Source organism: Ascaphus truei, chromosome 8 (genome assembly GCF_040206685.1).
Source record: "Ascaphus truei isolate aAscTru1 chromosome 8, aAscTru1.hap1, whole genome shotgun sequence".
Classification (NCBI taxonomy): Eukaryota; Metazoa; Chordata; class Amphibia; order Anura; family Ascaphidae; genus Ascaphus; species Ascaphus truei.
The window spans coordinates 29,507,611-29,651,789 of NC_134490.1; the positions used below are offsets into that span (position 1 = coordinate 29,507,611).

At 44.0% G+C, this 144,179-nt stretch overlaps 5 protein-coding genes and 1 long non-coding RNA gene across 19 annotated transcripts in view; 3 read left to right on the top strand and 3 right to left on the bottom strand.

The window, feature by feature from the left end:
- The window catches only part of PDE4C (phosphodiesterase 4C), a 322,499-nt gene extending 314,132 nt beyond the window's left edge, over positions 1 to 8,367 (top strand). For all 7 annotated transcript variants that reach the window (XM_075611049.1, XM_075611050.1, XM_075611051.1 and 4 more), the window contains 8 exons: positions 752 to 999; positions 1,539 to 1,637; positions 2,709 to 2,873; positions 3,892 to 3,991; positions 5,043 to 5,197; positions 5,847 to 5,969; positions 6,416 to 6,598; positions 7,655 to 8,367. In XM_075611049.1, coding sequence (XP_075467164.1) covers positions 752 to 999; positions 1,539 to 1,637; positions 2,709 to 2,873; positions 3,892 to 3,991; positions 5,043 to 5,197; positions 5,847 to 5,969; positions 6,416 to 6,598; positions 7,655 to 8,272 — 1,691 coding nt within the window. In that variant the 3' untranslated portion in view covers positions 8,273 to 8,367. The remainder of the gene's footprint in view (positions 1 to 751; positions 1,000 to 1,538; positions 1,638 to 2,708; positions 2,874 to 3,891; positions 3,992 to 5,042; positions 5,198 to 5,846; positions 5,970 to 6,415; positions 6,599 to 7,654) is intronic.
- A 4,652-nt stretch (positions 8,368 to 13,019) lies between these two features.
- On the top strand, positions 13,020 to 22,885 carry LOC142501306 (uncharacterized). 2 transcript variants are annotated; one of them, XR_012803463.1, is made up of 4 exons: positions 13,020 to 13,569; positions 15,913 to 16,119; positions 18,062 to 18,320; positions 22,771 to 22,885. It is a non-coding gene; the product is annotated as an uncharacterized LOC142501306 (long non-coding RNA). The 2 variants fall into 2 exon arrangements; XR_012803462.1 differs by having other exon boundaries at positions 15,913 to 16,108.
- An 18,676-nt stretch (positions 22,886 to 41,561) lies between these two features.
- On the top strand, positions 41,562 to 82,839 carry RAB3A (RAB3A, member RAS oncogene family). Of its 2 annotated transcripts, none has more exons than XM_075611058.1 (5): positions 41,562 to 41,715; positions 64,815 to 65,042; positions 79,354 to 79,472; positions 79,879 to 80,003; positions 81,361 to 82,839. In XM_075611058.1, exons 2-5 carry the CDS (start codon positions 64,815 to 64,817, stop codon positions 81,549 to 81,551), a joined length of 663 nt encoding a protein of 220 aa, XP_075467173.1. In that variant the 5' UTR covers positions 41,562 to 41,715; the 3' UTR covers positions 81,552 to 82,839. The 2 variants fall into 2 exon arrangements, with proteins under 2 accessions (XP_075467173.1, XP_075467174.1); XM_075611059.1 differs by lacking the exon at positions 41,562 to 41,715 and adding an exon at positions 56,118 to 56,226.
- On the bottom strand, positions 55,221 to 104,447 carry LOC142501308 (mpv17-like protein 2). Of its 3 annotated transcripts, XR_012803464.1 has the most exons (7): positions 103,471 to 103,572; positions 100,997 to 101,253; positions 98,962 to 99,123; positions 97,330 to 97,406; positions 97,109 to 97,237; positions 96,258 to 96,377; positions 55,221 to 55,464 (listed from the first exon to the last, which is right to left on the bottom strand). XR_012803464.1 is itself a non-coding variant. In XM_075611062.1 (6 exons), exons 2-6 carry the CDS (start codon positions 101,181 to 101,183, stop codon positions 96,339 to 96,341), a joined length of 594 nt encoding a protein of 197 aa, XP_075467177.1. In that variant the 5' UTR covers positions 101,184 to 101,253; positions 104,323 to 104,447; the 3' UTR covers positions 95,884 to 96,338. The 3 variants fall into 3 exon arrangements, 2 of the variants coding, with proteins under 2 accessions (XP_075467177.1, XP_075467175.1); XM_075611062.1 differs by lacking the exons at positions 55,221 to 55,464; positions 103,471 to 103,572 and adding an exon at positions 104,323 to 104,447 and having other exon boundaries at positions 95,884 to 96,377; XM_075611060.1 differs by lacking the exon at positions 55,221 to 55,464 and having other exon boundaries at positions 95,884 to 96,377.
- Positions 104,448 to 105,732: 1,285 nt separating this feature from the next.
- LOC142501310 (mpv17-like protein 2) lies at positions 105,733 to 118,977 on the bottom strand. 4 transcript variants are annotated; one of them, XM_075611066.1, is made up of 8 exons: positions 118,839 to 118,970; positions 113,226 to 113,359; positions 112,487 to 112,624; positions 112,148 to 112,405; positions 110,675 to 110,836; positions 110,447 to 110,523; positions 110,009 to 110,137; positions 105,733 to 106,967 (listed from the first exon to the last, which is right to left on the bottom strand). In XM_075611066.1, the coding sequence occupies exons 4-8, from the start codon at positions 112,332 to 112,334 to the stop codon at positions 106,872 to 106,874; spliced, it is 651 nt and encodes a 216-aa protein (XP_075467181.1). In that variant the 5' UTR covers positions 112,335 to 112,405; positions 112,487 to 112,624; positions 113,226 to 113,359; positions 118,839 to 118,970; the 3' UTR covers positions 105,733 to 106,871. The 4 variants fall into 4 exon arrangements, with proteins under 4 accessions (XP_075467181.1, XP_075467182.1, XP_075467179.1 ...); XM_075611067.1 differs by lacking the exon at positions 112,487 to 112,624; XM_075611064.1 differs by having other exon boundaries at positions 112,148 to 112,624.
- Positions 118,978 to 122,227: 3,250 nt separating this feature from the next.
- Positions 122,228 to 136,037, bottom strand: IFI30 (IFI30 lysosomal thiol reductase). The gene is made up of 7 exons (XM_075611063.1): positions 135,879 to 136,037; positions 129,731 to 129,925; positions 128,828 to 128,902; positions 128,034 to 128,129; positions 126,726 to 126,878; positions 125,072 to 125,140; positions 122,228 to 122,570 (listed from the first exon to the last, which is right to left on the bottom strand). The coding sequence occupies exons 1-7, from the start codon at positions 135,993 to 135,995 to the stop codon at positions 122,496 to 122,498; spliced, it is 780 nt and encodes a 259-aa protein (XP_075467178.1). The 5' UTR covers positions 135,996 to 136,037; the 3' UTR covers positions 122,228 to 122,495.
- Positions 136,038 to 144,179: the final 8,142 nt, after the last annotated feature.

A 144,179-nucleotide genomic window follows, 5' to 3' on the forward strand; every position in this document is an offset into this window, starting at 1 on the left:
ATACAGACTACTATTCTTATCAGAATAAATGTTTTACCCTGATCTCAGATAAGGTTCTTTAAAGCTGCAGACCAAGCAATATCCTACATGTGTGGTTTTTTTTAAATTAATAAATCAGTTCTGTACTATGAGAAAAGACTCATTTTTTTTCTTTTTTAAAACAACTTCGAATTACATTTTAATGTATTATAATGTAACAAGCATTTTTTGTTTCTATAGCGACCATTTACAAAGTCACATCCCTTTCCTCTTCTGAAACAGGCTCTGGCACACCCCTTTTTTGAGCCCTGCCCTCTCTCTAGCACTGCACCAACTGTATCTAGTGACTGCCTGGCCACATGATCTTCCCCACAGAACTTTGTCATATTAATATGCAAGTGCATTCCACTGACTGCAGAATACTCCTCTGCCGCCATTTCATGAACCCCCGAGCCAAATCTTCACCGATCGATCGGCAACTTAGCTAATTACTTATCATTGGGTGGGTTGTATTGATGCACATATTAAAGGGAAGAAAAGAAAACAAATTGCAGCTTGGACTGCTGCTTTAAGATCTTCTAATGTTGCTAAATGAGAGCGGCTAAGCAGCCATATTAATTTAGGTTTTGATCTCATATTTTATGTATAACATACAATGTAAAAATCAGTGCGCTGGGAAGGTCAAATCAGACCCTGTGTTGTGCAGAAATCTATACAAAATGAACATGCAGGGGGAACTGCCCCTTTAATTTCAGTTCTCCTCTTCCACCAGATAAACAGCATGAAGTGGACATTCCCTCCCCAACCTCGAAAGACAAAGAGAAGAAGAGGATACCCACGTCCCAGACACCCACGTCCCAGACACCCACGTCCCAGACACCCACGTCCCAGACACCCACGTCCCAGATACCCATGTCCCAGATTAGCGGAGTCAAGAAGCTGACGCACAGTTCTAGTTTGACCACTTGCAGCATCCCGCGCTTCGGCGTAAAGACTGAACAGGAGCCGCTCCTGGGAACGGTGAGTGCAGCTGCCGGTCCTGCTGTTACGTCCCACGGTGGTGTCCGTGCTGCCGGGAGAAAGCATAGTACAGCTGTATTGTCACTGTCTTGGACGGGAGGGGGTTCCTGGTTTCCCCTGTGACCGTGAGCATTTTATCTCCAGGATTATATTTGTAAACCCTGCAGGAGCAGGGATTTGTGCCCCCAAAACATCGTAGTGCAATATGATAAAAACATTATTACAGCAGTTTGCTATAAGAATATTTGACATATGTATTTACTGCAATATAACTTTTTTTTGTAAACATTTTTTATTTAAAGTATTTAGAGATAGAGTTGGACATTGTCCACATGAATAGACAATGTGAATTGGAGAAAGTTGGCTTACGTTACAGGTAAAAAAGAAATTGGTAGATGCCAGAATTTGTTGCACTTAAGCAAAATGAAGCATTTTCGGGTTGTTATTCTGCAGTGATAAATCCGTGTTGTGTAATTGTAATTCCGCTTCTGCGGGTTCTTAGAGATGATCTGTAATCCCTCTTCTCTCTCACATCGTAGGAAATAGAAGAGGCTAATAAATGGGGGCTGGATATATTTAAGGTAGCCGAATTCTCTGGGAATAGACCCTTGACAGTCATCATGTACACGATCTTCCAGGTAAGAAAGTCCCAGAGTCCCTGCTTTTTAGTTTGGCCATCAGGACTATAGTGTAAAAAAAATTGTTTTACCTAGAAGTGTTTTTTCACCTTTTACTGAGTTTTACGTACCATGACCTGATTGTGGCTGATTTGCAACTGCTGCCAGCTTCACAATGCAGATTCAGCCACCAAGCTGTAATGCAGCAGGCGCAAACTTCTTGAGCTGCGCCCCCCTCCCCGGGAGCCGCAGCATTCACACCCCCCCTTCTCTCCAATGACTCGGCGTCAAATGACGTCGCGGTTCATGTGACGTCACCGCGTTGCCATGGCGATGCGTCGCCAGGTAAGTGAGTTACAGAGGCCTCACGCCTCGCCCGGCATTTAATTTAAATGCCGTGGGGAAGAGTACGGAGTCTCTGTAACTGCCCGTGCCCCCCCCCCTAGAAATTCTCCTGCCCCCCCTCTCAGATTGCGCACCGCTGCTCTAATGGACGCAAAAGCTGCCCCTGAGTGGGTTACATGATTCTACACTTCATTACCCAAGAAGCTCTAGGGAAATATCCATGTAAGACTAAGTTCCCGGTGGTGGCTGCTGCATGGGCACCTGGCGGCGCGTGCACAGCTTAAAACTGCGGTCTGTGCTGGATCTGCAGAGGGGAAGACGGGGGGGAAGGCGCATGACGAGCCAGTGCAATGTCACCCGACTGGTTTGCCCTCATTGGGTGAACCGCTGGGGGGGGGGGGGGGGCGTGACCAGCGCTCCGTCGTCAGTTCTGAATACAATTTCCTAGTATTCAGAAAATCTGGTTGTGCCTCGTGGCGGCAAATTGCGAGCCAGGGTAGCTAGTGGGGCCGGCCCCATTGAGGGGCGGTTCTTGTCCCTGCAGCACATGACAATAGAGAGCGCTGCAGCAGGCCCCCGGGGACCTAGCTTAAGAAAGGGTAGGAAGCTGAAAGTGACACGCCCAGTGTGCTCCTTTGCATGTCATTACCCAGAATCTTCGGCTGCAGTGTAACCACTATATGACGTGACAATGGGGTCATATGGAAAACCCGCAGATGCACTCAAGAGTTGTGTTTCGCCCACCAGGAGAGAGACCTCCTGAAAACCTTCCAGATTCCCGCGGACGCCTTCATAACATACATGATGACGCTTGAGGATCACTACCATGCAGACGTGGCTTATCATAACAACATCCACGCAGCTGATGTGGCACAGTCAACTCACGTACTGCTTTCCACGCCTGCCCTGGAGGTGAGTGTCTTCAGCCATTGGTCAGAGACCAGACTTGCTTGAATGCAGTAGAGTATAGCTTAAACAAGGGGGCACATTGGGCCATATTTACTAAGCTGTCTTCTGCTACAAAATGCCTTCAGTGCTTGGAAACCTTACTGCCTCTGTTCAAGTCATTAGGCTGGAAGGTGTCTTCTGGCAGAAGACTACTTGGTAAATATGGACCAATATCTCACACCCACTGTACCTTTTTGATACAAGGGACTTCTAGCTGTTAGTCTGCAGGTGGGATGTGGCCTACAATGGATATAATATGACTCCTCAACTTGAAGGAGCCAGAATTGGCAGATGAGGAAATCCGTGATAGATGTACGATAAAGAGAAGGAAGGGAAAGGAGCGGGAGAGAGACAGCAGGTCATTGGAGTTGTAATAGAATGAAGTCATAATAACATGTTCTTGTTGTCCATTAAATACTGTTTTAGGGGGAATATTACTATTCCAGGCTGCATTTGTTTTAATAAGCTCATATTGCAATGTTCTTGTAACTGTTTCAAGTCAATGCCCGGAGTAGTCAGTCAGCTTGGATTTTGAATGTTGTAAATCTTTTGTAATTCCTTTTATTCTATAGCAAGTGAAACTATTGGTTTGGAAAAGCACACTCTGAGCACATTGTAATGCTTAGTGCAGGGGTGACCAATTCCTGTCCTCAAGGGACACCAAGAGGCCAGGTATTTGGGATATCCCTGCTTCAGCACAGGTGACTCAATCAGTGGCTTAGTCATTCTGACATAAAACTTGGCCTGTTGGTGGTTCTCGAGGGCTAGAGTTGACCACCCCTACTTTAGTGAAAAAGTAGCTTGTGCTACAAAGCACCATTAACGGTATCCTTTAGATTGTAAGCTCCAAAGAGCAGGTAACCTCCATAACTATTGTTTGTGTATGTTAACACTCTAATATTTTATATGAGTCTTTCATACTTGTTATACTGCACTTTGGAATAAAGGATGCTGATGATAATTTTGCTTCTTCCCTGCACAGGCAGTATTCACAGATCTGGAAATCATGGCTGCTATCTTTGCCAGCGCAATTCATGATGTTGATCACCCAGGAGTGTCAAACCAATTTCTGATCAATACCAGTGAGTGGAGGGAGAGGGGGGTATGATATTGTCACATATCTTGTGCGTGTTTGTAAGATGCTGATTTGAGAGACTTCCATCAATCAATCCACGTATTTTTTTAGCAGGCTGAAAACCCAAGGGTTTTGCATTGTGGGTCAATATTGCTAGTGCCCAAATGCTTCCAAGAGGAAATGGGTCTTAAGTCATTGAAGCTTGGAAGTTGGGAGCTTACATGATGTTGATAGGGAGGTTGTCCCAAAGTCTAGGTCTTTTTACCAAGAATGGTCTTTTCCCAATTTTAGAAGATTTGAATAGAGGAACGCCGAGCAGTGCATAGTTGGTTGGCTGATATGGAGTCATGCGTTCTGAGATGTATTTTGGTGCTAAGATGTATGTGACCTTCTAGATTGTAGACAGAACTTTGAACTCCTTTTTGCTGATTGGTAGCCAGTGACGTTCTCTGTGTGGTATGGTCATATCTGTGCAGGTTTCTGATAGTTCCAACTGCGGTATTCTGAATTGCCTGCAAGCGATTCATGTAGTTGTTTGGCAAGCCAAGGGGGTGAGTTTCCATGGTAAAGACAGGGGATGGCCAGCTTGTGGGTGACCTTCCGCAGGCACTCCCTAAGGAGAGGCTTGAGTCTTTTGATAGAATGGAGATGGTTGAGGCAGGACTTGGTATTCTCACAATGGATTAACCTCAATGGTAATCGTAGTCTTACACAAGGTTCTGCTCTGGAGCTTGGGGGAAACATTAAGTCCTTCACTGAAAGGGGTTTATGTGCATGGAACAGTTTTCCAGCATGGTTTAATATAGTAAAGTAATTGAAAATCATCTGTGTCTGCATCGGTGTGTGTTGGTGACATCCTGCACTGATAAAGTGTCAGGTGCTAGAATTAGGTGCAGCAGCTATAAATGACACAGGACAGACACACTGTTAGAGGCACAAGATGTCAATACACTGTACACCTTTCGAGAGAGGTATTTGTCCTGGGCCCCAAATCCATCTGGAATACGAACCTGCACATACATTTCCCCGTACTTACATTAGCATTTCCTTCCCCGCAGACTCCGAGCTGGCGTTAATGTACAATGATGCCTCCGTCTTAGAAAACCACCACCTCGCGGTGGGGTTTAAGCTCCTTCAAGAAGAGAACTGCGACATCTTCCAGAACTTGACCAAGAAGCAACGTCAAAACCTACGGAAAATGGTCATTGACATGGTAAGCAAGGGATCCCAGAGAGAGCACGTTATATCCACATTTCACACGCCCCGCGTTGCCTTTCCAGAGAGACGGCACATAACATCCACGTCTCACACGCCCAGCTTTGCATTTGCAGGGCGGCGGCCTGTTACATCTATGTCATGCCCTGCGTTGCTTTTCCATCCTGGTAACACACTGCATTGTGAAATCCTTAAGTTGTTTAATATTTTGGAGACCTGTTCTGGGCTTCTTAACTATTCCCACTGAGCAGCCTGCAATGCCTAGCAACAGAGGGGCTATAGGGGGTTGTAATCTAAGCATTTAAAGGCGTTAGAGGGAGGAGTAGGGGGGGAGGGCTTTGTAGGGGCAATTAAGTGGGATTGCTCAGTACAATATTATAACTATCTTTCCATTTTAAATGCTGTTTTTATACTTTTTGTCGGTTTAAAATAGAATTCTCTAGATCTGAAAGCTCTAAAAGATCTGTCAGAAATGTAACTAATAATTATATATCTGGCACCACATCCAACAGTGACCAACACGAACCCCCTTATTCCAATGTAAAAGGGCTTGGGTTGGTGGTATTACTGCAGGGAGATACCTTGTAGATGATTTAAATAAATGCTGACTTCCGGGCATGAAAGAGAAAAGCGTCTGATCTCCCCAGGTGCTGGCAACAGATATGTCCAAACATATGAACCTTTTGGCTGACCTGAAGACCATGGTGGAAACCAAGAAAGTGACGAGCCTGGGAGTCCTTCTGTTGGATAATTATTCTGACCGAATACAAGTGAGAAGTATTATTGTGTGTGTGTGTGTGTGTGTGTGTCCATCTGTATCATTGATGTAATGTGCTTGTGCATGAGTGACAGTATGTGGCAGCAGGTCTGTATGTGTAACAAGGCCTTTATGTGTCTGTGTGCATGAGTGTTGTAATGTGTATTCGTGTCCGGGTGTATCCGTGCGTATATATATATTGTGTGTGTTTTGGTGAGTACTGGCATTGGTGGTCACCAGCTATAAATGGCACCCTTTAACCTTAAAACTGTTACCTTCCCATGTTTGTTGAGTCCATGAGCTTGATGACTATCTTAGGGCCTAAACTGGAATTTTCAACCCTTTTGCTGCTGGAGGGACCTGCAATGTGTTGCATCCTCCCCTCTCCATTCCCCCTCCAGCGGTGGAAGGGTTAAGGACAAGGCATGTACATGATACATTCCCCTTCCCCGTGTGCAGGTCTTGCAGAACATGGTTCACTGCGCAGACCTCAGCAATCCCACCAAACCGTTGGAGATCTATCGGCAGTGGACAGACCGCATCATCGTGGAATTCTTTCACCAGGGCGACCGCGAGCGAGAGAAGGGCATGGAGATCAGCCCCATGTGTGACAAGCACAACGCTTCCGTTGAGAAATCGCAGGTGAGATTCAGAGGCAGTGGTTCTGTTCTCCAGAGAAATGCAGAATTTGACAGGGACCAGGGAGCATCTTTCCTATTCGGCCATTGGTTTCCTTTCATATTTAGGATATCCTTCTGTCTCTCCCAAGCATTTTTTTTTTTTTCATTTCCTTTTTGGATTGGCCTCTACCACCCCTGCTGGGTGACTATTCCATGAATCCACCTCCCCTTCAGTAAGGTATTTTCTCACATTTCCCCTGAACCTTTCACACTCCAGCTTCAGAGCATGGCCTCTTTCTCTGAAATATGCTTCCCCCTTTGAATGTCTCCATCATTGGTTGGACTCAAAGTCTGCACACTTAAGAATTTGGAAAATCTGCTCTTTAACATATATATTTTAATGCAAATGTAAGTTATTTAAAAAAAGACTGTGTTGCCCTTTTGAGGAGGATGTCCTTTATGGTAGAGGAAGTTTCATGTGTTTTAGACATCAGTGTTATATCTCATCATTCTCAGTTTTCCCCATACAACATGAAGATAGACTGTAACTAAATGACCCAGCAGCAGAGATACTGCTAACACTGGGGATACCTCCCTGCTACAGAAACTCCGTCTGACATGAGACCTTTATATTAAAATCCTGCTCTTTTTAGTTGCCCCTTCCTGTTACCAAATGGTAATATACATTTTTTTATTTTTTTTTGCAAGGCTTGTGTTGGGGGAGGAGGGAAGTCTCTTACTTCATTTGAAATGGGCCTCAAAGTAGAAGGGATCCCCAAAACTCCTGAAGCTGCTGGTCATTACTGGCCCCCGACATCTGGTCACTTTGGTTCTACATGGTGCTCCGCCTTTAACCCATTAAGCATGTCACTCGTTATCTCATTTAGATTCTATGTGAGGCTTGCACCAGTTACACAGCTGCCCTGGTCTCCTTTATATAGAGGTGGTGAGGGTAAGAGGCTTTGGATGGTGTGCAGGCATGATGTAAAGGGCCCGTCCTAGTAAGAAACTGGCCCTATTGTCACCTTCGTCTCCTGGCCTCTGTGTCTATGTAACTGTGTCCATCGTGTAATTTTAGGTGGGTTTCATTGACTACATCGTGCATCCGCTGTGGGAGACCTGGGCAGACTTAGTGCATCCGGACGCTCAAGAAATCCTGGACACACTGGAGGACAACAGAGAGTGGTACCAGAGTATGATCCCTCAAAGCCCATCCCCTCCACCTGAAGAGCAGGACCCAGACAGGGGCAGCACAGGCGATAAATTCCAGTTCGAGCTGACGCTGGAGGAGGAAGGGGAGTCTGACACGGAGCAGGAAGAGATGGAGAGCCCCGTGGACGAGGAAAACAGCGGTAGCGACTGCAAAACACCGGCCACAGACGATTCAGAAATTCACGGCAGTGATGAGACAGACCAATCCTCCCCCTTTGACCAGTCCTCCCCCGTAGACCTGTGCAGAAGCGTTTCCAGCACACTGGATCGCTTGGAAATCCCCCCCAAAAACACTCTGGTGAAGCAGAAAAAGGTCTTGAACTTCGATAACATGAAATTGGTGACAGAAAGGACGCTACCCCAAAGAGACGCTAGTATCACGCGAGAAAAAGCGACAGACTTAACCTGCCATGACAGCACAGAGCAAGCGGAGATCTGTTTGGACCAAGAAGGAAACATCACATATCTTCCATTAGGAACGTAACACCAAATTGTCACCCACATTTTTATTTTTTATTCCATCACACACTTTGCTGGGAGGGAGAGAACATTTTCTTTGTGTTTTTTTTTTTTGTTTTTTTTTTTAAGAAAAAAAGAAAAGCATAAAAACTCCGGCCAGATGTAGTACAAACAGGAACAAATAAGTCCACAAAATGAATGGCAGTGCATGGTGAAATGTTATTTTGAGGGGAGAGGAACTGCCCTTAATACCATCACAATTGTCAGTGCTATGCAACAGACCAAGGTATTTCTGTTAAAACACAGAAGTGGGTTCAATGCAGGTAGGGCACGCTTGGGTATGAAGAATGACGGTGGTTGCTTCATGTGTTATGTCAGCAGGTGAGTGGTTCAGCATCTGTAAAATTTCTCCCAAAGCCCCCGATCTCATTACACCCCATCACAAACACTCGAGGCAGGAAGGGTTCATTTATAGGACATTTGCTGCACGGTGTATGTGGTTTTATGAGGTTTCTGGTTGGTAAATGAGCATAACCTGGCAGATTTAATTGATACAAAGAGACAGGGAAACTGCTTCCGCTGTTGTCACAACTGTTAATCAGTTTCTTTACAGTATTGCACGGTTTGTCCCTATATATTTTCCCCCAACAGCTCTGCGACTTTGTGTCAACGAGAGATTCTGTTAGGGAAGAATTAGCCAGTGCAGATTACTTCATTAGAAATATTGATATTTTTATTTTCTTTTAGACAGCAGGCACCTTGAATTTTGGGCAATGCATTTCTGGCCCTTCTAACAGTAAAAAGGGTTCAGAAACCTACGTTTGCTGCTGGCTTGAGTATGTTTAGTACATAATTAGTCATTGTTCTTACATACTAGGTGCAGTGACAAGCAGCCCTTTTTACAAACAGTGAGATTAATCCATTGATAAACATTGCATTACATGCCTTCCAAGCAACAGAAAATACTTTTTTTTTTACCTTAAATACTAAAGGCAACCCCCCCCCCCCTACACAATTCCTAAATACAGTAACTGTTTAATCAACAAAAGTAATAGCATTTTAAAAAGTCATGAAAGAATGAATGAAAAACCTACTGTAGGAGCTTTTGCAAACACAAAGTTAACAGGTTGAGAGTCACCGGTGCATCACACAGGTCTCTGGTTTTATTTTATGTTGAGTATAAACATTATTTAAGTAGGTAGGAAAGCAGGGACTTTTTTTGTGGCTGATTGTAACACTTGTGTGAAGCATCCGAAAGATTTTAGAAACCTCAGGGCATGGTGGCATGTTGTATGTACTGACCGATGTATGTAACGTGTCCCTTTGAGGGTATCTCTACTTTTCCCAACCCAAGCTTTGCACATTATGGATTCACAGGTTTAATCCTTTAAGTTTCTAATTGAAACGTATTGGGGATCAATGTGTTATTAAATCAGCCTGCAGGTGTTTGAACAAGCACATAGCCAAGGAAATAGGTCTGATATACACACATACACACATACACACTTATTTTAAAATAAAGATAGTTCTGCAGTGGTGCCCTGTGGTAAAATGATTACTGGTTTTAATCACTATGCTCCCTGAGGGGGCTGCAGGGGCCTGAAAGGTTGGCATTTTTTGCCTTTAACCTTTTGGGCTTTGTCCATGGAGCAGAGTCCCAACTAAATAACCAGTGATGGTAACCAGAACACCTGCAGTACCATACTTCAGTATTCACGTGTTTAATGATTTAAGGCCCCTATTTAGGATGCTGTGACACAGTCTTCCCATTGCTAGAGAAGATCTTGGCCCCATTCAAATCAATCAAGCTTCCAGACTAAGGGGAACACTGCATATTGAAGTCTTAGCAGTGTTCGGTAACCTCAAGGTGAAGGCAATTTTTGAGCTGTTCATTGCAGCTGTATCTCCTACTCCAGCTTTCGAGACATAACTATTTCCTTTGAACAAATTCAGTATCTCGCTAGGGTGAGAAGTAGCGTTCTGTACAGTCAAATATACATTGGTTCTGAAGTGGAAGTTACTGCATTAAGACCCAGTTTTACAATGGGGTGCTATTTCGTAAGACTCCGTCCATCACTAGTAATCTTCTGGGCCATTCAAGTGAATGCATCATCAAGGGTTCTCCGGGAGATGTCTCATGATATAGTACCACTTAGTAAAACTGTCTCAATGTGAGTGTCATTTCCCTTCCACCATGTTGATTAGGGAGATTTCAATTGATCTGTACAGACGGAGCATAGATGTGGTCCCAGCACTACCTTCCAAGGTCCAATTAACCGAGTGCTATTCAATAAAATAAATTCCGGATCAGAGAACAGTTCTAGATCCATTTAAAATATATATATATATATATATTTCACCCTCGCTGGCTTCAGACTGCTCTAGTGAGAGGACCACCCTCTCGGTGCCAGAGGCCTCTGGTGGGTTACCCATTGGAAGATCAATGTATGGTCTCTGTATCCTGTAATCTAGACCTGAGCTGCTTCACCTGGTTGCAAAGGACACTGACGCTAAAGGGGATAATCCTGCAAAGACGTGCTGGCACAACACATTAACCCCTTCACTGCCAGTGGGGCCAGCCACATGTTGCAAAAAGCCCACTGCTTATCGTCGGCATACTGTAGGACAAGAGGTTAATCAGTATGTTACTGACATTTTCTGTATGTCCTGAATGCACGATTAAAGTAGAATGTGATGGGAACGTGTTTTGCTTGGGTTGGAAAGTAGAGGTACCCCCTAAAATGACTCCATTTAATTTATTCTGCTAAAGTTTCACTTTGTTTTTGTAGCATTTTGTAGTTCACTTTTGAACAAAGCCACGTTTCCGCGCACACTTTTCTGATCTCCGATCCGCAACTGATTTTACTGTGATTAGCACTCCAAATGCTGCATTATAACCTTGCACTTTTCAGTAACACCGATGAAATAAAAAGCCACTAGGGCAGGAATATTGTGCTGTTTGAAATGTGTGAGTGCAAGGGTAGCCAACTCCAGTACTCAAGGGCCCCCAGCAGGTCAGGTTTTCAGCATAGGTGGCTGTCTTTGACAGAGCCACTGATTGAGCCACCTGTGCTGAAGCAGGGATATCCTGAAAACCTGACCTGTTGGTGCACTTGAGGACTGGAGTTGGCTACTCCTGTTGTAGTGGATGTTACAGGCATCTTTTTTCATGATTGTTAGTTCCACTGGGCTACATAGAAAGACTAACGTCACCGGCCTTGTTGCAAGTATCTTGGATTGTTCAGTTTCCTAAAACAGAAGTGACGGTGTTTGGGTGCTATAGCTGGCATGTAGCATTATACAGCTACAATCCATCATTTGCAGTTTTGGGTAACAAAAAGGTAGAGATGGCGGGACAGATGATTTCTAGGGTAATAGGGGTGGCCAGCTTTCCTACTGTGTACTTAACACCCATGCTGTTACCTGACACCTATCTTGTACGATTCTGTATCTGTCCATCACTATTTTCATTATTCTATGCATCAGAAATATCTACCAAATCTGACTTTTTGTAAATTCCTCTTAACGATTTGATCCAAATCTAAGACACTTGTTTAATCGGGGGAAACATTTTTAAGTTGCATCTGATGCGTTTTTCTTGTTTTTGTTCAATTTTTGTCCCAATTTAGTAGCCAGGGATCTTTATCAAAGTCTTTTTGCAGCAAAACTGATAAATCTCCTGTATTCTTTTCGCACCAAAGAAGAAAATCCCATGGAAACATTTTTCATTGATAAATCTGATGCACAATATTTTGCAAACAGGAGGTCCTCTTTTTGATACATTTTTATGGGGGTCTTTTTTTTTTTATCAAAGTCAGCCAACAGTTCCAAATGTATGAAACCGCAGTAACCCCACTAAAATCTGTGATAAATCTGGTGCTGTCTTTTTTTTTTTTTTCACTGATTCTACACTAGTTTAAAGCCGGATGACTTTGACAAAGAGATCCCCAAATGAGTGGCTCAGTGAGTAAAGACAACCTGGTTCAATTCCCGGTGTCGGCTTCTTGTGACCTTGAACCAGTCACTTTATCTCCCTGTGCCTCAGGCACTAAAAACATAGATTGTAAGCTGCACGGGGCAGGAACTGTCTGCAAAATGTCTCTGTAAAGCGCTATGTAATATTAGCAGCGCTATACAAGAACAAACAATTATTATTATTATTTATTCGACTCAATGGGAATGTTTTACATTTATAAATCTGGTGAAGAATTCTTGGTCTGCCGACTTTGAGAGATAGATAGATATATATATATATATATATATTTATATATATTTATATATATACACACATAGGATTGAGCTGCGATTACCCTTTATCGATGTTTACTGAATATTGAACTGAAATACTTGGACGTGTACAAACAATATCCCCTATTTCCTCAATTCTAAGACGCACCTTTTTTTCGATTTTCACATGTCTGAAATCGGGGGGCGTCTTCGAATCGATGTATTAAAAAAAAATTTTTTTAAGTGTCTACAGTACTAACCCCCTCTTCACTTAACATGTTTCAGGAGAGGTCCCATATCAGTGGAGGATGAAGCGGGTGGCGGCGGCAGGAGAGGTCCCACGTCTGCAGATGGTTGAAGATGGTCAGCAGGCGGGAGTGCGGTGGCGGCGGCAGGACAGGTTCCAAGTCTGCAGGTGAATGAAGATAAGAAGACAGCGGGTGTGCGGTGGCGCAGGCGGCTAATAGATCATAATAGCAGGAGCAAAGCGGCATAGGGGAACGGCTTGGGAGGTGCACTCTGTAACACCGGAAGTTGACCGGTGTCTGACTTCCGGTTACAGTGTGCACCTCCCAAGCCGTTCCCCTATGCTGCTGCTCTCCTGCTATTATGATCTCCTGCCGCCGCACCCCGCCGCACCCCACCGCACGCCCGCTGTCTTCTTATATTCATTCACCTGCAGACTTTGGACCTGTCCTGCTGCCGCACACCCACCCGCTGTCCATCTTCAACCATCTGCAGACGTGGGACCTCTCCTGCCGCCGCCACCCGCTTCATCCTCCACTGAGATGGGACCTCTCCTGAAACATGGTAAGTGAAAAAGTAATTTTCCTCGGTTGTAAGGGCCAAATCGATGGTGCGTCTTACAATCGAACGCGTCTTACAATCGAGGAAATACGGTATATATTTTTTAAGAATTGTCTCAAAAGGAGCAGTTCAACGTATATTAATTTTTATTTTTTTTGTCCCATTTTTTTTTTTACATGGTGGTAACTGGGTGTCCCCCGAGACAAATGCCACCATTTTCAGCTCTAGGGACCCCCTGGTTCCTGAAATACCAGTGAAGTTACCGGGTAATAGCGGTACCTTCAACAAGTAAGTATCTCAGAATCCGGGGGGGGGGGGGGGGTGAAAATAGTGCAGTCCAGCTCTGGAGGACCCCTGGGTTCCAATCCTGTCATTAAAAAAAAAAGGAGGACAGGGCATTGGTATCACCCTAAGAGCAAATAAATGACCTCAACCGAGCTGACTGCCCCCCAACTCTGTTTGTGACATGCGGCCATATTTGTAGTTTATTTTTTATTTTTTTGCGTCACTAGCACAAAAAATTACTAATCTCTTTGGAATTGGGGGACCACTGATCAGCTTCAGGGGCCCCCACAGTTCACGTAACCTTATTTTATTTGGGGGGGGGGGGGGTGATTTCAGCTTTAAAGCAGTTCTAATCAAAGGTCGGGATTTTTTACGCCACATTTTATAACCTAAAAAATATATTTTTGCATCAGTTGTCTTCTGCATTTTACATCAAATATGTATACTGTATACTGCTCCCAGGCCCCTTAACATTGTTTCAGAGTCCACTTGTGTGTTAACCCTAATATTTATTGCTGTTCCAAAGTCCCATTGTTAAAGATGCCTGTAACACTCCAAAGAAGCCGGTTTCACAGCACTAAGCGTGATATATGTTTGCCACTCATTACTGCTACAATAGTGAGCCACTGTTGGTCATTGATGTGTCTTCGTCTCTTGCAGAGATGTCACAAACCATGTTTGTTATTATTTTTCTTAATAAAAAAAAATACTTTATCTTTTTGCACTCTGGTGGAATATTTAGCTTTTTTGTGCGCACTGTACACAGGAATGCAAATTATATTTATTTCGTAGAATTGTCACTTGGGGCTATATATGTAAGCAGTACTGAGACACAAGGCTCCTTACAGCCCATTTATAGCAGAAATCCTGCCCACAATGTTTTATCAAACACCTGCAAGCTCACATTGAACCCCCAAAATAACCACAACATATATATAAGCATATAGGTGTCACAGAGGAGTGCTACTGAGCATGGCAATATATATTTAAAACCAGAGACAGAACATGAAACTAGAGCTCAATGCACATCCAGTGAAACCTATACACAGTACAGTGCCTAAATATATATGTATAGATATCTATTAAATAAAATGGTCTTTTAGTTTAACATTTTGGCCAAAGTGTTGTAAGCCCCTGAGCCAGTACACGGCAGAGAACATCTCAAGGGTCCCTAACACTAATATAAATTCTTAATAACCTGTGCATTACCAGGAAGAATGATTTCTAATAAATCTGTCAAAATTAGTTGCATAGTTCTAAGTCTGATTGAAGCTTTTAATAACCTGTACATTACTAGGAAAAGCGCTCTGTATTAGATTTGTCACAATCATACTGCAAGCCAGCAAGTTCCCCTGAGAGTGGGAGATGCCATGGAGTACATAGGATGATCATAGGCAGCAGGACAAAGCCTCCCATGACTTTTCATCACAGTTATGTGAACACAGTGAGCTGAGACTTGGGATTGGGTTGATTTCCTCTGGCTGCTTCCCTTCATCTGATGTCAGTGTGTGTTCAACAAGAGTTTGCACAGGCAAAGCCCCCCCCCCCCTCTCTGGATGTTTATTGATTATCTAATAACGTCAGGTTGAGATAAAAATGAGGAACCCACTTGATTGACAAACGCTTCAGATTCAGAGGCTCGAAGATGAGGAATTTGTCTTTAATTTCCAAAGAAACAAAATCAGTCAAATCTTTCCTTTTAAGACCTGTTAGATGTGTTTAAGGAAGCCAAATGACATTGCTAAATTCTTCTTCTTAAAATGTTTTTAGTCTGCTACCAGTGACTGCACCTGTTTAATTAATGTACTCAATGATGAAAAACATTGTTTACCACTGTAACAGTAACTTCATCATTCAGGGCCTGTTTTGTACAAAATCTAGTTTCTAAAACCTAACTGAAAAAGTCAGAGTAACAAACGTCAAGGACTGATATATACCTTTACCTCCAAATTGCTCTGTTTTGCATGTAGATCTCGCATGAAAACCCTGTAACAGTTTTTTTAAAAAAAATACATTTTGCCAACAGAAATCGCTTTTTCCGGGGACATCATCACAGCAGCGTCAGGAAAAGATATATACCTATGCAAAAGATTACAGTGTCAGTCAATAACAACCATACACACACAGTAATACTACACCCACAATACATTCAAAAACAAATGTAAAAATAATTTCATTTAAAAAAATGCCAAAAAGGTGGTGGATGGTAGATTGTGATTTTGCAGCTAGCAAAGGAGATCGGGAAATGCTTAATATTTAAAGGCAAAGCTCAACAGTGATTAGTGAGACCGCCTGCTGCAGGAAGGCAGTCTCAAAGCCTGACCTGAAATTGCTACTCTCCTACAGTGAGAATGCTGGCCTGGTGGACACAATATGGCCGTGGAATCTGGCTCACTGGTGGACATTTGGGAGATGACCTTGTGACTTCCTATTGGTGACCCTGCTGCCATGTTTGTGTTGTCTTTGTGCCAAACATTGGTACAACAATGTACTCAAATATCTTGGGAATGGAGGGGCGTCTCTGGACTTCATGGGACCACAAGTAAGATCCAGGTGACCCCCCGGTTAATAAAAAGGGAGAAAAGAGCGGAGTTCTACAAAATCTCTGTATTTTCCCAATTTTAAGAGTTTTGACAAAAAAATAAAGCTAGGAGTTGTTCACAATTGAAAAACATAGTAATTTTAAAATAACTAGTATGCTGGCTTATGAAATATAGGAAATCTCATTGTAAGAAAATATCAGGAATTCAAGAGTATAGAAAGCCCTTAGTCAGCCAATAAAGTCAATAGATCATCCCTTTATGAAGATCTGCTGTCCATACAGCTCTCAACAACCTTAGAGGTCAGTTCTTACACACTTCAGTTGTGGGCAGCGGCGGACACCCTTAGGCATTTGCCTGTGTCTGCCTCCCTGCTTCTCCTTCAGAACCCAGCGTCAAATGACGCCGCGGACGGCACCAACGTGACTTCGCGTTACCATGGTAACATGACAGCATGATGTCACTTGACGCCGTGACGTCACGGTTGCCATGGCAACAAGACGTCGAGTGCCGTCGTTTGTGACATCCACTGCGTCGTTTGATGCTTTATTTTGAAGGAGAAGCAGAGCGGCAGAACGGTGGCGGGCCTGCACAGGTAAGTAAGTTCTTCCCATTAGGTCCGATAGGCCAGAGAGCGCTGCAAATGCAAATGGGGGCAGACCTTTTTGCCGCCCCAAAATGTTGCCGCCTTAGGCCCGGGCCTAATGGGAAATCTGACACTGGTTGTGGGATGGAAGCATGTTTTATATGGTAGAAAAAGAGGTCATGCTCTGAAGCTGAACGGTGGGAGGCTCAGGGGAAAGGAAGTCCTTCACTGACTGGGTTACGTTCCCTGGGAACTTAATAGAAACACCCTCTTAAAATGTTAGATCTTCGCCTTATACAGATTAGTTTTCTCGTAGACTGAGAGCAAAAGCATCTCATTCACAGTTAATTGTTATGAAGCCCTAAATTACCACTTTTATATGTTGCCACCAGAGAGCGCTCTTGCTATTGTCTTTTAGCTTGAGGTGGTGGTACAGTAGATTGCAGCAATATGCATCAACATATACATGTATAAGGAGCCCTTCACAGCACAGACCCAGCTCCCAAGAACAAGAGCTTACAATCTATGATGTATATTTTATTGGAAATATATACTTTGCTTGTGGTTTTTCACTATCATGATACTTATCAGAGAAACACAAAAATGTACCAAAGTCCTTCTGAATACTGAGGCAAAACCAGAGCAAAATAATTGTACCTGATTTATCAAAGGAAAAACTCAGAGTAATTTATTAAACTCTACCAGCCTTAAAATTGGGGCAAAATTATTACACCAAATGTATCAAGGAAAAAGAGTCTGGCTTTAGAGCCGGTCACTGAACTGAGTCAGCCCTGGTCTGTGTGGAGGAATAACTTATTGGTGGCCATGGACAAGGGCTGTATTTCTGCCCATGTCATGTTGGACCTCTTAGCGGCCTTCGACACAATTGATCATAGGGTGTTGCTGCACTGTCTGAGGGACTTAGCTGGTATCAGTGTGACTGCACTACAATGGGTTGCCTTGTTCCTGCAGGGCCAGATACAGCAGGTGGCTATGAGATCCCATGTGTTACCGGTAGGGCGTGATCCTTTGGGATCCCTCAAGGGTCCTGTCAACATTCCTCTTCAATAACAGCCTGTGCGCGCGGCGTGCACTGTGCGTGTAAGCACTGCCCCTCAATGGGGCTGGGCCCAGTACGCACCGTCACACAGAAGGTGCAGCCGCGCCGTGCTGCAAGGTTTTTCCCAACTCAATCAAACTGAGTTCAAACCTTGCGACGAGGGCGTGGCCACACCCCCACCGGCGGTTCACCCAATGAGGGCGAACCAGCCGCGTGACGTAATGGCCACGTCCCTGCAAATCCCAGACCACGCCCCCTCCCGTCGCAAGCTTCCCTCTCTCTGACACCCAGATCTATGTTTCTTTCCAGGGAAGGCTGTTGTTACATTGACGGATTGCTTAGGCGAGGTGGCAGCATGGATGGAGATGAATTGACTAAAGCTCAACCCTAACAAGAAGGAACTAATGATTATAAGTTCGGGAAGACACCTCAGAATGGGACATTGGGTTTGCGAGCTGCCCCTGATAAATGGTGTACAGCTGCTGCCCGTGTCCCAGGTTCGTAAACTGGGCATCATCTTTGACAAGAGTCTCAACATGTTTGCATTCACTCCTGTCGTCTATGAACCGTGAGTCACTGGTCCATGGCTTTGTGTCGATGTGGTTGGAGTGGACTATGGAAATGCCTTATATGCAAGACTACCGGTGTGCCTGATGCTGAGGCTCCAGCTTGGTCAGAACGCTGTTGCTCAGATGCTGAGACGTGTTTCTTGCTTTGAGCATATCACTTCCATCCTGTGCGATTTTCACTGGCTTCCAGTTACCTTCCGTGTTCAGTTCAAGCTGGCCGTTATGGCCTTTAAAATCTTGCAGGGGGGGGGGGGGGGGGGTCCGCCTCTCTGTGCCTTTACTTCAATAAACCTGGTGCAGTTGGGGGCCTCCGGTGAAGTCCCAAGGGGCCACATGCGACCGCTACTGCCTACCACTGCCCTAGGACAGAGGGGGCCAACTCCAGTCCTCAAAGGTCATCAACAGATCAGGTTTTAAGGATACCCTTTCTTCAGCACATGTCTCAATCAATGATAGCAGGGCCATCCTTAAAACCTGAACTGTTGGTAGCTGTAGGAGGAGTTAGTGGTGGCGGTATAGAGAGCGGTTATAGGAGGAGATGGTGATGGAGGTATAGGGAGCGGTTATAGGAGGAGTTAGTGGTGGCGGTATAGAGAGCGGTTATAGGAGGAGTTAATGAATCAGGATTAGGGAGAGCTTATAGGAGGAGTTAGTGGTGGCGGTATAGAGAGAGGTTATAGGAGGAGATGGTGATGGAGGTATAGGGAGCGCTTATAGGAGGAGTTGGTGATGGAGGTATAGGGAGCAGTTATAGGAGGAGTTAGTGGTGGAGGTATAGGGAGCAGTTATAGGAGGCGTTAGTGGTGGAGGTATAGGGAGTGGTTATAGGAGGAGTTAGTGGTGGAGGTATAGGAAGCAGTTATAGGAGTTAGTGGTGGAGGTATAGGAAGCAGTTATAGGAGTTAGTGGTGGAGGTATAGGAAGCGGTTAGAGGAGGAGTTAGTGGTGGAGGTATAGGAAGCAGTTATAGCAGTTAGTGGTGGAGGTATAGGAAGCAGTTATAGGAGTTAGTGGTGGAGGTATAGGAAGCAGTTATAGGAGTTAGTGGTGGAGGTATAGGAAGCAGTTATAGGAGTTAGTGGTGGAGGTATAGGAAGCAGTTATAGGAGTTAGTGGTGGAGGTATAGGGAGCGGTTATAGGAGTTAGTGGTGGAGGTATAGGAAGCGGTTATAGGAGTTAGTGGTGGAGGTATAGGAAGCGGTAATAGGAGTTAGTGGTGGAGGTATAGGGAGCGGTTATAGGAGGAGTTGGTGATGGAGGTATAGGGAGCACTTATAGGACGAGTTGATGATGGAGGTGTAGCCGTGTCCTCCTGCCCTCCCCCTTACCTCGGCTGCGGGGAAGGGGGAGGCTAAGGCGGCAGTCGGGGACTCCCCCTTGACTCTGGTGGGGGTGTTGAGTTGGTTATGGAGGTATAGGGAGTGATTATAGGAGGAGTTATGGGAGGAGAGAATGAGCGCAATGTTATAACAAGATTATCAAAATGTGCACCTATAATGTGCAGTTTTGCCCTCTCTTTGCGTAATATAAATGTGCCAGCTTCTGGATGGCATTAATCTCTGCTCCCGAGAGATGCACACTAAATGTAAGAGGTAAGATTAACAAGTTTTATAGATCTGCAGCCAGGGAAATGTAGATTACAAATTTTACTCCACTGTTTTGGAAAAAATGTATCCTCTTAATACATATCGTCTCAAGTGTCTGCTTGTATATTTTATTATTATTATTATTTTTCATCAACCCTTCTGGAGAATAAAAAAATATTTTTAAATCACATTGCTTTGGCAGTGAATGAGTTAACAAGCAGACACACTTAGCACTTATCAGATGTGTGCAAATCAACGATTCTGATTGGCTGGTTACCTATAATTTTAAAAGAACCAGACAGCTTTCAGGTATAACTCAATCACAGTCAATAGCTGTTGTAGCAAATGTTATCCTTCTGATAGCAAAGTGTAATTACTGTTTTTCTGTCCAGAGTAAATTAGGTGTGGGGCACACACATTGCATTCACTCATTCACCTACAATACAACCCAATGGGAAACAAAATTATTAGTAATAGTCAGCATGGATTTATGAAGGATAGGTCATGCCAAACTAACCTTGTTTGGTTCTTTGAGGAGGTAAGTAGGAATTTAGTCCAGGGTAATGCAGTTGATGTGGTCTACTAAGGGCTGTTCTATACAGCGTGCGGCCGCGCGTTCCTATGCGAACGCGCGGGCACGTGCCGCATGCTTTTCATGTATATAGAGCCGGGAGCTGCAGGTTAGTGTATATGTGTGTGTATGTGTGAGTATATGTGTGTGTATGGGTTGTGTGAGTGAAAGTAAGTGCTAGATAGATTTTTTTAAAGAAAAAAAAAAAGTTTAATAAATATTTTTTTTTCTTTTACAATCCTTGACACACACACACACACACACACACACACACACACACACACACACACACACACACACACACACACACACACACACACACATCCACGCATACATACACACATACACACATATACACACACACACACACACACACATCCATACAAACACACATCCACGCATACATACATACACACACACACACACACACACACACACATCCACGCATACATACACACACACACACATATACATACATTTGAGCGCAGGTAGCGGCACGAAAAGCTGAATTTCTTCATCTTCGCCGCTGCCTGTCGGCTCCCCTCTCCCTGCCGTGCGCGCGCGCGGCCCTTCTATAGAAAGGCTGACTGACGTCAGCCAACTGACATTCCGCACGCGTGCCCGGCACTAAAGAACGTGCCTTAGATTTTGCAAAGGCTTTTCATACGGTTTCACACGAGGTTGGTGTACAAATAAAGAAAATTGGACTCAGTAATAATATATGCACCTGGATTGAAAACTGGTTAAAGGACAGACAACAGAGGGTTGTCATAAATGGAACTTTTTCAGGTTGGGCTAAAGTCGTGAGTGGAGTACTTCAGGGATCGTTACTGGGACCCCTGCTTTTTAACTTGTTTATTCATGACCTTGAGGTTGGGATCGAGAGCAAAGTCTCCATCTTTGCTGATGATACTAAATTTTGTAAGGTAATAGAATCAGAGCAGGATGTAATTTCTCTTCAGAAGGACTTGGAGAGACTGGAAACGTGGGCAGGTAAATGGCAGATGAGGTTTAATACAGATAAATGTAAGGTTATGCATTTGGGATGCAAGAATAAAAAGGCGACTTACAAATTAAATGGAGATATATTGGGGGAATCCTTGATGGAAAAGGATTTAGGAGTGCATGTGGACAGCAGGCTTAGCAATAGTGCCCAAAGTCATGCTGTAGCTGCAAAGGCAAACAAGATCTTATCTTGCATCAAACTGGCAATGGATGGAAGGGAAGTAAACATAATTATGCTCCTTTATAAAGCATTAGTAAGACCACACCTTGAATATGGAGTACAATTTTGGGCACCATTCCTAAGAAAAGACATTATGGAACTAGAGAGAGTGCAGAGAAGAGCCACCAAATTAATAAAGGGGATGGACAATCTAACTTATGAGGAGAGGCTAGCTAAATTAGATTTATTTACATTAGAAAAGAGGCGTCTAAGAGGGGATATGATAACTATATACAAATATATTCGGGGACATCCCTTAAGGTTGGAGGAAAGGAGATTTCACCAGCAAAAAAGGAAAGGGTTCTTTACAGTAAGGGCAGATAAAATGTGGAATTCATTACCCATGGAGACTTTGATGGCAGATACAATAGATTTATTCAAATAAAGGTTGGACATCTTTTTAGATGGGAAAGGTATACAGGGATATACCAAATAAGTATACATGGGAAGGATGTTGATCCAGGGATTAATCCGATTGCCAATTCTTGTAATCGGGAAGGAATTTATTTTTCCCCTTATGAGATATCATTGGATGATATGACACTGGGGTTTTTTGTTTGCTTTCCTCTGGATCAATGAGTAAGTATAGATATAGGATAATGTATCTGTTGTCTAAATTTAGCATAGGTTGAACTTGATGGACGTACGTCTTTTTTCAACCTCATCTACTATGTAACTATGTAACTACTATGTAACTATGTAACAAGCAATAGGGGAAAAGGAGTCTATTCACAAACAAATTGTACGGCAAATTGCAACGGGGGAAAATACACTGTTTTTCTGCCTTTCTCCCTAATATTTTCTGCCTGTTCACATGACAGCGGTGGGCAACTCCTGTCCTCAAGGGTCACCAACAGGTCGGGTTTTCAGGATATCTCTGCTGATTCACAGGTGGCTCAAATCAGTGGATAAGTCGTTATGACTGACCCGCCTGCGCTGAAGCAGGGATATCCTTAAAACCTGACCTGTTGGTGGCCCTTGAGGACCCATCATTTTCGCACCCGTTTCCTCTTTGTTATGATGACCATTCTTATCTGTTAATAATTGCTATTTTATTCTTTCCCAGCCTCAAAGTCCGCTGAGACCATCCCGTACCAGGCTTCTCGGTATATACCAGGATGTCTGACCAAACACACACATTACTACCTCTTTATCTCTGTCTGGCAACATTTCAATAAAGGGGTCCATTTAAAAAAAATGTTTCATTTTGTTCTTCATTTGTTTCTGCTTCCACTTTATATAGCATTAATAGCTATATTCAATATTAATTTAGCATATCCAATATGGGGGGAAAGATCTTTCACCCATTGTAACACTATGGCTATTCTAGAAGCCAGCAATGTTATCTCAACAAAATTGGGTACTTTCGTCCCATCATTTACAATCTTCCTTTTATCCATATTTCCAAATATCAAGGATAATGGCTCTTTAACTGTGGTCACTTTGACATTCAACTGTATAAAGTCCAACACATGGTCCCAGAAGTTTGAGATCTTAGGGCAGTCCCATAAGACGTCAAGTCTATTTTAGGTTGCCAGCACTGCGGACCCAATATATTTATTAGTATTTTGTACATCTTAAAAATTAAAAGAAATATAGAATGATTTAAACTATGTTTAGGTACACACCAATGCGCTGTAGATTTTCTGTGGCTGCAAGGGGGTTGGCAGAGATATTCCAGGAATTTATTACGCGTCCATTTAAAAGCAGCACCTTTTGCCTTGATATATAAGGTTGCAAATCTGACCACAGACCAGCGCACAAATGCTGCACCATATTTAGCAAAGAAGAAAATCCCACAGATTGTAATGGGAATGCAAGTAGTTATCTTAAAAAGGTCCAAACAAATCAATGTTAATGGTGCCCAGTCATGCAAATCATATTGATCAGTATAAGTCAGATAAATTCAATCATCGGAGAGACATTTGTGTACTCGTGTGGATTTCAGCTCCTTGGCTCACGGTATTTTGTTAAAAGAAATTAGCTCTGGCACGTCCTCTTAGCATCGAATAAATGCAGTGACATTGCTGCAGCTTTCGTCATCCTCTGCTGAAAATGGCAAGATGGAAACACATTCCAAAAGGAATTCTTGGTAAAGCAGCTTGTGACTCCTATGAAGGTTTATGTACTAATGTCTCCTGGTTGCAAAACCAATGCAAAAAAAAACAACACCAGGTTTATCAAGGAAAATTAATCTCAATGAAAGCGATGGGGGGAGGGTGATTTCACAAAGTCTCCCTGCTGCAAAATGAGGGCAAAAAAAATGTACCACATTTATCAAGGAATGTTTTTTTTTTTATTGAAACCAAGATTTTCATTTGATAAATGTGGCAATTATTTTTACAACCAGTTTTGCAGCTGGAAGACTTAGATAAGTCAGTTTTTATGATGAACTTATAACATTATTCCTCCTACCCAGGCCTGATGACATATCCTTGATGTTCTAGGAGGGTTTGGCCTGAAAAGCAGAACAGATGGCAGCATCCTTTCCCTTCCTAGTGCATTACAGGCATACCCCGCATTAACGTGCGCAATGGGTCCAGAGCATGTATGTAAAGCGAAAATGTACTTAAAGTGAAGCACTACCTTTTTTCCACTTATCAATGCATGTACTGTACTGCAATCATCATATATTGTACGTGCAGAACTGATGTAAATAACGCATTTGTAACAGGCTATAGTCTCCCCGTTTGCGCACATCTTCGGTACAGGTAGGAAGCCGGTATTGCTGTTCAGGACGTGCTGACAGGCGCATGCGTGAGCTGCCATTTGCCTACTGGGTGATATGTCCTTACTCGCGAGTGTACTTAAAGTGAGTGTCCTTAAACCGGGGTATGCCTATACTACAGTATGTAGATTTGGGATTCAACAGAACAGCTCCCTGTTTCTAGCTACAATACTCATGGGACTGTCGCTCACACTTGGGAGAGACAGGACCCACTTCTCTTCATAACCGTGTATGAATATCGTTTTAAACAACCTGATCCTTCAAGATAGTGAACCATCAATCTATATATAAAAGGCTAAGGATGTCTGCAACAAGCTATACAGGGAAAAAACATACTGTTCCCAAACAGTCACCCATCTCAAGTACTAACCGTGCCCGATGCTGCTTACCTTCGGTGATTGGATGAGAACTGGTGTGTTCAACATGGTATGGTCGTTGCCAACAAGTATTAACCGTGCCCGATGTTGCTTTAATTCGGTGATCGAATGAGAACCGCTGTGTTCGACATTGGATGGCTGTTGCCACAAACGTATTAATATTTTGTAATATAAAGCAAAGCGTTAAGTAATGATTATGAGATCGCAATGCCTACCTAAGTTTGTTTTTTATTCATGGACAATTATACGTTGATCCATCAAGAGTCAGATCGTTTGATTCACTTAGGCCAAGGCCCCGCTGCCTCAGTCAGCGCACCCGCACTGCGGCGGCGTGTGGAGAGGCATTTCAGGCGGATTGTGGTCCATAGGGAGCATTTTTGAGTGTGGGGGGCGTGGCCAAAACAGGTCAGGGGGCGGAAATGTCTCTGCAGCTCCCTGCCCCCCCTCCCCCACCCGGTCTCTGCAGCTCCCCAGCCCCCCCCCGGTCTCTGTAGCTCCCACCCACCCCCCCGGTCTGTGCAGCTCCCCGCCCCTCCCCCCCCAACCGGTCTCTCCAGCTCCCCGCCTCCCCCCCCCCCCCACCCAGTCTCTGCAGCTCCCCCCCCCCACCCGGTCTCTGCACCACCCCCCATCTCCCATGCTCCCCGTCTCCCATCAGCAAACATGGGAAAATGGGGAGCGCAGGATATGGGGAGATGTGGGGGGGGTCATTACGCATGTATTGGGAGATGTACGCACGGGAGGGAGGCGGGGGGGGGGAGAGCCATGCACGGCTGCCTCACAGACTTCCCTCCTAGCCGCCTCCCTCCCGTAGCTCCGTAGCTCCTTTCCTCCTCCCCTCCACTCCTTCCATCATTGGCTGACTGCTGCACCACGTGACGCGTCAGTGCTTCTGATCACCAGGAGCTTGCAGCATCGACAGGCTGACGCGTCAGCACGCAGTCAGCCCCGTCGGAAGGAGCCAGCGGGGACGTCCAGACTGGAGGAAAGGGGCTGGTGGCCCGCGGCCGCAGCGGGTCCTTAGCCTTAGGGTACTGTCAGAAAAAAACAGAAATTGACAATTGTGTCTTTTTTTTCAACCAAAATAGTTTTTATTGAGAGCATGGTACAGTCACAACAATGTCTGCCAACCCAATGTCATACATAAATGTCACCACGCGCCCTCCTTTATTTAACTTGAACCAACACTGACGCACTGGGGAGACGCACTGACAAACAGGACCTTAGACAGGGATACAAAGAAGGGGGGGAGGCAGCAGTCTCCAGATGATTCCGTTCTCCGGCAAGTCGCAGGGAGGGCTCACTGTTATCGGCCCCATGGAAGAGGTTCAGAACTACGGTTCCCCGCCTGCATCCGCCCATATCTCCATGTTAGGCCTATCTGTCCCGTCTCTCTATCTGTCTAGCCTAGCGTCAGGTCCCGTCTGGTTAGTTTGTATAGGTCCCTTAATTGTCTCTCCGCATCAGAGGAGAATGCGTCCGTTACTATTAAAGCAATATGTTAGCGGCACTGACCCCCGGGATATCTATCTGAGCCAGCCAAGGCGCCCAGACTTTTAGAAAATTTGTGCCGGTGTCGTTAACCAGACTCGTTAACTGCTCCATCCGGCAGACGTACCAGATTCTATTCCTGATTTGTGGGATATTGGGTAACTCTGGTTGCTTCCACAATGCTGCGATTTCGCACCTCAGGGCGGTTGCAAAATGTGCAATTAATTTGTGCGTCGATCTGTTTAGCTCCGGGGTGCGTCTGGCCAGCAGAAACACCCAGGGGTCCAAAGGGATCGTGCGCCCGAGAATTCTCTGAAGCCAATTCCTGATCTCATCCCAAATTGGGAGTATCTTGGGGCAACCCCACAGCATGTGTAGCAAGTCTGCCTGTTCCTCACATTGTTTGGGGCACAATGGGGAGTAATTCCTGACAAACTTAGACAATCGTAGTGGGGTCAGATACCAACGCATCAGGACTTTATACTCATTCTCCTTTAATGTGGTGCAAATGGAGCTCTTAGATGCTGCTGTAACAATAGAGTTCCAGTCCTCGTCCTCTAGTGTCTCCCCTAAATCTCTCTCCCATCTGGTCCTGTAGCTTAGTGTAACGTCCTCGTCTGTCGCTGGGCAGACTACCTCTCTATATATACCAGAGATAAGTCCCCTGGTATCTGTGTCCCCTGGAACAAAGCTGTTCGAAATTTTGCCGAGTACTCAGCATTATCACTTGGGGCATATATATTTGCAACAGTGAGAGGTTGACCCTGTATTTCCCCTAGAATGATCAAGTACCGGCGGTTTTTGTCTTTTTTGACGGTCTGGATTGTTATTGGTAGTCTATCATGAAATAATATAGCTACACCTCTTTTTTTCTTTTTAGCGGAGGCCGTGAACCATTTTTTATATTTATAGTCAATGTATTTCGGGAAGCTGTCTTTGGAAAAGTGTGTCTCTTGTAGCATTAGTATGTCCAGGTCAGTCTTTTTATAGTCCGTCATGGCCAGCTTTCTCTTCCCTGGGCTATTAAAGCCTTTCACATTATGTGAAAGGATCACAATTTCCCTACCCATGTGTGGATATCCAAACCTTTATTTTATCGCTAGCCTTCTGGGACGTCCCGATGAGTGCCCTGCACGATACTTCCTTTCTCGAGCTCCGGCTTGTGCTTTCCATATTTCTTGACTGCAGCCGAGGGAAACAAAGGGAAACACACAGGGGGAACACAAAGACACTTATCACAACACATAAAATCAACTTTACTGAACATCCGGCAAATGGGGGAGATCCAACTCCCCCACTCGCCCTCTCTGCCTCTCCTGGGCGTTCAGCCTGGGCGGAGTCCGGGATTGCCCTCCCTCCCCCTCTACCGCCCCTCATGGCTGGCCCAGTGGGGACTTTCATGGGCCACATATAGGGTATCCCCCCTGTGCCCATGTGGAGACTCATGCTCAAGGCAGGTGCGGAGGGCAGCGCCCTCCCCCCCCCCTCCCTCTTTACCTGAGCTAAGTTGAGCCGCAAACCAACTTCGTCTCAAACTTATTTTTAACATTAACCCGTTAACTATGCATGGTCGACTTCCCTACTCTCCTGCCGCCGGTACTTCGTCCTACTGTATTTCTACTCTGCCCCCACATCTGCGTCCAGCAGCTTTAATGCCTAACAGCCTCCTATTACCCTATGTATGCCTTCTGACCTTCCCTTGAGGACATTTATGTACCGCTGCGTTCCCTATTTTTTGGGTGTTGCAGACCCCTTCTATTCTATCGCTTGTGGACCCGCTGCATCCTATTTCCATGTGAAGCTCTTGGTGGGGGGGTTACTGTTCGTGTCTTGGCCTCTCCTGCCCATTCCTCCTTTCTAACCTTTCACATTCCTGTCCCCTTCCCCTGTTATTTATCTCTTCTCTACTACTCTATCGTTTGTGCCACTCTAATTCCGCTCCCTTAGTCCTTGTCTGGGACCTCTCATGTCCCTCTCTACTGCGGTTCGGGTTCCTAGCTGCTGTCAGAGTGCGTCCATGTTTTACTGCCACTTCCCACGAGATCCCGGCTGCTCCCGTCGCCTCCAGATGACAATCCGTGATTTTGCCTCTCTGCCTCCTCCAAGATGGCGTCCGCTACATTTCCTGTGACGTCCTTCCGGTGGACGCCATTTTTCCTGGTGAAGCCCGCGAAAGAAGACGTCTCCTCACCAGGTCTCCCGCCAGGGTAGGTTCTGCTTCCGGGAAGATGCCATGCGGTCTAGCTGTTGCCGCAGCGCCATTTTGGTCGTCATGCGTTCCACCGCCGTCCGCCATACTGTCTCCGGGTAAATGCTTTATGTTGGGGTTTTTTGCTTTTGTCCTTTCCCTCTTTTTTAGGGTTATCGAGAGTTTCTTCGGGTTAAGGCTCGTGTGGGAGTTTCGCTTTTTAATTCAGAGTTCGTATCGGCTGGGGATTTCGGTTTAAGGTGAATTTCCTTGGGAATGTCGAAACAAGGTTCCAAAACCGGGCAAACTGTAACCAAACAACTTTTATTTTTAGTGTGTGTGCACTAGTGTATAGTTCAGTTCCCTTCGGTGTCCACCGGGTCTCGGCTGGGTTTGGACGCACCGGCTGTCCTCCATTCCGTCTCGTCCGGTTGGTCTCTCCTGGGGCTTCTTGCTGGGCCCTATTTCACCCCCAGTTTGTTGAAGAAGTCCTCGCTTTCTTCGATTTCCCTCATAGAGATGGCCTTCCCGTTTTTTATTACCAGCAGGCCAAACGGGAAGGTCCATCTGTAGCCGATCTCCCGGTCTCTTAACACTTTGGTGACGGGTTGTAGCTTCCGTCTTCTGGCCAGGGTGACCGGAGAGAGGTCTTGGAACAGCTGCATGGATGTTCCTTCAAACCTGCAGGAGCCTTCAGCCTTAGTTTTGTGGAAGACCACATCCCTGGTCTTAAAGTGGTGTAACCTGGCGATCACATCACGCGGCTGCTCCGTCGCTATGGGGCGGCTTCTGAGGGCCCTGTGGCATCGGTCCATCGTTAATTCGGCAGCTAGCAACTCCGGGAGCAGTGATTCTAGCCACCTGGTCACGAATCCCTCTACATCGGTGATGGCCTCAGGGATGCCGCGGACCCTAATATTGTTGCGACGATCCCTGTTCTCCGCGTCTTCTTGCCGGTCCGTGAGTTCATTGATTTGCGCCTGCATGTATGCTGCCTTTTTGTCGGCCTTTTTTATGTGCCTTGAGGTGGTCACCATTTTATCTTCTAGGGCCCCAGTTCTTTCCCCTAGGCCGTGTACCTCCTTTTTCAGATCCTGCATCTCTACATGAATTAGCGCCTTCATGTCCTGGTAGAGCCGGTCAAAATCACACCGGCGTACCGGTTGCAGTGCCGGCTCTCCTGGGGGGGTCTACCTCCCTTTCTGATTCTGAGCCTGCTGCTTATTCCGGCGCCATTTCTGCTCCGGCGCTCCGTGAGGCAGGTCAGCCGAGATATCTTCGGAGATCTCCCTCCTTCTTCTTTTTGGGGTTCATCGGGGCCATCGCAGGGGTTGCCGCCGTTCTTCTGTGTTATTTTCTAGTTTTTTTAACGGGTCGTTTGCAGCTTTTTTATTGCTTTTTGGGAGGTGGGGGATGGAGCACTAAGTTATGCTGCCATCCACTTCAGCCTTGCGCATGCGCCTCGACAATTGTGTCTTTATTAAAATCTTTGATTAAAAAAATAGAAGTAAAAAATAAATGCATGAATGTTTCACTATTAACCTTTAAGATCTGCTAGATTGGCGTATGTTACGCTGAGTACAGCTAGTAGCTATTGAAAGCACCTTATTGTCTCAATAACTCTCATATCCTAATCTTTCCAATTCTGAAACATCTACTTGTGTACAAATGCTAAAAACTGCCACAAATGGCAACTCCAGGAAATGACTATAAACGTCTTAAGTTTTTATTTTATTTTTTATTTATTGAAGGTTTCCCCGTCATTTTTCTTTTTAGAACTGATTTTGTGCTATCAGAAAGTTAGGCATTTTCATCTCGCTTCTCTTAATGTCAATGTCTTTGCTGCAATTATTCCCCAAGAATCATCAGTTTGTGATTTGGGGAGTGTCCTTCGGAGGAGTCAGAGAGAAGCCTCACGATGCATGTGCATATTACAACCAGGTGCATCAAGGTCTCTGTGTCATTGTTTCTGTGCATTAAAAAAATTTTGTCTTAACATTCAGGGTCAGATATAAAAAACTTGATGAACAAACTTCTTATATTTTACTAACATGCAAGAGGAAAATAGAAAAATTTAATTGTTCTGCATCAAAACAAAGTTTTTTTAAATGTAAATTCCTATTTAATGTAATGTCAAGCCGCTAGCGAACAGTTTAACTCTAGTCAAATGAATGGGACTAAAATCTCCTCCAGCACGGGGAAGACTACTTCACAGGGCCATAGGTATTCTGCAGCTATGCCAACTGTCTTTACTTATGTAGACTCGAAATTAGGTATGTACAGTATATATACTATGTCTATACATTATTCTAGTCTATTACTCCTATTCCATATGCTGTGAAGCTCTCTTCCATGGGCTGGAGAAGAGTTTAAATGAACACGGGGAGGGTGGCATCACAGGAGATGCAATAGGTGCATTCTTTGAAAGGTGTAGGCTAATCTCAACAGCCGTAGGCCTCGGATATAGTAGGTGCGCGCGCGAGCGCATGGCATCGCGTGCGCCTGCCACAGAGGCGATCCGTGGCCTAGGGGATCTGGAGGAGACGCCACTGAGAGGCACCTCAGAGGCATGCCGTGATGTCACGTGTGCGATTCGGACTCATTGGCTGAAGCGCGCACGTGACCCGGCCGTCACGCGACAAAAGCAAATGCACGGTCGCGAACTCTATGGCCTGCCTCATAGAGGCACGGCCTTTTGTTGGCACCGAGCGCACTATCGCGCTAAGTATGGATGCGGCCTTATTATGCTTTCCGACACAGCAGAAGTGGAATTGCTCCATTTGGCCATGACCGCAATATTTCTTACTGGCAACATTTAAAATCTTTAAAAAGACTCAGTGTTGTCTGCGTGATCTAATCATACTGAATGGCCATGATTGCCCCTTTTTCAATTAAAATAATTGCTGGCCAGGTATAGAGTAACGGGTTTCGAGAAGAATACCCTTCCAAGATTGCTTATTAACAGAACTGCGTGAGCTGTCACACAACCTGCAGTAACTAGTAAAATTCAGCATATCTTGGCTTTTAGAAGAATCTCAGTTGGAAATTAGAATTTTGGAAGACACTTCTCATTACTGACAGCAGGTAGGCACGCTGGTAAAATAGCTTCCCACATCAAGTGTGTAATTATCTGGATTCCAAACCATAAACATTTATTTATGGGTGTTAACAACTCTTTGGAGCCCATATTTAAAAGGCTGGAAAAACAGGATTTGAGTGGCAGTTTCTAATCCAACTTCAGCTTTGAGTTAGGTCTCCTGTTTGCTCAAAGGAGCAATATATACACCAAATTCATCTTAATTCATGTAAATATTTCCTATTAACTCATAAAAAGCCCCTTTCTATTTTTCCATGCAGTCTCAAGAACTGGCAAGTCTACCAACAAAGCAGCATGCCAACAACATTGAAACCTATATTTACAATAAAAAATAAATCTTAGGTGTGTCCCAAGTGTTAGAATAAGGCATGTGAAGTGTATATCTGAAGACAAGATTCTATATATTATGGGTAAGGAAGTTCATGGGAAGCCAAAGTAGCAATAACAGGTCATCAACCTTAGCCAGCGCTTTCTCCAAATCTACCGACGGCTTAGTCCTGGGAGGTAGTGACCATTGGAGTAGGTAACTAAGTCTAGAAGCTATGTAATTTCATTTAAAGTCTGGTAGAACCATACCACGTGCCTGATGTGGAAGGGTCATTAATGATTTTTTAATTCTCGGCTTTCCGCACTCCAAACAAATCTGGAGATAGACATTTCTAGATCTTTAATTGCCTGAAATGGTATTGAGACCAGTAAGACCTGGAATAAAGTGCTCATGGTTGTATATTCATCTTCACTGAATTAATTCTGCCTGTCCATGAGATTGGATAATCTTATCCTTTATTAACTGCTTTAACAGCGCAGGATAGTTACTGTCATATGGCCAGGAGTACGCAAAGTTTCTTACAGGCGCCCCCCTGTCTCCTCTCCCCTCCGGCTCGTGCCCCCCTCCCCCCCTCTGGCTCGTGCTCCCCTCCCCCCCCCTCCAATCCCCCCTTCTCCCCCCCTTCTCTCCCCCCTCCCCCCATTGTCTCCCCCCCTCCCCCCCTCCCTCCCTCCCCTCCTCTCCCCCCTGCCCTCCCTCCCCTCCTCTCCATATCCATATCAATGGATATTTGAAAAATGTTCCAATCAGTTAGAGTATAATGTTGAACTTTATATTGTTACACAAAGTGAACCAGTAGATCAGTGATTTCTAACCTTTTTTGTTTGGAGGAACCCTTGAAGTATTTCAAAAAATCTCGGGGAACCCCTATCTGGCTGACACATAATAGGTTCGACATGGGTCAGTCACAAAATTTCACACCTCACAAGCCACCTCTTTTCCCCACAATCTACCCATGTATTTCTCTCCCATCCGTCTCACTAACTCTCCCCCCCTCCCCGCCTTGCATGTATTTATCCCTTGCGTCTCCCTCTTACTCCCTCTTTTCCTCACTCCCTCCCTCCCACCCCTTCTCTCACTCGCCCCTACCTTCCGTCAATTACCCCACTCTCACTCAATCCACCGTATAAAATACATACCAAAAAACTCCACCACCAGGGGGGATGGGGGGTCTGTGGTCCGTATGAGGAACCCCTGAGACTGCTTCAAGGAGCCCCAGGGTTCCACGGAACCTTGGTTGGGAATCACTGCAGTAGATGATGAGGATAGAGATCTTGACGAAAGAGACTTGACCATCAAGTGGGGTTTCCAGTTGGTTGATTGTCAAGGGGGCTGCTGCTTCACAGGATAACCACATCCAAAGGAAGAATCTAGGCATAAAGAAGAAGCGTGTGCTCCCATAGTGCGATCAATTTTATGTAGAAATAGATGAAAATGATCGTTGTGCACAAGGTGCACTAAAAAGTACTAGCATAGATATCAAACAAATAAACAACAAGTTTAAGAACGAATGAAACAATAACAATCCAGGAGCTGATAAAATGTGCCCTTACTTAGCGCCGCTAGTTCATAAGCATGAACTGGAAGTCCTTTCCCAGTATTTTAGAACTCCCCAGCGGTGACTAATGTCGCAGCGTGACAGCGTCTGTGTCCCGCGACGCCTCGTTAGACACTCAGTATCTCATCATCTTGGCGTCTGGCGGCTGCCTCACCAAACACTTCCAAGGAAATGTCCTCGAACTCCGTAGCTTGGGGGGGTTTCGGCGTCAGTGATGTGATGCGTAATGAGCATCTCAACGTGTTTTGTTGCCTAGCAACTTCATCAGGGGACCCTGGTTACTAGTCTGGTTAGCGTGTACCAAATATATAAGGGCCGGGGAAAGTTCGAGAAGTTAGATTCTAGGAGGACAAAAGTAGAGGAGCCTCGGGGAGAGTGGATAAGTAAATGTTTATAAAGTAATAGCGTAGACCAGGCCCCCCTGTTTATTATGTTGTAGATAGTGACAGTACCCTTTAAGCCAGGATCCCAGAAAAAGACTAAGGGAGTCCAAAATAAGTTTTGAAGCAAGCAAACAGTATGCCACATAGGGGCTCAGCAACGAGGACTTATTGGTGACGACGCATCGGCTCTAAGTCGTCTTCGGCGGCAGGGGACTAGCAGTTCCTGCACCGACAAAAGGTATTGGGGTCACTTGTACAGGACCCGCTAGGAGTCCCAATGGGACGCATTACTCATCCAGTAATAGCATTACTGGGATAATACAGATGGGTATCCCGAACAGAAGAAAGTGGGGGGTCCGGGTCTCAGAACAGTTACGCAACTCAGAGATATACCTCCATCTGAGTGTTAAGGGTGGGCATTCATGGAAACCCATAAAGAATTGATAACAATAAAGAAATAAACATTACAAGGTTGTATAAAGTGTGGTGTGTGTTGCCTGGGAACCTGAATAAAAGACCGATGTATGATAAAAGTTCCTGGCGCCCATTATTCTACAACCTTGCTACCTCATCGCCCAACCGCCTGAATCCAGCCCCTGAGTCAAGGTAATCCATGCGGAGTAGCCATACATAACACACCGATGTAATTTCCCTAGAAGCCGGGCAGGGAGGGTTACAAATAAGGAGTCATAATTTGCTTGGCCTCTAAGATTACCATAAAGCAAAAATAGTTGCATAAATATAGCAAGGCCCGATACAATAATGTATCTATCTTTAGAGCAACAGGGTTTTTGTTTGTAACTTTACTTTAATTCACACCTTTACAATTCTCTTTGTTCCATGCATAAATCATGAGGGACATATTGTCAGCATTAGATATAAAGTAACAAGGCTGGGATAGAATTCCACATTAGCTGTACAATTCAAATCTATTTTCTAAATGGATGAAGCTAGAAACTGCTGCTCGTTCTTGTAATTCTGGTTACATACAAGCCTATAAAAATCAGGTTTTTATTTCTGCATAAAAATATATAATACATTTGAGCCAGAATTAAGAGTAAATGAAAGGGTATGATTGGAAAGATGACATTATAATTTCTCAGTCTACATCTGTCACTCGTGTATACGGTAGCACAGATTCTAAGCTGCTCTGTCCGTCTGTTTAATAATCTATGTCAATGTATTGAAAAAATAAATAAATGTGATTTTAAAGGGACTGTCCCACTTAGCGCATGACAAATTAAAATAGACATTTATTGTAATTAGTTTCCTTATAATCAAATGTCCATCAGCCCCTCCCCCTTGCATGACTGACTGAGGTACTATGTGTTGCCATGCTGATTTTCTCATTTCCACAAAGAATCTCTCTGACATAACACCTGAGTCGCCCCAAAGGTGCCAGCAATTGGTGTCTTCCGAAGGGCAGCCAAAGGGTGTCAGCCGTTCGCTGATGTTTGGTAATGTTACAGCTGCTCTATTGCTTCTGTTACCCACCGGAAGGTAAAAGCAACATAAACAAATTATTTTATAGTATAAATCTGCATTTTTGGTATGACAGTATACCATGTTTTCCAGTGTAGTAGAACAGGAAGTGTGCCGGTTGCCAGATTTGAATTCTTTTAAAGCAGCAGTCCAAACTGACGTTTTTTTTTTTTTTTCTCTCATAAATACAATCTGCACAATGATAAGTAATTAGCTAAGTTGCCGATCGATCCGTTCTCCTGGGATCGATCGGCGAAGATTCAGCTCGGGGGGTTCACTAAATGGCTGTCAGTGCAGCAGAAGAGTACCAAAGATGCAAAGTTCTGTGGGAAAGATCATATGACCAGACAGTCACTAGATACAATTGGTTCACTGCTAGAGAGAGGGCAAGGCTCAAAAAGGGGAATGTCAGGGCTTGATTCAGACGAGGAAGGGGATGCGACTTTGTAAATGGTTGCTATAGAAACAAAAAAATGTGTGTTACATTATAATACAATGTCATTCAGAGTTGTTCTTTTCTTCTTTTTTTAATGCTACAAGTATTTTCTCATAGTACAGAACTGATTTATTAAAAAAAACACATGTAGGATATTGCTTGGTCTTCAGCTTTAAGACAGTGAAGAAGTAAAAAAAAATTGTAATTCTACAGGAGGGCAAAGGTGAAGGCAGCCGCTATTGTTACACTGCGGCTATTCTCAGGCGGCTCAAAAGCTCAGCAACTGTTCTCCTGACTCCCGCCCAACCACTGCTAATAGAAACCATTATCCATTTTGTAAGATGTTTTTAAGGTTGTCAATATATCCATACATATTAAATTAGTAATGGTGTGAACCCTCAGGGCCGCTGGCAGATTTCCCGGGGCCCATGACTAGGGTTAAGAGTTACGTCCTCCCCCCTGTGTCGGCGGTATTACGAGCCCCCTCTATTTCCACTCCCTCTTCCCATGTCTTTCTCTTCCCTCCGTCTCACTCCCTCTTCCTCACTCACCCCACTCCCGCCTCGCATGTATTTATCTCCCCTGCGTCTCTTACACCCTCTTTTCCTCACTCCCTCCCTCAGTCCCTCTCCTCTCACTCGCCCCCACCTTCCGTCAATTGCCCCACTCTCACTCAATCCCCCACCACAAAATACATACCAACCCCCCCATTCCATATTAAAAAGACCCCCACTCCCCGCATTCCATATTAAAAAGACCCCCACTCCCTCCAATTCCCTATTAAAAAGACCCCTACTCCCCAATACATATAAAAAGATACCTACTCCCCAATACATATGTAGCACCTTTTCCCCCACCCTAAGTGAGATCATGTAGCTACCGGTGTATTCTGGTGCGGGTGTATATCTGTTAGGTAGAACAGAAGGCCTGAGATCTCTGCTGTGGTATAGGGAGACATCAGGACAGGCTCACAGGGAAGCTTCTTCGGTCAGCGCAGCGTTTACAGCCCAGGAGGATCCTGGTGCAGCAAGGATGAACCTCATAGGCAACCCTTGTTGTGGTCTAACAATCCAAACATCACACCAGAGATGGTATAACTGGAGTTTATTGGGTACATCATAGATATTACAGGTTCCATTCCCTGAAGGCAGTACCCCGGGCTTGAGGCCCTGAGCACCTCTCCTCAGCATACCTTACCTCCTAACAGTGCAAGGCCTCAGCCCACTCCTGTCCAGGAGAGACTTACTGCTGTGTCCTCATAGCTCATAGCTCAGAACTAACTCCCAGAACCCTTAGGTCTCAGCCAGGGTGGCGATTAGCGGGCGGGCGCGCTCACGCTGGCCGCTATGAAACACATTGAGGCAGTGTGTGTGGCCAGCATGAGCAAGCACCTGTGCCTGCTCGGCACTTAGCTGCTTACAGAGCAAGCAAATTTGAATTTGTCATCCGCAAACGCACCACGTGAGCGGTTTGCCCAATGAGGGCAAATCAGCTCCGTGACATCATGGCCACACCCACCCGAACCTAGTCGGCCACAAATCTCCCGGCCGAGCAGGCAGCGTGACGTCACCGAGTATGAGCGCCAGCGTGCTCACTCCATGCCTGGCCGCAACCTTACTCTAACATCTAGAGGGAAACCCCCTCCTTCCCAGGGGAGTGCCTCGTAAGCCGGCCTCCTATCAGCCCCCCCTTGTAATACCAGGCTACTCCTGAACTTTATTAGGTACACACATAACAATACAACCAGGCCCTGCAGGGTTTGTTCCCAACACTGCCCACTCTTTACTGGGACTTACAGTGCTAGAGGGGCCAGAGAATTCGTAGCCCAAGGGGACTTGGCTACACATATAAAAAGACCCCCACTCCCCCCCCCCAATACATTTAAAGACCCCACTCCTACCCCAATACATATAAAAAGACCTCCACCCACCAATACATATAAAAAGACCTCCACCCACCAATACATATAAAAAGACCCACACTCCCCCCCAATACATATAAAAAGCCCCCCCCCCCCATACATATAAAAAAAAGTAGACTTACCTTGGGGATGGTTAGGCCGGGCCCCGGCTCTCTATCGGCTGCAGGCCTCCTCACTGTTTCCCACACCGAGCTTCTAAAGCCACAGCTTACTTCCGGCGCACTGACGTCAGAGGGGCCCGTCGCGCACCGCCAGAGGTTGGAAGCTCGGCGTGGGACACGTAGTGAGGAAGAGGCCTGCATCTGATGGAGAGCCGGGGCCCGGCCGTGAACGGCAGCCGGGCCTGGCCAGAGCAAATTTTCAGTGCCTGCCCCCCCACAGTCACTGGGTCCGGTACATTTGTGCCTTCTGTCACCCCGTCAGTGGCCCTGCCAACCCTACAGCACAGTGTGTGGGCGAAACAAAAGAGAGATTACCTCACAAGCATAAACTATAGGATCCAAAATAAAATAAAACCAAGTATTATTGTTACCGGCCAAAATGTCCCAGATTATTCGTACCTCTTAGAATATTTTACAAATTTTGATGGCAATCCTGTATTGCCCTTATCTCCTTGTCCTTATTAGGCTGAAGGAGTAGCTTATTTGTCATTTGTCACTAGGGTTGCCAAGTGGCTTCTCCAAAAATGCTGGACACAATGGTGAAAGGTGCAACAAGCTCGAAACACACACACCTCTCCGTTCCATGCGGTTTCCTCCTATCTTTGGTCCCACCCACAGGGGCCTGACATCTCCTCCTGATTGGCTGCTGCTGCTGGGCAATGCAGCCAATCAGGATGGACGAAGCTGCCCAGCCCCTAGCAACGGCCCTGCTCAGGGAAATCCCACAGCCCCCGAAGCCGTCAGGTCACTGTCCAGAGAGGTAATACACACACACACATACTGTATATACATATACACAGTATTACCTCTAATTTTTTACTGCACAGAGTGTCCAAATACAGGCCAGTCCGGTTCAACACTGGACACCTGGCAACCTTGTCTCTGTCTATGAAGTGAGTGAACCCAGTTTGAATGTCCTGTCAGTTGACCTATGGCAAAATCACTTTATCTTCCCGTGCCTCAGGCGTCAAAATTAGATTGCAAGCGCTTTGAGGCAAGGACTAATTGTACCTGCGAGATTCTATGTAAAGTGTTCTGTACACTTTGAGATTTGTAAGGAAAATGTATTTTTATATGCCCAATTAAGTGATTAACTGAAACATACCCTCCTGTTGGGTACTGTTTTTTATTTTATTTATTTATAAAATGTTTTAGCAAGATATAATACATTGAGAGTTACCTCTCGTTTTCAAGTGCACTATGACTTGGGCACAGAGTTATGAGGATAATTCATGGTTACATTAAATGAACAGAGGTTACACATTGAAGTTACAGATATTTCAGGATAGTTAGAGATAACATACTGTATGATTATGCGTGTATGTAACAGTTATTTAGCTACTCAGCAGCCGGTACTGTTTCTATTTTGATGTAATGTTCTTATTAAACCAGCCGTACTTATTGTAAATATTCAGAGGATTATATGGAATGTATCACTTTTTTAATGTACTGTATACATAAATACACATACAACCAGAAACACAAGGGCTTTACTGTGTAAAATGATCTTTGAATATAATAAATTACATGTGTTACTTGCATCCCTCATTGACAGGGGAACTAAAGATCCCTGTGCCCCATGTTGGAGTTTCTGTTAAACTGTAGTGTTTAGGTCAGATAAACCACAACAAATTAGGATTCCTGTGTTTTCTGACAATAATTGAGAGAGCCTCAGTGTTTCCCTCCTCGAATACCTGGCTGCAGGCACGGTATAAAGTACAAAGAGTGCTTCGGTGCATTTCTTTTTAATCAAGTATGTATCTCTTAAAGCAGCAGTCCAATCTGCCAGGTTTTATTTATGTGTCCCTTTAATATGTGCATCAATGCAATTCACACAATGATAAGTAATTAGCTAAATTGCAGATCGATCGGCGAAGATTCGGCTCGGGGGTTCACTAGATGCAAAGTGTACACATCCGTGTACACGCAGCGCGCGCCCGTGATCTGCGCTATTTAGGTTTGGGAACCAACGCGCTGGTGTAGCGGGGGTTGCCTGGCGTGGTAGGAGGTGGGGACAAGCGGCGCGGAGGAAACTGCGGCGGTGGAGGTGAGTGGGGAGCATGCCGACGGCGGCGTGGCTCCCTGAGCCTCACAGGCGGCACCAGGAAAAAAATAAAATAGTCACTATAACTTATGCGTACATTTTTTTCTTGAGTTTTTCTTATACCAACAATGTTTGCATATTTTTTATATCTCCCCTCCCCATCCAGAGAAGGGGAAACAGAATCCCAGTAACAGGCCTTGAGGGGGAGAAAGGAGACTCTCTCCCCCTCTCTCTATCAGTCTTCCCCCTCTCTCTCTATAATTTCCCCTTCTCTTTTGTTCACCCTCCCACTGTCTTATTCTTCCCCGCACCACCCTGTCTTTCTCACTCTTCCACTCTCCCCCACGTCTAGCTCTTTATCTCTCTCCCAAACCATACACACAATATCCCCTCCCCCCCCCCCCCCCAATGCACACACGATACCCCATTTCACCACACCTTCCCTTGGTGGCAGCCTTCGTTGCTGCATGCCCACGAAAGTTGCGCCCTAATTCCAGGCCCACATCAGTGAGGACGGGGCACGTATTTGCGGGGGGAAATGAAGGCCCGGCAGGCATCAAATGCCCGGCAGTCGGACGCAACTTCCAGCACCGGCCGGACTCCCGCAGCCGCCGGGCACCGGAGTTTTCCCAGCTTCCCCCCCCCCCCCCGGTCGGATGAGCGGGTGCGGGCCGCATAGCGACACCTTGCGACATTCCTGGCCATTTTGCATCAACCGCCACTAAATTAAAAAAAAACTTGGCCGGATGTACGCAAACCCTCGAGATATCATATTTATAGCCAGTAGTGGGCACGAGCATTGCCAACACCCCCAATACAGGGAGTCCTCGCTATCCAACGTTTCACTTTACAACAAATGGCATATCCAACGCTTTACAATGCAACCCTACAGGCCATTTTTCGACGCCGGAATGCGTTATCCAACGCTCACCGCCACTGATTAACATGGGACTCACTTTACAACGGTTTCACTATCCAACGCTACTTCCAGAACGGATTCCGTTGGATAACCGAGGACTGCCTGCATAGTTTTTTTTCCCCATTGTTATGTATAGTATTTGCTGATATATTGTCCTATATGTAAACTCTTATCAGGGAGAATAGAACAAGGGGGATCTATTCACCTTATATTTGGTTGGGTTGAAGGTTTTCTCACAGATCGATTGTGAAAAAGTACATTTTCAGCCTATTCTCAATGCCTTATTAATTTGTTTCCATTATTTAGGAATCATTGCCATACTTTGAGACATTGCTTGCCTTTCTCCAGCTCTGAAATTGCCGGTTTGTGTTGGCTTCAAATATTCAATTGAAATAAGGTATTAAATATGATTTGTATTTTGTTCTGGTCTATGTGTTATTTATGTACATATTTAGTTATGGTTGTACCAAAATATGTGAGGAGGAGACCACAATTTGGTGGCTACCTCAATATCTTGTAAATAAGACTCATTAACAATGAGTGCCACTGCACAAGCCTGTCAGATGCCATCCACTCCTAGCCTCCCTCATCTATAATTCACACCCTGCCATGTTGGAAAGAAAAAAAGGCGGGGCAATAATTCAGCGCGAGCAACCATGTTACCGCGGCAACTAGACCCTCCCCTGCATCTACCTCACCAACAGGCAGCGGTTTCGCATTCGCCAACTCCATCCGCCAATCATTTTCGTCCAACTCCCTCGAGGAGGGTAGGGGAGCCGGAACGCCGCCCACCGCTTTGCAGCTGTCAATCAGCCGACGTCAGCGTGGGCTCTGCAGGTGCAGGGAGAGAGCTGCTGCATTGGTGCAATAGGAGCTGAGCAAAATACAGAGAGGAGAGGTAAGGGAGAAAACACCTTATATGATGCTATTTTGGCTGCCCGTGTTATTTTGCAATGACCAGCGGCTGGGGACTACAATATTGCATGCAAAATACAGGGACCGGGGTTTGCATATCTTGCCATTGCTTTCAATACATGGTTATGGCTGCAGAAATGTGCAATATGTAACCTTCAATTGTCATGGAAAAGATGCAGAGTGCATCTCATCCCCAAGTACTGTACATTGCTAGCATTAACAACGCCTGTTAAATGCAATGCATCCAATATGCTTTTTAATGAGTATATGTATTATTTATTTTTTTGCACATTTACAAATATGCATTCAGGATGTGATTACAGCTAAAATAAATCCCCATTTGCATTTTCCTTTTTTCCTCTGTGCTTTTCGCTGGCTCTGATGGAGGAGGATGATGGGGGAGGGAGGAAAGTGTTGATTCATTGGTCAGCATCCATTTCAGCAGCCTTCTCTGCACACAGCACCCTACACCCTGTATTAAATGCACAGACCCCATTCAATTATTAACAGGATCATTCGTTTGCACGAAGAACCCCCACCCCCTTATTTTGGTTTTAAAATAACAATGCTGGCCCCATTTCCAATCCATAATTTTATTTTGTATTGAAAAATATATATATATAAATATGTAGATAAGTATTTGTCTGTGTGTGATATATATTCTAGAACAGGTACATTTAGACATGAATGTCATGTAAATTTAAAACATTTGTTTTAGATAAATATATTTGGTTTTATGTATTTATCTGTTCAGATAGGAATAGAGCATTGCAATAATTAGCGCAGGGTGTATCTGTTGTAATGAGTGATGGGCATAAAAACCATCTGTGCATTTTAATGGGGTCTAAAAGAAGATTTGCCGCCTGGTCAGTAACAGAGGACATCAGGAGATATTACTGCAATGTCATTTTTTTTTCTCGCGTTATTTTCTTCTTTGTTTTCAATGGTACAAGGACGCTGCATATCAAATATACGTAGGGATATTTTTAAACAACATTTTGGTGTTTAAACGAAAAGGAAAAAAAAAGACTGAATAATTTCAGTAGGTAATGTAATATAGCCTATGTGTTTTTCCCTGATTATTTTAACTCTTCCGTTTCCTTTTTTTTTCCTGATATGTATCTTTTTATATTTTCTAAAATAACTTTAGACCATATTGAAATGCCAAGATCCATTGCTGTCAAGGCCCAGAGCCCCAACAATGTGTGATGTTTCGGGTCAGATGGTTACATTTTGATAGAAATGGTGACAATAATTCTGATTTTAGACATTGAGGCTCCATTGATGTCAGTGTAGGTTTTAATGTTGCCTTTCTTTCTTTCTTTTTAAAAGCAAAAGAGGGACATTTGCAATGCATTATAGAATATGATCATCAATGTAATTATTATTATTATTATTTGTAATCTGGTGGCATTCAGTTGCTCTATATAATCCTTATAATTTAGATTGCAAGCTCTTTGGGTAGGGACTCCTTTTCCTCATGTTACTTTTTTGTCTGAAGCTCTAATTCTCATTGTGTTATATTATGTTGCATGTATTACTGCTGTGAAGCGTTATGTAGATGAATGGCGCTATATAAATAGACATACATACAGTACATGTATCTGTACACACACATTTCCTTATATCTTGACCTGACTACACAATCCTAACGGCAGAGGGTTAAAGCATCGTCCAAACATAGCAGAGGCACAATACCAAAACACAATGAAAAACAGTAGCATGATTTTTTGTTTATAAATCACACATTTTATTCTAACGCATTGTTTTCTATCAAATGTATTTTCTAGTCCATTTACATGGGTTGCAGTAAAGATGTCTTATTACCTTGACAGCTGTAAGGCCCTTTTGCCACTGTAGGGGTTAAGAGGCGAGGCTCAAATAGTTAAAGTATTATCTGGGGGGTATATGATATTGAAATGGGTTAATTTCCACGTCCCTTGTTTTCTCCCTTTTCATGGACCAGTATCACCGCTCACTTAAAATATTGGAAATCTCTTAACAAAGTAATTGAATTCCTTAAACAGATGCCGTCGTGCTTAATGTGCAGTTTGTGATTCATTTGTTAGAATTCTTTACCATAATGTACAGTAGTACCGTGTCTGATTTCCCCTATATAGTTTTTCACTGATTTCCCGCCCCCCCAACCCCCCATTCGCTTTGTAACATCGCCAGACTTCAAGAACATTATCAGAGTAGCTAAGGATAAGACCTTTTTCTCGAAGTCTCTTTGCAGTCGACATTGAAAACAGCTTGGTGGAGCAAAGTGGGAATAAACAGCAGCGGTTGCCATGTAGATAATCTACTGCAGGCTTCAGGCCTTTAAAAAAAAAATGCTTTTAATGGTCATCAAATTGAGCTCGCTTTGAAGATAGGTCATATTTGACTCATCCATCGCACGCACACAGTTTCTTGCCAAATCCTGTGCTTCTACCTCTGTAATATATGACACTCCGACTGTACCCGTCTACAAGTAGTGTACCTGCTTGTACCGGTTCCCTGTGAAAAATGGCCAATCAGACTTCGATGATACTGATGGGCTGCCTGCGTGGAATCGCTCTATAGCCAGCATATCAGCCAATGCTGCGGCTGCCAGGAGGAGGGAGGAAGGGGAAAGAGGGGTGCTGATGTGCGCCTGCAGCCTTTGGTCCCTCTGCCACTACCTGTCCTGCCTGCAACTTGGGAGGTACGGTAAGGGTAAGAGGCTGTTTTTTTTTTTTTTTTTTTTTCTTCAATGTATTTGTAAATGTTTTAGGTGTGTTGGGGTGGATGTTTTTGAAGCGTGGGGTGTGTAATGGACCCATGTGTACCTATTTTAATCTGGGAAATGTTGGAGGGTATGCAATATCACCAGACTCTGCACGTTTCTCAACCCAAAAATGAACCACATTTTAAATCCACTCCCTCATAACATCTCTCCTTTTAGCATTTTAAGTGGACTGGACAGGAATTCGAGCTGCCTCTAGACTCCTCTGTCAACACCGCTCCAACTTTTTATGCTTCCCCTCTATACAACTCCTTATACTGTCTGGCAATGTAATCCGGAATCAAGTCTAAGATCCTAGTCCTCTTTACATGCAAAGCAAATATTTCCAGATGTCCAGGTTTGCCTTCCAGTCATTTGGTAGCTCCATTCTGTACATCTCCGAACTCATTCCGAACTCATTCCTAAATACTTCCCCACATGGTTGCTGTTCTTGGTGGTCATCTCTCCTCTGTATAGTGAGACACAAACTCCGCTTTCTTGCAAAGCAGAAGTATTTATTTTATGGAAATACATGGCAAACACAGTGACCGTCTTACAAAGACATGTCAAAGGGCAGTGTTCACATTTTTATATTGCAGTGTAACAGGCAACAGTAAATATAGCGTCAACCAGCATCAATATCAAAAAGCTCTCAAATATCAAAAGCTCACCTTCCCATTTAGTTAAAGCGTATATTAATCCATCATGCCACGTTTTCTTTCACGGCATAATATCATGCACCCTTTCACTCTGCAATCTTCTCTATTGGATCATCTTAAACTTGGTCACTTCTCGTTTTATTGGGTTCTCAACTTCAGTCCTCAAGACCCCACCAGGTTAGGTTTTAAGGATATCTCTGCTTCAGCACAGGTGGCTCAGTTGAAGATTGAGCCACCTGTGCTGAAGCAGGGATATCCCGAAGACCTGTGGGGGGGGGTTGTTTCTTAGCTTGCTAGAATTCATCTTGGTCAAAGTGTTTTTTGCTCTATCCTTAATCGCCTGTCCATTAATTCCTCCTATATTTCGCCTCCGTTCTCCCCTCTGACTTGTGCCCCGCACCTATTGCTTGTCCATCCTTACAACATCACACTCTCCCTCGCCCTTCAAAACGTTTAAAGCTGAAAACTCATCTCTTAAAGGACACCCTTGCATCGTCCTCATGATATCCTTCAATCTCTCCGTCCCTGGCTTTTATCATAACCTATAATATACCCCAGGAAAAAGGACCAGAACCTTTTGCAAAGAAAAATTAATCGGCTTTAACCTCCGGCACTTCCGGGTTGTGGTTAATCCAGGGCAAATGCCTATGTTATACCTGGCAGATTATAAGGGCCCATGCTGTACCAGGTTCATCATTTGGGCACTTTAAAGGTTAAAGAATACGTGAAATAAAGGCTTTTTTTTTTTTTGCCTATAACCTCTCCGATTTCTTCCTACCCAACCCTAATCATTTCATAATCGCAATACAGTTTCCTGTTGACTCCTAAATAAAAATAAGATCAAAGCCCTGCTAACCTTCTGCATCAGTGCATATTAATGCAATAATGTCCTATCTTTCATCCCCCGCATGTACTGTGCTGCGGAACATGTTGGCACTTTACAAATAAATGACAGATACAGTCATATCAAAGAAACTAGATTGTAAATCCTACGATGACATTTTGACTTAAATACAGATTGACCTGTGGGAGGCCACACAGGTGCCCTGTGCAGCCCCGGACCATCACATTTGAGCTGGATTTTTTTTCTCCCCTTAGAGAAAATACACATAATTAGATTCTGCAGAAACATTGTATCTAGTTAATATTGGGTCTTGTGCCAAATCTTTTCCTCTTGAGTATGATTCATGATTCTTTCACTCGCCATCTAATTGGTATCTCGCTCCGTCTGTGGGTTTTGGAGGTTAACTCCTTTGCTGCCAGCAACGCATTGCAGAGTAATATAACATGCAGTGGAGGGGTTAATGTTCTACTAATTTGCTTGCCCCATAAACACTGGTCACTGACCATCCTTGGTCTATTTCCGGGGTGGCCAACTCCACTACTCAAGAAGTCAGGATTTTTAGGATATCCCTGCTTCAGCACAGGTGGCTCAGTCTTTGATTGAGCTGCATGTGCTGAAGCAGGGATATCCTGAAAATCTGACCTGTTGGTAGCTCTTGAGGACTGGAGTTGGCCACCCCATGTCTATTTCATCCTTCCCTGTTTATAGTGTTAATTCTGAGCTGTTAGGCCGCGGCCATGGATGGGGAGGAGGCGTGCACACACAGCGCGATCACAGTGCCTTTTGGCAGTGATCGCAGCTACAGACCGCGAGGGGGCGCGCGGTGGGCGAGGAATCGGTTAAATTTGATTCCACGGTGTGAGGGCGAACCAGCTCTGTGACGTCACCGACACGCCTCACCGTCATGTCTACCCTGGCCACAAATTGCTGGAGCTAAAAAAACAGGTGACGTCACGCGCGCGGTCACCATGGACCTAGCCTTTGTTTCAACAGCTAACGCTCCTATTCAATATGCCATGTTAGCTGCATATTTCAGATCTGGTCAAATAAATGAAGCTGAAATCTTCCTAGTGAGGGGAAGTGAATATATTGGTCAGAGGCCTCTGAGAGAAATGTAATCAAATAGACGCACCATTCAATCAGCACTGCATATTCGTGAGTGGGGGGCAGGTGCCGACCCCTTGCCAAACTTAAAAAATAATTATGAAGCAGCAGTGTGCAGGTAAATGCTTGTATATTTGTGGGTGTTGAAATTAAGGGTGTGGGTGGGGGCTTCTACATCCTTTTTATAGGGTTGCTAAGCCCCCTTGCTGCACTTTTCTGATTTAAGTAAATACAAAATAACAGAAAAAGGAGAGATTGCGACTTTAAAAAAAATAGGGTCTCTTAATGAGTTTAAATACTTGAAACCTAATACAGCAAGTACCCTTATTATAGTGAGACGTGGGTATGCTCAGTTAAGAATGCATCAGCTTGCATCACTAAAGGGCACTGTTGGTTTTGTAGGTTAAAAGGTGCCGGAATTCTAAACTAATAATAATTAATATATGTCTAAACTACAATAAAGAATGCAACTTTACATAAAGTAATTACAAGCATGTATCTCTCCTTTTCCTAATAATCACTATACTGTATAGGGGTTGTTGTGCTGGAACTTATTTACCCTCCTCCGTTACTATTTTCTATGCCGGGGGTGGGCAAGCTATTTTTCAATGTAGCCACAGGGGTGGCGAATTAGGAGTGAAAATCGCCACACCGTGTAAAAATGAAGGTATTATGTTGCGCATGCGAAAATTTTAAACAACACACAATGTTTGAACAAGTTTATAAAGGGAGGAAGGGAGGGGAGCGCGTCACACCGCTGGAGCGCGCTCCTTCCCTACCAAGGAAGGGAAGAGGGGTTGAGGGAGTCGTCGCGGGCCGCACAGGGAGTCCTGGCGGCCCCGTATGTTGTAGTTGCTTAATTCGCCACAGTTTCACTGCAAATTCGCCACAAGGGGCAAATGGCGACAGGGTTGCCCACCCTGGGTCTAGCCCATTGGCTGGCAACATGTGGCCCCCAAACACTGGGAACCCCAGCAGCCCACTCCATAGTGCAGAGGGAGTGGATCGTAGATTCTCCCTGCTCCATCAGCTACCTAATGACTAAATTGCCAAGTGCTAATTACTAGTTTTCAGTGAAAGGAATGGGACTGAATTCATCGGTGACACTCCCACCCATGACTGCAATGGCTGGCATACATACATACATACATACATACATACATACATACATACATACATACAGGCCCTTGAAGGTAGATCCTGTTGCCTACCACTGCTCTAGCCTGTGCCGGATATGAAAGATGCTTCTGCCATATTACGGTTTATTAAATAACTGTGCCCCCTGGTACATCTTTACTGAGGGGAATAATATTTTGCAAACCAGCCAAAATAGAAAGGTCAAAAGGGGAGGGTAGAAATGCGCCAGCTACCTGTGGGCATGAAGGAATCGGCTGCTGCCTTGTCCGTGGGTATCAGAAACACGCAAACGCAGGGACAAGAACTTGGTCTGCCAACAGAGGGCATAGATCTAGATACTGTGGTTGCATTGCTCCAATACATTTTCTGATTTCCTCCTCCCATCTTTCTTTTTGTCGTCGTCTTGGTCTTTTAATTTCCCTTGGACTCTAGTGGAGTACCATATTTGTTCAATGATCATTTCTTCTTGCGATGTCTGGCCCACTGCCATTTCAATTTCTTCACTCTTGTGAGGATGCCAGACTTTTTTTTTGTTTTTGAAACATTCATTCTTTTCCCTGTCCCTTCGGGTTAAACCCAGCATACATCTCTCCATACTTATGTGTTTATATGAAGCTTCTGAATTATCTCTACATTTAGGGTTCAAGTTTCTCATCCATATGTGCGAGTGCATGCAGGAGATACACTGGTCAAAAAACGTTCCTCGTGACACACACTGGAAGGTTCTCTTGAAAGATTGTCTTGCTTCTTCCTAATGCGCTCCATCCCATTTTCAGTCTCCTGTTGATTTGATGCAAAAGGTTCACATCGATTTTTATTACTTGCCAGCCAAGGTAGACATATTCTTTGAGTTCTTCTAGTTTTATTTCTTTTGATTTTTGATCTTTTGTAGAGTTGACAAATTTGTTGCACATCACTTTGGACTTGCTGAGATTACGGAGGCCGACTTTCTTACTTGCTTCGGCAAGTTCTCCGATTTGTTGCTGGACGTCTTCTGGACTTGTGGCAAAAAAACAACGTCATCTGCAAATCGTAGGTGACAAAAATATTCACCATTTTTATTTTGATTCCTTTTTCTTTCCAATCCAATGTCTTGAATAATTTTTCTAGTGTTGCTGTGAAAAGTTTTGATGACCTGGTGTCTTCTTGACGCACTCTCTGGCTGATTCTTATCTTGCTTGTATCTTCATGTTATCGAATGGTTGATGTGGCATTCTCAAATGCTCCCTATAATATCAATGTACGTTTGTTCAGCACTGCCTTCGTAAGGCATTTAGAACGACTGAGGTGTAGACAAAAAATGCTTTTTTGTAATCTACAAAGTCCTAAAATGAGTGGTAGATTGTATTCATTACTTTGGGAAATCACTGCGTGTACAACTTAGATGGGGTTCATCGTGTTGTATCTATTGCAATGAGTAGCACTCCAAAATGGTTGTTAAGTGGTTAGTTTTTGATTCATCCGACGTTTCGGTCCAAGACGGCAGACCTTTCTCAAGGTATCCAATGCGAAATCTCAGTTTTCCCTCTAGGCTGGACGAAGTCCAGGTTATGTTGCTGCCGATCAGCGAGTATTTTGGTAAAAATATTGCCTGTAATTCTTGAGGTCTTTGTCTCCTTTTTTGTGGATGAGAACTTTGGCATTGCTCCATTGTTCTTGAATTCTCCTGTTCTTTAAGCAGCATGTCAAACGTTTTGCAAGGATGTTCGCTACTTCTACCCAATTTTCTTAAAGAGATTGGTTGTATTTCCTTCCATCTTCCCTGGGAGCCTTCCCATTCTTCATGGATTTTATTGCTTTTACCACTTCTTCTGTAAGAACACATGGTACATTATTGGTGGTTTCGTCTTACTCGTGCTCTGCTGGATTAGGCCCTGTGTTGTGTTCTATATAAAATTGTATGAGAACGCCTCAACTTTTTATGATCCGTGCACAGTGTCTTGTTTGGGTGCAATGATTTTGCTTCTTCCCAACCATAAGTCACTGCTTTTTGTCTTCTTTAAGCTTTTGTGATCTTCAATAGTCTTCTTCACCATATCACAGTAACATTTTCTTCAGTTATACATTTGTGTGTATTTTCTTGCACTGCTCTGCATATTCAATTTTTGCATCTTGGGATTGCTTCATTTCTTGTCTCCTCTAATTGTTTTGTCGTATCAGATATTTTCTTATCCTGTTATTTTGTAAGCGGTTCCTCCATTTTTTTTGCCTGTGCATTCAGCTACAATCTTAAAAAATTGTTTTTAAACCGTCCCATGCATTTTCAGCAATCGGATTTTTTTTTCCAGTTCTAGTTGAAATTCTATGCTGCTGTTCTTGATGTTGATTATTTGTCTTCTTTTTAATCCGTTTTCTTTCCATCTTCACATTCAGATGTAATTGGTTGCAAACCACTCACTGATCACTCCTTGTGTTGACGGTTAGGAACTGTGCAGTCTTCAATCACGTTTCTTGTTGGCAAGGATATAGTACATTTCATTCCTGATTCCATGTCCATCCTCCTTTTTTGGATTGAATGAATTCATGAAGTAGAAGTTTTCAGATTCTACCAATCTGTCTCCACATTCAATCTTGCCATAGTATGGTTACAATCAACTGATGCTTCGTCTTTCTGCTGGGCACCAATCTTTGCATTGAAATCTCCCATAATGATCTTGATGTGACAATCTCCTTTTAAATTTGTTGATTTCATGGTAGAAGTCTTCCACTTGATTGTCTGCATGACTTGATGTTGGGGCACACACTTGGATTGTTTGAAGCCTCTATCTCTTTGTCAACTAAATGACGATTCTGGCTGTTCTGTCCGATAAACTTTCATACTCCATTGTGTTGTTTCTCCATCTCTTGTTAATGATGAAGCCCACTCCACTGATTTATTTATTTTTCACTTTCAATACCTCTTGTATAGGTGTCTGCTTTTGAGCTCAAGGAGGCCTTAATCTTTTATCTTCACGAAGGCCAGCAATATCCCATTTAATCAAGTAAGTCTTTCAATTCTTGCAGCCCTGCTTCACTGGAGAGTGTCCAGTAGTTGCAGGTATCTAGATTGAGGTTTAAATAATTTTTTGTTTAATCTCTGGGGATTTTTAGCACCTTCTACCTTCATGCCTTCCTGAACGCTGTCAAGCCCAGGAATAATCCAGCCTCTAGAGAATGAGGGCCATTGCAAAGATATGCCCTTTCCTCTGTCGCTCTACTGCTAAAACTCTTAACGCATGCCCTCATTCTCTCCCGTCTTGATTATTGTAACCTTCTACTGTCCGGCCTTCCTACCTCTCGCCTGTCTCCCCTACAATCTATCCTAAACGCTGATGCTGGAATCACTTTACGCTTTCCTAAATCTGTCTCGGCATCTCTCCTGCTGAAATCCCTCTCCTGGCTTCTTATTAAACTCTGTATCACTTACAAAATTCTCCTCTCTCTTTTTTAAGGCTGTACACTCTTCTGCCATTTCTTACATCTCCACCCTAATTTCTCGCTATATACCTGCCCGACTCTTGCATTCTACTTGAGGATGTCTTCTGTCTACCCATTTTGTACCTCCTCCCTGCTCCTCCCTTTTTATGTGATGTCACTGTGCGTTTGAGGAAGACTTTGCACAGTTATAGTATTTAGTGCCTTATTCTATACTGGCATACCCCGGTTTAAGGACACTCACTTTAAGTACACTTGTGAGTAAGGACATATTTTCAATAGCACCATACCCCTGTGACCGTACGCTCACTTCACGAATACGGACACTTTTTCTGCCCTACAGACCTCTGTAGTAGTGACACACTGATACCCCTCGCCCAATAGGTAAACGGCAGCTCGCACATGCGCCTGTCGGCACGTCCTGAATAGCAATACCGGCTCCCTACCTGTACCGAAGCTGTGCGCAAGCGGGGAGACTATAGAACCTGTTACAAATGCCTTATTTACATCAGTTATGCACGTATATGACGATTGCAGTACAGTACATGCATCGATAAGTGGGAAAAAGGTAGTGCTTCACTTGTAGCACATTTTTGCTTTGCATACATGCTCTGGACCCATTGCGTATGTTAATGCGGGGTATGCCTGTATACACTTAAGTGGACGTTTTCAGCTGAAAATCTCCATAGACTTCAATGGAGATTTTCGCTCTAAAATGGCCACTTCAGTCTTTTTAAGAAAAAATTATTCTGATAAAAAATTTTTTTTTACCCGTTTGCTGCCAAAAGATCTGCAAAGCAATGTGTTGCAGGCCCTCTCTGGCAAGGAAATTAGTTGTGTTTCGGTGAGCGAAGAGGGGTTTGGCCCTTTTAAACCACGGCGACCCCCCCCTATTCAGTATTTAATCCCCCCAGCCTTCCACAAGCGTTCTAAACACTTGGAAAAGGTTGTCCCGTATAGTAAATAAATCGCCTTTGGTAAACGTGCACCTTTTGTGGCCCTTCTAGCCTCTTCCCCCTTTTCTCTGTCACGTGCAGTCATGCTGATGGGGCTGGTATCTGAAACGTGTTCTTGTTCACGCGTGCAGTTTGGTCTTGCCGTGTGCTGCAGGGAGGATGCAGATGTATAGAAGGAAACTGGTTCTCAGGATTAACAAATTGCAGGCATCAAGATGTTGGCAGTCTGCTTCATTACAGATTGTTGACGCGCTAAGGGGAGTAGCTCGGTGGTTATCTCGCTGCCTTTGTAGTGGGTGAACGGGCTTCATAGCCCTGTGACCTTGGGCAAGTCACTTTTCTGATACCTGAAGCACAGGCAGATAAAAGTAAGATTGTAAACTCTGTGGGGCAGGCATTATATGTAGGGCGATACATACACTATATAAAAGAAACATTATTATATTGTACAAAAGTAATAGCAAGAAAATGTATCTAGCCTAACTAGTACACCTGATGTATTGTATGGAGGCATAAATAGGGGACGGGAAGGTACATAGGGGAGAGCTCAAGGGGATCACGTCCCCACTGGGTTCCTAACGCATCCTTCTTTATTCTTGGACCTTGTGGTCTAATTCTAATAGTGGGTAAAGAATACCTCCTACTTTTCTACGTTTTTTAACCCAGGGTACTACTCTGGGATGGCTTGTTTTTGGTCCCATGAGGGACTGCCCCTTTAAACAAAGTGTACTAATGGCAGTGACATGTTTAACGGGTAACTTATTTTTTTTTTAAAGTTGGTTTAAGTTGAAGGGCTTAGATTTGATCTTGCTGCTCCCTTTTGTCTGCTGGCACTGCAAGAGCTTGCACAGGGAAAACCCCCTTGCTCACCCTCCCCTTATCAGCTCTCTGGTGGCTCCCCCATGTGCTTAAGGGTAAAAGAAAACAATATTTGATTGACAAATACTTCTCCACTCGAGGCCCCTTAAAAATGTAACTTGTAATTAATTTTTATATAGAAATGAAAACAGATTTTTTTTTTTGCTTATTAGCGTGGTTATATTTGTTCGGGAAAGCCACTTAGAAGCTTATTCAATAAAGTGCGATAGTTACGGTTCTGCTTGGGGTACAACTAGTGCAAAGAACAGCACTGGATTAAAGATCACGAATCCCACTGAAAGCAATTGGAGTTTTTCCTTTGCTAAATCTGGTGCAGTTCTTGTGTACTGGTTTAGTAAATAGTCCCCTGTACATGTTGTTGTTTTTATCTGTACTATTATTTATCAGAGTAACTCGCTGTATAACTGCTAAATCTTTAACTTCTGCGTACGTGACCGCTCTTCGCACACTTTCTGACACACACACACCCTCCCTTATTCACACTCCCACATCACAGCAGGCAAAATCATAACAGGAGAACACAAAGCTGAATGCGATTTGGTTCATTCATTACAGTCGATAACTCTGAATAATAGGAGAAGAATTCTATTCAGTGAACAAAATAAGACGTTCAGCTTCTTCGTGTGAGAAATATCAGAGGTAGGCGCAATGTCATGTTCCAACTGAGATTAAAGTGCGAAGAGCTTTGCGGTCTCTACTTAAAGGTGTTGTTCGTTTTTTTTTTTTTTCTTCACTTCAAGAGTCTTACAGGGTTTAAATATCCCTCATGGGAAACAAAATGGCGGTCAAATCTCAGGCCAATAGGGAGCTGCAGCATCATAGATTGTGGCTTCCTATTGGATGTCCATTTAAATCCAGTTTAAAACCCCAGAAGTAATACTGGTCACTTCACCTGTAAGTATCTTGGGAACTTTCGGTCCTCGTGGCGAAAAATAGTGCTTTTCTGCAGGACCCCAGGGGAGCCAAACCAGCACCAGAGTGTACGAATCTCCTTTAAAGCTTTGTAGTTTCCCCTTTGATAAATCTGATACTGTTTTTTGCACTGGTTGTGTCCCAGTTTTGCAGCCGGGAGATTTAAGCAAATGATCCCCTTGTGTGTATACAGGTGTCTGGATATTGTGATGGTTCAGAGCTAGAGTCTGATGAATAAGGTGCTGTGGTGTGGAAGCCCTGTGAGAAACAGGCTGAAGTAGACAATCGGTGCTAATGTCACTTTCTTTTTGTAGTGGGTTTGAATCCCAGTGTGAGGTCTGCTTGTGACCTTGCCCAAGTTATACACATACACACACGGGAAATTATATTGATAATGAGGGGCATATATTTATATATAATTTGAATAAATTCCGGCAGAAGCGCATGCTAGGAAGAGAATTAGCCAAGTTTTTTTTCTTGCAATTCATAATTTCAAGACATTTACACTTAGATATGTATTTCTGTTCTTTACTTGGTTGAATTCCTCCTATGCTCCCCCTGGAGTTTGAAGAGAATTAGGGCCATATTTACTAAAAAGCACCACTCCATAAAACACCTTATGGCCCATTAAGTTGAATGGACTGTAAGGTGACTTCGGCCTGCGGAATGTGTTTCTTGTCATAGCACTGCTTGGTACATATGGGCCTGAATGCAATGTAAACACTGTGCCAAAGGAACTGGATTCATGATTTTGGAAGTAAGAGATGGAGAATCAGCGCGGTGTGCGGATTGTGGTAGGTGATCATTACAGGGGACTGCAGCTCTGAATAAGTAACATATCTATCCCATGCAATTTATATTTCCAGGCTTTTATTTTCTATTTTTTGTTGAGTGATCCTTTTATTTTTAACACATTAATTTACTGGTACAGCAAGCCCATGTTAAAAAGAATGAATCATTTCTATATTTAGATGCACTCTCTCTTCTATTTTGTTAATGGATTCCCGTATCGTGCCAGTGGAAGAGAATTTCACCATGAGCCCCATTCATTTCTCTCTGCTACAGTGTCACCCTTTAGTTTCTGCACAAAGGAAAAAAAGTGTCAGTAAAGAGACCAGAGAATATGTAAAGCAAATTAAATTAAACTGGGAAAGAAAGCAAGATTATTTTCTCTCTACGTTTAATATCTGGGTGAATTCTGCTTTTAGCCTGTCCCTATTAGCAGCAGTGGGGCAAAGGAGCAGAGCCACATAGCAGGAAAAGGAAAGTTAATTTTAATGACTGTGATCTGCTCCCTTATAGTCACATGAAAGTGACACTTTTACTTGCTTGTGTCCTGTGTAAAATCAATATTAGTGTTGTGGTGAGTTTTGAAAAAAACAGGTAACAGGTAGCCGGCCAAAATCAATAGTTGTACCCGGCCGGTACCCGGTTACCTGGTTTTTCATTTACCTGCAGGGTGGCGGCGACATCTAGGAACAGCAGCAGCGGTCCTGTGGTTGTGGCAGCATCGGAAGTGGCTTCAGCCGGCGTGGGAGAGCAGGAATCCATTACACAGCACTGCTTTGTGTGTGTGTGTGTGTGTGTGTGTGTGCGCCGCCGGGGAACCACGTGACCGGAGCAGGAGCGTTCCTATTGGACAGACGACTGTCCAATGGGAACGCTCTGTCTCCTGCTCCGGTCACGTTGTTCCCTGGCAGCTCACACACACACAGTGCTTACCTGCTGCGGTGCTGTGGAATGGATTTTTGCTGTCCCATGTCGGCTGAAGACACTTCCGATGCTGCCACAGCCACAGGACCTCTGCTGCTGTTCCTAGATGTCGTCCGTCGCTGGCTGAAAGGTAAGTAATAAGATTATTTTCCGCTACCCTGACATTACCCGATGCCTGGTATTACTCGTGCCGGGCCCACGACTCAGTTGCCGGGTCCGGGTAGCTGGAAATGTGCCGGGTAATTCCCGGTACTCGGTACATCACTAATCCAATATGTTTTTTTTTATTTTTGTAGTTTCATCTGAAATGTATTTGTGGATAGGATTAATGCAAATCCAGAATCCGGTGCTCAAAAGACCACACAAACAAATACAGTGATAGTCCAGTTCAATCTTTACACATATATGCAGCAGCGGAGATCATGAGTCCATAAACGTATAGCGCAGCGTTGTATCCACACTGTGTGTGATCGGGAAGGTATGTGAGTATATATGCAAGCCAAAACCCCACTCACAAAGGAGGGCGACAGTCGCGGGTGTCCTGCAAAAGCAGAATTACCAACGCTGTCAATCCACACCAGATATGGAAGGGGTAAGCAGGTGAAATAACTGGCTTAGAACTAAAGCACTATTGTTGAACTCCCTTTTAAACTCCTCACTCCTCAAATAGTGCGTTTACTCTTTGATAAAGCACTTCCAGTGTGAAACATGTTAGAGGATTACCAGAACTACTTATGTTTTTTTTTTCCAAATATTTTTATTGGGACAGCGGGTTACGAACCACATCCATGACCATTGAACAGAGCGGTACACAATATAATGTTTTCGTATACATACGTGGAGGGTTGTAAAAAACAGTGGGTTGCTTTTCGGTACACTATATAGTATCGCAGCTCTTGACGTATATTCAGAAGCAAGTATGTAAATTCTGGTTGTGTGGTTCAGGGTCTTATCTAATAGCGCTGTCTAGTTGATGTCCTTATAGGAAGGACAAAATGAGGAGAGATATAAAAAAGGGAGGGGTACTGAACCCCCCCGACCCCCTACTTTGTTTTTTAACCAATAAATAACTTTTTGGTCACCACGTCCCTAGCTTTGCTATTTTGGCTGTGCACCGACTATTTCTATTTGGATCTTTACCTTCCTCTGAAATGTATACAGCAAAAGACAAAAATATCCAATGTGACAAAATACATAGATAAATACTTCAATGTTGCTATTGTCATGAGTAAGGGCCATTTAGGTAAATCCTTTGGCCAAAGTGTTATAAGCCTGCAGCCACTTCACCACATGACCAGTATGCAGGTCCTAACACTACCTGTGGAAATTCTCATTAACCTCTGCTGGAGGGAGAATATTGTGCTCAGTAGCACTCCTTTTTGAGATGTGTGTGTGTGTGGTCCTGGGGTTAGAGATTGCTGGGATTGTGTGTTTATTAATCCTCTGAAATGTATACTTATCACACACTTGTTGAAATGGAATAGTACCACTAAGGGGGTACCGATACCTTTTTTTTTTGTTTTTATTTAACAAACCCATCCTTTCTGCATTGTAAAGCTGCGCTTATAGTGACGGTGACGTCACGTTGCGGTCGCTGGAAAAATCAAATTGAGATGACTTCCAGCGATCGTCACCACGCCGTCGCGTCACGCTTACTATAAGTGCATGCAACGGCGGCAATGCATTTGTTTTGACGCGACGTCGCGTCGCTGGCACTATAAGCGTAGCCTAAGGAACACTGGCAAATTTGTGCACAGTGCAACTACTTTTTAATGACGACTGAATGGTTCCACTTTCCTAATTAAAGAAAAATGGACTTGTTTTCGGAGCCTCTCTTGGTTTTTGGTTTCTAAACACACTATATATTTTCTAAAATATGGTAAATAACTTTTTCCTCCCCCTTTTTTTTTTTAATAAGCCGCTTGGACCACAGTTTAGTTGCTTGATTAATGGTATAATTACTTTACAAATGAGTAACTGTTTACTTGTATATTCTAAGACCCATAAACAGTCTTCTCAGTAGAGCAATTAGATTGTAAAAAAAACCCTCCAAAGTAGGATTGTTAAACATGCAGGCTGAATGTGGCGGCCCTCTGAACGCTTTCATCCAGCCCACAGACTATGTGCGCCGGGAGTGCAGCGCAGCGCGGAAAAAGTCTGTGCTTGCCGTGAGGTGATGGTTGGCGCTCTCCTTGTCCTCACGCCCCCCACCATCTTCTCTCCTCCTCACCAGCATATGGAGGAGAGGCTGATGAGGAGGGAACATGAGGGCCACCATTAGAAGTCAGTATTACACCTCTGCTCTAAAGCTTTTTTGCTACCATGCAAGCATACGGGGGAGGGGGGGGGGGGGGTTATTTATAAAAAGTGTTGCAAACCGAGGCATTGCTCCACAATCGGGTGCAAGTGCGGCATTTGGACTCTGTACCAATCCTTTTTAATTTACAATCCCAGGAGGCACTCGAGATATTGGGGATGCACTGCTGACACTGGGTTTATTTGCGTATAAATCAGTATTTCCGTGCAATTGGAATCTGCTCATCCGTCTCGCTCAATAGGGGATCAATAGTTAGAAAAAGCAGGAAAGTGCCGCTGGTTATGTCCCCGCGGGTTGCCTTGTGGATGGATGCCAGGGATATTAATCACTTATTCTGCAGCGTAGGGCTGCTTGGTTCTGCTTTTAACACTTTTGCTGCCCGGTGGACCTGCAATGCAATAAGTGTTTGTTTTCTTTACCCTTCTCCCCACCCTTCCCCTATAAGAGAGCCAGTAAAGATGAGGGGTGAATGGGAGGCAAGCACGTGCTGAACACAAACGGACAGAAGGGAGAAGCCAGAGTTAAGTAAATGGTTCCCAAGTCTCTGCTCGCCATGTTCACAAACTAACCATAAAGTGATTCAAGAATACTTGTAGGAGTCCAACTTCCGAAAAGAGCAAAAATCAGCCAGATTTAACCCTTTATAGCAGCAATCCGGCTTTTTTGAGTTATGGGTTGGAAGCAAAGTGTCTCCATAGCTTAATCACCTTAATTTCAGCTCCAGGGCCCCCCTGCTTCCCAATATCCTTTGGGCGCTGGTAGCGGCTCCGGCGGTGTTATGTGGGGCTATTATTATGGCGGATTTAATGCTCCTGAGTCACGCAAGCCAATAGGAAACAGTGAAGTCCTCTGTTGTGGCTTCCTATTGGCCTATGTGACCAAGACCTTTAAACCTACCCGCACCCCCTATGGAGGAGGGTGCTCCAGCTCCAGAGATCCCCTGTTTCCCACCTTGGTAAACTATACCAATCTGTGGTACACCCATCTCTAGAAGAACATCTGTATCTTGGTTGAGGTGTTGGGACGTGTGAAACTGTCAATTGCATTCACGAAACTGTAAAAAAAAATATATATATATATATTTTTTTTCCCCCCACCCCCCAAATTCCCTTTCAACTGTATTGCGACACCTCATTGGGCTACTACATGTCGCCAGAATCTTTCAGAGAAATATCTCCTGTCCGTGAGCTATGCGTGGGGTGTTGTGTGCCCTATTTCTTGTCTAAGCATTAAGTCAGGGGTCCGCAAGACCCACAACAGGTCAGGTTTTAAGGCTAACGATTTTAAAAATGGCAAATTTTGCATGGTTCGTGACCTCATGCAAAAGTTTTTGCGCATGTTACTAAGGTGTCTTTAATGCAGTGGAATTCCTCTGTATATCCCAACATGACTGCTAGGAATAAGAATGAGGCCTGAAGTCTTAGGCTAAGGCCCCGCTGCACGCGGCCACGCGGCAAGCGTGCAAGTCACTGCACCGCGATTAGCGGTCTGCAGTGAACTGTGTTGCGCGCTGGGGGGACATTGCCAAACGGGTCGGGGGGCAGGGGCAATGACGAGGGGGGGCACGGCCATGTCGTGTGTCAGGGAGGAGGGGAATCTGGTTTATGTTCATTCTGCCCACAATACATACAGCTCCCAGCAAATACTATTTGGGGCATTGAAATAAATAATAAAGTTTGTTCCCACATCCTGGACCACTTGCTGAAGAACATCGATTTCCAGCAGCACGTTTTTAACACGTGCCGGGAGTGTCCCGGGACCTGGCCCCGCACACATACAACACACACATACAACACACACACACAACACACACACACAACACACACACACTTCTCCCCCTCTCCCTTTTGGAGGGAGGGGGGGAGAGGGAGGGAGAGCCATGCACAGACTTCCCTCACAAGCCGCCGCCCTCCCGTAGCTCCTTCCTCCTCCCCTCATTTGCTGACGCATGCACCACGCGATGCGTCAGCGCTGCAAAATACAAGGAGCAGGTAGCACCGGCAGACTGACGGATCACAGCACGTAGTCAGCTGTGCAGTGAGGAGGGACTGGGACCGGCTCGGGAGGCTATCGGGAGATTGTGAGCAGCGGGGCCTCGGCCTTATTGCTGTACACTTCTTTAGCCAGCCTTGTCTGTACAAGCTCTGTAATAAAGGAAGCTGAAGTTTTAGGAAGACTCCTCTGAAGGGATTTTTTGGAAGCTAATTTTTTTTTTGACTAGATGCGGCATAAACCTTGTGTGATAATTACAGACGTGCATGGGGATTTTGTGTGAGACGTAAAGAATCCACCTGTATATTTACTACGACTTTTTCGTAAATGACACATGCGCAACTTAATTTTGGTGAAATTTGGCAACTCAATAGAGGATCCCACAAGTTAGAATACCAGACCAGGGGGGATATTTACTAAAGTTTTCTGGTTGAAAAACTGGGGGAAAAACTATCAAATTGGATTCCTTTTCTTTGATTAAATCTATTTTTGCCCTGGTTTTTGGAGCCAGGAGACTTAAGTAAATATCTCCCACTGTCTGGTATTGTAACTTGTGTGAAGCCAGCAGTGCGCAAACTGGGGGGCCCAGGTGGGACGCGCGGTTTAAGTGCTGGGGTAGCTGCAGGGCCTCTGTAAACCTTTTACTTACCTTGGTTCCACACGGGTCGCCATGGCAACGCGGCATCAAATGACGCCGCAAGGTCATGTGACGTCACGTTGCTATGGCAACGTGACGTCATGACGCCGGAGCCAAGGTAAGTAAGGGTGACGGGGGGCGTAAGGAAAAAAGTTTGCGCCCCCCTGTATTAAGCGAGCAAATGTCACAAACATTTCTCAATAATTGCCTCTATTGTACAGAGGCTCCCATTGGAGTCTCGGTGCAACCGTACCACAGTGGGCAGTGTTGCAGTTTTAGAAATTAGAAATGGTTTAGTATTCTGTAAAGTTGTCTTCCATGTGCTGGACAAGATTTCTGTCCCATTCGTTTGAATAAAACAAACTCTTCTCCAGCTTTGGGGTGTGGTCTCAATCATATTGCATAGGGGCCATAGACCCAAATTTGCTAAACGGCTCTATGCTTTGACACACCTTGGGTTTTACAGTTCCCTTATGATATACCCTGGCACACCAGAGCCCCCGGGGCACTTGCTAGCTTTCTAGGGGGTGATTGAGCTGACCGCTTTTCACTGAGATTCCAGCCCCGATTAAAATGCAAGGGGTGCACTCTCCACTTCCATATCTATCTCCCCGGTCGTGTCATGTGATCGCTCTTGGAGAGAGAGCACATGATCTGTAAGTGCTGTAAGTCCAGTGGCACTCTAAATGTTAAAGCCTGTTCTGTTGAATGGGATTTAAGTTCTGCAAAGGCATAGTTCCATTCATGAAATCCTTTCCATTCTGACATCCGTTTGGCTACATTGTATCCCAAAGGACCACTGACGTTCCCAGTCCCCACAACATACGAGGTATGACACTGATTAGCTTGACTTCTTTCCCAGTACACACAGAACAGCAAACTAATTGATTGGCTTGCAGCAAACGGCTGCATTCAGAACAGAGGAAATCAACCTCTGTGCCAGTGGATTTCCGCAACACCAATTTGACTTTTATTTCAAGAATGCATGTCCGTTTCCGCTCATTAAAACAATCAATGGCTAAATCAACGTCATTATAGTTCACGTGCAGGGAGTGAGAATTTCCAATTGTTACTCGGCCCTAGAGAAGCTATAGAATTTATGGGGTGTGGGGAGGGCTCTGGTTTGGACGACCCTGCATCTTCCGGTGTTTATTTAGTGTCTGGAAGGTGTCTTGCGGTAGATGTGGTGGAAGATATTGTTCATTGTATTACATTAAAGGTACAGTATTACATAGCTGGTCAGAAAACAACAGTTTGTAAATAATTTAACAGTCTAATTGGCCTCCCCAAACACATCTTACTGTGCTATTAGCAAAGATTTGGCTGCTTTCATTGTTTGTAAAAAAAAGGTTTTTTTTTGTTTTTTTTGTAAATGGTGTTTTTTTTTCTTTACCCCTGTCCCACGCTCTCCTTATCAGAGCTAGTAAAGGTAAGGGGGGGGGAAGGGTGCGGGGGCGCGGGCGCTCTGGCTGTACAAGCACTTGATGAACAAACAGTGACCTTACACCAAGGGAAATCAAAACCCCTGCAGTCTTACCATGTTTACAAATTAACACGTAACCCAGCTCCTAAAGGGTTACGAATTTGACTGTTGTATGCTAGGCCCCACCCTGGGTTGCTATGTGGATCAAGATGTCATGCAGGGGTATTTGAGGAGGAACTCTACTAGAAGGTTAGACAGAATCTAAAGTCAATCGGTACTACTACTACTACTACATAAATAAACAGAGTGGTGCACGCAGGTATAAGGGCCTCCCTAAACCCTAGGTAGATACATAAATAAAAGAGTACCTGCAGCACTCATAAACAGCTGTGACACTAAGGCCAAGTCCATGGTGCAGGCGCCTCGTGCGCGCCTGTCAGCCGAGCGATCTGTGGACTACAGATCCTCGCAACGGGGAGGCATGTCGGAGGCATGGCCAATGACGTCACGGAGCTGGTTCGCCCTCATTGGGGGAACCGCTCGTGATCCGGCCGTCGCAAATTATTTTGGCGCGCGATAAATCCGGTCGCAATTACCATGGACGTGGCCTATAAGTGGTTAAACGCAAATCAATGTAATGCAAAGAGAGCAAAAATCTCATAAACAAAGCATATTACACCGGGCACTATTAAGATGCAGCTACCCGAACAAATCCTCCCTCTAGAGAGGGGTATACCCGGGAGGAAGGGGGACAAGGAAGACACACACTGATCTACATAGTACAAATATCACAATAAAGTGGGGGGGGGGGAAGATGCTACACACTGCCAGAAAGACAACAACACAAAAAAGGAAAAAATAATCCAAAAATTATGGGGGCGGCTGGGTCTCTGGCAGTTAGCCATTCTTGGCCCATTCCCACAGAGTGGTACTTCCCTTCAGGAGGAAAAAAGTAGTCCCGTAGCTACAATGTAACCTGTGAGTACTTTGTTTGTAGGAAGGTGATGTAGAAAAGATCCAAAGATCATCTTATCTGCTGCTCTGCAACACATCACCCCACTATCCAGCAGCAAGTCCAAAGTTGCCAGGCTTGGGCTGTAGTTGGCATTTCCTTTTCTGCGCTTGTAACATAAATCCAGAGATGTCAACCTGCAAGTGCCCAAATCGGTGAGATTTGGGGATTCTCTTCCATAATGTGTCATTTTATTGGGAAAGTATGGTCTTCTATCAGTCAATCTCAACAAGAGAGAAAAGAATCCCTGTTGCAAACACTCTACCTCTACTAATTATGAACATTATTAAAATATTATTATTTATTAACGGAAGAAAGAGAGAGAACTAGAACTCTAGTCTTGACAGAGTGTCTGGAATTTATTGTAACATGGAGCTGTTTTACTAGCGACAGAAGTGGGCTTACAATGAAAACCGATGGGTTCACTTACTTGGGGTTTGGCCAGTTCAGTGATAAGCTCATATACAACAGACATATTCTACTAATCATTGCTATTTCAGAGATACACACACTGTACTATCTGGTGACATTTAGGCAGCTATTTCATTGGGCACTATTTTATTTGCACATACCCCGCCCCACGGGGAATATATTGTATATTCCTGAGACGTTTTAGTCTCCCTCACACGTTTTTGTTTCCATCACTAATGGTTCTTTTACCAGCAAAGCTACCTGACTGTATATTTGCATTGTACAGATCTGTACACTTATTGTGTGCATATTTAACACGCAGCCCACATATAGCTGCATCTTAGTATCAATTCTATTGTAACAATTAAGAAATTTCTCTTTTGTAGAGAGTTTCCTATAGTTGTATGTGACCATCTCTGGTTCCATTCAAGCACTAAGCGTCTTTTAGGTTTTAACATTAGAGTTCTAGTTTTCTCTCTTTCTTCCGTTATGAACATTTCTAAATTTGAAATATTATTATTTAATAATTAGTATAAGTAGAGTGCTTGCAACAGGGATTCTTTCCTCTCTTGTCTACATATCCAGTGCACATTCCCCATAACCACCCCTCTAGTACGTAATAGATTATTTTGTTAAGCTGAGCGGAGGCCTCCCTCTGTGCGTAATATCAGTGAATCTTCACTGAAGTCTGAACTCGACACCTGGGAATAGAAATGCCTGTACACCTTGGGAAAATTCTCTTCTGCTCCTTGCTTAATAGGATTCGGATGAGTGTCATCGCTTTATATGTAAAACATGCAGTTAACAAATGTTTAATCATGCTGCTAGGTGGCGAGGTATGGTTGCCATAGCATTGAGCAACTTGTTAAAACAGCATTTATTAAGGGCACTCCTCACCGTTCCTCCCCCTTTCTCCCTCCCTGCAGATGGCATCAGCTACAGACTCCCGCTACGGGCAGAAAGAGTCCTCCGATCAGAACTTTGATTACATGTTCAAGATCTTAATTATCGGCAACAGCAGCGTGGGGAAAACCTCCTTTCTGTTTCGATACGCCGATGATTCGTTCACCCCGGCCTTTGTCAGCACCGTTGGAATTGACTTCAAAGTGAAAACAATCTACAGGAATGACAAAAGGATCAAGCTGCAGATTTGGGTAAGGTGTAATTATCCGAGTAACATCTGCATCCGTTTATCTCGTTCGTTACGACAGAGCTTTTCACAGTTGTATCTTCCGGTCCTTCACTTTGCCACGTACTTGAACTATAGTCTGCTTTGTAATTCATAGACTCGAATCCATATCTGTTATATATTGCTGTTTTTTTTTTTGTTTTTTGTTTTTTTTTAATGTCCCTTTAACACTAATAACGATTCTCTTCCTAGTTGAGCCTGTTTATGATTAGGAATTAGTTTTGCTAAACAGACATTTTCAAATGGTGTGTATTAAAAGAGAAACAATTATATTATTATTTTTTTTTGCCTGCTGTACTACCCTACATCCCACCTCTTCCCTATCCACCCCTTATTTTAAGGTACCCTGCTGTCCCTCCCAAGCATTTCTGAACCCCCCAATGTTTTCACAATTTAGCCTGTTCCTGATACGTCGTCATTTTCTTGCAAAATACAGCACCAACTAATCTGTACTGTGTGTAAATGTTATCGACATTTACTCTGAGTTCGTATTGCTAAAGTTGCTAATGTCATTGTCCTTCTTTACAGTGATTTTGTATGAATGTATTACAGGTTGTACGTTTAGAAAAAGCCCCCTTCTCTATCTCCAGTATATTCCGTGCTCATACAAGCTGTGGAATACCTAGAGATACTTGTTCGCGCTATATGGCGTGACTGCCGGAGAAGAGATTACCTTCATTGAATGGGAAATCAAATCTAATCATCTTTAGCGATGGGAAGCATCTTCACAGCATATTGTATAATTACAGCTCATGTCATGAATAATGTAGGAGAGGGTTGGGCTTCTGGCTATTCCATTTCCCTGCTACAACTGTATCCAGGCTCCTGCTCTGCAGCTTCTACTGGTGGATTATCTTGGCTCAGGGTGTTTAATAGAGTTATAACACTTGACTCCATACGAAAAGGGGGGGGGGGAAGGAATTTTAAGCAGCTCGTGCTGGGTTTTTGATCTTGGAGAATGTGGTGATCTGTCTGTTTGCTGTTACCTTATTACAGCATCTGTAAGATGCCTATTAGGTGAAAAAGTGAAATTTCAGCATTATTGTAAAATACGCTTCCAAACAGTGCGTTTACTTACAAACCAGGAAGTACCACATCATTTCTTTTGGTTACAGCATTTATACACTGAATAGTATTTATTTATTTTTTTCCCCTGTGTTTTTTTTTTTTTTTTAAACAAAACTAGAAGTACCACAACGTTATACTTGCAACCCAAGAGTAGCATTACTTTTTATTAACAAATACAGAAGATTCACTACATATTAGTTACAAACGTGTACCTCTGTTTAGTTGACTGCATTTTTATGAACAAAAGTCTTAATTGTCTTTTTTTACATTTATTTGCAGTGCTTTTTGTTTTTTTTATTTGCATGTCACCGCAGGCGTTTAACAATTTAAAAATTCTATCTGTCCTTGAACACCACCCAGACCATCAGGTTTCCTGAATCGTATTGCTGTTGCGAGGCCTCTAACTTTACTTGCCTTTTACAGGCCTTTACTTATCTTTACTTTCTAGTGACGCGTTGCCATGGTAACGTGACGTCGTCTGACACCGGAGCCGAGAGGGATGGGGTGAGAACAGGCAGGGGGGCGCAGGGAGAAGAGTTTGCACTCCCCTGCTTTTGAGCATAAGACTGGTTAATATAGGGACTTTCTCAATGTTACAAGGAGCTGACAGAAGAATTTGGAAAAAACATTTCTTTTAGCCATGTTTGTTTAATACATAAATCCCTCTGAAAGAGCTTTTCAACAATTCAGATGAGCGTCTTAATCACAGATATCAAATGGCTCTGATAAAGACTAAAGAAGAAGCAGCAGCTGTTCTAATACCCCTCCCCCCCCCCTTTTCTCCAGAGAGAAAATGCCAATTAGTCAGGTTCTGAGAAGGGAAAGCGTGAGACAGATTTACAAGCGGCACAGTGACAAATATAACAGTCAGGAAAGGTTGGATTATTCCCTGTTGTGGAAAACATTGCATGAGAAAGAAATGGACCAGAATGCTAGCTATATATCTATATAGATAACACATGTATATAATAATCTCTCCTGTGATGCTTAAAAACACTTGTGGATGTGATTTTTTTTTTTTTTTTTAAGTCAGCTTTTGTTATGCTGTCTACAATGATACTGTGCACGCAATGTCTTGTATATAATGTATACCCTGTTCATTTATGTAACTGTACTTGTAACCATGTATTATTTGTTTTACTCTGTGCCCAGGACATACTTGAAAACGAGAGGTAACTCTCAATGTATTACTTCCTGGTAAAACATTTTATAAATAAATACTTTCCCTTCCATTGATACTGTAACTTTCTGCTTTCTGTTGTGATTAGGCTGTTTTTGAGACTTCATTAATTTTATAAAGGTGTTGTTCCTTCAAAGAGTGACCTGTTTTGATTGTGAACTCCCAAGTAATGTCCTTTTTAAAGAAGATTAAATCAACCTTTCCCCACCCCCCTCCTTTTTCCCCCAGAGCCGTTATTTCCACATGGCAACGCCTGTTTATTCTCACTGACACCACCCCCAGCAGTCCGTGTTTGACCCCTCTGGCAGTGAGAGGGTTATAAACCTGATGGTAATAATGGACAGTGAATTGGCACGGGGCTCCCTAATACAGTCATTGAGAGCAAATCCTTTATTATTATTATTATTGTAACATGCATTGCTCTTAGACCACCCTGTACTTATCACAGAGCCAATAAAGATAAGGGGATGGGGGAGAGAAACAGGGGCTTTGCCTGAGCAAACGCTTGTTCAACACTGCAATATCAGTCGGAAGGGAGAAGCCAGAGGAAATAAACCCTTCCCAAGTCTTGGCTCACTAGGTTTCCAAACTAACTTTGGAACATGATTTACAAATACTTGTAGGTGTCAGATTTGGGTGCTAAAGTAATCAGTCACCCAGATGTGGCTGTCATGGGAGAGGGGGTTTGGCCTGGTATTAAAGGGGTTACACCCCATTTGGCCACCCCCTGCTCTCACCTGGGAAGCAAGGGGGTTAACTGGACTGCGGTCCAGTAATGTGTTTTTACCCTGCTTCAGAATCCAAATGTATATTCCCCTGTAAAAATGTATTGTTCTCATCCCAGTGTTTGCACCAACACCTACACTGGGGTTGATGCAGGAGGGAAGGGGTTAATGTTAATTCGGTGGTTATAGCCCTTTGTTCCCTTTTCCCGCCTTTTCAGGCTCCATTTTGCAGCCTTCCATAGGTCGCCATTGCAGCTCCGTGCATTCCAATGGCAGATCTGGCGGTTTTGAACCTGTTTCCAGTGAAGACCAGCAGGTGGCGTATGAGAGGAGGAGCGGCGGTTTCCCATTGTAAGTCAATGGGGCCATTGACTTCAATGGGGATTCCTCAACGCCGACCTCCAGGAACAGGTTGGCAGCCATCCAAACCGCAGACTGCAAAAGCGGATACTATGTCTTTGAAAAGAGCTTTATCACCGAGTTCAAGTTCACCGACAATTGGCGTGGGAACCTTGGGTTCTAGGGCACCTAGGAATAAAATTCTTTTTGCCCCTAGCTCCTAGGCCTCCCCACACTCGACCACCACCGGGTCCGAGAATCCAGGACCCCCGTAAAGGGTCGAGCTCAATAAGAGGGTCGCGCCATTAACTCTAATGGCGGAGCGGAGGCCCCATTGAATCTAATGGCGGCGCTCGCCCATGCATTTCCTATGACGGCGCCGGCCATTGATTCCAATGGGAGAAAAACGCGTGGCATGAAAACGGCTAAGTCCAAAACTGCAAAAAGTGTGAGTCCATATCTCCGGTTCTGGGAGGACCGGAGGGTTGGGATTTGGGTCGCATGTAGCCACGGTTCCGGCATGAATGCATGGCGATTCCCAGCCCTCTCCGAACAACCAGACGGAGTGTGGGCAAATGTAAAGATTGGTGAGTTTCCCCATAGCCGTCAATGGCGGCGTTTCCCATTGAAAGGCTATGGCGGAGAAGTCCCATAGACGTCAATGGCGGAGTTGCCCCATTGAAAGTCTATGGCGGCGGAGCCATTTGATTTCAATGGGGAAAGAGTGAAAAACAGAGATTCATTTTTAAAGGGAAAAATCCTGTATTAAAAAAGTGTTTTAACCTGCATTTGTGTATCTCCGGTTCTGGGGGTCGCAGAGAGCTGAAACTTGGCCACTATGGAGAACCCCCTCCGGCATGAGGGGTTGGCAAGTATCAGCCCACTGGGCCCAACAGAACAGATTATTTTAATATGTGAAGGTATTAAACTATTGTATTTTGTGTCTGGTATGAAAACTCAGAGCCCATCTGCTATGTTAATAGGTCAGGATGGCAGACAAATGGTCGATCATAAAACTCCTGATCAAAGACTCCCCCCACCCTGCTTGTGTATGCAAGCCCAACAGCATGCAGGACATGGGTACTTAAGATTAAGTGTTGTACTTCACACCTTGGACAAAGGGTATCTTGGCCAAGATAGACTTGGAGACGCCAGGCTTGTGGGAGGGGGACTGAGAAATGAAGACCCCTGATTAGAATATTACCCACCCAGTGGGCGGGTGGTAAGGTGCCCCTCAGGTAAGGTGGCAAGGAGAGATTGGGTGCAGGTAATTGTTCTCCAATAGCCTGCACTCAATAATAAGGTATAGACTGGAGATTGCATATAAACCAGTGTCCAGCCTATCCTCAGTGTTCCTCGTGTTCTTTGTGTATTTTCGTGATTGCTGATGAATTGCTAATCCTGGTTCCTGATTACTTCATCATCCCCATTCCAACCCTAAGTAAGTGTCTATATTTTGCCTGTTATTTGTATATCTTGTGTGTTCACCTTATTTAAGGAATAAACTATAATTTATCATATCTAAGTCGTGTTCAATTCAACCCAGAGATATTTTGTGTGTATATTATAACCTTGTAATAAGTTACCGTGACAGTGACCCGTTAAGCATGCCCTTAGTACATTAGGGTCTAGGAGGCACTGCTCTGTTTAACAGCATAGTGATTAAACGCTTTTCTCAAATACTCTATAAATGAGAAACATGACTATTGTGGAAATACTCATTCCATCTGGGAAAGCCACACGTCCCTGCATTAAAACATGTCCTTTAAAACTCAATTAAGAGGCAGCATCTTGTTTGTGGGAAGTTCTGGGATTCATTGGCCAGTTTAATTGACAGATTCGGTAGATACACAGAAGACACAGGCCAGTGATATTGAAAATGGACATAAAGAACAATATTAAAGCTGCAATCCTACATCGCAATATGTTATGGTGTTTTAGTACATTGAAAGCAATACTGCTTAGAATCAGGGCTATGTGCTGTGTAAGAATAATTGTACCACAGAAGGTCTGTGTGCATGTACTGTATGTGCATATAGGAATTAACCAGAGAAATTACACAAAATAAGCGACCCCAATGAAATTGTGTTAAACATTTATCTCTCTTACATAGATTCTCCTAAATTACAATTTAAATATCTAAACTATCCCTCAACAATGCTGCCTTAAGGTGTCAAACCTCACAAGTTGAAATGTTAAACAATGCACTTTGAAAAAGTACCTGGGCTCAAAGAATTAGGAAAAAAAGATGAACCCCCAGAAGAACCCATTCCGGTGAAACGCATAGGGTGAGGAAGTACCCAGAAACACCAGATCAGCAAAGGAGCCTATGGTCCGTTTTCTCAGAACTTTCGATCCGGGTCCTCGACGACATCAGCGCCAGGGCGGAGTCGGAGGGAGACGCGTGGAGGTCGGCATCCTGAGAACATTGCGCCTAGTTTTGTCTACTATTGCAAGGCTTGAATTTATCTACATTGATGCAAGGGCATTACTTACTTTGACAAGATTCTAAAAAAGAATGTATACACCGTTTGCCCCTATTTTCTCTCGAGTTGTCAGCCCAGCAAAAATATTGAGGAAGAAAGGATCCACTGCAGATATTCTGTTCCAGATGTATATACCTTCGGTGATGTACTTATGTAAAGAAAAGTGTGTGTGTGTGTGTGTGTTCTGATTTTATTTTACAATCTTACTTTTGGTAGTCGTCTTGGTCTTTTGATATTCCTTGGAATCCAGTCAAGTACCATCTGTGTCCAACAGTGGTCACTTGTGCTGGTAGATTTAAGCATACTACGAAAGCTTGAACAATATACCCGGCTCAAGTGGGAAAGGTACTTGTCGACCTACAAATGAGGCTGGCATTGGCAAGTAAAGACCTAATCCAGCAGAGGAAGAACAAGAAGAAACCACCAATGGTGTACCATGTGTCCTTCCAGAAGTTATTTGCCGACGTAATGAAAACGATCTTTTGCTCAGTTTAGTATTTGTAGATTACGAAAAAGCATTTTATTCTGTCCACACCTCGGCGGTTCTAAATGCATTAAGGGGACCTTGTTGAAGAAGCGTGACTTGATAATTATGAAGAACATTGACGAGACTGCCACTGTGACGGGCAGCATGGCAAACTCTAATAAAGATTAATCCTGCTTGCTGCCCCTTGCCTGTCAATATGGCTACTCAGTGCTGGGTTTATTGTGCCATCTCAGGGAGACAAAATGGCTCCCAAGACCACTATGTTAAAGTTGATGTTCTATGTTGCAATGTATGTAATGCATTTAACTATTACTTTTGCGTATCTGGTCTAGTAACCTTTGCTAAGTGACAGGCACACAATGGGTAAATGTTGCTTGTCATTGTATTGGGCCAGGTGTAGTGTTGTGGGACAATGGTGAGCTGGGATGGGACATGGCCATCTGATGGGAGAGTACACACTCCAACGTTGTATGTATGTATGTCTTTATATAGCGCCATTAATGCACATTGCGCTCCACAGTAGTAATACACGTGACCATCATATAAATAACAAATAACAGATCATGGGAATAAGTGCTTCAGACATAAATGTAACATTGTGAAAGAGGAGTCCCTGCTCCGAAGACCTTACAATCTAATTAGAGCATTGTCCTTCCCCCAGCAGTGAGGGAAGTATGGAGCTGAAACCGGGGAGCAGTGCCCCGTCGGCTCGTTCCCTATTGGTCGGTTCATATTTCCCTCTCCCTGAGGCCCCGCCCCTTGGGGCTGTCCTACAGTTCTGTACCTGCCTGTCTCGGGCAAGCTGTCTGACTCTGATTTGGCTCAGCAAAGACAATCTCTTAGCTGATTGGTCAGCACCCGTCCCTGGTTTCAGATGGAGGATGGGGTTTTATGGTCGACGCAGATCAGAGTTTCATAGTTGTTTGTGGTTCGTTTCGTTGACCAGAGTCTAACTGGAAATACGAACTGTGACCAGAGAGGAGGTGGTCCTGCGTTACTCTGTCGTGACACGGACGAATCGTGGAGGCATCCTGGGTAAGCTTGCTCCGGCAGCTCCCAGCACTAGTGAGCTAGGAGTCCCCATAGCCCCTTGCATTGGTGAGTTGTAACCGTGTTTCTGAATTGTGTAGATCCCTGTTAGCTTTGGTCAGAATTAGCCATGTTTATTTAACTCTCTTGTTCTGTCTGGTGCTTGCGATCCTGGTGTAATAGCCTGGTCTCCCATGACAGACGTATCAACTATTAGATTACATGAAGATACAAGCAGGATAAGGATCAGCAAGGGAGTGTAACACGAAGACTCCTATGTCACCAAAGCTTTTCACAGCAACATGTTCAAGACATTGCATTGGGAAGAAAAAGGAATACAAATCAACGATTTGAAGATATCATTTTTTTTCCACAAGTCCAGAAGACCTTGAGCAACAAATACCGGAGAACTCGCCAAAGCAAGTAAGTAAGAATGTTGGCCTATATATGAATCTCCACAAGACCAAAGTGATCAACAAATGTGTCGACTCTACAAAGATCAAAATAAATGGAGTGAGACTAGAAGTCGAAGACTGTCTACCTTAGCCTGCAAATAAGAATAGATGGGAACCTTTTTGAATGAAATCAACAGGAGACTGAGGATGGGTTGGAGTGCATTTGTAAGAAAGAAGACAATCTCTCAGGAACCTTCTACTGTGCCTGAATAAAGTTTTCGACCAGTGTATTCTGCCTGTGCTGATGTATGGGTGTGAAACGTGGACCCTACTTGTGAAGTTAATTCAGCCAACTCGGAACTCTCCAACTCCACTAAGAAGAATGGAGAAATGTATGTGGGGTATTACCCCTGGAAACAGGGGGGGGGGAAAATGGGTGTGAACCCAAACAAGTCTGTGACTTTATCACCAGAATGAAGAAATGTAAAATGGCAGTAGACTCAATGAGTTGGGTAAAAAAGGGATCAGTCACCCAGATGAGACCCCTTAGGCCCCACTCACACAGCGCGCTACACAACGTGAGCGCGCACGTTCGTGACAGACTCCTGGAGGCCAATGGTAGTGTTCAGTATTGAAACTACCATTGGCTGCAAAGCGCGGAGTCGACACTGCTGTTGTTGCGGGAGTCTTTTCAATCTGTGATCTCTGGCTGCAGCAGCGTTGCGTCAATTTCAGCAGCCAATCAATGTCCAGACGTTTACATTGATAGGCTGCTGAAATTGACCAGAGACTCGGCAGGGGGGATGGGGGAAAACCCCCACCCCCTCTCAGTGCGGACCACACCCCCCTCTCTCTCTGTGCGGACCCCCTCCTCTCTGTACGGACTCCCCGTTCCTATAAGCTTAACCTTGCTGCATTTCACAGCTTTAAGCACAGCCTGGGTTAAGATGCATAGCCAATAAACCCACCCACAGACAGCTGTTTCGACCTTTTATAGGGGACCATGTTAAATGGTTTAAGAAAAAGGTGGTACTGTGTGCTCATTTGCATGTCATTTCCCAGAATCCCTTGCTGCAGTGGAAGTGCTGGGTGATGATGGTGAAAGGCGGGGTTGCAGACCTGTCTAAGACATGCAAATGAGCATACAGTAATATTTCCATTTGCTATATGCTTTACTGTGGAGGGTTTTTGTCACTTTTTTTTTACCCACCATAACTTTACTAAGTGTGGTGAAACCCATCCCTGCTTCATTTTGCAAAGCCAGTATAACCAACCCTACACTGAGACCCATTAAGGTTGAAACAGTGTGGGTGGTTTCACGGCCTTTTGGCGAAGATCAAGAATCTGCCTCTCGGCTATATGGCTATGACCAATGCAGTACCTATCCTACCTGGGGCTTAAGTAGGATGGTCTGTGGCACGCATTGGTCCTCTGGCTTGTCGAGGGGTAGGATAGCGCCAGGTCCACATTTCTCCTGCGCCTTTTGGCTATGGATGGATGGTATTCTTACAACCGGACCATTAGGGCTGGGCTGGTCCGGCACAACCCACGGACTAGTCACCATCCCTCGAAAGAGGGAAAACGACCTGACGTGAACTCCCTTCCGGGCCGGTTGGCCAGAGGGAGGAAGAGACGGATGTCCTGAATCCTAACGGAGGAAGGCATCAATGTCCCCGAGGACCTAGGCCTTCGGGCTGAAATCCTCTGGGAAACGAAACGAGGACTGGTCCAACTTCGGGAGGACAGTCCAAGGGCATGCACCCTCGCCACTGAAGTGGCTTGGGCCCCTGATTTGAGAGGGAGAAAAAAGAAAAAAAAATCTGTCTGTGGGTTTACTGGCTATGCATCTTAACGCAAGCTGTGCTCAAAACTGAAATTCAGCAAGCTTAAGCTTATAGGGGACCATTTGAAGCAAAAGGTGGCACTGTGTGCTCATTTGCATGTCATTTCCCAGAATCCCTTGCTGCAGTGGAAGTGCTGGGTGATAATGGTGACAGGCAGGGTTGCAGACCTGTCTAACACATGCAAATGAGCGCACAGTAATATTTCCATTTGCTAGATATATCTATATATATATCTCGCATCATGCATGAACCATGTACTGTATGTAATACACCAACTTATACCATATACGCACGTTTTATAGTTAAATATATCTAGATAAATACATTTATATACTGTAAATTGTGCAGGAAACTATGGGGTTACTCTACCATTCTTCTCTCAAGAAGTCTTCTGAATCTTTAGCAATAAATCTGAAGCTAAATATTATCCCAGCAAGGTCATTCAACGACACAGCAAAAAGCAGGAATATTACATTTCTGTAATGCTGCATTTCAATTAGGTTAAAGGAACTGATTTTACCCTTGTCTCGTATAAAGGCTGATTCAGTTGATCTTTTAAATATGATACTGGTGTTTTTATTGCGGTTGTACTATAATGCAAACACAAAGGGTCATATAGAAAGACACTGCTATAATCCTATACAGCAGCAGTAGACCATTCTGACTGCATTAAGCTATAACGAAAAAGGTGCTTGATAGCGCTCTAACAAACCTAGTGAAGTAAATACAATAAGTGCCCAAATAAATAGGTGCCACTATATAATGACAAAATAAGTGATGTGCATATAATAAGTGCCCAAATAAATAGGTGCCACTATATAATGACAAAATAAGTGATGTGCATATAATAAGTGCCCAAATAAATAGGTGCCACTATATAATGACAAAATAAGTGATGTGCATATAATAAGTGCCCAAATAAATAGGTGCCACTATATAACAAGTGATATTATAAAGTGAACAAAAGTGAAAAATATGAGGCTAAAACAAACACACTCAACCCTTGTTTAAAGACTGTCTCAAAGGTCTTGCACGTAGAATTCTTCCAAAGGAAACAGGGGGAGCGCAGCTTGTAGCCATGAAAGAATAAAAACGTCACATAGTACAGAGATGTCTTGGAGTGAATCAGAAATGTGATATGACCAACTCACAAATGGCTACTCACATGAAGGTAGCAAATAAAGGGCAGTCATCCAACTTAAAGGGGTTGATGGTCCCTGTGGGTGGTGCAGCAACTACCAGCAACCAATATCCAAGAAAAGAAGAAAAAAGGACCAAATAGTGTAGACAGCAAAAGATATATATTATAACATAATATAAATGGAGGCTTACACTTAAGATGGTATCAAACAGCATTCAACAGCAAATCACGAATACACAGGAGTCGCGATCTTCCTGTGAGTCGTATGGATCTCTGCTACTGCCTCTGAATGCACCCACATCCACGCCGGCGATCCGCGTCACTTCCGGTGCGTCTCGGACTTCCGGTTTCTGTGGTGTGGGCGCTTCCCTGGTCTTCCCTCTAGATGTTGGAGGCTGGACACTACGCGTTTCGCCGTATGGGGGCACGCATTTGTCTGTGGCCCTGAGCACAGGTGGCTCAATAAGTGGTTCAGTCGTTGACTGAGCCACCTGTGCTGGAGCAGGGATATCCTGAAAACCTGATCTGTTGTTAGCCTTTGAGGACTGAAGTTGACCACTCCTGATTTAAAGCTTCAGTCCCAGTTGCTCATGTTTTTATTTACAGGACTGAACCTTGGGCTCCACAGAGCTAACTCGTGCTATTTTCAGCTCCGGTAACTCCTCTACCGGCTCACGTAATACCGTTCGATAGTACCAGAGTTTCAGTCCCCTCCCGGGGAAGCAAAATCTCATGTCACTCGGACCAATAGGAATCTACAACATCTGTTGTGACTTGCTATTGGCCCGCTAAACGTAGGAGGCATCTGTACTTTTACCAGTAGGTATCTCTGGAACCGCGGTGTTCCCCAGAGCTGGGGGGACCCCCTGCTTACCATCCTGTAAAAAAAGTGTGGATTAAGTAAATGGGGAGGGGGGATTGCCGCTTTAAGAATGTTTAGCTTTTCTCCCCATAACGGTGTTTTGACACCGTACATTAGTGATCAATTACCATACATAGTCATTATCTAATGACCGTCAAACCTGAAGTGCAGCAATACATCACGCTGTATAATTCATTCTGGGGTAAAGGGGAACCTCTCTGTCTCTCTGTCTGTCTCTGTCTGTCTCTGTCTGTCTCTGTCTGTCTCTGTCTGTCTCTGTATGCTTTAGGCTGCGTCCATAGAGGTTGGAGCAGTGCGGAACCGCGCTGAGGCTCGCCTGCTGAAGCCTGTGCGATTCTATGCACATGCAGCGTGCGCGGGGGGAGGCGGGGCAGTGACGTCGCTGGGCCAATAGCCCACGACGCACTGACGTCAACGTCACGGCGCCGTGACGTTAACGCTGCTGTGCTGTGATTGGATGTTTTCAGCCGACAGCGCACTGAAAAACAGTTTCGCCTGTCGGCTGAAAGATCCAACACTTGCTTCAGCACGCCTGCGGGACGCTCGCGTGAGCCCCCTCTCAAGGCATCCTCATTGAGGATGCAGGGGCTCAGCGCGGAGCGTCCGCACGGCTGAGCGCTGCCTGTCCTTCCATGGACGCAGCCTTAGGCTGAGTTCAGGGTGGATGCTACAGCCGCGAGTGTCCGTGCGCTCCTCCGCCACGTGCTCCTGCAGCTCAGCGATCTGTGACTTAGCTGCAGGAGTTGGGTCGTGGCATGGGCGTGGCGAACGTGTCATGGAGCGTGGGCGTGGCGAACGTGTCATGGAGCGTGGGCGTGGCGAACGTGTCATGGAGCTGCCAGCTCATGTGATGCGACTGTAGCCCCGAAATGTAATTTTGGGTTGTAGCGGCAAAATGTAGCAGCATCAACGCTGTACTTTGCCGCCGGTGGAGTTGTCAGTTTAAAAAATCCCACCGAACAACCCGAAATTGTGACAGACGTGCAAGCGCGCACACGTCGCGTAGCATCTACCCTGAACTCAGCCTTAGAAGGCAGGGGTGGCATTTGGGAGGTAACGATTGTAAGGGTGACATGCAGTATATATAGAGGACCAATAGAAACTTTCACTGTGCACATGAGAATTTACAGGTACAATTGATCCCAGTCTTCAGATTCTATTATCCACTTTGGCGCCTGGAGATATAGTAACAGTCACTTAAATTCCCCTCCAGCATTGGTAAAATAATTTATGTTTAGAAGGGGATTATGTTATGAGTTATCCTGTAACTGCTGGCCAGTCTCTCACGTAGATTTTGAGGAATTGTGGCCCATTCCTGTTACAGAACTGCTTCAACTCAGTGACATTTGAAGTTTTCCTTACATGTACAGCTCGCTTCAGGCCTTGCCACAACATTTCAATGGGATTTTGGTCCAGACTTTGACTAGACCATTCTAAAACGTAGAATTTCTTCTTCTGCAGCCATTCTTTTGTAGATCTGCTTGTATGTTTAGGATCATTGTGTGCTGCATGACACTCTTTGGATTCAGCTCACGGACGGATGGCCTGGCATTCTCCCCTACAATATTCTAATACAATGCAGAATTAATATTGATGGCTGTCAATCATGTCAAATCGTCCAGGTCTTGAGGCAGCAAAGCAACCCCAACCCATCACACTTCCACCTCCATGCTTGATGGATGGGATGAGGTTCTTCTGTTCGAACGCATTGTTTGATTTTTGCCAAACATAAAAGTTCTCATTGTGGCCAAAAAGTGTTACCTTTGACTCGTCTGTCCGGAGAACATTGTTCCAGAAGTCTGGATTTTAATCAGTTAGTGTTTAGGACCTGTGATATTATGGTCATGCCTTGAAAGTGGCTCGCAGGCTTACACGCTTTGGCCAAAGGGTTAACTAAATGACCCCTTTTTCAAGAGATATATAGGTATTTCACTGTGTATTTTTGTCACATTGGATGTTGCTCTGGACTTTGTTTCTTGTTGTTTACTTTCAAACCTATTAGTTCTTTGCCCTCTCTCTCTGGTTAATAGCCAGTGTTGATCTCTCCAATACTTTGGATTTGTCTTAAACTTCTCAATTTCGCATTTATTGTCCAAGTTTCAGCTCTATAAGTGAGCACGGGCAGAATACACTGGTCGAACACTTTCCTCTTGAGGCACAATGGATGGTTCCCCTGAGAGATTGTTTCTTCCAAATGCGCTCCATCCCAGCCTCATTCGCCTATTCATTTCATTCCAAATGTTCCCATCAATTGATACTTGCTGGCCAAGGTAAACATTGTTTTTTTTTAACTTTTTTATAGTTCTATTCCATTTATTTCGATCTTTGCAGAGTTGACACGTGTTGAACATCACTTTGGTCTTGCTGACCTTCGTATGGAGGGCCACTTTCTTACATGCTTCGGCATGTACAGTATTGCTGGAGGACTTCTTGCTTTATTGCTGGAGGACTTCTTGACTTGTGGACAAAAAATGTTGGCAAATCATAATCCTCAAGTACTAAACATTGATTTTGATTCCTGTTATTTCCAAATGTAATATCTTGAACGATTCTTTGTGTTTCTGTGAAAAATGTTGGTGGTTATATGTAAATACAGTATGTATGTATGTATGTATGCGGTGTTATCTCTGTGGCTAAGGACTATGGTTGGAGTTTTCTGTTGACCTCCCATTTGGTGACTCTGCAATGTTTGTTCACAGGACACTGCAGGTCAGGAGAGGTACAGGACAATCACCACAGCCTACTACAGGGGAGCAATGGGATTTATCCTGATGTATGACATCACCAACGAGGAGTCATTCAATGCGGTCCAGGACTGGTGAGTCCCGGGAACCCTTGTGAATGTACACAGTACATCTTTGCAATGCTGATCACTGTACCTTTGCAAGCATCCAGGTGTGTGTGTGTGTGTGTGTGTGTGTGTGTGTGTGTGTGTGTGTGTGTGTGTGTGTGTGTGTGTGTGTGTGTGTGTGTGTGTGTGTGTGTGTGTGTCTATGCGTCTATGCCGTATTATATGGATTAATAATCACTTTTTGTTGCACCATATTGAATCCAGTGCTGGTACTTGATCAATTTGTTTATCTCGGATATGTATGTACTGTATCTACAAAGGGATTAGTGTTACGTGTGATGGGAGTTGCCGTTCGGCCCAATGAGCACTATCACACTTGTCATTTTTCATGTACTGATTGTAACTACGCGTTTCTATGTAATTCGCTGAATAGGTCGACTCAGATCAAGACATATTCCTGGGATAATGCTCAGGTTCTACTGGTTGGGAACAAGTGTGACATGGAGGACGAGAGAGTGGTGTCTGCAGACCGGGGGAGGGGGCTGGCAGAGCACCTCGGTAAGTTTTTTTACTCGGTGTGTTGGGGTTGCCCGGGTCCGGTATTGAACCGGACTGCTCTGTATTTGGACACTGTCCAGTAAATAGTGAGAGGTAATACTGGACATGTACCGGTATTGCCTCTTCTGGACATATTGACCTGACCAGCATGGGGGGTCCACGGGATTTTCCTGAACAGGGCTGCTGCTAGGGAGCTGGGAAGCTTCCTCCATCCTGATTGGCTGCATTACCCAGCAGCAGCCAATCGGGAGGTTGTGTCAGGAGCTTTGGGTGGGGCCAAAGTGCAGGAAATAGCGTGAAGCAGAGAGAAGTGAGTCTCAGTGTTTTTCTGAGAGTCTCTTGTGTTTCTCTGTTGGGGGGCCATGGGGTGAAAAAATGTGGGGGGGGTGAAAAAATGTGGGGGGGGTGATAGAGGATAGGGGATGGAATGAGGAGAGGATGGGGGAGCGAGTATGACTGCATGCATGTTATTTATAAATGATCTGACCATTAAGTCATTTGTTTCTAAATTTCACTCCCAAGTATTCACCAATTTGCACCATTTCATGTTTTATTTCGTAAAAAAAGATTCTGCTCTGTCCCCAGATTTTTTTTTTTTTTTTTACGATATAAAACATGAAATGGTGCAAATTGGTGAATACTTGGGAGTGAAATTTAGAAACAAATGACTTAACGGTCAGATCATTTATAAATATCATACCTCCCAATCGACTTTTCTCAAACACATTGCACCTTTCACCATTGTATCCAGTAGCCACCTAGGTGCGTGTGTGCGTGTGTGCGTGTGTGCGTGTGTGCGTGTGTGTGTGTGTGTGTGTGCAAAAAGGTCCTGAGGCATTTTTTTGTGTGTATGTATATCTAGGAATGGCTGACCCACATGGATCAATAAAGATGTTGATTGTATTAACAGAAATTCGCCATTCCGGTTCTCCCTTCGCATCATTATGGGCTCATTTCTGTTAATTAATAAATATCTTTATGCAAAGACCTGTATGTGCGGCCCGGCCGTTTCTGGCTGCTTCAGACCTTGCCTACTTGCTATGCTCCTGTGTATATGGTATTATTATGGGGGGCACTGCTCTCTGGGCTATCACGGGTAGGGTGGGTGTGCTGGGTGCCTGGCTAATTGTCCAATATCTGTCTGCTCCACTCACACTATAACCAGGAAACCTGCTTTTGTTATGTGCGGTTTGCTAATGCAGTTGACTTTTAGTAGTAAACAGCTATACAAACACTTTGCTGACTACCAGTTGGAAAAGCAGAGAGGAGTAGAGGGCTCTGCACTCACGTGTTTAATATTTCTCTTTCTCCCCCCCCCCCCCCTCCCCCACGTTCCTAAATCCCCATTTCCCCGCAGGTTTTGAGTTCTTCGAGGCCAGCGCCAAAGACAACGTCAACGTGAAACAGACTTTCGAACGTCTGGTGGACATCATCTGCGAAAAGATGTCCGAGAGCTTGGACACCGCAGATTCCGCCGTCGCCGGAGCCAAACAGGGACCCCAGCTCACTGACCAGCAGGCACCCCCACACCAGGACTGTGCCTGCTAAAGGAAATCCTCCCCCCACACCCTAGGAAAATCTCACCACCTCCCCACCACAACCACAACCCCCCCTCCTTTTCTCTTCCTGTAAGGTGGTAGCAGCCCCCTCACTGACCTGAATCCTGCATATTGTTCTGAAGATGATTCTCGTCTGTTACATCCTTTTTAGTTAGAATATATGTAGCAAAAGGAAGAGTTTAAACGGAGTGGTTGACGGAGAAAAAAAAACAAAAGCAAAAAAAAATCGAATATATATTTACTTTCATCTTTGCAGGACTGAGTGGGTATAGCTAAGAAATGCTTGGAGAAATGCAATGTTTTATAACACTGAACTCCTTGTTTTATGTGGAATAAAGAGAGGGTTTAAGGCAGGCTCCAACTCTAAAGGTGTAGTTTCAAGTCAGGCTGCTGGAGCAAAGCCCTCTTAAATATAAGTTTGTTTTTTCTAACATAACGTTCTTATTCAACCTTGAGACATATCACGAACAAGACCGCTTTTTTTAATTTATATATATATCATTAAAAATATACATGGACATCTTTCTGCAGTGCTACATACAGTATCCAAAGGGAAGACAAGTCCCTGTGCAAAGCGAAAGGAATATTGTATTGTAAGAGGACAGTAAATGTGCTGTTTAAATTGAATCCTGGCACTTCACTTCAGAGTCAATGTTCCCATACTTTGTAGGTTGTGGTGGCTTTTAATGGACTAATAGATGGGTGGTACAAGGTTTTCTGGGGCCTACGTTTTGGAGACTGCAGATGTGTCTGATGTTCTTAAAAGGTATCCCAACGCCACAAAGTATCTTCCTCTTGCTGGGACCAATCCGACTGCTGGCTAACTTTTTTAATGGAGTCAAAATGTTGAAAGGTGTGTATGTATATTACACAATGTGATTGAAAGTAGGAAGTTCGAGATTTTCTTCTTTGTCGTCTATCAGGCTGCAATGTGTTGCGGTTCCACTGACCCCACTGGCTTCTGATTCCATAGGAGCGCATTAATCAGGGAGAAAAAAATGGGGATTAGACCCCAGAACTTATGATTAAAAGAAATTTGGTAAATATAATAAGGGTCAAAGGCAATGCTGTAATGAACTGTAAGCATAAATAAGAGCCTAAAGCACCCAATGCACATATGGCTAAGTAACCGGGTAGGGGGTGTATATGGCAGGGAGGGGATAGCCAATTCTACCGGAGTGCTCCCAGTTACAAGAACCCCCTCCCCTACCCCCTGCAACCCCCAACTTTCCCTGGTATACCACAGTGGGTCAATATAAGCTCAAATAATACATTTTCTCACATATAACCGAACAGCAGCTGATTGCCTGGAAGACCGCCGCGTGCTCAAGCCGGGATACAAAGTGCAAGTAAAAGGAGATGAAGGGCGGGCACTGCTAACCTGGTAGTGAAACACTGAACGCAATCTACTAAAAGGTAGGTTTAATTACATCGGACAAAAAACACACAGCTCTCCAAAATAACCAAAGTACCCTGCGTGGTACGAAACTCGTCAAGAGCTGTGTGTTTTTTGTCCGATGTAATTAAACCTACCTTTTTGGAGATTGCGTTCAGTGTTTCAGTACCAGGCTAGCAGTGCCCGCCCTTCACCTCCTTTTAATCTGGGTGAAAGTGTAAAAACGCAAGCTGTCTTGGATTAATATCTCCCTTCTAACAAGGGAATAGTTGAATGTCCGTATTGTATAAGCCAACGTCTTCTTTTTATTTAATGCTATGCACAAAGATGTTGTAGTCAATAACGATTGCTAACCACCATTGCTTATGACTGTTAACAAATGTTAATAGTGCACTTTTCTGAATAGACCTGTGTGTTTTAACAAGGACACAGCCTACTTGTAAAACTAATTACATGTCATCTCTGAGCCCTCTCTCTCTCTCTCTGGAATACACAACTGAATAACTTGTCCCCTAGAATAAATTAATTTTCCAGGCATTTCTATTGAATACCCACTAGAAACCTGTCATTTCTCTGCATGAAAATGAATGTTCTCTAAATCCGTCAGGTTTTTGTTTTTTTCTTTTTTTTGTTGAAACACGATCATGTCGTAACTCTTTCTTCACTTTTTTTTTTCCAGATTATTTATATATATATATTTTATTATACCTTGTTTTCTTGTGTCTGAATCTGCAATCTGTATGTGAGACTTTTAATACTTTATTCAAAATGTCCTGTTTTAATAGAGTGCAGTTCTGGCTTATTGCCACCGGGGGGCAACTTCCTGTAGGTGAGTCCAGTGGCCAGTACCAAGCTGCAGTCATTAAATGTCCTGGCATTAAGAGGTAATAGACTTAGTAATAAATCCTATCCTTAAATAAATATTATTCTATATAAATATGATTATGATCTAGAGTATATAGTTAAAGTCTTATAAGTATATAGCAAATTGTATGTTGAATATCATAGGCTTTTTAAAACTGCATTAATTCAAGTGCTCTGTGAATTTTCGATGCTACTATTTTGTTGAAGTAGGTAGAATAAATAAGTGTGAAGAGGTTCTTTGTTTTAATAAGTCTTTATAAAAAGAGCCAGCTCTTTCTAAACATATTTAAAGGTGCAACCATATATATATCATTTTTATTTTAAACAAATGGAGGCAGTAGTAAACAATATTTATATTTTTCTTAACATATCCTTGCGGTTTATTTTATCAGTAGAAAAATAGAGCCTGTTTAAAATTCACCCTGCAGTTTAAAACTTTAAATGATAGAATGACGGTGGACAGCAGAAATAGGCTTGTTAACTCATTGAGTGCCAGAGTGGTCAGCCACAGTCTTCTGTGCATCCTTTAAAACTGCTATGCCTCTCTTTTCAATATCTTTTTCAGTATTTTTCTGACAGTTTTCCATTGCATTTCGGAGACACCAATTCCTGAATATCAAGATCCTAAGCAAATTTAGCCTGCAGGAATATGTATGTATGTGTGTGTATATGTATGTATATATTTATTATGTGTATGTATACATGCATATATACACACGCTTTGGTGTTCACCATTTTTAAATAAAGAAAAAGGCTGATGCTGTGGGCAACAAGACTGCTTTATGGATTTAACTGTAAGACTTGTGGTGAAGCCGCGCTCGGCGCTTATCTACTAAAAAGCAGTTTTGGAGGGAATCACGGGTTTAAAACAAAAAAAATTAAAAATGGCACCTTTTTAACATAAACCCTATTACTTGATTTTACAAGTTCAGTATATTGTCTCCAGTCTACATTTTCATTATTATTTTCACCTGGTCCTGAGTATATCAGGAGGGCCATGTTACTACTAGGTAGACTTTCCATTCCGTGATGCGAGTGTGTTTGCAGCCGGCTTTGACGTAATAAGGGAGGCACTTAACCCTTCCGTTGCTGGACGGGTCTGCAACGCATTGCACCGCACCCTCTCTGGCAGTGAAAGCGTTGGCCATCTGCGCACTTTGCTTCTCATTTTGCAGCCTAGAGCTGCTCCTCCGTCTCTTGAGACACACACACACACTCGTGTGTTATACATTCTCTTTCCCACCCTTCTCTTTTATCTGTCTGCCTCTGTTTTGGGAGAGGTACTTCAAACTCCGTTAAACCAGGATATCCCAGCTGCAGCACAGGTGGCTCAGTCAAGACTGAGTCACCTGTGCTGAAGCTGGGATATCCTGAAAACCTGACCTGTTGGTGGCCCTTGAGGACTGGAGTTGCCCACCCGTGTTAACCCTGTGCTAATGAGATTTAGTTCGGACCTTAATTTTCCATGTAAATAGCTGTGTGGACACAATGTTAACACACGGAATATAACGTCCGCTCCTGCTTTAGGTAACGTCCCATTATTAGCCCTGATTTAATTAAGCTTTGAGTATCTGGCCCAGTTTCTCTTGTTTTCTTTGTCTCTCTTATCCCTGAATGTTGTGGACTTCCACATATAGGGGGGGAAAAAAAGCGAGATGTTCACCTATTTTTAGATGTATTCTTTATATAGAAAATAACATGTATGCTAACTGTAAAATGTGTGTGGAATTACTGTGTCATATAAGAAACCACCATCGAACTGCTGCTAGCCTATATTATACACTGTAACTTGGATGAACCACGTACAGATCTTTGTAGCTGAAGTCTAATCGCAACGAAGAGGCAAGATATATATATATCTATATCTATATATCACATTATTTATTTACAGACAGCCCGGATGTTGTGCATTATAGGAGCTAGAAAGAGTCCTTGGTTCTAGTTTAACCCCTTCACTGCCAGAGGTGAGTGTAATCAAGGTCAATCTGGAACAGATTTGACGCAAAGAGGGGCATTTGAAACATCCACCTTCTGGGGGTAATTCTATATACTCCATTGGGACTGTAAAATGGTCAGAACAGCCACTTAGGAGTATATAGAATTACATATTTGGTTTCAATGTAACAAGCTATATTGCTCCTTTTTGCCAAGTGTGGAACTGCTTATGATTTTGGCGAATGTGAATAGGAGTTATAGGGAGCGGTTATATGGGGCAGTAGGAGTAGTTAGAGATTATATGCAGTAGGAGAAGTTATAGGGAACAGTTACTTCCCATTTTTTCAGCCATGAGACAAGCAAATAGGGCAGGCCCTGGTTCTCCCCACCCCCCCCCTTCCCCTTACTAGTGTTCTTGTACAAACGGGTGTGCTATTGCACCCTGCTGCCTTCCTCCCTGTAAGGTGCCAGCCTGGCCATAGAATTAGCGAGTGCTTGATGTGTGTCACCTGCGGTGCCACTCTGATAAAATAAATGCACGGACAGTCAGCAGAAAATCAAAGTGTTTGCGTGTGAATCATTTTATTAACCTGACGGGAAAGGGATTAGTGGGCAAGAATGGGGCAATTAAGGGCTAGCAAACTTCAAGGAGGGCAATTAAGTGATTTAGGTATAAGGCTGCTTAACATTTTTATTTTTTATTTTTACACCAGCTCAGCGAAGGCAGGCAACCCCTTTTAATATCCGGCTAGCCAGCAGGTCCCTGTGACATTGAAGGGGTTAAAATGTAGGTGTATTCATTGTTCTGCACTGATTTTGTTGAGCTGTTGGCGACTCTGTTTCTATTAAACAATCTCAGGTTTTTACCTTTCCAGAGGCGATGAGAACTAATTTTGTGCTTGGGGAGGGTGATGTAACGAGATTATGCTGTCATATCCGCCACAGATAATTATGCCTCATTCTTTCACAATGATATACTGGAATTTCTCTTGACATCTGTGTAGGAGGAGCAGCTTTGCGTTGCATCGGAAGCATCAGATAGATGTAACTATATATAGGTGTGGGTGTGCGCGTGCTAGTTATCTTGCATTTGGTATATTTGCGTGTCGGGTGGGGGGGGGGGGGAAATATCAGTGTTTCTCAACCTAGTGTAGCTCAGGCTGGTAAATACATATATAGTGTATATTGCGGAGGTGTGGCATTACGTTTAAAATAACAGTAATTAATAATGTCCCATTAGAACCACTTGTACAAAAACATGAACACCTTCATTGGAGCGAACCTCTATGCGTTACCGGCCTCTCTAGCCGTGAAAGGGATAAATACTCTACTGATAAGGTGCATCAAATATTGGGTGATATTAAAATTGGTTCCACTTGGACAGAAAGCGTGAGGCACTGCAGGAAACTATTGCAAATTACACATTGGTTACAGAAGCTTGTTGTGTTCTGATTAACCAATCACAATGGAATTGAGAACAACCCTCCCTCCCGCTGCATCACTGTTCTGTTTGTTGAGAAATGTGCTGCTTTGAGTTTGTATCAAAACGACTCCAAGTAAGAAGGTAATTGTTCGGATTGCTGCCCCGGTGCTTGGGTGTGTAATATTGTGTGATGTGCTTTTATTTATTTGTGCAAAATGAAGGGAATAGAAAATACAATAATAACCAAACGTAAAAATGTGTGATTGTTCCTTTACTGCCTCCTCTGTATGTTTCCTTCTTTAATTGCCGGCGCCTACACTACACAATGTGGAAACCTCTTCATTTTTTGTGACATTTGATGGAAAACCGTTAAACGCTGTACTGTAAAAGTGTCAAAAGCAGAGTACACATTTCCTAAGTCACTGTATTGAAGAGATGTTGTGGAACAAAATAAATAAATAAAATAAATTGCTGATCACAAGACTGATGTTTGCTGATATTGAAAAGGTTCAGATAAAGGTCCTCAGAGGAGCAGCATGTATGTATATATCTGTATTTATATTGTGACATCTACTGTATGTACATAGCGCTTCACAGCAGTAATACATGTCATATAACACCACAACACATGACGGGAATAAGCGCTTCAGACAAAAGTAACATTAGGAAGGAGACCCTCCCCCGAAGAGCTTACAATCTAAGGAATGCAATTATATTCTTAACACTAGTGTTGTACCGGGTAGTGATTTTGAGGGGGGGAAAAAAAACGGGTAATGGGTACCCGGCCAAAATCAATAGTGCTACCCGGCCGGTACCTGGTTTTTCATTTACCTGCAGGGTGGCGGCGACATCTAGGAACAGCAGCAGAGGTCCTGTGGTGGTGGCAGCATCGGAAGTGTCTTCAGCCGGCGTGGGAGAGCAGGAATCCATTACACAGCACCGCAGCAGGTAAGCAGTGTGTGTGCCGCCGGGGAACCATGTAACCGGAGCGTTCCTATTGGACAGCCGTCTGTCCAATAGGAACGCTCCTGCTCCGGTCACATGGTTACACACACACACCCCTTCCCTCCCCCCCCCCCCCTTACCTGCTGCGGTACTGTGGAATGGATTCCTGCTGTCCCACGCCAGCTGAAGACACTTCCGATGCTGCCACCACCACATGACCGCTGCTGCTGTTCCTAGATGTCGCCCATTGCTGGCAGAAAGGTAAGTAATAAGATTATTTTCAGGAACCCTGACATTACCCGGCGCCGGGCCCACTTCTCAGTTGCCGGGTCTGGGTAGCTGGAAATGTGCCATGTCCGGGTAGCTAGAAATGTACCGGGTACTCAGTACACCTCTACTTAACATCTGAAAACAATGCCTGTTTCATAATGTAGAACAGAAGAACAGGTTTGCAGATGTTGAGGAAGAAGTCTTAGCGAAGGGGTTGCCAACTCCAGTCCTCAAGAGCCACCAACAGGTCAGGTTTTCAGGATACCCCTGCTTCATGCACAGATGGTGCCGTCTTGGACTGAGCCACTGATTGAACCACCTGTGCTGAAGCAGGGATAGCCTTTAAACTTGACCTGTTAAAGACAGGGGTTAATAACTCCAGTCCTCAACTGTGTACATTGTAATTTGCTTGTTATATCCTTAACAGCATGCTTGGTTTTGAAATAGCCCTTTATACCACCATGAAAGTGAATGAGTGATGTTCTATATTCAGGCAACTAGTCCATATGCTAACACGTGAGTAACGACACAGCTAATGCATGAAGTGTATAGACGTCGACTCATTGATTGTAGTGAGGGGGCAAGTTGGTGTACAAAGGATACCCATTCATTCAATACCAAAGGGGCCCCCCATTAGATACATTTGTTATTGCTAAATGGTTTAATGAAGAGCCAATTGTTACATGGGTTTTTTTCTCTCTCAATTTTTTTGACAGAAGGGGAAGCAGGGGCAATATGAAGAGGCAGGTCGTTTCTGAGCTGACACATCCCAATAGATTTGCCATGTTGAGTGAAGATATTGGGAATGTCGGGGCAGAAATGGCAAGGCTGGGGGAGCCTAATTCCTCTAGCAGCCAGGGGAATAGTTCCTCCAGCACAGTGGGGACTCAGGATGCTCAGATACAAAGAAAGATTGTGGTGGTAGAGCACTCTATTATTAGGAAGGTAGATAGGGCAATCTGTTGCCGGGACCGCATGAACCGAACAGTTTGTTGTCTCCCGGGTGCTCGGGTTCGGCACATTGTTGGGGGGGGGGGCGGGGGGCTGGGATTGATCCGGCAGTCTTGGTAAACGTTGGCACCAATGACAAAGTTAGAGAAAGATGGAGGGTCCAAAAAAACGATTACAGGGATCTAGGCCAAAAGCTTAAGGCAAGGACCTCCAAGGTAGTATTTTCTGAAATACTACCAGTGCCATGCGCTGCCGCAGGGAGACAGTCAGATCAGGGAGGTTAATGCATGGCTAAGAAAGTGGTGCAGGAAGGAGAGGTTTGGGTTTTTAGAGCACTGACTCCTTTTCTGAGAGGTGCCATCCATATTCTAGGGATGGATTGCACCTCAATGAAGAGGGATTTTCTGTGCTAGGGGGGAGAATATTAAAAAGGTTGGAGATTTTAAACTAGGATAGAGGGGGGAGGGGAATGAAACAGATAACGAACTAAATGGAATAGAGGAGGATACAAGGTGGTATAGAGGTAGAATGGGGGCAAGTGCGAGTTTGACAAGCAGTGAGACACCCATAGTAAAAACAGATAATACTAGAAAACTTCTAAAGACTAAACCAAGTGGGCGCAGAAAGGAAGGAGCAGATAATATAATAGTATAGGCTGAAAAAAAAACTTGGGTTTCTTGCATTAGCAAGCATGCATTTGACAGATAAAATGGGGGAGCTTGAATTAATAGCTGCAAGGGAGCAGTATGATATCATAGGCATTACTGAAACATGATGGTATGAAACTCATGACTTGACAATTAATTTAGAGGGTTATTCTCTTTCTCGAAAGGATCGAACAAATAGAAGGGGAGGTGGAGTATGTTTATATGTTAAACCGGTCTAAAACCTATTATAAGGGATGATGTCTATGAAGGGAATGATGAAAATGTAGAGATTTTGTGGATAGAAATTAGCAGTGGAGGTAAAAGTATAAAGAAAATGTTTGTGGGAATATGCTATAAACCACCAAATATCTGTGAGATTGAGGAAGCTAAAATACTTTTGCAAATGGAGAAGGCATCAAAACTGGGTCATGTTTGTATAACGGGGGTTTTTAATTATCCAGACATAGACTGGGGCAATGAGATTAGCATTACAACAAAAGGAAACAGGTTTTTGGGGGTGCTTAAAGCCAATTATATGATCCAAATTATTCAGGAACCAACCAGGAGAGGGGCAGTTCTGGATTTGGTCATATCAAACCATGTAGAAGTAATAACAAATATTCAAGTCCTGGAACATTTGGGTAACAGTGATCATAACATGGTCTCAATTGAAATAAATTATTCAAAAAAAACCAGATTACTTGGGTTCAACAAAGACCATAAACTTTAGAAAGGCAGATTTTAATAAACTGAGGTCTAATCTACAAGTAATACACTTGGATGATGTTTTTGCAGGGAAAAATGTAGAAGATAAATGGGCAGTCTTGAAAACATTGTTAGAAAAGCACACTTATCAGTGTATACCCTTGGGTAATAAGTATAAAAGAAATAAGTAAAAACCAATGTGGCTAAATAAACAGGTAGGGGAAGAAATGGACAAGAAGAGGAAGGCGTTTAGATTTTTTAAGTCAGAAGGGACGGAGACATCGTATCAGAATTATAAGGAATGTAACAAAAATTGCAAAAAGGGCAATCAAATTAGCAAAAATGGATAATGAAAAAAGGATTGCAATAGAAAGTAAGGTCAACCCTAAAAGGTTCTTTAAGTACCTTAATAACAAAAAAAATGAGAAAAGAAAATATAGGACCCTTTCAGTGTGAGATGGGTAGGCAGATTATTGGAGATAAGGAAAAAGCAGAGGTATTAAACAAATTATTTGCCTCTGTGTTTACTAGGGAAGAATCAAGTTCAATAGTAGTGCCGCAGGAGGAAGCCACAACCTCCATATTAATGAACAATTGGTTAACTGAGGAAGAAGTTCATAAGCGACTTGAGATTTGGGCACTTGCTTCGCACTTTCCTATGCGAATCTTTTCATGGGTTGGTGGGCAGCGACCCACGTGTTTGGAGATAGTAACCCCTTTCGGCACCACATACACTTCTACCGCCGCTTCATTGATGACTTATTGATCATCTGGAGTGGGACGGTGGAGGAATTGAAATTGTTTATTAACTTTATCAATATTAACACATTTAATTTACACTTTACATCACATCATCACTCCACTCCACTTTTATACATTACCTTGATTTGAAACTTTATGTAGGTTTGGATCAACGGATTCATACTGACATCTTCCGCAAGGATAATGCAAAAAATACCTTGCTACATGCAGGCAGTGCACATAGCCGTAGCCTCATTAAAGGGATACCTTATGGGCAATTCATACGTCTAAGGAGGAATTGCTCAAATTTAGAAGATTTCCATAAAAGATCAATTGAGTTAACCAACCGTTTCCTTGCTAGAGGATACAACAAAACCAATTTACAAGAAGCATATCAAAATGCCCTTCAACAGAATAGAGAAGGGATGATATGCAGATCAATAGAACAAGCCAGCAAGAGACACTCTGGTAGTAACATCTCTAGAGAGACAACTAATACAAACATTGATACCCCATATTTCATCACGAAATATAGTAGGCAAGCAGAAGCGATTCGAAACATTGTAAATCAACACTGGTCTATATTAACCATTGACCCCTTACTTAGAAGCATTACCACCACTAGACCTAGATTTGTCTTTCAGAGATCACAAACAATAGGAAATATAGTAGCTCCTAGTGTAATCAAAAAAAATATCAATTACAAAAAAATAATTTTTCCCAAGATTAACGGGATGTTTTGCATGTGGGCGCTGTAAAATTTGCAAATATGTCACTAAATCTGCAGTTTTTACGAACATTGACAATACTAGATCTTATAATATTTCCATGTTCATAAATTGCAGAACAGAGTTTGTGATCTACATGCTGACTTGCGGTTGTCACAAGAAATATATAGGTCTAACGACACGCATGTTCAAACTTAGGATTCTGGAACATATGCGACTAATCCTTTAAAAAGATCAGATACATCCTGTATCAAAACATTTTAGTGTATGCCAAGATGGGTCTCTCACTAACTTTAGATGCATAGCCATCGAACAAGTTCCCATACATTATAGAGGCGGAAATAGAATTACCACACTTTACCGTAGGGAGGCCCACTGGATTTTTATACTTGATACACTAATTCCAAAAGGGTTGAATACAGAATGGGATCTTAAATATTTTCTTTAAAATGTTTACTACTTAAGAACGCTAATATATTAAATCCCAAACTGTTTAATCATGTTAATATGTGGTTTCATCTTTCAACATCTGTTTTTGTTAGTAACATCATCGGGTAATCCTGTGTTTCATTTCAATGTTATTCATGATGATGAGATAATAATGGACAAATTAGCTCATTTACATTGATATCATATGTTTGACACGATTATCCCCTGTTATTTATTTATCCCATCCAGCCCCCCTTTGTTCATTGATTATGCCATGTCTCTTTATAACCCTTATCACCATTGTATTTTAATTTAATATATAGTGAACCTTAAGATACATGCACTGCATTTTTTATCCCTTTAAATGATTGTGTGAATTTATTCGTCTTTTAATTATTTTGGACTGTTAGATAATGTTTTGCATTTATCTTGTAACATCTTACAAAGATCATATATCTCTATCATCAGGTATACAAGGTGTTAAAGTTTGTTAATTAATATTATGTTGATCAACTCCAGCTGCGTGTTAATTGTACAGGAGGGGCTATATATATGAGATCTACTCACAGTACCCATTATCCCCCTTGAGAAAGGGCTCTAAGGAGCCTGAAACGCGTAGGGTTGTATGTACTAGTCTTTTGTTTGTCCTCATTTTCATTTTTATGTAGGCTTGATAAACTTTTTTAGCCCTCCATTCGGTGAGCTGATGGTGCATTTTTTGGACGCTAGCGAATCTTTATTCCAATCCATATCCACTACGTTGTTGCTGCTCGATTGGTCTGACGCGCTGAGGATCAGAGGGTACGTGGGTGTCGGCGCTCACTATATTCTCCCCCGTGAAACCACACGTCTGTAAGGTAGAGGAACGTTTACCGGCACTCGGGAACTCCGCGCTGGGGGTGAGAGAAGGTGCAGCTGACTGCTAAGACGACTACGTCCACACTGCCAGCAAGACAGCGGATTACAGAAGCAGGAGTGCTACAGGAGGGATCCATAGAGGTACCTATATTGTCTCTCTATTTTGCAAGGATCTCAGGTAGCGGTTTCCATTGGAGCTCCTCTTTATTCTGCATGCTGTCCTCAAAGACTTTTCCACCCACTGTTATATTATTTTACACACACGTTTTGACTTCCCCTCGTTGCTTACCTCAGTTGTCCACTTCATTATTGCATTACTTTTTGGAAATCCCTGTTTTAGAGCTTTGAGTAACTCCACCATTGACCATCAATAGTAGTGCCGCAGAAGGAAGCCACAAGCTCCATATTAATGAACAATTGGTTAACTGAGGAAGAAGTTCATAAGCGACTTGAAAAAATTAAAGTAAATAAGGCACCTGGCCCCAATGGCATACATCCAAGAGTTCTCAAGGAGTTAAGCTCAGTAACAGCCAAACCATTATATTTAATATTCAAGGAATCCATTTCCACAGGCTCAGTACCACAAGATTGGCATAAAGCAGATGTGGTGCCTATATTTAAAAAGGGAGCTAGGTCACAACCAGGAAATTACAGACCTGTAAGCCTGACTTCAATAGTGGGGAAACTACTTGAAGGTTTAATACGGGATAATATTCAGGAATACCTAATGGAAAACAAAATTATTAGTAATAGTCAGCATGGATTTATGAAGGATAGGTCATGCCAAACTAACCTTGTTTGTTTCTTTGAGGAGGTAAGTAGGAATTTAGACCAGGGTAATGCAGTTGATGTGGTCTACTTAGATATTGCAAAGGCTTTTGATACGGTTTCACACGAGGTTGGTGTACAAAATAAAGAAAATTGGACTCAGTAATAATATATGCACCTGGATTGAAAACTGGTTAAAGGACAGACAACAAAGGGTTGTCATAAATGGAACTTTTTCAGGTTGGGCTAAAGTCGTGAGTGGAGTACCTATGGGATCGGTACTGGGACCACTGCTTTTTAACTTGTTTATTAATGACCTTGGGGTTGGGATCGAGAGCAAAGTCTCCATCTTTGCTGATGATACTAAATTGTGTATGGTAATAGAATCAGAGCAGGATGTAATTTCTCTTCGGAAGGACTTGGAGAGACTGGAAACGTGGGCAGGTAAATTGCAGATGAGGTTTAACACAGATAAATGTAAGGTTATGCATTTGGGATGCAAGAATAAAAAGGCGACTTACAAATTAAATGGAGCTATATTGAGGGAATCCTTGATGGAGAAGGCTTTAGGAGTGCTTGTAGACAGCAGGCTTAGCAATAGTGCCCAAAGTCATGTTGTAGCTGCAAAGGCAAACAAGATCTTATCTTGCATCAAACGGGCAATGGATGGAAGGTAAGTAAACATAATTATGCCCCTTTATAAAGCATTAGTAAGACCACACCTTGAATATGGAGTACAATTTTGGGCACCAATCCTAAGAAAAGATATTATGGAACTAGAGAGGGTGCAGAGAAAAGCCACCAAATTAATAAAGGGGGTGGACAATCTAACTTATGAGGAGAGGCTAGCTAAATTAGATTTATTTACATTAGAAAAGAGGCGTCTGAGAGGATATGATAACTATATACAAATATATTTGGGAACAGTACAAGAAGCTTTCAAAAGAACTATTCATCCCAAGGGCAGTACAAAGGACTCGGGGTCATTCCTTAAAGTTGGAGGAAAGGAGATTTCACCAGCAACAAAAGAAAGGGTTCTTTACAGTAAGGGCAGTTAAAATGTGGAATTCATTACCCATTGAGACTGTGATGGCAGATGCAATAGATTTGTTCAAAAAAAAGTTGGGCATCTTTTTAGATGGGAAAGGTATACAGGGATATACCAAATAAGTATACATGGGAAGGATGTTGATCCAGGGATTAATCCGATTGCCAATTCTTGGAGTCCGGAAGGAATTTATTTTTCCCCTTATGAGATATCATTGGATGATATGTCACTGGGGTTTTTTGTTTGCCTTCCTCTGGATCAATAAGTAAGTATAGATATAGGATAATGTATCTGTTTAAATTTAGCATAGGTTGAACTTGATGGACGTACGTCTTTTTTCAACCTCATCTACTATGTAACTATGTCATTTAATAAAATAATTAACTGTAATTAAAAAAAAAAAAAAAAACTTAATAGCAGCAATAGTATTTTTAGGAAGGTACGATTATGGAGCTGGGGTTCCCCAAATGCTTAGGGATGCCATTGTTTTTGATAGAAGGATGAAAAACACTACTTTCATTGCAGAACGATGGTGCTAATTGAATCTGCCCCAGCGGTTCACTCCATTCCATTCTACAGCAAAGTTGTCTGCAGAACAGCAAATGAGTACAAAGATGGTGCAGGTTCTTGTATTCAGGTGCCAGGCATAGGTGTATAATGATATACGTGCATGTGCCAAAACAAAAGTCCTACAGTGAGCGCTTTATTACATTAGAGCAGGGGGCGCAAACCTTTTTTCCCTGCGCCCCCCTGCCGCATGTCCTCTCTGCGCGCCCCCCTCGCTCCTCCTTACCTTGATTCCCGGCATCTGGGCGTCATGCCGCTGCCGCTGAAGGTAAGCACTACATTTAATTTAAAAAGTCTCTGGGTTGGCATTCAGTAGAAGGTGGCAACCGTGGTAACAGCTGATGCCAGTGAGCTAATAAGCCGGTGAAAACTCGGCAAAAAACACCAAGGGAAGCTTTAGTTCCTGCAAGTTTTACCTACATAAATAGTCCTGGTACTGGTCCACCTGCATTAAATTCTTCCATTTATTGGCTTTGCCAGGGCTGTGGGGCCACTTAGCAGCTATTCAGAGACACTCGGGTTTTCAGCAGATGCTGGAGTCTGTAACACAAAGATATAAAAGCAGCTCAGCATGTCGGATCTTTCATTTTGCTCTTATGGTTCAATTGGAAATAAATAACTTTTAGTGGTTACCCTAAAAATGCACAGCGGAAAAGCGTCTCCCTGTTCCACTCACAGGGCCCAATCGGAAGAGGAGTGTGCTTTACAGCTCAACACGACATCACAAAGACTGAGGATCTAGGGCAGACATCCAGTCTTCAAGGGCCACCAACAGGTCTGGTTGTCAGGATCTCTCCGCTTCAGCACAGGTGTTGCAGTCTTCGATTGAGCCACCCTTGACTTGTCGGCCCTCGAAGACTGGCGTTGCCCACCCGAGCTAGAGGGAATCCAACCTCTCCCCATGACTCATTCATTACGCTGCTGTGAAGCGGTCTACCCCACAATGGAGATTTTAGTCCCATTTATTGGAAAAGAGCTGGTCTCTTCTCCAGCACTGGGAAAAGGCATCACAGCCTATTGAATAGGAGCCTGTTATAAAGAGTTGAGAATCACATGCAGGTGTGTATCCCGTAACCTCTTTCGCTGCCAGGTGGACAGGTGACGCAAATCCCCACTGGCAGCAAAAAGGGTTAAACATGTTACTGCCATTGGTTCATTTTGGTCTTGGCAGGGGGCGCACCTTGGTATCGCTCCGTGACAGAGGAGGCGCTGCAATGCATTCTTATATGCTGCCTCGATGTACGAACACAGCACCAGATCGGGTAACTCACCCTGTGTTTAAGGTAGGAGAGATAGGTGTCCCATCCCAGCGTGACGACACTGACATATATCACTCGGTACTTGGGGGGAAGGAAGTAAAAATTGATCATCTGAGCGGGCGGCCACACGCACCAGTCAGCCTGTGGAGGAGAGAGCCATCATTACACCGGCTTTTACACCCCCCCACCCCTCTCCCGCAACCACCGGATTCCTCTGTCCCGTCACTACCCACCTTATACATCTCCCAAAACTTGTCCCGAAATTCCCTCCAGCTCCTCTGCATGCCTTGTCCTTCCATGTAGCCCATCCCTGCGGACAGAGGGAGAATGGTCAGGGGGAGGCCTGTGAAACACGTTTCATATCTTGGCCTTTAAACAGTGGTGTAATTACACCGCAAGAGGCCACCCGGGCAATGTCGTGATGTGCGTGTTGTCATAGCAACGTGTCGCCATGACACTGCGACGTTGATGGAGGGCTGCTCTGTTACAGGGGTCCCGCTCTCTCCCCTGGTAATTCAGTCTCAATGCTGTGGGGAAGAGCGCAGGCCTCTAACCGCTGGAGGGTGGGGGGGTTTCATCGAATCCGGAGGTAGGGTCCCGACTCCCTTCAGGCCCCCCTCTCCCAAGTTGGGGCCCCTGCGACGTTCCTGGACGGTATTTACGCCACTGCTTTTTAACAGGTGGTGTCGCGTTGCTGATGTTGCCTGTGTTGCCTCTCCTTGGGCAAGTCACTTTATCTCCCTGTGCCTCAGGCACCAAAAAGGAGATCGTAAGCTCTTCGGGGCAGCGTCTTGTGCCAGCAAGATTCTCTGTACAGCGCTGCGTACATGGTCAGCACTTATATAAGAAAAATGATTATGAAATACTAATCTGATTAATTACAATGTCGATCTATGGTTCTAAATTGGACTGAATCTTTCAAATTATTGCCAAAAAGAAACAATTGATCTTGCTTGTTTTTCCCCCCAAATACAAAGAGACAGAAATAGAGAAAAACACTACAATCCGTATTCAATATAGTGTGAAGCCACTTCTCTGTGCCGGAAAACAGAACGATAGAATAGTGATATCGTGATTAAAAAAAAAAGGCAATATTAACGGAGTCCTTTTTTTTTTTATATCACGATATTGCTATTAGTCAGCCTTGGTTTTAGGACAGTGAGTGACATGCAGTTGAATACACAGTTGTTTTATTATATTTTCAAATGTGATTTATCTAAAAATACATTTAACTGGTGATAAATGTTAAAACAAAATGTAACGTCTACATCAGGGGTTCTTAACTTCAGTCCACAGGACCTCCCAACAGGTCAGGCTTTCAGGATATTCCAGCTTGATCACAGGTGGCTCAGTCGAAGATTGAGCCACCCGTACTGAAGCAGGGATATCCTGAAAGCCTGACCTGTAGGGGGGGTCTTGGGGACTGGAGTTGAGCGCCCCTGGTCTACATTATTATTTTGTTTTTACATTAGGAAAACTTTTTTCTTTTTCAAATTAGAGCTGTTAAAAGGGGTCTTGTTTTCCTTACTGACCAGATCTATTGTCAGTGTTCGACAAACCTATACATTTGCTCGCCCCGGGCGAGTGGATTTAACATCGTGGCGAGCTCCTATTGGCCCAAGCAGCACACGTGTGGTACTAGGTGGCGAGTAGATTTTTGGGTGATTTGTTAACCACTGTCTATTGTGATAAATATCATCCCCACCCACCATTTATTTTGTGTGGGGGACTGAGCGCCTGAATAATTCCGTTATCTCTATGGCTTTTTAATCCATTTGCCGTGGAGCCGTCTTCCCTTGCTGGAGAAGATTTTTGGCCCATTCCTTGGACGACACGGCATGTTGAACAGGGGTCTGAAATCTTACCTAAGAAATACATGGCGCTCATGGTGGGGGCATCCAGAATTTGCTCTGTTAGCACTTTCTTCAGGACTACTCGGACGCCTGTCCCTGGGAATCTGCGATCCAGCCAGATGTACCAGTAATGCTCCAAGGGACCCATACAACAGCCAGTAGCGAACATCCGGCCTGTGTGTGAATAGCCAAGAAAATAGAGTGTAAGCTCAATAGAACAGTGATTCGTTGAGCAATGAGGGTCCCACCAGGGAACAAAGTAAATGGGTTAGAAAATAGAAATTGTAACACTACTTTTTCAATGCAACTGTTTATTTTTCAGTACAATGAATGACAACAACCACTCCGATACACACACAGTGGCAAACACAGAGCACACTGAAAGATATATTCACACACACACAGATGTGGCACGATTCAAGTTTCGCCGTGCGGCACTTAGGCCGCGGTCCACCCGCTCCAAGTGCAGCAGTAACTGCGGCCAAGCACGATCACATCCCAGCAGTGTGAATTTCCCAGAAGGATTAACCCAGCGGGAGTTCCTGCTTCTGAATGGGACTCCCACTGCGTTAATCTTTCCGGCCCGCCACCAGTCTGTAAGAGCTGCGCCGTGAGATCAGAGAGAAGCAGTCTCTCTCTCTGTGTCTCCCCGCGCCGCTCTTACAGCAGAGAGATCAGAGAGAAGCAGTCTCTCTCTCTGTGTCTCCCCGCGACGCTCTTACAGCAGAGAGATCAGAGAGAAGCAGTCTCTCTCTCTGTGTCTCCCCGCGACGCTCTTACAGCAGAGAGATCAGAGAGAAGCAGTCTCTCTCTCTGTGTCTCCCCGCGACGCTCTTACAGCAGAGAGAAGCAGTCTCTCTCTCTGTGTCTCCCCGCGACGCTCTTACAGCAGAGAGAAGCAGTCTCTCTCTCTGTGTCTCCCCGCGACGCTCTTACAGCAGATCGCAATATTTCATTTATTATTTTTAGTACACAGTATTCGAGCAGGGGCTCTCAGGAGCTGGACTGCGTTCATTTTGTGTCTGGGGACCCCCTGCTTCCAGAGATACAGGCCTCCGTATGGGGTGCCGGTATTTTGGGGATATTTAAATCTCGCGGTCACGTGGGCCATGACGTGGGAGATTTAAACTTTCAGGAGATACCGGCACCCCATAAGGAGGCCTCTACCTCGGGGGGGAGCAGGGGGTCCCCGGGCCTGAAATGAATGCAGTCCAGCTCCCGAGAGCCCCTGCTCCAATACGGCATACTAAAAATAATAATAAAAATAGTGCGATCTGCTGTAAGAGCTGTGCAGGGAGACAGAGAGAGAGACTGCTTCTCTCTGATCTCTCTGCTGTAAGAGCTGCGCAGGGAGACAGAGAGAGAGACTGCTTCTCTCTGATCTCTCTGCACAGCTCTTTGGCTGCTTGCGGCCCGGTAGGATTAACGCAGCGGGAGTCCCATTCAGAAGCAGGAACACCCGCTGAATTAATCCATTCAGGGCAGCCAGCATTACTGGGCTTTTGGGCGCGGGGGACTGCGTGCGGGCCGCGGTCGGGCTTCGTTCATCAGCAGTTTCCTTGCACCCAAATGGAACGTAAATAGCTCAGCAACTGTACTAGTACGTAGTGAAGACTGACTCGCATATATACACTGATTGAGCAGACAGAAACAAACACACACACTACTACAGAACATATTAACTTAGACACGCACTCTCCCCCCCCCCTCCCCATTGACTTGGATACACACATACTGATAGAGCAGACTGAAACATACACACACACACACAGACTGACTCAGATACACATACCGATATACAAAGAGCAGACCGATTCAGATACACACAGAACAGATTAAATCAGATGCATACGTATATACACAGCAGACTGACTGACTCAGACAGACACACAAACACCTATGGTAGATTCCCCCATTCTCCTGAATCTGCCCAAGATTTCTGGGAGTCTCCTTGTCATTTTAGGAGACCAGGCCAGTTTGGACCTTGAGGACCCACATGGATTTGTCTGGGCACTCAGTTGGTCAGCCCAGATCCATTGGTGGTTACCTGTCCGCAGCCAGTTTCGCTTCCTTTCTGGGTCTTTCCTGACCTCCCGTGTCTGTTGGATGGTGTCCCCTATGGCCAGCAATATTCCTGAGCTCACAGTGTTGATGATCAGCAGGGACCGGCCCTGAAACAAGTTTCTCCAGCAGCCTCCGAAACGGGACAGCAAAGTGTTACCCTGGGGAAACATCCTGTCCACAAGGCTGAAGCAAGTGGCAGTAGAGAGGCATTGATGGGACAACCCAACACTGGATATTCACCTGAAGAGAGGAGGGAATTACTGTTAGACAAGCTCAATGGGAGCGAGGAGGGAGGGAGGCGTACGGGCGAGGAGGGAGGGAGGAGTACGGGGGAGGTGGGAGGGAGGGCCGTACGGGCGAGGTGGGAGGGTATACGGGCGAGGCTGTAGTAGGGCGTTTGGGAGAGGCAGAAGGGGGGGGGCAGAATGGGGAAAGGGCAAGGAGAGAGGGTATTAGAGTGGAAAAGGTGAGGGGGGTATGGGAGAGGAAGGCAGTGTAGTGTTATAACACGGGAGTGAGTAACTGCACATATTTTATAGGTGTTAACCTTTTCTTTGCAAGAGGAACATGCAACGCATTGTAGAGCAATATATTAACATGCAGAGCAATACTATGCTGGTCCGTGTGGTAGAGAAGGGGTTAACGGTACCATCTCACAAATTTAGCGACTGACCCCAAATGCCAGCACAATGCTGATACTGTTACACACAGACACATCAATACCCGATCTAATTATATTTATATATATATAAACCATAATACTGAGTTAAGTTATGGTGAGTAAAAAAAGTGACAAAAACCCTCCACAGGAAAGCAATAATGGGGAAAGGCGGGGTTGCAGACCTGCCTAAGACATGCAGATGAGCATACAGCTATATGTGCATATATATATATATATATATATATATATACACACATGCAAATGAGCACACCATATCATCTTTTGACTGAAATCCATTTTTACATTGTCGCCTTTTTCATCTACCATAACTTAAAATGTGTATGGTAAATCCTATAGCCTTCAAATTTGCAAAGCCAGTACAACCAACCTCACACTGATAAGGTCAAAACATGTCATAAACATAAAGGTCAAAACATGTATGTGAGTGGTTTCTCTGGCTTTGCATCTGATTCCCATGCTGTGCTTAAAAGGTTTGTTAACAGCGAGCATTAGCGTATAAGGGTTCCATGTAAAAATGGATTTCAGGCAAAAGGTGACACTGCTCATTTGCATGTCATTTCCCAGAATCCCTTGTGCAATGGCAGCACTGTATGCTAAGTGATAATGGTGAAAGGCAGGGTTTCAGACCTGTCTAACACATGTGAATGTGCTCACAAGTGATCTTTTTATTTGCTATATGCTAACGGTGGAGGTTTCTTGTCGCCTTTTTCACCCACCATAACTTAAAATGTGTATGGTATATATATAAAATGATATACACACCAACATATAGACCCACACACCAACATAAAGACCCACACACGCGCACTTACTGCTCACATTCAAGTCCGAATGATTTAAAAATATATATTGCTTGATGTTTATTTTTTTTAAACACGTCAATTACCAGAACAGGTCAATTTGTTTTAAGTGGGACTGCAGCGTGATGGCTATCAGACCACTCATGCTATTGAGCGCGACTGAACGACGCAGTGCGTTGCAGAGTCCCCCTGACAGTGAAGTGATGCATTGACCTTGTGGGACACAGTCACTGGGACAGGGTTCATGGGGTTAAACCTTCTAGTGCTAAATCTGCCCAAGAGCATGTACAACATTACTATAGGCCAGGCCAGCTGGGCAGAGTGTAAACAAGAATAAGCGCAAATGACTTCACGTGTATCAACTATATATTATCCTTGGAGATACTATTTTATAACTCTGTTGCACTATTTGTATTTTCTCTGTGTTTATTTTCATGCATAACCCCAGGAGGATTTGCACCCTATTCCATGTACGCTTTTTAACAGGGTTGCCACCTTCGACTGACGGCCAACCTGGAGTTTTTTTTGTTTTTTTTAAATGACAGTGTTGCCATGACAATGGGACACCATGTACCGTCACATGGCGTCAAGTTGCCATGACAACGTGGCACCACATGACGTTGTGACATCATGTGGCGTCTCATTGTCATGGCAACGGGCATCACGTGATGCTGTGACGTTCCCGTTGGCATGGCAACGCAGCACCATTTGATGCCGCGCAGCCATATTGACAGTTGTCACCCTGCTGTTGGAGGGACAGATATGAAATATGGTATCCTTTCTGACAGAAAGGGACAGAAGAGAGAGACTGTGGGTATTTATTTTAGTGTTTCCCTGCAGTGGGAGGGACAGATATGAGGGGCTGTGTGTCCTGTCTGTCTATCCCTGCAGTGGGAGAGACAGATATGAGGGGCTGTGTCTTGTCTCTGTTTGCAATCACCCCACATGGCTATCTGTGATGTCTCTCCCACTTACTCAGCCTGTCTCTTTCTCTCTCCGCAACTGCACTAATTGAGATTGGCCGTCTCTTGTCATGTGGTCTCTCTTGTCTGCAGGGTCTTCTGGGAGTTGTAGTCCTGCTTCTCTTCCTTTACAATGATATTTACAGACGTGAACTACAAGTCCCAGAATCCCGTGTAAAACTGACATCATAATGTTTCAACCAATTAACGCAGAGCTGTGGTAACCACAACCCTCCCCCTCCCACACATGGCTGCAGCAAGTTATTCTGTTTTCTGAAATGCTTAAAAGCATTCACATTCACGTGAGCATGTCACTGCCGTCCAGACCACACGCCCACCCGGAGACTTCAGGGACAAACCCGTAGCCCGGAGAAGGGGATGCTAAACCCGAATACTCCGGGTGAAACCCGGAGGTATCAACCCCGTGTACGCACAGCTGGCCAGTCAATTTGTCCTACAAGTGGCCAAGTAGTCACTCCTAACGGGTCAAATAGGTTAAATGGGGCAGTCATTTGTTATGTCCAAGCTTTAATCGATCCTAGAGGTACCAGAATTCCTCTGTCCTAGAGATCACAGGGTTTATCAGTTTTTGTGGTCAGTTTCAGTCCTAGAGGTCCCAGGGTTAAATCAGTCCTAGACGTCACAGGGAAAACCGGTCAGAGTTGATCAGTCTAAGAGGTCCCAGGGGCAATCAGTACTAGAGCTCATACTTTATAAGTCCTAGAGTTAATCAGTGTTAGAGGTCATACAATTTATCGGTCCTAGGGGTAATCAATTTTAGAGGTCCCAGGGGTAATCCGTCCTAGAGGTCGCATTGCTCCCCCTCCCTGCTGATAGTTACAGGTCACGTGGGTATTCCCCTCACCCTGTTTATCGTGACGTTGATAGGAGGCGACTCCAGTGACCCACACGCTGGTTACTTCACAAGTCGGCCAGACGAACTCCGGAAATGACGTTTGGTAGAAAGCACCGGTTGAAAGGCACGGCGGCCATCTTTGAACCTGGCACATGTCATACCTTTATGGTCTGAGTCAAAGCGCTGAGAATATTATCTATAATAAAAGGGAGATATATATATATATATGTGTTGTATGTATATACATATAAGCTATGTATACCAGGCCCTCCAACATTGGCCACTTTATGATAGGTACACTTTAGTTCCTCAGGAGATTACAACCAAGTGAGGATAATATATAAAGGAACCATAACAGATGCAATGTATTGTGCGCAAAGGTAATTTCCCCAATAAAACACTTGTATTTCTACATTAATTTGTATGTTGTAGTATACGCATAAACTAGATGTCATAAATGCCCAAAAATCCAATCAGTCCATCTTCAAACTGCTGTAATTAGCTGAAGGTTAAGAGCTTGTACCAGTGGGAGATGGCAGTGGAGCACTCCTTACACATGGGCAAAAACACCTAGAGGGTGTGGTATAAATGATATAGATTATAATCTATAGTGCTTTTTTGGTAAGCAAATAGTTACTGGTACCCGGGGAAAGCGCAGGGTCTCTTACCTTCTGCTCCTCTAGGGACGTTGGGTTGTCGCGGCGGCACATCGTGGCAACGTGGTGCCATTTGTCATGCTATGCTTTCATAGGGTGATCCTACTAAAGTCTATAGAGTGACTACTCATTTTTACAAGAGAGTGATCCCCACTACACTCTGAGGGCAACTGATGTGCAAATACAATGATGGTGCAGTCACAATGAGATGGGCGGGAATCGCATGAACTCTTGAAAGCCGTGGTTCCCAAATCCAGTTCTCAAGTACCCACGGTCCAGTCCAGGTTTTAAGGATATCCTCACATTAGCACAGGTGGCTAATCATTTTGACCGAGCCACACATACTCAAGCAGGGATATCCTTAAAAACCTGGACTGTTGGGGGTTCTTGAAGACTGGCGTTGGCAACCATGGCTTTAAAGGGTTCAAATCAGTTTTTGGGGTGTCATGGTACCAAGGGATACAGAGTCCCTTTAGTTAAAATTGTTAGTGTCTCTCATACTAGCCAAACTAACAATTTCACTTAAAAAAAAAAAAAAAATATGTAGCTGCTGTTTAACCAAGATAAAACTGTAACTTCAATTAACTTTAATTCCGCTTCTGCCATTTGACACTTGGCTAAAAAAAGTTTTCTATTCCCGACTCGCATTTTATACAACGGATAGAACCCCGTTATAACGCGATCCGTTACAACGCGAATCCGCTTACGACGCGATGCGAAGCGTGGCTCCCAATTTTCGTATTTATGAATACTTTACCACGCGATTATTGGTATCTTAAATACTTTATTGTACAATGCATACAATTGTACATTATATCTAACACGATCCGCTTATAACGCGATGTGATTCTTTGGACCCCAAGCACAGCGTTATTAGGGGGTTGAGCTGTATATCATTGTTACTCGATACACCAGGATTCCAACCCAGAGGTGGCTGCCTGCATGTCACACCTCATGGATACAGTACAGAGATGTTATTTTGGCATGTTTCCTGCCAACAGCTATAAAACATTATCAGACCCCTCACCCCCAATACAAAGAGTTTTCTCCTAGAATACAATCAAGACTTTTTAAAAGAAAATTTACAATATGTATATATATTTATATTTTGAGCCACATAATAGATTTTGATTCAAAACAATTTTACACACTGAGCTGCTTAGCAGCATTATTGTAACGTCAACAGTAAGAATTACACAGTATATTTCTGCACTTATCCATACACCCAAAGAATAACAATACAAAGATCTCCTAATATACATACATTTCTATTGTTTAAGATTCAGTAAAAAAAAAAAAAAAAATCTCCTTATACATATTTATACATCCACGGCACAAGGAGAAAGGTCGCATCAGTAAAATAAGCAACAAGTATAATCGTATGGTAACCTAACTCCTAATGTCAATCCAGGCAGTATAATGGACATTAACCCTTAATTGCCAAAAAGGTCAGTCACATGTGGCTCTGTAACTGTATAGATTTATCCTTTTAGTGCCCTAGAGAGGGGGAATAGGGTGCTAGTACTAATACACCCTTATCTTCCTTCAAGGGAGAAAAGGCTCAGGTCGGGAGTGAAGGGGTTTAGATAGGGAGTGATAGGTTGGCTACAACTTAGGCACTTCTAAATTCTATATAATAGGGCGAAAAGCACACAATCTTTAGATTTCTTTGCATTTGGCAATTAGGGTCTTTGAAAAGATTCTGATCCACAGGCATACATTTTACAAATTTTACATTAAAAGGGCGATTGAATATAGATAGTAGCCCTTTTTGGCGCCGAAATGGTTAATGTGAGAGTGCAAATTGCTTGATTAAACTGTTTTCACAGGGCACATTCCCGGAGTGAGTAGCAGGCTCAGTTGCACAGTGCTTCGGCTTTGTAAAAAGGCTTGTGACCAGCGTTACACTTTTTCATCCAGTGTCTTTGGCAGAGGCGTGGCACTAATGGCGAGCTGATCAGAGGGGTCGGCAGTGACGGTCTCTGCAGGTTCCACCGTCTGCAAGAGAGGAGCATGAGGAGAGAAAGCCGCTTTATAAAAAAGGTGGTGAGGTATATGTAATCCACAGCCGGGTTATACAGAGGCACGAGACCCATTACAGGGTCAATCCCACCTTGGACCAGTATCCTAATGGCAGTGACGTGTGTAAGGGGTCATATATGGGTGACTAATGCCTCCCTTACCCAAATTCAACACCTGTAACTATTTATAAATCTTTTTAAAGTTACTTGTCTGATGCCGCCGCGTGATCAAGAGTTTTCACCGTCATAGTCTCACTCTCTCCCCCTCCCCCTATTTTGCATTGGACAGGGGGCACAACAGATAAAGAAAATACTTGATTGGCAAACACCCCCCCCCCCCCCCCAATATTCAGATGCCCATAAATAATACAATTTCTATTGAAACAAAAGAAACCACATGTAAAGCACTGTGAAATTAGTTTAAGTATGGAAATTAGTACAAAATGTGCAGCACTTTTTTGGGGTATCAAGAAAACCCCCATGTAGCGCTTGTGACATTATTATGATTTGGGCTGGAATACTAAGTAGGATTGGGATAAACTATTTTTCTACCATGTATCCTTATTCATAGTGGAATTATTTATTGTGGACTCTGCCACCTTTTTCTTTACAAAAACACCATTGTTTAAACCGATTGCTGCCAGAAGGTCAAATGCATAAATATGTAAATGTCACATCGCCGCTTTGATCCCTTTAGCTCACGTATCTTGATGTGTATTACAGAGAATACCCTCCAACTGTACCTTTTTAGTAGGTATTTGTTGGACCAGAAACCCCTGGACATTACCCCAAGTGAATTCTGGGTAAGAAGAGAGACTGCGTTTTGGTTCAAGACTTGGCCAGTGTCAGCCAGCAAGGTATGAGTTAATGTTCCAAGGCAAGATTATGGGGGAAGCAATTACTCCGATACAGCTGCCCACATTATCTTCGCAAACGACCTTGCTTGGCAAAAAATCCCATCACAGGAGAGGAGAGAGATACGTATCCCACACATTAGGCCCAGGGACAAGATAACATTACGTGTGAGAAATGAAAGAAACAGTGACAGAATATAAGAAAATGCCCGTGGCATTAGAGCAGGCACAGAGAATGCTAAAGCGTTAGACTGACGTAGTGTAATGGCTCTTAGAAAAAGGTAGCAGGATAACACCCTGAATACGGTTCACTTAGGGGACTATGCACTAAGCTCCGAGCTCTCGCGCAGGCCTGAAAAAAATTAGCACGTCCGATAAAAAATGAAGCCGGCGGCGCAATTCACTAAGGCCCTCAGCCCATTTTTTATCGGACGTGCCCAAAACTGGCTTATCGTGCGTGCAATGTATATACCCCCTGCTAGCGTTCTTAACATTTACGTGTGCTAGCTGTTTCCCCGGGAGTCGGAGGGCCACCGCTTCTAATGGTAAGTAATATATTGAATGTTTGTAAATGTCTCTTTTTACAGGTTTATTCTTTGGATGTGATTTTTGTTTTTTTGGGGCAGGCATATTGACTGATAATATTTTAATCTGTACCACTTTAGGGTACAGATTAATACATTATTATTACAATATTTGGGGGGCATTTGTGGCTTGCTATTGCTGTTGATATTTTAATGTCAGTTTCTTATGTGGATGTAATTGTTTGTTTTTTTCATGCTTAATGTAATAAAATGTTTGCGATTGGTGATCGCTTGTAGTTAATGTTGTATTATGTTAGCTAATGTGTTTTATGGTTCTTTCTGAGATTGTTTGAATGTATTTCTTTGTCTTTTAATGTTAACATTTATTAATGTTGTTGTAATTAATTGGTTTGATTGGTTAGTGTTACTATTCATTTTGAGTTGGTTTAGGAATTAATTGGTTAATGGTTTAATTAATTCATTGTTGATGTTGTTACTGCTTGTATTCATTGGATTAGCTGGCTACTGTTTTTATTGACTTTATTTAGGTATGCTAATGCAGTGTTTAATAATGGGCAAATAATCTATTATCCATATCTGGATAATAGTTATTTTGCACATTATTGTACTGTATGGGTTAGGGGGTGTATTTAGTTAGAAATATTGTTTAGTATTTTTGTTGGCACAACATTGGTACCGCAGGCCCGCGGGTACCCCGGGACGGCCGCGGGGTCAGCCGGGGACACCCGCGCGACCCCGGCCTCCCTCGGGGACCCCTGCGAGGTCAGCCGGGGACACCCGCCGGCCTGTTGTAATGGTTTTGCGCCTGCAAAAAGGTAAACAAAGAAGTACAGCTTTTGTTATCATCTGCCTTTAGCTGGTGAGCTTTATTCAGCGCAACTTTAACGTACGATCAGTTTGCGTTGCTTAGTGAATCCCGCAGAAGGGCAGGATTCAGCGCAAACAGCTGATCATACGAGCAACGTTGGACTTTGAATTTTTTTTAAAAAAAAGCCAGTTTTAGAGCGCAAAGTGCCTGTTTGCGCGGCTTAGTACATAGCGCTCGGCGGAACTTCACATTTTAAGAGCACTTTGCGCTCTTAAAATGACTTATCACTGCTAAGTGCATAGCCCCCTTAGTCTTTACCAGGGCAGAGCACTTTTGATTGTTTTGTTCTGCGCACACAGGATGAAACTGGCTATATCACTCGCACTGATGCTGTGCTCATAATAAACGATTTCTATTCTGTGACCGCCCCTCCGCGTCAGCCTCAGCTTTTTACAGTATTGAACCGTTTTTTTTTACGTGCTGTAACTATTAAATTCAGCCGTACCTTTTTCTGCCAGTGCTGCAGAAGCTTCGGCTAATTAAAGCAGCTGGGAGATTGAGGACTTATCTGCTAATTATCAGATGGTATGGGGGGATTTGACACCACTTCTGGTGTGTGTGCACGTGCATATAAGTATACACAAATAAATACATATATTGATATGATATTTGCATATAAGAAATTGTACGTGTTACTGTACCCCCTCGGGCTGAGTGACTTGTTTAGCCCACACTGAGCAAATAAAGGGTACTTATTTTTGTGCCACATTTTGTAATCTGGCAGAGCTGTGAAATGTGTTCAATGTCTCACCCTGTGTTTAAGGTAGGAGAGGTAGGTGTCCCAACCCACAGTGATCACGTTGATATAAATCACACGGTACTTTGGTGACAAGAAGTAGAAGTTGATCATCTGGGCTCCTGGCCACACACACCAGTCGGCCTGAAAACAAACGTGAAATTATTGGCTAGTAACATATTTTCAAACCACTTCTTGTGAGCAGAGTTTGAGATTAAAACTGCAGCTCCATGTAGAACCAAAACGTAACAAAATGGCAGTTATATGTTAACGGCAGTGATGTATACTCAGTGTTAGAAATATCTGTGCTGGATCATTTAAATTACATTGCATCTCCTCCTCTATGGAGAGTTGAAATGTATGTGAAATTAGACACTGACATGGACATACTGGCTATTGTACCGTCACAAATACCCTTTCAGCATCGATCACATTAATTCATTCTGTTCTCACCTTGTAGAACTCCCAAAACTTGTTCTGAAATTCTTTCCAGCTCTTCTCCAGACTCTGTCCTTCCATGGAACCCATCCCTGCGCACATGGAACTCATCAGAAAGCCAATTTACCAACACATACACCTCCCCCAATATGTGTGTGTGTGTGTGTGTGTGTGTGTGTGTTTTTGAGATTGTTCCTTTTCACTACAAGGGTAAAACATACTACTTTGTAAGCCGTATCTTACCCAGGAAGTACCACCCTCCCAGTATTGGGGAGGCCACCAGCTGATCAATCAGCACCTTCCTGATGACGACTCTGATCCCTCTCCCTGGGAATGTTCGATCTAGCCAGGAATACCAAAAGTGCATCATCGGGCCCATGGAGCAGCCAATGGTGAACATTCTGCCTGTGAGAAGAGAATAGAGAGTAGATTGTAAGGTCTGCAGGACAGAGACTAACTGTGACTATGTTTTTCATGTGCTTAACAGCAAAGGGCTTTCCAATACTGTTTGGTAGGTTATCCGTTTTCATCTTCTTAGTTTAATTCCCCGTCTCACTGATTTTTAAAAGATTTGCTTTTTGGCGAATAAAATACAAAGTTTACTTGGCTGCCAAGCTCTTCTAACTGGGTGACATCACTGGACTTCAACGAGGAGCTCAGGGCAAGACACACACACACACACACCTACCAGCAAGCAAATTAATAACTAATGTCTGTGAAGTCCCTTGCGTTCTGCTGATATCTGCATCATCTTGTTTAAACGGGACTTCTTAAATATTTATTAACACCCCAAGGGGATTTCCTGGAGCATGACTGGAGTGGTCACCTCCACTTACAATAACTTAAATATAAATACAAAAGTAAAAACGGCAAGCCTGCCCAAAATGGGTTTTTAAATGACATCTTCACGAATTCTACATTAGACGTCTCTAACAAGCCAAAGTCCTACTGCTGGCTTAGATATGTAACATATTAAACCATAAAGATCCCATGCAACTGTTATCATCAAACGCTTGAATCTTGGGTAATTGTTGGGTAATCAACAATTGTTGGGTAATCAAAAGTGTTTGTGTCCTTTATTTGTTAAAAAATTTCTAACGCGCTACTCACCAAGAAACTCAGTACTAGAGTGTGTAAGAACTTAGGGAGGACACCCATCCCAGACCTACAACCAGTACCCACTGGAAGAAAACATACAGGGGAACAACGAGGAAGACCAACAAAGGGCGGGAAACACGAATGGGAACAGGAAAGATGGCTGCCAGGGTATTAGGCTCTGTTTGCAATATTTTGTTTAAAAATGACATTTTATTTCCTTTCTGAATGGAAGCAAAGCTTTCTGATTTCTTAAAGCAGCAGAGATACTCCACACCACTATAGAGTGCAGTATGTTAACTTCCAGTGAAGATTCTGCTATGAGGTAATCCATCTTCCATTTTACCCTAGCAGTGGCCTTTCAAAGGCTTTTCTTGCTTTTGTAATTGACCTCTTTCAGGGTTTTACATCGACAGAAAACTGGATGGGTCCTGGAAGGCTTCCAAGCTACTGTGTCACCTTAACTTTTTCGTTGCACCGATACACATGTACTTATACATGTACACATTTACACACAGACCCATGTGTTACATTCTATTATATACACTAATGACATTGGAAGCCTGGGATTTCTCGCATGTAAGGGAGCCTTATCCCTGGCATAGAGTCTCGAGCAGTTACCTGTCCGCAGCCAGTCTCGCTGCCACTCTGGGTCTCGCCTGACTTCCCGTGTCTGTTGGAGTGTGTCCCCAAATCCCAGGAGCATCCCGCAGCTCACAGTGTTGGTGACGAGCAGGAATCGCCCTTTAAAGAAGGGCTTCCAGTAGCCCGCAAAGCGGGTCAGCAATAATCTACCATTGGGAAGCATCCTTCCCGCAATGTATTACTAGCTGGTTGCCAACCACACATGGACCAGGGACAGCAGGTCTGGCACCTCACCTAGGGACGGAAAAGACGTGCATTCTTTAATTCCTTCTTTGGTAGCGAAGGGGTTAATATAATTTAGACATTCTAATTAACCTTTTGAGTGCCCCATGACAGAGCCGTCATGTAGTCGGACACTCCAGGGACTACATGATGTAATGGCTACTCATGGGCTTTCAGCTCATTGTCTAGGGGAGATCACGTTCTGTTCTCCTCTGGAGCTCTAAACACCATCTATCCAGCAGAAAGAACAGAAAAGGGAGACGATCACGTATACTGTATTGGGACATTTTCTGCATTGAATATAGTACAAGTAGCAAACGAGTATCAAAGCCAGAGCATCACTCCGGAGGTGGACAGTAGGTAGAGATAGAAAAGCCCCCAATTAACATGCCCTCGCTAATCTGACGGTAAACTAATACATGTGTGGCTGTGAGCCAGTGGAGAGTACTAGGTTAACCAGTGCAAGATTGCATTGATTCATAGGTAATGAAATGTCAGAACGTTCCAAACACAAATGGTGATTGCCATATAACTATGTGTGTTTAAACAGGTTGATTATGGTCCTATAGTGTGGTTAGGTGAGAAATGGTGCTCAAAAATCACACGTATACTCTATCCAGGTAATAATTATAAGTCCATAAATATCCAGGGTGCTGTATAGATGTCCCAAGTAAGGCAGTCCATGAAATATGTAACACAGGAGAAATAGGGGCCTAATGGTGTCCACTTGAAAACCACAATAATTGGCCTCAATACTGTACTTTCCTCCAGAAGGTATATTGTAATAAGTGCTTAGCTTAAGGTAATGTGATACAGGGCTATAGCCCATTACCTGCCAACATCCTGCCAGGACAGTCCAGCCACTCCAAGGCGTGTGATCCGTTGGTAAAAGGTCACGAGAGTATGTAGTGGAACGGGAGCACAGCCAGAATCCAGAGATGAAAAAATGAAGACTTTCCAAGGCAACTTAAAATAAAAATTAGTTTATTGTGTGTAGCTCACAATGGATGTAGGGTGAAAAACGCACATACGCGTTTTGTGCGTTGGCGCTTTGTCAAGGTGTTGACACTACATACTCTCTTATTATGGTCCTATAGACTAAATAAAATACAGGGAACTACTTTCACAACCCCCTGCCCGCTCAATCAGCCTTTGTAACAGTGCTCCGTTGCATGCCTAAGGGGAGCCGTTCACCGATTGCCGAGGCACTATACACTGGAATAGGGAAGCATGCTTTAAACTGGTTTAATTCCTATCAGGTACATCCCAACATGTGTCCATCTAAGGCTCTAACTCCAACCCCTTAGGTAACACCTGTGGTGTCCCACAAGGCTCTGTCCTGGGACCCCTACTCTTCTCAGTGTTCATCAATGATCTTCCCACAGCTTGTAAGGAAGCTTCAATACACATGTATGCAGCAATCTTATATGCACACAGCCCTAGCCTCTCCGACCTTGAACACACACTTCAATCGGACTTATTGAGACTTGAAAATTTCCCAAAACAAACTGTTTTTAAAACGCCCAAAAAGACTGTAACAATTGTAATTGGGATCAAGGCTAAATTTTTAAAGCTTCCGATGAATAAGCTCCAGATCAGAACCCACGCTAATACCATCCTAGCCCGTTACTAGTTTCAAATATTTGAGCATATGGTTTGACTCCCATTTAACATTTGGAATGCACATTGATACCGACATCAAAACCCTATGCCAAACTAGGTGTACAGTAAGGCCCCGGGTATACGGCGGGTTCCGTTCCAGGGGCCCGCCGTATAGTGAAAATCGCCGGAAAACAGATCCGGCAATTTTCAGTTCTCTGCATGCACAAAACGGCGTTTTTCACCGTTCTGCGCATGCGCGGCCTATGGTCTGCGCGCGCAAACTACGGTATGCGCGCGAAGACAGCGGTCTGCGCGCGAAGACAGACAGCGGTCTGCGCATGCGCGCCGGGCGCAACCGCCCATTCTGCGCATGCGCGACTGCGGTTTAAAGATGGCGGCCCCCTTCTCGGCGCCGCCGTATAAGCGGAACGCCGGATAACGAAGCGCCGAGAAGCGGGACCTTCCTGTACTTTATAGGAACAAATCCTCCCTAAGTCTGCTGGTCAGAAAGCGTATCGCACAGCAAATGCTAATGCCAATTATAGACTATGGGGACATAGTATACGGCACGGCACCCCAAACCCACCATAGTAAATTTGATACCCTCTACAATTCAATATTCCGTTTTGTCCGCCAATGCAACTACAACACATATCACTGTGACATGATCAAAGAACTAGATTGGTCATCCCTTGAGTCTAGGCACAAACTAAATCTTTCCTGTCCTGCCTTCAAATACTTTCTGGCCAAGCTACCCCGTCTATCTGAACAAACCTCTCACCCCTACCACATGCAGCACTTATCATCTGAGATCTGACTCCAAAAGACTGTTCATGGTCCCAAAGTTCAACAAAGTATCCGGCCGCTCCTCCTCTTACCGTGCACCCCAAAACTGGAACAATCTACCGGAGACTCTCACAGCCACCACCAGTCAAAGTTCTTTCAAAAGTAAAGCTGTCCCACATTTTAATCCTGTATGTAACTGTTACATACGCCTATAATATATATCATCTTTAATTGCACATGCTATGTCTTGTATATAATGTATACCCTGTTCACTTATGTAACTGTATTTGTAACCATGTATTATTTGTCTTAACTCTGTGCCCAGGACATACTTGAAAACAAGAGATAACTCTCAATGTATTACTTCCTGGTAAAACATTTGATAAATAAAACTAGCTGAGAGACCCGGTGTTGCCCGGGATGTGAATCCCTAAAAATTGTTTTGTGGGGGGGGGGGTGAATCTTGGGGGGTTTTGAATCATGGGTGGGTGTGAATCATGGGGGAGGGGTGAATCTTGGGTGGGTGTGTGGGTGGGGGGGGGGTGAACCATGGATGGGTGTGTGTGGGGGGGGTGAATCTTGGATGGGGGGGTGAATCTTGGCCCCTGCGCGTGTTTCTCCCCCCTCCCCCCCTCTCCGGCGGTCCCCGCTGGGAGGGGAGAACAGGGCCCGCGGGTGGTGAAGAGAAGCGGCGTGTGCTCCTTCCACCCCCCCCTCCCCGGCATCCCCGCTGAGGGGAGAGAAAACGGGGCCCGCAAGTGGTGAGGAGCTGCAGGTGAGGGGGGTGATGGGGGGGAGGTGATCGGAGTGTGAGAGAGTGTAAGTAGTGGAGTAACGGTGGTAAGTAAGGGGGACAGGCAGAGTAGCGGTGGCGGCAACCGGGCTGCTGAGAAGGTGGGCAATAATTATGTTATCGTGCGTGAAGGGTGGCATTTTGTGAGCGAGCTGGAAGGCGTAAATTTTTAATTGTGTTAAGGAAGGGGGACAATTAATGTTTAATCGGGCGGGAAGGCGGCCATTTTATATAGTGTGCGACAGGGTGATGCTGATGGGGCCAGATGTACGTATCGGCAGTGAAGTAAGCGTCCTTCTGAAGTGGCTTTGGCGGGAAGGCGGCCATTTTAGCCGAGTAGCAGTGCCGCGGAGCGGGTGGGAAGGCATAAATTTGGACACGTGCATGGAAGGTGGACAATTGCCGGGGTCTGTGAAGGCTGAAATGTTGATTCTTGACAATTAATATGCATGCGGGAAGGCGGACATTTTGAGCGTGGAGCGGGCGACAGGGTGATGATGGGGCCAGAGGTGGGCAGTAGGTGGGCAGTAGCGGTGCAGACAGTAATTGGGCTGGTGAGCGCAGAGCGGGCGGGAGTGAGGAGGAGGGAGTGATTTGTGACAGTAAGGGGAGTGCTGAGGTCGTCATTTGTGGGAGCGTGGATGGGTAACAGGGAGGGGGGCGGGTGGATGGGTAACAGGGAGGGGAGGGAGGGGGACGGGTAACAGGGAGGGGGGCGGGTGGACAGAGAGGTGGGTTAAACGTACCAAGGTGGGTGTCTGACTCAGCAGGGGTGATCCCAGGTGTGTAGGGTGAGTCTGCAGGGAGAGAGTCTCCGAGGCTATTAGGCTTCAGAGTCTCAGGGTGTATGGCGAGTCTGCAGGGGTGAGTGTGTGTGTGTGTCTGTGTGTGTCACAGTGGAGTAGGTGTGTCCACGTCATCAGCGTACCTCTTGGCCAATGAGAGCCGTGGGGGAGGCGGACGGACCGACGGACCAATGAGAATCCCCACATCTACTAAGAATCAAACACATTTAATTTTTATCTATACATAGATAAAAATGACCTTGTCAGTTTAGCTAATTTACAACAACCCTCCCTGCATTGTTATTTTTTTCCCTCTCTATTCCGGTTTGTGCCGACTGTATTTTATACACACCATCAGATGTGCCTTTAACCTCTGTGGATCATGTGAGTGCAATGACTGATGTGTATGTAAGAGTGGCTCAGTGAGTAAAGACACGGAATGTAAATAAAGACACTGAATTTGAAGCAGGGGAACCTGGTTCAAATCCTGGTGTCAGCTCCTTGTGAACTTGGCCCAAGTCACTTTGTGCCTCAGGCACCAATAACATAGATTTTAAGCTCGTCTGGGCAGGGACCGTGTCGGCAAAAATCCTATGTGCTGCGTACCACATGCTATATTGTAATTGTGAAGCGCTTTGAGTCCCATTGGGAAATAAAGTTATCATTATTGAAGTTTTCTTCACATCAGATTGAAGTTTTATATTACAGTACTACACTACATATTTTATTATATCTTTATCTGTCTCTAACCTGGGTTGGAATCTTGTGCTCACCATATTTGTGAGATTTGCCAAGATGTTGCATGTCTGAGTGCTTTTTATTTATTGCAAGCCATGATGTTAATAGGTAGGCATGTTGCTAATTGTAGGGTGATCGTTATTTTCCCTGGAAAAACGTTGCGCATGTGCGAATGTCGAGCGCTGACTGCGCATGCCCGATGGGTGCTTGCCGGCCCCACGTGTACGATCTGCGTTTGATGGCCATTTATGCACACGTGCGATTGGCATTTGCCGAACGCTTGTGCGCGGTAAGGCTGCGCGTACGTGCCTCTGTCTGCTGGGCGATGTGTGCTCATCCCCAGCAGACAGAATGACACGATTGGAGGCGGGACTTTAAAAAATAAATTAAAAGTGTGCATGTTTGTGATTGGCTGGCGAAGTACCCGTGATGCGGCTGCCGCTTGAAATTACAACTTCAGTTGCATTCTTCAAGCGCAGCGGCGTCAACGCTGTACTTCGCCGCCGGGTGTCGTTTTCAGTTTGAAAACTGCCATAGAACACAGTGAAAGAGTGGCGAACGCGCGGCGTCACATCGCTTTCTGTCTGAACGAGAGCCCGTAATATAGTGCGTGTGCTTGCTCTTATAATTGGCTGTGTTAAGCCTGACGTTATATAGTTCGCACGCATGGCAGTGAGCGTTGAGCCGGCAGATCAGAGGAAAAACTCTGAATAGTGTATTTTCGCGCTGCTGCTGCTTGACGTCACACTCCGGTAACCAATAGGCTGTGAATCTTTCATAGGTGCCAACAGAATAGGGATAAATAACTTGTACCATCTGTGTGTGTAACAAACATGAAAGCTGCAGTTCAAGCAATATCCTGCATGTGTGTTTTTTTTTAAATAAATCGGTTCTGTAGTAAGAAAAAATACTTTTAGCATTTTCTGTTTTAAAAAAAAAAAAACAACTTTGAAAGACCAATTTTCTTGTATTCTATTTTAACAAGCATATTTGTTACAATAGCAACCATTTACATTCCCCAGATTTAAAGATGTCGCCAAACTTTGCCGATCAATAGACGGAGAACGAATTGACCGGCAGCTATGCAGTTCTTTAGGTAAGTAGAGACTGCCCACATGAAACTATTGAAATAAAAAAAAAATGAAAAGGGAGCTTGAACTGCAGCTTGTAGGTTATTAAACGGGGCTGGTATGAAGTATAGGAACATCCTGCCTCCCGGTATGAGGGTTCAGTGGGGTGTTATGCTGTTTGGGAAGGTATACATACTAATGAAATAAGAGTACTGGTTTTTATTCAAAAATTAAATGCACACAGTGATAAACCAGTTATATACTAATAGGAGTCAGAGCCTATCTGGGAAACAGAGAAGCCGTCATGGCCACGCCTACCCGTTCGCGCCATAGCCACGCCCATCTTTCGCTCACAGCACTGAACGCTAGAGTTTAAGCACCAATCGCCCATGTACGGTCAGTACCAATAAAAACCGGGACAGTGGCCAAAAAAAGTCGGAACAAACGGCTATAAACCGGGACATCTGGTCGCCCTAGCTACAGGGCATGTTACTAGGTAAGCCTTGGGCCGTTACCATGGTTACTCGGCACCCCCACTTCTCCTTACATACTTCCTCCCAACAATAGCCAACCAGGTGAAGGGTTAACGGGTCTTTGCTGTCTAAACCCGTCACAGAGCCTGCCCCGTTACAGAACCTGCCCCGTTACAGAACCTGCCCCGCCCACCTTACCGTGATGCTCGTGACGTAGTCTCGGGTTAGCACACTCTTTCCGCACGCACGTGACTCGCTCACCGTCTTCACCCGGTATCTACTTGCGAGCATGGAGGACTGTTAGGTGTGCTCCGGAAGTTATTGTGTTACTTCCGCTAAGCTCCCCCGGAGCATTTGGCGACCATCTTTGTCAAGGGTACACGACCACACGCTGGGAGTTTCTGACATAAAGGCGTGGGGGAAAGGCCCGGGATCTCTGTCTGGACGATATATTGTTTTATTGAAAACGTTATTGTGTTTGTTTGTTTGTTTTTACATCCAGTTGCTATTTTGCTCAAAACTGGTTGGATGCCAGACTTCTGCTTCCGCCTCGTTTGTGTGTCACGCCTCACTATAAAAAAAAAGCAACCAACATGTTTCCGAATGATGTCATGAATCCAAGGCGTTCGGATGGTGTTTACTATGTGGCCTATATTACATCAGTCAATAAATACATGTAAAGTTATTTGTATGTCGTAGATAATAATACTAGTAATACAAATAATAATACAGGGACATACAAAAAGGAACGAACAGGGAAGTAATAGAGGAAATTTAATGAACATTTGAAGTAATATAAAAACACAAATATCACAGTTATGGGGCAATGGCATGAAAATGTAACTGGGGCAAAAGAAAGTACTTAACATTGCTTGAATATGTAAAAGTTATGGGTTCGGGACCCTATTCATGCAGTGATGGATTAATAATGAAGGTAGAAATGTATTTTTATTATGTTTTTTTATCTCTAAATATTTGTGTTTGTATGTACTGCATTAATCTATCCTGTTCATTAAGGCATCTGAAATAAGTGATGAGTTTGGTCAATTGGAGATTGTCTCAGTAGTTAGATCTAATGTGCCTAAACACATAATTCACAAGAGCTCTATTAAGCAATTTCACATAATAAATATATTATTACAGTGAAGCCAACTTCCAACTCCTTCTTGGCAGATTAGAAACCAGCACCGATAGGGGTTAACCCTTACCCTGTCTCCATAGCAACTCGATGTGCATAAATATCTTCACCACTGACTGGGCGGCTCCCACCTGAGAAAGCGCGTGATGCGAAACATCCGTCAGGCGCTGCGCACTGACGTCACAAAGCTCGCGTTCGAACATACTGCTGTTGGAAGGTGCTACTTAACTGTTACAATATTACCACTGATACCGATACCGATACTGATTAGCATACTTGAGGGCTATAACTTGATACGGACGTAGAACCGTGCCTCCAGGTTAATGACACATTTTGTGTGCCTGCTCTTATTGCGGTGGATACTTGTTATTTGTGTAGCGCCATTTCCCCACCCTATGGGAGATGTGGCAGCTACTGAGTGTGTGGTGCTTTACCTGAGGCTCACAGGAGGCCTGAACCTCCGCTGCTGGGAGCCCGGGGTGTACCTGATCCGTCTGGTGACAGCACCTCCACCAGTGCGGGATCCTAACTATGTTGGATAACACCATCACATGACCCAATACAAGAACTACACACACTGGTATAGATAATAGTGTACTGCATGGAAATGATGATAGAAATAATAATGCGACACCCACACCAAATAGACCACGCACAGCCGTAACTCCACACTACCCTCCAACTCAGCGTCCACACCCTGATGGGATATCCCCAAAGTACTGAGGTGCCCCAGGGCACCTAACCACCCGGCATCCACAGAAGTCAACCCACCCAATATGTGACAGCGCTGCCCACAACTAAAGTGTTATTGTTGGTGCACTTGGAGATGTAGAGCTACCTGCCAGGTGCTCCAACACCCGGTAGTGCCGACATGAAGACAGGAGTCTCTCCAGTCCCCCGCCGTCGTTGTCAGCAATGAGTCTGCCTCCACGTGGGGTGGTATCCATCTGGAGGGTCCCACCTTAACACTCTGTATGTGTTGGTGGTCTGGTCCCAGACCACAGGCCGCATCTGCTGCGCTGTGTCCCTGACACTAATAAGATAAAGGGGCAGTGTCCTTGTCTAAGGGCCTGTCCCTGTAGCAGCCACAAGCTTTACAGGGGAGATGGGGGTCTGGCCTACTGCAGTGGCCACAGACACCCTGCACTCACACCCTACCCTCTCCTTGTCCCAGCCCCGACTGGCGTGGCTTGCAGCACGCCAAAAGTATCCTTTCTAGGAGCAGGGGATCGGTGCTGTCCTATTGGATCTGTACTGGCACCTGACTAGCTGCCCCTGTGCACTGTGGGGCTTGTAGTCCCCGCAGAGCCCTGTATCTTTAAAGACCGCCGCTAGGAGCTTCCTCTGCGCATGTGCAAACTTCACTGCGCATGCGTGCGCATAATCAACATGGCGGCGCCCTGAATGGGGAACCGCCGGGAGGCTCCGGTGACTCTGTGGCCTCCGCAATTGCCGCGCACCACCCCCCATACTCCGCTGTCGGTCGCAGTCACAGCGGAAGGTGAGATGAAGAGGGACCGGGCCACATTTGTATATAATTGTAAATAGTAGCCTATTTGGGTAGAGTTTTCTAAATGTCCAAATGGGGATATGTACACTTGACCTACCACAGGTTCCTTGTGAGTGGGTTTAATGCAGGCACTAGTGAGCTATTATTAGTAGGTAAATATTAGCAGTGTTGGGTATGTACTTGAATAGGAGACTTGATGATGTAACTATAGAGCTCCATGTGTACCCACAGTCTTGTGCATAAAAAGCTAATTACTGCTGGTATAACAATTACTAAAACAACGAACTACCAAACGATCTACAAAAATAGCCTACTGTTTTATGTTATTATCCTCACTAGATATGAAAGCATTATCGTTACCAACAGTAAAGGTAGCAAAGAGGCGACAGCACTATGCAGGTATCCAAAAACAATAGTTGTATTGAGAATATTAGCACATATGACCAACGTTTCAAACCACAATACAACTATTGTTTTTGGATACCCGCCGAGTGCTGTCGCCTCTTTGTTCTCTCTCTCTTCTCTCTCTCTTCTCTCTCTGTTATCCCAGTGTTGGACAAGACCACAGCTGCATACAGATACATCAGACAAGTCTTCTCAGGTACAGGAGAAGATAGCCTTTTTGTGAATATTGCATATGGAGATTATTCATGAAACTAAGATAGTGCTGATCAGGACACTATGGCACGGAAAGGCCAATTGTCTTTAATGGGAATTTCCGTACGGTAGTGCCCCGCTTGGCACTATCACAGTTCAATGAATAACCCCCTTAGAGGAAATGTGCAGAGGCCTTGCTTTACTGAAAGGGTAGTGGACGCATGGAACAGACTCCCTGCGAATACCGCACGCCATTACCTGGATCACAGCATTACCTATAATATTGTGTCTTCTATACTGCGACACGGCATTACCTACTATATAATATTCAGAGGGCAAAGGGGAGATTAGAAGTTTATTGGCAGGTCAAACAGTTTTGAGAAAATAAGGAACATCTGAAGATTAAATCTTTGCTTTTATGTTTCTTTGATTTGGTAATGTTTTAAAAAATATATATACCGTATATTAAAAACATGGTACATTTCTAATCCCTTTCGTGGTGTTTGATCACGGTCCCTGTAATGTGTAACAAGTCCCTGAGCCAACAAAGGATTTGGAAGGAACGTGTGCTCTTCTGACATCAGATTATTTTTCCACAGCGGCTGAAAATTCAGTTTAAACACAGTGCGTTTCTCTTCAAGGGAGCAGCTCCCTTCCCGTGCGAGCAGGCATCTGGCTTCGGCCCCTGGTTTGAGAGAGGTGTGAGAAATATAAATATGCTTGCTGTATCCGGCGTAACACGTCGATCTAGAAGATCTGAAAGGTTATTAATTAAACATTACTTTTTCATTTCACCCCTCTCTGTAATGCCTTGCTGTCTCTTTTCCCCTCTTTCCCACCTTACTCTCTCCTCCATCATGCCCTGCTCCTCTTTGCGCTCTCCTCCCCTCTCCTTGCACTTTCTTTCTTACCGTCTGCTCTTCTCTGTGCACACTACACTCCCTCCTCCCCTACTCATCTAATCTGTCTCCTCCTCTCCTTGCTGTCTGTTTCCTCTTACTCACCTTGATGTCTCTCCTCCTTCTCTTTGCACTCCCTCCTGACCAATGTGCACACTGCTCTCCATTCCCTCCTCCTAGTCATTTATCAGTTTCCACTTCTTGCTGTCTCTGTCTCCTATCCCCTCCTTGTGGTCTCTCCTTCCCTCCTTGCTGTCTCTCTCTGTCTACTCTACGCCTTGCTGTCTCTCTGCCTCCTCTCCCCTCCTTACTCCTCCTCTCTTTGCTGGGTCTCATCCCCTCCTGCTGTCTCTCTGCCTCGTCTCCTCCTTGCTCCTCCCGGAGGCATTCCGGTTGTTGCACGTGACATCAAAATGAGTTGCAGACATCCTTAGGCTGCGTCCATAGATGGACAGGCCGTGCTGATGCGTGCGGACGCTCCGCGCTGAGCCCCTGCATCCTCAATGAGGATGCCTTGAGAGGGGGCTCACACGAGCGTCCGCAGGCGTGCTGAGGCGTTGGAGGTTTCAGCCGAGCGCCAAGCTGTTTTTCAGGGCGCTGTCGGCTGAAAACCTCCAATCACTGCACAGCAGCGTCAACATCACGGCGCCGTGACGTCGGCGCCGTGACATTGACGTCAGTGCGTCGCGGGCGATTGGCCCAGCGACGTCACTGCCCCGCCTCCAACCACCTCCCCCCGGCTCCCTTCGCGCACGCTGGCTCGCCTGCAAGTCCGTGCAATCGCGCTGACTGAAGCAGGCAAGCCTCAGCGTTAGCGCGCCTCCGCTCTCCCCACCCCTCTATGGCCCGGGCCTTAGAGAGATATATATATATTCCATTTGGTGAAAATAGGAGAGGTGTTCTTTTTCCATGGATGAAAAATAGGGGGGCTCCGGGAGCTGAACCATGTTACTTGCAGCTCTGGGCATCAACTAATTCCTGAGATACGAGAACACCTATTTTCACTAAATGGTCCCTGTCACAAGCCGAGACATAAATTACATCACAGGACGTGACAGCCGGACAACAGAGAGACGCAGAACCCTGAACATGGCGACACAGAGGGAAACCCTGTAGTCCAATACTTGGGATAATATAGCTGGATTATTTTATTGATATTTAGTCCTCTCTTAAAGATGCAGACCAAGCAATATCCTACATGTGTTTTTTTTTTTTTTAAACATCAGTTCTGTACTATGAGAAAATACTTGTAGCGTTTTTTTAAAACAATTCTGAATGATATTTTTAATATATTATAATGTAACAAGCATTTTTGTTTCTATAGCAACCATTTACAAAGTCATATCCCCTCCTCTTCTGAAACAGGCTCTGGCGCACCCCTTTTTGAACAAAGAGGAGGATCCAGGGCACTACGGATTTGTAGAAAAGAAATTTATTCTAGGCACACACAACGTTTCGAGCAGTACAAAGCTCTTTCTCAAGTGACTGGCCAGTGACTTGAGAAAGAGCTTTGTACAGCTCGAAACGTTGTGTGTGCCTAGAATAAATTTATTTTCTACAAATCCGTAGTGCCCTGGATCCTCCTCTTTGGTCATATCTACTGAAATCACACGTGACAGTATTTTTCCCTGAACCATGGAGCACCGGTACCTCTAAATAGCAAGTACAGTATATTGCTTTTATTATATACATTCAGGTGTGCAGACATAACTCTTTATTGTATTACACCCCTTTTTGAGCCCTGCCCTCTCTCTATCAGTGCACCAATTGTATCTAGTGACTGCCTGGCCACATGATTTTCCCCACAGAACTTTGCATTTTTGGTCCTCTTCTGCTGCACTGACAGCCATTTAGTGAACCCCCGAGCCCAATCTTCACCGATCGATCACAGGAGAACGGATCGATCGTCAACTTAGCTAATGACTTATCATTGCGTGGATTGTATTGGTGCACATATTTAAGGGGGGTGGGGAAATAAACCGTCAGCTTGGACTGCAGCTTTAATGTATTAAGTACAAAAAGTTATTACCTTACGGGAAAAACATTCAGATTAAAGTCTTTCTTAATTGGGGTGTAGTTCACCTTTAACCATTTGATTGAGAGAGGGGCTTTGCGGGGCACTGTGGCATTTAAAGGGTTAGTTAAATAAATAAACCCGTGACTGTTCCGGTTTGGAAATAAATCCGGAGTAATACTCAGGGTCACTATGTGTCTAAAGAGATGCCTGTGATAGACAGACATAGTCTGCACTCCGTATCGTTGCTTTACCGTGCACATATTTACTTACTGTGTATGTATCACAGACCAGGTTAAACAATGCAGCCTGAGCCCGGGCCTGCAGATCGTCGCTGTGTTTCTAAAGAGAAATACAGAAAGGGTGTCATTATTTCCCCATGTTCTGTACATAAAGCCGAGTCCCGGCAGCCGTACCGACTCGGGAGAAGTGCAGGTGCAGGTTCGGATTTTAATGAGGATGATATCGACGTAGCGTCCAGATTTACTGAACTATGCTTTGCCAGAAGGCCCCTTACAGCCCGTCATATTGAAGGTGCCTTTAGCCTCAACACTGCTTAGTAAATATGGCCCCTACGTGTTTACAGAGGTTTCCAAACCTTGATGGTCTCTTGTTTATCTACATCTACTGTGTCCATTATGTAGCGGACAAAAAAACTCAGCATTTTTTAAACAGAATTGAATAATCTAATTGGTTTCCTATAATAAATGTAACAGTGCTATTAGCAAAATGCTGCTTTTGTTTCTGTGACAATAAAGCACAGGTCCATTTTCTTTGGAGCCCCTCAATGGGGTAATGTTTGTCAGTCTAGAGTTTTCTTTACCCTTATCCCACCAGGCCCTTATCACAGAGCAAATAAAGATAAGGGGGGTGGGGAGGGCTTTATTTGTCAATGTGTGTTCAACAACAGTTTGCACATCACACCAAAGGGAGCTGGCAGAGGAGATCAACCCCCTCCCAAGTCTCTGCTTATCATGTTTACAAATGAACTAATTTAAAAACATTACACAGATGTTGTAGACCAGTGATTTTTAACCTTATTTTGGTTAACGAACCCTACAATTATATTGTAAAATTCTGTGGAACTCCAACCCTCTATAGTAGAGGCGGTCACACATTTTAATCTGGTCTGTAACTGTTTTATACGCCCATAATATATATTATCTTTAACTGTGCATGCAATGTCTTGTATATAATGTATACCCTGCTCATTTATGTAACTGTATTTGTAAACATGTATTATTTGTCTTAACTCTGTGCCCAGGACATACTTGAAAACGAGAGGTAACTCTCAATGTATTACTTCCTGGTAAAATATTTTATAAAGAAATAAATAATAGCACGTCTGAGATCAGATGCATTGTAAGGAACCCCAACCCTCTCTAATAGCGCGTCTGAGATCAGATGCATTGTAAGGAACCCCAACCCCCTCTAATAGCGCGTCTGAGATCAGATGCATTGTAAGGAACCCCAACCCTCTCTAATAGCGCGTTTGAGATCAGATGCATTGTAAGGAACCCCAACCCTCTCTAATAGCGCATCTATGACCAGATGCATTGTAAGGAACCCCAACCCTCTCTAATAATGTGTCTAAGATCCCCTTTAGGGGTGCCCACCGAACCCCTGAACTTTCCTTGCTGCCGGGGAAAGCCACAGAATGCGACAGCCCGGAGCAGTGGGGATCAATGCTGTGGGTGCCCCAGAAAGCCCCACCCCTCTGCTTCCTGTGGCTCTTACCTAGCCTGGATCCGTGGCAAAAAAAATTTGGTGTCACCGCTCTGGGTAAGGTAAGTCTGGCTACATCTGTAGGTGTCAGATTTTGTCAAAGGCATCAATCACCCAAATGTAGCACCTTAAGCCGGTCACTGCCATCATGACCCTTTCATGGGTCTGATTACAGGGTTACGGATCGTACTTTAGCTCTCACCCCATTGATGACTATCCAGGGGACATATTGGTGTGGGGGATTCAGGGCTTCCGTCCGCTGGGCATTTTGATGCATCAATTTGTTCCCAAGGTCGCTATTGACACACTCGAAAACTTTTTTGGTTGACAAGTCCGGCTGGTAAACAGCGAGACACTGTGGAAAGATGGAGAAAGAGGGGCGGAAGTTAGAAGAATGCAGGGTACGGAGCTGATAACAGATGACGGTTTCTCCATCACTGCCCACTGGTGATGGAACTGCTGCGTATGTCAATGCAGGAAATGGGGTGGGAATTACAATGCTCAGATAAGTAGATGCTTTATCCATGCCACCCACTGGTGATATAAATACAATATGTAAATCATTTATTTCAATATATATGTGTTAAACGTGAATTAAATGTGCAGGGTAAAAATGTATGTTGTGTACACACATATTTGCGATATTAAGTGTCCGGGAAGTTAAAATGGAGCTCTCCCCAGAGCAGGGTCAAGGTTACCATGGTATCCCCAGACGCACATTATTTCAGAAAATCATTATTTTGAACATTTTAATTTTTTTTAAGAGCAGGGCAAGATTGTAACATCATATGCTTTAAACTCATACAAGCTTCTGGTGGTATCTCTGCATTAGACAGTTCCCTGTAACATGTATTATGACTGTAAAAGTCTCATAAACAGAGCTATAGCCTCTCGTGTTTGGGTAACAATAAACTATAGAAGGGGACGGAGCGGCTCAGTGAGTAAAGACACTGACTGGCACTGAGGTTGAAGCAGGGCAACATGGTTTAATTCCTGGTGTCGGCTCCTTGTGACCTTGGGCAGGTCACTTTATCTCCCTGTGCCTCAGGCACCAAAAACATAGATTGTAAGCTCTACGGGGCAGGGACTGTGTCTGCAAAATGTCTCTGTAAAGCTACGTAAAAACAAGCAGCGCCATACAAGAACTATACAAGAACAAACAATTATTAATATAGAAACGGATGGCAGATAAGGACCATTTGGTTTATCTAGAACAGGGGTGGGCAACTCCAGTCCTCAACACCGTGAGGTTTTCAGGATATCCCTGTATCAGTCTTCTGAGCCACCTGTGCTGAAGCATCTGTTGGTGGCCCTTGAGGACTGGAGTTGCCCACCCCATATCTAGAATATGAACTGTTCTGCATTCAGTACAGCTTCGTTAGAGTAGACTACCAATTTCCCATACATGTGGACATGTTAGTCAATCTTCTCACAATTTGATCCTCCTGGGTCATCTTGGACCCTAAAAGATCCCGGTCAGTCGGTGACGGGCCCCCGAGTGAGAACTTACCGACTGCAGAGCGTCTGTGACATTGTTGGACGTTTCCATGCAGAAGATCACCAGAAAGTAATCAGTAATATTCTCTAGGTAATGCATGAGGCAGGCCTGTGTAATAAGAACAGATAACCACAATGAATAAGCAGCAGTTTGAAACGAACAAATAACATATTGAATAAGTCGCTTATCTTGTCTGCCCCAGAGATGCCGTCCAGAAAATATACTTTTTGTAATTGGCTTCCCTAAACAAATCAAACTGTGCTAAAACAAAGATTTGGCTGCTTTCAATTTTTGGGAAATTAATTGCAAGTCACATTACTTTGGGGCTCCTGAATGAAAAACATTTGTCAATCAAGCGTCTTCTTTACTCTTATCCAACCCTGTCCTTATCAGAGAGCCCATAAAGATATGGGGGCAGGTAGAAAGGGAGCTTTACCTGTGCAAACTCACAGTGACACGATACAGAAGGGAGCAGCCAGAGGAAATCAAACCCCTCCCAAGTCTCAGCTCATTGTGTTTACAAAGTAACTTTAAATAATTATTTCAAAATACTTATAGGTTTCAGATTTGGATAAAAAAAAGGCACCAGTCGCCCAGATGTGACCCTTTAAACATGTCGGTGACATCAGTGAACTTTGGTCCTAAGACGGCTTGCCTCTCTGGCAGTGATGGGGTTAAGTGAAACAAAACGGGGGTGGGGTGATTAGTTGGTGTTGCTAGGAATGGATTCCACCCCCGCAGTGGCTGCCTCTGGAAATGAAACTCGAATAAATTAGTGTAAATATAGAGTATTGATGTTATCAAACCTCAATCATGTTCCCGAGACATTCCTCTGTTCCGTGCTGACATGTGAATTCCCACTTCCCACTGATATTTTTCTCCTACAAAATAAATAGACATTGATTGATGTTAGTTCCTGGGGAGAGACTGTTTAGAATGTATTTTCATATACACAGATCAAAGTACCTGGGGGTATTCCTAATATCCTGCCCCAGCCCCACTGCCTTGTTATAGCTCCTCCATAAACATACATCTATACATCCCACTGCCATACCCACCACATTGTTATACTCCGCCCTATACATCCAATATCCTCACTGCTTTGTTATACGTCTCCCTATACACCCCAATATCCTCCCTGCCTTGCTATATGTCTCCCTATACACCATAACATCCACACTGCCTTGTTATACGTCTCTATACACCCTAACATCCTCACTGCCTAATGTCATGTCTCTCTATACACCCTAACATCCTCACTGCATTGTTATACGTCTCCCTATACACCCCAACATCCTCACTGCCTTGTTATACGTCTCCCTATACACCTCAACATCCTCACTGCCTAATGTCATGTCTCTCTATACACCCTAACATCCTCACTGCCTTGTTATATGTCTCTATACACCCCAACATCCTCACTGCCTTGTTATACGTCTCTATACACCCCAATATTCTCACTGCCTTGTTATACGTCTCCCTATACACCCCAACATCCTCACTGCCTTGTTATACGTCTCCCTATACACCCCAACATCCTCACTGCCTTGTTATACGTCTCCCTATACACCCCAACATCCTCACTGCGTTGTTATACGTCTCCCTATACACCCCAACATCCTCACTGCGTTGTTATACGTCTCCCTATACACCCCAACATCCTCACTGCCTTGTTATACCCTTCCCAGATTGTATAATGATTGTTCTACCGCAGCGTTTCCATAGGGCACCAGAGTCACATTCATGATGTCATTAAGCATTAGCCACGTCGGGAAGAGTTGCAAGGCGAGGAATTTCCGGCAGCCCCCGCACAGACTCTCATAGTACAGCTCCACCTGCACTGCGGGTTCGGCAGGCGTCTTGGCATCATCACGGCTGTACAATTCCAGGCACTGCTTTTCTACCTGCAAACACAGCGAGACAAACACATTGGCCCATACTTACTGTACTAAACTTCTGCCACCAGTCACCTTTCAATGTGGGAAACACCTTCCTGCTCATTGACTTGAATGGGCTGTAAGGCGTCTCCCAGCTGGACTGCTTAGGCGATATGGGCCATAATGGTGCCCTCTGCCATTTATAGCTGTTGACCCCCTAATACCAGGAAGACACCACTGCACAAATGTACTAACACATACACAACCAGACACAGTATACACACATTAACACAATAGCCTATAGAAAGAGCTAACGTGATGCCCAGATTATACTGGGAAACAACACAGCATGATCTGTGTGTGGCCGTCACTGCTCTGTGTGTATTGGTGTATGTGTATGTATGTATGTGAGTCAGTCTGCTCTGTGTATCATAGTGTGTGTATATTGGAGTCATTCTGCTTTGTGTGTGTAACGGGTATTCCCCCACCCAATCGCAGATTATAGTGTGGGTGCGGAGAACATGCAGTGTTACCAATGGGTGGTGCTTTACCTGTTGGCTCACAGGAGGGCTGAGCTTCCGCCAAGGGGAACCTGGGGCAATTATGATACTATGAGTAACCACTTACTCGGTGCAGCGCCTCCACCTGCGATGGTTCCTAGCAGAGCAGGAATTGTTCCTCGCAGGACCTCATACAATAACCATATACACGATATGTGAGATAACCAAATACCTTTTACTTGTGAACAGCATACAACACATATTAGCACACTGAATAACGGGTGTCCCTCTCTAGAGGAGACACTACCCATTATGTCTCTCACAATCTTGCGCCACGGCGGACGCCAACACTTTATGCGCCACGGCGGACGCCAACACTTTATGCGTCACGGTGGACGCTAACACTTTATGCGTCACGGCGGACGCTAACACTTTATGCGTCACGGCGGACGCTAACACTTTATGCGTCACGGCGGACGCTAACACTGAATGGCCCCACCCCGTGTCCGATAACCCCACCCAATGTCTTGCACTACCAAGTCAGATACAGGTGTGTGTGTGTGACTGCACAGCCACTATGTTTGGTGATAGGCCTTGTTGGTGCACTTGATGTTATGGGTTACCTGCCGAGCACTCCGGTGCTCGGACCTGTAACAGACTTCACAAAGGGTCAAGGCGAGCTCCAGCACGATATCCGTGATCCACCGTAGGATGATCCGTCAGGGGCGATCCCACCCTGAAAATAGTCCAGCTCTCTCCCAGCAAGACACGCAATGTTCTTATTCCCTACTATCAAATAGCTAATGGGGCAAAATCCCTAACCTAGGGCCTGTCCCTACAACACTCCACTAGGGTGACTCAGGGCTATCTGGGGCCTAGGGGAATTGCTGGCCTAGTGCAGGGAGTCACTGACTCCTGCACCCTACCTCCTTCCCCTAGCTGCTCCGGTCACCAACTGCCAACGTGCTCTCAGCCCGCGAAATGTATCAATCTCCTTGCAGGGAGATGCTGCAGCCCTATTCGCTCCCTGGGGTCACGTGTCTCTGCCCCAGTGCTATATTGCCTATTGAGAATATTGGGGTGTATAGAGACGTATAACAAGGCAGTGAGGATTTTGGGGTGTATAGAGACATATAACAAGGCAGTGAGGATGTTAGGGTGTATAGAGAGACATGACATTAGGCAGTGAGGATGTTGGGGTGTATAGAGAGACATGACATAAGGCAGTGAGTATGTTGAGGTGTATAGGGAGACGTATAACAAGGCAGTGAGGATGTTGGGGTGTATAGGGAGACGTATAACAAGGCAGTGAGGATGTTAGGGTGTATAGAGAGACATGACATTAGGCAGTGAGGATGTTAGGGTGTATAGAGACGTATAACAAGGCAGTGTGGATGTTATGGTGTATAGGGAGACATATAGCAAGGCAGGGAGGATATTGGGGTGTATAGGGAGACGTATAACAAAGCAGTGAGGATGTTGGATGTATAGGGCGGAGTATAACAATGTGGTGGGTATGGCAGTGGGATGTATAGATGTATGTTTATGGAGGAGCTATAACAAGGCAGTGGGGCTGGGGCAGGATATTAGGAATACCCCCAGGTACTTTGATCTGTGTATATGGAAATACATTCTAAACATGTGCACGCAAACACAAGACTGAACTGCTGAGTGCCTTTGTCTCTTTACCTTTCAGGTATTATATGCTGTGTATTTTTATGACCTTAGCACCAGCTATTACTACTCCACCACTGGAGTGCAGGATATCTATATCTATCTATCTATCTATCTATCTATCTATCTATCTATCTATCTATCTATATATATATATATATATATATATATATGTAGATATATATATATGTATATATTTATATACACACATACACACACATACACTATATTGTATTTGTGCTTTTTCTGCTTATTACTGTATATGGGTGCTAACCACTTAACCATTTCTACTTTCCATAGAAATTACAAGGGACGCTGCTCTTTGGATTAAACTGAGACATGCTTCCTCAATTTCATGTCAGCAGGGTTTGGGGCCAATAAGAATGACGTACGCACATATATTAAGCCTTTAGTTGCTGTGGGGCCGAGCAACAAATCATCCCAAATGTATAAAAATCCCCCTGTTGCATAACTATACATATACACATATATAGACACACACAAACACCGCCACACACACAGTGGCGAGAAAAAGTTTGTGAACCCCACTGATTACGGAAACTCCATAGTTTTTCCATGATAACCTTTTTGAATAAAACCCAGTCTTTTCTTAAATATCCAATAGGGTTTATATTAACCAAATCCATGTATTTTGAAACAAAATGAAGTATGACTTAGATAAGAGGTGTGCAACCTATTTTTCAATGTAGCCACAGGTGTGGCGAATGGGAAGTGAAATTCGCCGCACCGTGCTTTTCGGTTACTTGCGTCACTACAAATTTTAGTTCCCAGAAAAAATAACAGTTCATGCTCGGGTCTAGACTCCAACTGAAGGCAGAGGGGAGTATTGGATGGCTGTGCTGCGTCAACGACTCATTCAGAAAGCGGAAACCAGCACTCACGGTCAGGAAAAAATTATTTTACTGTGGGAGCTGGCAAACTCATTCGCCACACTTTCTTGGCCAATTCACCACTTGTGGTGATTGGCGCCAGGGTTGCCCACTTCGGGCTTAGATAAAAAATGAATAAGTAAGCGTCAGGGTATGTGCAAAAGTAAGTGAAACCCTGGTTTTATCAGCTAAATTAAAGGGGATAATTAGAATCAGGTGTTTAACTAATTAGGTAGATCTTCAAGTGTGAGTTTGGGAGGCCCCACTCTATATATAAATTCAGGAACTTTGTGAGTTTGGTCTTCACCATACAGGTGTGTGGAAACACGTCATGCCACAATCAAAAGAAATCCCTGAGGACCTCAGAAAAGCAGTTATTGATGCTCATCAGCCTAGAAAGGGTTACAAAACTATTTCTAAACATTTGGGGCTCCACCAGTCCACTGTCAGTCTACAAATAGAGAAAGTTCGAGACCAGTCATTCTACCCAGGAGTGATCGTCTTAACAAAATCTCTCCAAGAACAAACTGGCAAATCACCCAGGAAGAACCCAGGAGTAACATCCAAGGATCTGCAGGCCACTCTCACCTTGGCTAATGTGAGTGTTCATAACTCAACTATCAAAAAAAGACTGAACTAGAATGGTGTTCATGGAAGGATAGCCAGGAGAAAACCACTGTTCTCTAAAAAGAACATTTCTGCATTATTCTGCACATCTGAAGTACACCAAAGAGCACATAGATGATCCACAACATTTCTGGAACAATGTTCTCTGGACAGACGAGTCAAAGGTAGAACTTTTTGGCCGCAATAAAAAACTTTGTTTAGTGAAAACCAAACACTGCGTTCGAACAGAAGAACTTCATCCCAACCGTCAAGCATGGCGGTGGTAGGAGTTTGATGGTTTGGGGCTGCTTTAATGCCTCAAGAACTGGACGGCTTGCCATCATTGACACAACCATGAATTTTGCATTGTATCAGAAGATTCTAGAGGAGAATGTCAGGCTATTACTCCATGAGCTGTAGCGGAAGTGGGTCATGCAGCAAGACAGTAATCCTAAACATACAAGCAGATCTACAAAAGAATGGCTGCAGAAGAAGAAATGTTGCATTTATAGAATGACCTAGTCAAAATTCAGACCTAATCCCCATCAAAACGTTGTGGCTAGACCTAAAGTGAGCTGTCCATGCAAAGGAACTCTCAAATGTCAGTGAGTTGAAGCAGTTCTGTAAGGAGGAATGGGCCAAAATTCCTCAAAACCGATGTGAGACACTGACCAGCAGTTACAGAAAATGCTTAGTTTCTTAGCTGTTCAATGGTCGTCACCAGGTACTGACTAAAGGTTCACATACTTTTTCACACATGGATATTGAATGTTGAATAATTTGTGGATAAATAAATGTTGAAAAAGTATCATGTTTTTGTGTCATTTGTTTGATCAGGTTATCTTTATCTATTATTAGGACTTAGATTAAGATCTAATAACATTTGAGGTTTGAAATATGTGAAACTCCCAAGGGGTTCACAAACTTTGTCTCGCCCCTGTATATACGCATGTTAAATGTCCCATCCGATCCTAATTATATTACTTCCAAATGTCATTATTTGAATGGCTCGAACTCCTAACATACAACATTGCTTCCATTAATGACACCTGGGTTGGTAGTTACAGTTTTGGGTGTATCAAGAAGTGCTTTCATTTTCACTAATGTTATTGTTATAGCTCTGTGCCCAGGACATGCCTGAAAACGAGAGGTAACTCTCAATGTATTACTTTCAGGTAAAAAAATTTTTATAAATAAATAAAACGAATCTGTGGCACAGAGGCATGCAGTATGAAGTATGTTTGTTACTGCTGACCTATCTAGCTGTATACACTATATGTACATGCTAAGCAGGTCTGCTTTCTGTTTGACTTTTTGATAGGCGCTGCAGGCCCCTGTGGCAGTGAAGGGGTGAATACGCCCCGCAGTGAGAAGGATCCATGTAGTGACACAGTGGGGACACTCAATGACACAGACTAGAAGTAAAGGGGACGGAATACAGGCACGTGAGAAGAACTTGGCAGATAGAGAGGGAAGTAAGGAGAGTGGAGAGAGAGATTTCAGGTGAAATAGAGGGAGCACAGCTTTGCTAAGTAGGTACATAGCAGTGGGTGACAGCCGAGATATAAGACCCATTGCTGCAAATGAAGAATCTGGTTAGCGCAAGGTTAATAATGCATTACAGATGTAGCCTACATAGAATAACGCAGATATAACACCATAAATATCGTACAGTACGTGCTAAAACATGCATGTCCATTGTTTGCAAAGGCGCTCGCTGTAAAACGTGGTAATAACGCGGTGGAGTGAACGCGTCGCTACAACGGGAGTAATTACGGGGGGAAGTGTATGCATCATTAACTGGGCATTATTCAACTTCTTACTATTTCCGGCATTCACTATCCTCTACCCCCAGGGGTGCCCAGCTCCAGTCCTAAAGGGTCACCAACAGGTCAGGTTTTAAAGAGATCCCTGCTTCAGCACAGGTGGCTCAGTCATTGACGGAGCCACTGATTGAACCACTGTGCTGAAGCAGGGATATCCTGAAAACCTGACCTGTTGGTAACCCTTCTGGATTGGAGTTGGCCACCCCTGCTCTACCCACACCGTGACCCCACGTTAGCTGCCATGGTTTTGAACGGTAGTGAACGTGGGGTAACAACCTATATCGCAGCTTAGTGAATCCGTCCCAATGTTGCAGAGAAGCTCTGAAGTGCAGAATAATTTGGAGAACACACAATGTAACAGCAAATCAACGAAGGGATTTGAGGAGGAGAGATTTGGCTCATAGCAGCGCCGTGCTGTCCTGTGATAAAGCGCTGTCCTGTGATAAAGCACAGTACCGCTGCTTTTTAAAGGCCCTGCTCCTACCTGGCACGCTTTGGCGATTTCCCACGAACTGCACCAGGCGCTTGGAGGGTAGTTACATTGCTGCTGAGAGGCAGCGTTCAGAAAACAGAGAGAGAGGAGAAGCAGAACAGACTTCATTGTGTACAGATACAGTACTCGGGAGGGACCTGTGGGAGCAGCAGATTATAAATACTAAGTCCCTCCCTTTAAATCTCAGCCTCCTTCCTGCTTACTCTGACACAAACCTGTTTTCTGTGTAAGGACCGTGACTTAGTCCAACTTAGTGAACCTTAAAGAGACAATCCCACGCAGCCGGTCAAAAAAACAAACATTTATTTCAGTTCTTTCCCAGCCTACTTGTGAAATCATTCAGTAGAGTTCTGTTTTGGAGAAACGTTGATGTAAAACATTTTTTTCTCTCTCTCTGCGGGGTCTAATAAAGATGGCTCCCAGAGTGATTTCCCCCCAAAATTACTTAATAAGTCATCCCTGACCAGTGCAACATGGGAATTTGTATTGCACTCTACTCAGGTACGAGCTTCCAACCAGCACGTAACAAAAGCAGTGTGTATTGTATACTACTGTATATCACATATATATATATATATATATATATATATATATATATATATATATATATATATATATTTCTGGTCTATCCACACAGATGGATGATCTGCCAATGATTTTCCAGGTACTGCGGTTGAAATCCTCTCTTTTCCTAATTTGGTCCTCCCATAATGTGGTCGTTGTCTTGGTCTTTTTTATATCCTTTGGAACCAGTTGAGTACCATCTTCGTTCTACGATGGTCTTTTCTTCTTGCAATATCACTGGCTCACTGCCTTTTTCATTTGCAATGCATTGATGTCACAGACTTTTGTTTGCTCCCTAACCCATTCATCCTTATTCCTGTCTCTTCGGGTAATACCCAGCCTACATCTCCCCATATTTCCTTGAGTTACTTGAAGCTTCTGAATTATCTTCACATTTCTGATGCAAGAATCACATCCATGTGTGAGCACGGGCAGCATACACCGGTCAAACACTTTCCTCTTAAAGCAGGAATCTCACCCATTTCACCCCACTTTTTTTCTTAAACATTGAGAATCCAGAGGTCCCCGCAGCTAAAAAATGCTATTTTCATTGCTTGTTTTTGTCTTTTAATCCGTTTTCTTCTTCTTCCCATTCAGATATAATTTGCAATGAACCAATCAGTGATCATTTCTCGTGTCAAAACCGTTAAGGGCTGCATTCTTCAACCATATGTTTCTTGTTAGCTACGATATAGTCAATGACATTCTTTATTCTATCGGGCCCATCATTCCATGTCAATTTTCTATTTGTACTCATCTTGAGAAGTGAATTTCTGATATAGAAGTTTTCACATGTTGGAAAATTCTATCAATTTGTTCATACCTGTTACAGTAACCGTATTTACCAACTGATGCTTCCTGTTTATTGTTTGGCACCAATCTTATCAATGAAATCTCCTGTAATGATCTTAATTCTCTTTGCTGTGAAGGTTGGTTGATATCATGGTAGAAGTCTCCCACTTCATTGCCTGTATGACTTGATGCCGGATCACACACTTGGACTATTTGAAGCCTCTATCTTTTTTGCCAACTGAATGACGATTCTGGCGGCTCTTTCCACTACAGGGACAGATAAGCACATTGGGACACAGGGCAAATGCCTTTTGGCATGTCCATGGGCCGGTGCCACAGCATGCCCGCAGCACCGGCTCTGCTGCTGTGTGCCAGAGCTGTGCTGTGCATCGCGGTTAAAGAGGCCACGCGCTTTTCCCCCCAGCAATGAAACAGATTGCTGGGTGGAGAGAGCAGCCCTCCTCCGTCTCCGTCGCCGTCGCATTCTTCTGGTGACACGTTGCCATGACAACGCGCAATCACGTGACACGGTGACATCATGATGCTACGACGTTGCAGAAGGAGGGCCAGCTGGTAGGTGAAATACCCTGGCCACATTTCACCTCCAATTCACCCCTGCTCCCCTATGTTGCTTCTCCATCTCTTGTTAACAATGAAGCCCACTCCACTGATTCTTCCATTATCTGTACCTCTGTGATAGAATAGGGGTTCGCTTTTGAGCTCAATGAGGCCTTCATCTTTTCTTCTACCTTCACTAAAGCCAACAATAGCCCATTTATTCTTTTCAAGTTGGTCTTCCAGTTCTTGCAGCGCTGCTTCACTGGAGAGTCTGGTAGTTGCAGCTAGCCAGATAGAGGTTTGAATGACCGCTTTTGTTTGTCCTTCTGCCATTGATCGCACACTCTGCCTTCTTCCTGAAAGCTTTCAAGCCCAGGGACAATGCAGGCTTCCGGAGAATGAGGGCCATCGCTTTTCTGTATCTTTGATATTTGGGTGTTAAGATCTTACTTCATGTCGGCCTCAACTGCATGTTGGCAAGTACCAGTCCCACTTTAGCCAGGTATAGTGTTCAAGCTTTTATAATATGGTTGGACGTGCAGTACCAGCACAAGTGCCACAATACATCTTCATGGACACCCATTACCACCTTCCTGACACGTTGAGGCAGTGAGAAAGTATTTGCGTGAAGGATGCATGTATTATATATATATATATATATATATATATATATATATATATATATATATATATATATATATATATATATACACACACCCACACACACACAGCAAAGTGCAAGAAATGCTAACTACGTTTGTATCAATGATGTATATCGTTTGTGCTAGTGTAACAACATCAGTGTGATGCAACAAAATCTCAGTGTGTTGTGAACAACAAATACAATGTAAATCTATAACATATACATTACACAGTGAAATGTGACAGTGCTAAATGTTTAGCAAACAATACAAACCCTACGGTGAATCAAGTCAAAATGTCCAAAATAGGCATCCAATATAAATATATATCCGGAGATTTGGGCAGTTTCTTCATAGATGTACAACATTCAAAAGATAAAAGTGAGAATCACACGCTCGATAGTGCAGTAAATTGTAATAAATGGGTAAAATATGTAAAGGTGACAAATACCCACTCACAAGAAATCAGATATAAAACCGCAGTTTAGATGAGAGATCTGTGAACCTCCAGTTTAGCAAGACCAAAATGATGTTCAACAAATGTGTCAACTCTACAAAGATCAAAATAAATGGAATAGAACTAGAAATAATAAACTATGCCTACTTTGGCTGGCAAATATCAAGTGATGAGAGCCTTTTGAATTAAAGCTGCAGTTTTTGTCTGTTTTTTAGGTTTTTTTTGTACTTCAATAGTTTTCATGTGGGCAATCTCTACTTACCTAAAGAACTGCATAGCTGCCTGTCAATTCGTTCTCCGTCTATTGATCGGCGAAGTTTGGCGACATCTTTAGATCTGGGGAATGTAAATGGTTGCTATAGGAACAAACATGCTTGTTAAAATAGAATACAAGAAAATTGGTCTTTCAAAGTTGTTGTATTTTTTTTTTTATAACTCTCATTTTTATTTGGTATTACAGAGCATACATAATATCACCACCTATTGTCATACGTTACAGAATACACAATTTTGTCATCAAAACAGTGACACGTAGACAAGACATGAGACAGACGTAACGAACCACACGTAAACCACATCACTAAGACGGACAAGACAAACTAGACTGGGGTGAGACACATTAGGGTGGGTGGGGGGCACCTGTAGCTGCTGCATCGGAGCGGAGGATCTGCTATTTGCTCTATGTGTACGCTAGGGTGTGTTGTGGATATCCCAGTGGTTCTACGTTCTCCGTCGCTATGTCATCCTCCCGTCTGGTCTGCTCTGTCCAAGGAGAACGCATTTATCTATATTAGTGCAAAATTGTGGCGGCGTCCACCCCCGGGATGTCTGTTTGGGCCAGCCATGGGGCCCATACGTTTAGAAATTTGGGGCCAGAGTCGTTGATCCAACTCGTCAACTGTTCCATCTGGCAGACATGCCAAATTCTGTTCCTGATTTTGGCTATAGTGGGTAATTCCTGTTGTCTCCATACTGCTGCGATCTCACACCTCGTGGCGGTTGCAAAATGTGCAACCAATTTGAGTGTCGCGTTAGACACGTCCTGAGGCCGTCTGCCCACGAGGAACAGCCACGGGTCCAGGGGGACCTCCAAGTTGAGGATTCTTTCTAACCATTCCCTAATAGATTCCCAAATCGGGACCACGTTCGGGCAAGACCACAGCATATGTTTTAAATCAGCCGTTTCCCCACACTGTTAGTTGTTGTTTTTTTTAAAACAGAAAATGCTAAAAGTATTTTTTCGAACTACAGAACTGATTTATTTAAAAAAAAAAACACACATGCAGGATATTGCCTGAACTGCAGCTTTAAACCAATAGGAGATTGTCTTGGTTCTTCCAAATGTGCTCAATCTTTCAAAGGAACCTTCCACTGTGTCTACAGAGGAACGTTTTGACCTGTGTATCCTGCCCGTGCTCATGTATGGATGTAGTTCAATAGCTTCAGACAAAGCAAGGAAGTATGGAGGGATGTACAGTATGAGTATTACATGAAAAGATAGGGAAAAGAACGAAGGGTTCGAACGCAAACAAATGTCAACAGAAGGGTGAAGAAATTACAATGGCAATGGGCCAGACAAGAAGAAATGACCATCGTTGAACAGGGATGACACCTAAATGAATTGCAAGGGCAATGAAAAGACCAAGACGATGACTGCGAGGTGCGAGGATGAGATCAGAACATTTGTTGAAACAACGTGACGAAGAGGTTTGTAACCGCTGCACCAAAATCGTCACGGGCTGAAGATGCGAGAAAGAGAGATGGTCACGAGGTTGCAGGCCTGCATGCGCAATGCAGCAAAACATGTATACAGGCATACCCCGCTTTAAGGACACTCACTTTAAGTACACTCGCGAGTAAGTACATTTCGCTCAATAGGCAAATAGCAGCTCACGCATGCGCCTGTCAGCACGTCCTGAACAACAATACCGGCTCCCTACCTGTACTGAAGCTGTGCGCAAGCAGGGAGACTATAGAGCCTGTTACACATGCGTTATTTACATCAGTTATGCACGTATATAACGATTGCAGTACAGTGCATGCATCGAAAGTTGGAAAAAGGTAGTGCTTCACTTTAAGTACATTTTCACTTTACATACATGAGATATAATGAGATTATACGGTGAAGGCCCTCTGTAATATATATTGCTTCCTCGGCCTGCAAGCTAAAAGCACTCAGGATGTGCTGGTGTTGTGTTAATAAATCACAATGTGTGATGCCGTATTGAGGTCAAGATGTGTTGTGCAACAAAAGCAGCCTGAATTTGACATCAAGGGAAATAAAGTGACTCAGAACGTCTCTTGTAAAATTACCCCCCCTGCCGCCCGTTCATTTGAGGAAGTTCTAACTTCTCTTTTCATTGGGAAGAAATTAGAATAGTTTCTGTTCTCACTTCCACACTGACCCAGAGACAGGGACATGTTTAATAGGTCACATGGAAAAAGTCTATGTATTTTGAAATAATTTGTTAAACTTAAAAGTTTCCATGGTAAAGAGGAGTTTTGTTGTTGTTGTTTTTTTACAATTTGTAATAAGACTGACGCTCCCTTCTTGGGACTACTAATGTAAAGGGTTAATGGCCTTAATGGGTTAATCAGATGAAATCCCTCTGGTATTGCCCCGTCATGTGATGTAGGATGTCATGTGACGAGTGATGTCACTATAGAGATAGAAGGGTGTATATATAGGCTCCACCCAATGTTTTAGAACAGGGTTGCGCAAACTTTTGAAGCTACTCCCCGCTGCCTGCTCCCTTCACTGCTCGCACCCCCCCTTATCTCTTTGATCGGCGTCAAATGACACCGCGTGGGTCATGCGAAGTCACGTCACGTGTCCCCACGGCATCATTTGACGCCGTGTTCCCATAGCGATGGCATGTGACGTCACATGACCCCGTCACACCAGCCATCTGAATCACGGTAAGTAGAGTTGCAGAGGCGTCACGCGATCACCCGGCTGAAAAATCCCGCGCACCCCTGTTTGTGCACCGCTGGCCTAGAAGCAGGTTACTCGGAGTTCTGCAGAGGGCCTCACCGTCAGTCCTGTAAATATGTTTACGTGTATAGATATGTATTCCAAGAGTGTCCTGTCCCTGTTTATTGTTTTCAGTTATGGAAAGTGCCCTATTTAGTATTTAGTTAGCGCCTGTAGTAACAGATAATGATTGTTCTCATGCTTGAGACGGAGGAAGCAAGTAACAAATTGCAGGATCGCTCAGAGCCCCCCTAGTGCCTGCGCGGGCATGATGGAGCGCGAAGGCGCGACCGCCTTTTGAAAAGAAAAAAAATGGTCTTTTCAAGCGACGACCGTGTCATGTGAGCGGTTCTGCCAATCACGGTGAACCAGCTTTTGTGACATCATAGCCACGCCTCCCCATCGCCTGGAATAGTTTGAGCGACAGGCACACGCGACGCCATGCACTCAAGCGCGGACTATAATCTCAGCCATAAAAAGATTTACTCCTCCTTTAATGTAACGGTTTTATTTATCTCTATTTTGTTAAAAATGTATGTTACTTTTCTCCAGGAACACAGAATTCAGCATATCAGCTTCTTATGTTTATGTTTGACCAATGACAACTCCATAATTCATTTGCAAACACAAGACAGGGCAACGTTAACAAAGCAATTTATTTTTCCCCTTATGAGATACCATTGGATGATATGACACTGGGGTTTTTTGTTTGCCTTCCTCTGAATCAATAAGGAAGTATAGATATAGAATAAAGTATCTGTTGTCTAAATTTAGCAAAGGTTGAACTTGATGGACGTATGTTTTTTTTCAACTTCATCTACTATGTAACTAACCACCTTTGAAAAAGCCTCCGCGAAACGTGCGTCAGGTGGGAGGGATTACACATGGCTGAAGTGATGACGTCATGACGCATCGCTGCCGGGTGGTGAGTAAGAAGAGCCTCTGAGTGCCTCTGAGTGCTGGAACAATTTACCGAGGTAATATCAGGCTATGCTCCACTACAAGGTATTATATTTAACTATATAACAAACTGTGATGGCATTAGATAGAGCCACTTAAGCATATATGCCACAGTGTGAGTTTATTTACATTGTAGACACTCTGTGACGATGGTTTGTCTATAGCTGTTACTCTCAATGATACTTTGTACTGCACACTAAGCTAAGTCAAACATGGCATGGTTGCAGCTGCAGGCTTTAGCTTTTGCTTTAACAAAGCAGAATTGAATTATTATAGTTGTGCCTTCCTCTGTGATTCTTACCCCACCCCTGAACACAATTACTCCACAGATGTTTATTTTTTGAGTAATCAGTCACTGCAGTTTCTAGTATAATATAGGAGGCTATAATTTGATACGGGCATTGACCCGTGCCTCAGGGCCATATCAAACACGTTTTGTGGGCCATTAAAAGACTGCTTTGAATCATATGATATTCTACACCAAAATTGTTGATACACCTAATACTGTGTGCCTAGGATATACGTTATCAATCTGATTACTTTACTGCATTTGTTTATTTGCATCGGATGCATTTCTCTGTGGAAATTTACATGTAATGTGTGCAGTTTTGTAAAATCAAGCAGCTTTGTAGCATCAAGACTGTCAGCCTTAGGTACCTGTTTTGAATTAATGCAGGTCCCCAACAATTTTTAAATTAGTGCTGGATTTAGGAATTTCTTGATTACCTTCGTGAGTCCAATCACTGCAATTTAGTATCTATTTGAAGGGCACCCATTCCTGATCCAGTTTATATGTTGATATATGTTGGTCTGTTTTGTATGTTTGAGGTTCTGTCTAAACCCATTTATTTTAAGTAGCATAATTAAATAAAATAATAAGTATTAACTTTTTTCATCACTTCAATTCAAACAATGAGTGCAAGTAAAAGGGTGTTTCCTTTTCTTTTCTAATTAATATAACTACGAAACAACAAAGAGTGGGGAGTGATCACAGGACCATACTAATTGAATGAAGTATTTATATTCATAGGTGAGGTAATCAAAAGGTGGGTGCAAACTGTGAACTGAAAGTGAATCAGAAAAGGGGAAGGGGAAACACAAAATGAATGTGCCCCCAAAAGAATTCACTTAAATGCACACCACCCAAGTGTAAAAATTAACTTTTAATAAATCCTTAAAACATATATTACCAAAGTAACGTGTGATGTGAATTAAAAATGTATTAAATCATAGCTATCAAGCAATCGTGTCGTAAGTTATTCATACTATCCCAGTACCAGTTGATAGGATTGGATGTTAAAGACAGGGAATGCTATGAGTAGGGTATTAACCCCTCTGGGGCAACG

Excerpts from the sequence above, each read along its gene's own strand:
- RAB3A (XM_075611058.1), top strand. The coding sequence starts at position 64,815 with ATGGCATCAGCTACAGACTCCCGCTACGGGCAGAAAGAGTCCTCCGAT. Across the intron at positions 65,043-79,353 it reads GGATCAAGCTGCAGATTTGG|GACACTGCAGGTCAGGAGAG; the intron begins GTAAGGTGTAAT and ends GTTTGTTCACAG. Across the intron at positions 79,473-79,878 it reads TTCAATGCGGTCCAGGACTG|GTCGACTCAGATCAAGACAT; the intron begins GTGAGTCCCGGG and ends TTCGCTGAATAG.
- LOC142501310 (XM_075611065.1), bottom strand. The coding sequence starts at position 112,334 with ATGCTTCCCAATGGTAGATTATTGCTGACCCGCTTTGCGGGCTACTGG. Across the intron at positions 110,138-110,446 it reads AGTTTTGGGAGTTCTACAAG|GCCGACTGGTGTGTGTGGCC; the intron begins GTGAGAACAGAA and ends GTTTGTTTTCAG. Across the intron at positions 106,968-110,008 it reads TCTCCTACCTTAAACACAGG|ACGGTGGAACCTGCAGAGAC; the intron begins GTGAGACATTGA and ends CCTCTCTTGCAG.
- LOC142501308 (XM_075611062.1), bottom strand. The coding sequence starts at position 101,183 with ATGTTTCCCCAGGGTAACACTTTGCTGTCCCGTTTCGGAGGCTGCTGG. Across the intron at positions 99,124-100,996 it reads GCGAAACTGGCTGCGGACAG|GCCGGATGTTCGCTACTGGC; the intron begins GTAACCACCAAT and ends ATTCACACACAG. Across the intron at positions 97,407-98,961 it reads GAGCGCCATGTATTTCTTAG|GGATGGGCTACATGGAAGGA; the intron begins GTAAGATTTCAG and ends CTCTGTCCGCAG.
- IFI30 (XM_075611063.1), bottom strand. The coding sequence starts at position 135,995 with ATGAAGTCTGTTCTGCTTCTCCTCTCTCTCTGTTTTCTGAACGCTGCC. Across the intron at positions 128,903-129,730 it reads TGCCCTATGGAAACGCTGCG|GAGAAAAATATCAGTGGGAA; the intron begins GTAGAACAATCA and ends TTTATTTTGTAG. Across the intron at positions 122,571-125,071 it reads TGGTCTGTGATACATACACA|GGGCCGAAGCCAGATGCCTG; the intron begins GTAAGTAAATAT and ends CTCTCAAACCAG.